The 144,179-nt window shown below is 37.5% G+C and overlaps 5 protein-coding genes, 1 long non-coding RNA gene and 1 other non-coding gene across 12 annotated transcripts; 2 read left to right on the top strand and 5 right to left on the bottom strand.

The window, feature by feature from the left end:
- Window positions 1–10,197: 10,197 nt before the first annotated feature.
- On the bottom strand, window positions 10,198–21,625 carry LOC141613948 (uncharacterized). 6 transcript variants are annotated; one of them, XR_012529295.1, is made up of 9 exons: window positions 21,353–21,625; window positions 19,539–19,941; window positions 18,009–19,485; window positions 16,335–17,234; window positions 13,433–14,868; window positions 12,664–13,101; window positions 11,351–12,561; window positions 10,336–10,660; window positions 10,198–10,292 (listed from the first exon to the last, which is right to left on the bottom strand). XR_012529295.1 is itself a non-coding variant. In XM_074432692.1 (8 exons), the coding sequence occupies exons 3-8, from the start codon at window positions 19,165–19,167 to the stop codon at window positions 10,654–10,656; spliced, it is 5,151 nt and encodes a 1,716-aa protein (XP_074288793.1). In that variant the 5' UTR covers window positions 19,168–19,485; window positions 19,539–19,941; window positions 21,353–21,625; the 3' UTR covers window positions 10,198–10,653. The 6 variants fall into 6 exon arrangements, 4 of the variants coding, with proteins under 4 accessions (XP_074288793.1, XP_074288808.1, XP_074288800.1 ...); XR_012529297.1 differs by having other exon boundaries at window positions 18,009–19,029; window positions 19,846–19,941; window positions 21,353–21,569; XM_074432692.1 differs by having other exon boundaries at window positions 10,198–10,660.
- Window positions 21,626–65,182: 43,557 nt separating this feature from the next.
- LOC141589768 (uncharacterized) lies at window positions 65,183–66,247 on the top strand. Its single transcript, XM_074410394.1, has one exon. The coding sequence runs from the start codon at window positions 65,183–65,185 to the stop codon at window positions 66,245–66,247; it is 1,065 nt and encodes a 354-aa protein (XP_074266495.1).
- Window positions 66,248–67,098: 851 nt separating this feature from the next.
- LOC141619985 (small nucleolar RNA R71) lies at window positions 67,099–67,205 on the bottom strand. The gene has a single exon (XR_012531856.1). It is a non-coding gene; the product is annotated as a small nucleolar RNA R71 (small nucleolar RNA).
- Window positions 67,206–82,656: 15,451 nt separating this feature from the next.
- On the bottom strand, window positions 82,657–83,322 carry LOC141589754 (uncharacterized). Its single transcript, XM_074410383.1, has one exon. The coding sequence runs from the start codon at window positions 83,320–83,322 to the stop codon at window positions 82,657–82,659; it is 666 nt and encodes a 221-aa protein (XP_074266484.1).
- Window positions 83,323–84,507: 1,185 nt separating this feature from the next.
- LOC141589748 (uncharacterized) lies at window positions 84,508–85,083 on the top strand. Its single transcript, XM_074410375.1, has one exon. The coding sequence runs from the start codon at window positions 84,508–84,510 to the stop codon at window positions 85,081–85,083; it is 576 nt and encodes a 191-aa protein (XP_074266476.1).
- A 12,613-nt stretch (window positions 85,084–97,696) lies between these two features.
- On the bottom strand, window positions 97,697–117,786 carry LOC141613915 (uncharacterized). Its single transcript, XM_074432658.1, has 6 exons — window positions 115,411–117,786; window positions 112,175–113,077; window positions 106,962–108,286; window positions 101,938–102,375; window positions 100,629–101,842; window positions 97,697–98,483 (listed from the first exon to the last, which is right to left on the bottom strand). Exons 1-6 carry the CDS (start codon window positions 116,588–116,590, stop codon window positions 98,222–98,224), a joined length of 5,322 nt encoding a protein of 1,773 aa, XP_074288759.1. The 5' UTR covers window positions 116,591–117,786; the 3' UTR covers window positions 97,697–98,221.
- Window positions 117,787–123,909: 6,123 nt separating this feature from the next.
- Window positions 123,910–125,096, bottom strand: LOC141617364 (uncharacterized). The gene is made up of 3 exons (XR_012531104.1): window positions 124,912–125,096; window positions 124,572–124,605; window positions 123,910–124,389 (listed from the first exon to the last, which is right to left on the bottom strand). It is a non-coding gene; the product is annotated as an uncharacterized LOC141617364 (long non-coding RNA).
- Between the last annotated feature and the right edge of the window lie 19,083 nt (window positions 125,097–144,179).

The following is a 144,179-nucleotide window of genomic DNA, read 5'->3' as shown; positions in this document are numbered from 1 at the left end:
ATGTTTCGATTGAGTAGTCAATTGCGAAACATGTGGAATTAAGTGGGAGTTTTGGAAATTATCATGTAAAGACATGGAATTTAGTGGGAGCAATTATCTTGTAAAAGTTAATAACTCATTTCTCATTGGGAATGACGAGCTAATACTATTATTTCACAAAGAAGTATTTGAGTTTTCAATTCTGGATGAAAATGGACTATGATGAATCCAATCACATCATGAGATGTTGGATAAGTATTGAGACATACACATCGAATCAACGAGAAATGTAGGTTATTCATGTAAATGAAAATGGAATTACCATTAGCAGTCATGGTCGTTCATTCAACCTAAGAATGGTTGATCTCATGATTATTAGTTACTAATGTTTCCGACATTAAAATAATCATGCACATGTCCAATAATGAATCATATGCATAAGAGCATGATGATTCATTGGCAAGCCATACAAGAAACGTCATGAATTCTCGAGGAGAATCCGATGAGCGATTTCAATGTTTGACAGAATACTCTGTTATGTGTCAAGAGGTTGCACATATTAAAATTCGAACAACACGTAAGGATTTATGAAAATCCTAAGCCTTTCAAGCTAAAAAGAGAAATAAAAGTTTTGGAAAGATACTTAGTTGAATAAGAAGTTACTCAAAACTAATTTTTCCTATTATGCTAGGACTTGTGAGAAGTGATAGGCTAATCATCTTGACAATTGTTGCAAGACTCTACAAAACATATACCTAGTGCATTGTGTGTGGGTGGAGTACTTGATCAGTACAAGTTATTTCATTCACCACAAATTCATTCGTTATGTGATAATCGACAAGGAAGTTCTTTCAAGATAAAGAACCGAAACCGAGGTTGGGAACCTAGATGTGTACTTGGTAAGGTTCATGCTATGATAGATAACATGAACGTAAAGGAAAATGCGATAATAAGAAGTTTGAACACATGGACACATGGTATGTTAAACTTCTATTGCAATCAACAAGTGTTTACACACTTACGATATGCATCACAAGGTTGTAATATGGTATTGACTACTCGAGTGTGATGTCGACATTTGTCGTTTGAGTTATTATTAACTCACCTCATACTTTGTTACATCCAAACGGGTTGTAGAGACAATTGAACCCCGTTTAAGTGAACACGGATTAGCATTGTATTCGCCCATAGTTACTTACATGAGGTGACGTCTCGAAGTGACTAGAATGTGATGCGATTGATGGCAAGTTCAAGTGCCATGGAGTCATATGAGAATGACTAGTCGATCACATAGGCAGACTGTTAGGAATATTTTGTCGGGCCTTATGACCGCTTATAGAGTTCTGGCAAATTTATATAGCCTGGTCGTGGCGAGAGCTACTATAGTATTCTAATGAGTCGATTCTTTTGACTAAAGACTATTCGCCTAAGATGGCACAGTTTCAGATTAACTTTGATTTGTGTTACTACGACCTTTGTAAATGGGGTCAAATGTGCATATTTTGGGTTATGATGGTTGTGGCTAGTCGAAGGGAATGAGTGCGATAGGAATTGTCCACCCCTAGTCAGGGTTATAACAATATCTCAGGGCCACTCGAGGAGTAATGAACTGGAAATGCGTGGCCACGCTCGGAAGATATCTATGATAGATAAATCCGGTCAATCAGTTGTTCTCCAGATCGAGGAAACCACTCTCGATATGATCACTTGCAAGTACGACCTGAAAGACACCTTGCATTGAGTGGGAGATAGTAATAGGACAAGAGAATTGGTGACGCACACTTGTCGAGGACAAGTGGGAGATTGTTGGAATACGTGTCCTCCGACAATAATGCGATCACAACTGTTGATCATGATGATCACATGTTTAAGTCTCATTTTAAAGAATACAATTAGGAAGTAATCTTTTACTGTCAACTGGTCCACACATATCGGTAATGATTGGCTGACTAGAGTTTGACATTACTGTCGTGAGACGGTGGTGACCAGTTGATCCCCTTAGGTCATACATAAAGGGTAACATTCTTAATTGATCATTTAATTCATCGTATGACGATACGGGTCAATTAAATTACTTAAAATTGACGGACGATTTTGGATGTAATATTTACGTGTCTCATTGTAATTTGATTAAATAAGATACGGTCTAAGTAATCGAATTGTTTTATTACTTAGATGAAATTATTGTTTAAGGAAACAATTGCATTTGAATGAATAAATTATTATAAATACAAGATGTTGTGATTTATATTTGGTAAAATATTTTGGTACAAGTAATTATGAATTACTAAGTCGATTTTGTATATGACGTATTTTTATTAATGCGTTGATTTTTGATATGTTAAAAATACATAACAATTTTATGTCACATGTGACATGTGACAAATTGACAAATTGACAAAAATAAAATGGAGTCCATTTTATCTATGTGTACCGAAATTAAGGGGAGTATTAGGAATATATTGTGTTGATTATGTTAGTGGTAAACATAATCATTTCCTTCTAAACCTAGCCATGCAACCCTACTTAATCTTGTGAAGACCACCTTGTGCATGCATTGCCATGCCACCCGGTTTTTCAAAGAGGAGAACACAATGGTTTTTCTCCTTATTTTTACCTATTATACACTACCAAAAGAGATTAGTGCATTATTCATTTCCATTCATCTAAAATAAGATTTTTAGAAAGATAAAATCTTCCTTCTCCTACCTCTCTCTTAACCGAATTATTGAGAGACCAAATAATATTTTGGGTCATTTTTATACAAAATTAATATTGTTCTAGTAATAATAGTATTAATTTTATTAAGTTGTTACTTTGGGTATAAAACCTTGGGAGGGATTCTCTACTTGAATCCTTGTTCATCCACTTAAGGAAGCTCAAGAACAAGTGAGTAGGTGAACTCACTTGTGCCCATATAAACCGAAATATCAATGTGAGATGATGATTTCTTCTTTAATTATTTTTGTTTGCATGCATAAGATCATCTTTTAATTTTATGACTAAATTAAAATCATAACATATATGAATATGTTGAGTAAAGAGATATAGATTTCTAACATCTTGGGGGCTATCTAAACATTGATAGCGAGGGCCCCTTTGTTCTTAACATCGCCTATTTGACTGCTCAGTATTTTAACAGTGTTGGGAAGAAGAAGTCGGGCACCATTGTCTGCGGTGGCATAGCTACCTTTCTTGCCCGTTTTATCTTCCCTACCTTCCCTCGTGAGCTGGCACATGTCGATACTGATAGGTACCTAGATATTCCTGCCATGTTGTCTATATTTTGGCTAGCTTCTGACCAGCGGACTTAGAAGATTTGTGGTTCCTTGTCCAAGACCTTACCTTGCACAACCCTACCCCGTCTTGTCCCTTTACCTACTATTAGGGGTAGAATACCTCCACCTTTGCCCTTCTACCACCTTTCACTCGCTCCACCTACCACTACTTCCGCTGCTAAGAAGCGGAAGAGACCTGAGACTGGACAGGGATCCACACAGATCGAGGCTGGGCAGTCTTCCACGCCCACGCCTCAACCGATCCCTACTCCCACTCCTTCTTCTACACAGCCGGTCTACCGGCTAATTTTATTCCTCCTCCACCTTTTGAGGCGTCTGAGGTCATTGACCAAGGACGTCGTGACGGTTTGCTTCTTGAGCTTCTTACCAGGCAGGCTCGTATGGAGCGGGATATTGCACTTACCTTGTTCCCTCTATACGAGTATCACATGAGACAAGGACGCCTCGTTCCTGAGGGCTGGCCACACCCTTCTTTCTACCGGTACCCGGCGGAGGGGTACCCACAGCCAGCCAGCGAGGCGGGCACAGCTGAGGAGGAGGAGAGAGCCCGAGCTGAGAAGGGGAGGAGGAGGGAGAAGGAGCGAGATCATGACTTCGTGGTGGTAGAGGAGGAGGAGGAGGAGGGCGACGAGTAGCTGCTGGTCTACTCACTTCCCCAGTTTTCTGGCTGGTTTGGGGAAGTTTGTCATTTTGTATGTATTTCTTGATCTTTTCTTTATTTTCGTCTCCTTTTTATTTATTGTTTTTCATTCATTTATTGGTTTTATATACCCCTTTCCCATTATATATCTGCTGGTGTATGCTGGAGGACAACGAGGGCGTTATCCGTTTATTGCATCCTTTGAGTCTGCATTTTGCATTGTTTTTGCATTCACGTTTACTTTTTGTTTGCATTGTAATTTATTTCAAAAAATTTATAAAAAATCCAAAAAAAACTTAGAAAATTTCAAAAATTCAAAAAATATTCACGTTTCATTTTGCATATAGGTTGAGTCGGAATGGTAAATTTCCATGATGAAATTTCAGTTTAACTTGTCTTATCACTTAAGCCTTGCATCTAATTGGCAGTTATTAGTTTAGTCATGCGCATATCTACGAGTTAATGTTGAAAATATAGCTGACTGTGTAGACTTGACCTGATAAATTGGCAACCTACTTCACAATTTCGGAGTTTTAGAGCCATATAACTGGTGTCATTCATGACCAGTTCATGTAGGAATTGAGAGTAGTACTCCTTGCATAACATGTTCATCACTTTTGCACATTTATGAGATTCGATTGCTTGTCACTTGCATACATTCGGGTTTGTGGTTGGTGTCACATGCAGGGAGGTGCTTACAATATCCCTTTCTTTCATTTTCACCCATTTAGCTCCACTTTAGCCAAATATAGCCCTTTTGACCAATTAGCTACACCCAAATTAAGCCTGCCTGTCAAGCTAGTTTAGTGTAATTTTTGTGGTATATTTTTATTGCTGCTAGTTGGTTTGTTTTCATTTATACGGAGTTGGTGAAAAAGAAAGAAATTGGAAAGAAAGAATGAAAAAGGAACGTGGAAAAGAAAAAAAATGAAAATGAAAAAAAATGAAAAAACGTGAACAGTGAGGATAAAGAAAGAAAAAAAAGAGAGATAATTTGAAATAGAAATTAGACCGTATTAAAAAAGGGAAGTTTGTGACGGTCTACTCCCATGTTCTTATTTATATCTTTTTGAGGAGATTGTGTACTGGGTAGTGAGTTTTGTGTCAAAGAAGAGCACTTGTGTTTGATTTTTAGACAGCTGAGAATTGGATAGTCGTACATGGTCCTTTTTAGGTGCCAGCTTGACGCTTTACCACCACATTTCCATAATCTGTTTTGCCTTTTCTTACCTGTAACCTCACTTTCCCATATCTTTTGTAAGCCCTCGGTTGTGACGGACATTGTTGGTTGGAATGTATGTATGGTACTTGAATCGTCTATTATTTTTGTTGCATGCATGTTATGTAGGTCGCAGTTTAGGTGAGTGACTGTCTTCTCTTTCTCTCTTTCACATATACTTTCACCCTTTGCTTCATGAGAGAAGAGTGACCCGTGAGAGTCCGATTTGTATGGTCTTGCAAGGTTGACAGGTCAGCTTATTTATGGACATCATACAACTCGTTTGCCTATTTGACTGTTGTTGTTGTAACTGTTAATTTCTGATTGCATTAAATTGATTTAAGTGGACAAGTTATAGCTAGCTCTGAGTTTTCATATCCGTTCCATTAGTTTGCATTTAGTTTACACAAGGACGAGTAAAGGTTCGGTTTGGGGAGATTTGATACGTGCAATTTATATAGACTTTTTAGCCTCTTATTGCACGCATTTCTATGCCTTTTTGTATCGCTTTGTATTGCAAAATGCCCCGAATTGGCTACTTTTGTTTGTTTTGTCTTAATTGTAGAAATGAACCCGAAAGTAGTATTGTAAGGAGACGGAGATTTAGGAGCAAGAGTCGTACCTCGGAATGCGTGAAGGGTGGTCAAAAGAAGCTGTCATGACGAGTTGAAGGCTGATTTCAGTGGAAACTACTCGATCGAGATGTTCTGGAGGTCGATCGAGTGTTTTGGCAGACTTTGGAGTTCGATCGAGTGGTTATTATGCTCGATCGAAATGAGCTTTTATGGAGTTACTCGATCGAGAGCCTAAAGTGCTCGATCGAGGAGATTTTCTGGAGAAGACCTCGACCGAGTAGTCTGAAAGTACTCGATCGAGTGGATTGCTATGTTACACGGGTTTTAGTAATCCGTGATAGGTTTATTTTAGTTAATTTTCGCTCCCCTATATAAGGGAGTCGTAATTAGGTTAATAAACACCTTATTTTATGCTTAATCTCTTAGCTATGTTTTGCACATCTCTACTTCTCTTAATCATATACCTTTGCTCTTAATTACTGTGGATTGTTCTTTACGCCGGATTCATTGAATTGTAATCTTTCTCCTCTTTTAATCTTAATCTTAATACTTCACTTGTTCTTAATTTCATGTTCTCTTATTATTATTATTGCTCTCTAGTATAGTTTATGCTTTATTATTCTTTCATCATGTCCCTTATTAGTATGCTCTTTATTGTTATTGTTGATTGCATTAAAAACATGAGTAGCTAATTTCTTTTATGTTAGGACTAGGGGATCCATGATAGAATTGTGATGATGTAGTGAATAGACTAGACGATTTACATGTGAGAATCTGTCACCATAGCAATATAACTATAACACATATTTAGTTGAGTGAACGCTTCTAAATAACATTAATTTGGTTAACTTTGTTTCTGGATGGGAAAATTGGAATAAACAGACCTGCTATGAACAGTAGACTACCCTAATGAGGACGGAAGTTAAGTTAGTGGAATTCTAGGGTGGATAGCGGACCGGAAGGACCTTTCCCTTGCCCTTCTCACAGTAGATTGTCTAGGCTATTTACAACTGAGTCGATAGACTGCCATGGTGAACCGAAATCCTGACATACTCTCTTTTATCTGATCACTTTTATCTCATTTTTCTCACTTTACTGCTCTTGCCTTATTTCTCTTGTCTTTTAATCTTGAGTAGTTTAGAAAACTAAACTAAAACCCCCATTTGTAACTTAGATAGACGGACTTACAGATAGATACCTTGCCTCCCTGTGGAGATCGACCCTACTTATCACTAGCTTCTGTTAGTATATTTAGGTATTTATTTTTGGTACAGAAACGACCGTATCACATAACATGTTCATCAATTTGCACTTTCATGAAATTCGATTGCTTTTTGCTTGCATACATTCGGGTTTGTGGTCGGTGTCACATGCAGGGAGGCGCTTGCATTTTTCCCTTTCTTCTATTTTCACTCATTCAGCTCCACATTAGCCAAACTTAGCCTTTTAACCCTTTAACTATGCCCAAATTAAGTCTGCCTGTCAAGCTAGTTTTGTGTGTTTTTGTGGTATATTTTCCATTGATGCAAGTTGGTTCGTTCTATTTCGTATGGAGTTGGTAGAAAAGAAAAAGAAAGGAGGATATGTTTCGATTGAAAGAAAATAAGTTGTGAAAAAAAAAAAAAGAGAGAAAAATGTTGGGCAAGAAAATGTAAAAAGCATTAGAAAAAGAAAAAGAAAAAGAATAGACCGTGTAAAAAAAGGGAAGTTTGTGACGGTCTTACTCCTATGTATTATTTATATCTTTTTGAGGAGTTGTTGTGTTGGTTAGTGAGTTTAGGTGCCAAAGAAGGGCACTTGTGTTTGATTTCATGATCGGCGGAGAATCGAATTTGTTTAGTATGGTATTGTTTAGGTGCTAGCTTGACGCAATACCTCCACTTGATCCATAATTGTTTTGTCTTTTCTTACCCGTTGCCTCACTAAACCATAACTTTTGTAAGCCCTCGGCTGTGACAGACACAGTTTGGTTGAAATGTATGTATGGTGGTTAGAATTGTCTATCATTTTTGTTGCAAGCATGTTTATGTGGGTCGTAGTTTAGATGAGTGACTATCTTCTCTTCTTCTCTTGCACTTATATACTTACCCTTTGCTTCATGAGAGAAGAGTGACCCGTGAGAGTCCAATTTTAAAGGTCTTGCAAGGTTGACAGTTCAGCTTATTTATAGACATCATACAACTCGTTTGCGCTTGACTGTTATAGCTGTAAATGTTAGTTTTTGTTTGTATTAAACGGTTTAAGTGGACAAGTTATAGCTAGCTCTGAGTTTTCATTTCCGTTCCATTAGTTTGCATTTAGTTTACTCGAGGACGAGTAAAGGTTCGGTTTGGGGAGATTTGATACATGCAATTTATAGTCTTTTTAGCCTCTTATTGCACGCATTTCCATGTCGATTTCGCAGTTTTGTATTGCAAAATGCCCCGAATAGGCTACTTTGGTTTGTTTCGTCTCATTTGCAGGAACGGACCTCAAAGTCGTGAAATCATGCCTTATTCATCCCTCTTAGCATGCATTTAAGGAGATGGGAGACTTAGAGCGGAATGTCGTACCTCGGGAAGCGTGAAGGAGATCCTTAGAAGCTAACCAAACGGAGTGAAGGAGATCCTTAGCCTCCCTGTGGAGATCGACCCTACTTCCGCTAACTTCTGCTAGTAGTTATAGGTAGTTATTTTTGATACTAAAACGACGGTATCAGAAGACTCGCAAGTTCTCGATGGAGGATGGACTTCTATTCACGAAGGGACATCGGTTTTTTGTTCCAAAGGCGGCAGGTTTGCGGAAGATTCTCCTACAAGAGTGCCATGATACATTGTGCGTGGGCGAGTCATCCGGGATGGCAAAAAACCTTATGCCTACTGAAGCGGAACTATTAATGGCCACATATGAAGGATGATGTTATGGAGTACACTAAGACCTGCCTTATTTGCCAAAAAGATAAGGGAGAGAAACAGAAGCCGGGAGGGCTGCAAAATCCGTTACCAGTGTCGACCCGGTCATGGGAAAGCATATCAATGGACTTCATATCTGGGTTGCGAAGGTGGGGGCGTTGAGTGTAATCCTTGTCATTGTGGACCGATTCTCGAAGTATGCAACCTTCATTCCTCTTCTGAAGGCTTGTAGCGCTGAAGAAACAGCCACGATGTTCTTCAGGCACGTCGTGAAATATTGGGGGCTACCTCAAAGTATAGTCAGTGACCGAGACTCTCGCTTCACGGGACTATTTTGGGGAGAGTTGTTCAAGCTCTTAGGTTCTAGTCTCCGGATGTCATCAAGTTACCATCCCCAAACGGATGGCCAGACCGAACGGTTTAACAGCATGCTAGAATAATATCTGCGACACTTTGTAGGAGCAACTCAAATGGAGTGGGTGCGACTCCTTGATGTTGCTCAATTCTGCTTTAATGTCCAGACGAGCTCCTCTTCCAATAAGAGCCCGTTTGAACTTGTTACAGGTCAACAACCTTTATTGCCTCCCACAGTTGCAGATGTCTATGGCGGTCGCACAAAGAAAGCTCACGAGTTCGCTAAAGAATGGAATGTGAATGCAGAGATTGCTCGAGCTTATCTGGAGAAGGCGTCACGCCGTATGAAGAAATGGGCAGATGAGAACCGAAGACCAAGGGAGTTCCAAGTAGGCGACATGGTCATGGTGAAGTTGAATAAAGAACGGATGAGATTTCTCAGGGGACGAGACAAGCGGCTGGTTCGAAAGTATGAAGGCTCAATCCAAGTGATCAAGCGGATTGGGGAAGTGGCATACAAGCTCGAGCGCCCTACCTAGATGAAGTGTCACCCGGTGTTCCATGTGAGTTGCTTGAAGCCGTACCATCCAGATCCAGCAGATCCTACCCGCAACAAAAGCAAGCGTACAAACATCCGTTCCAACCAACTTCCAGCAGCATCAGCCGACTGAACCAGCCTTGAAGACTTCCAGCGTTGTCGAGGACGGTAACAGATTAGGTGGGGGGGAGTGTTACGAGCCGCCAATCCCTAAAAATTGCGCGTGCGATCCGTCCACTTCGAACCCTTAGATTTTATGTTTCTACTTATGTATTTTCGTTTCTGTTTTTATAGTCATGTAGTACTCCAAGATTACTTCCTGCGTGTCGAATCTTGGAGCTAGCTTTTTAGTTTAAGATACGTTTTTAGGCGTTTAGAAAACGTATCGCTATTCTGCACTTTCAATGTTTCTTGGTACAAGACTTGTAATATCAAATTTCCCTCTTTGGGGAGTACTAGTCAATCAATCTGCTTCCCACCCAATTGCCTTCTTATTGCTTGTCGTCCGTTGATGATCGAGACTAGGATCCCGACACGCAAACCGAGACCGATTACGAATGCTCTAGTGCTTGACAAACACTAGTGCTTGACGCTCTCGCTAGCATTCTTGTCGTGAGTTTAGACAAGGGTGCGCTCCACGACCCGGCTTAAAGTTCGGACCGTGACACATCGCACGGGCATTAAATCTAGTAAAACTAATAATTTTTAAAACAAAACTTAAAAACTTTATCTTAATGCTCAAAAACTATATAATACCGTACATCAGATGTATAGTCCACTTAATGTAGATAGAGTTGCTGAACAGTGAACAAAGACTACAATTTCTCTAAGGCAAGGAACAAAGGCAATCAAACATTGTGGTAGTAGAATCAAGTTTACAATCATTTTTGCATGAGATGGTCTACAAGCATGACAGGTCAAACACGCATAAGTTACTCGTTTAACAATTTACACCGCAGTTGATAGGCTACTCTTGCACGTAAAGTCCTTCGCCGGAGTGTTTTGGTTGCAGACGCGACGAGAATGATCTATAAATGCAAACACCTCCCAGGAAGAATTGAAGATGTAAACGCAAGGGTCTCCATTACAGCTTTACAATTACAAATGTTTCCTATAAAAGTCACCTCTCCCATTTCTCACTCACGCCTTGTTTCAGCTCTAACCTCTGCCAAAAAAAAGATAAAAGAAAAAACGAACAAGTTTAGTGTACAAAGGCGAAGATATTGCTCCGTACTAAAGAAAATTGAAGATGATGGTACACGAGAAACAAACTGTCTTTGAAGATTTACAAGCGGGAGAGGGGATGGGGTTGTGCTGTTTACCAAACCCAAGCTTTGATAGTTTGATGGTAGTCACTAGTCAATTAGTCATCAGTCCAATAACCCTCTTGGTTGATGACATTAAAGCTCTCAATTTCCTGATAGTAGATTCTAGATCGGGTTCATTCGATGGTACTCTATCAGAATAAGTGCACAGGTCTTTTGATTTGTTGAATCTTAGCTCAACTTGAGACAAATGCGAGTAGAGAAGTTATACATATTGTGGTTAGAGATAATGTTGGAAAAATAGGAAGGTCGTCTGAATTGAGTCTATAGAGACACATTTCGGCCTTTGATAATAATGTGTAAAAATTATACTCCCTCCTATTTTATATATTCTTCCCCTTTCCTTTTGCCTCAAAAAATAAGAAATTAAATTTGGACCACACAATACACACTACCCCACATGCCATTGAATTTGGACCACACAAATCAACCTAAAAAAGGAAATAGGGAAGAAAACCCGAATATGGAAATAGGGAAGAATATATAGAATAGGAGGGAGTAATTGTTAGACGAGTGATAATAAGATGTACCTTATGTAGCACTTGGACAAGTTTGCCAACAAAACTTGCAGCTCCTCATTCGCACACTTAGAATAGTCCTTCTCATCAATCTTCAATTCACATAGATTATGAGCCTTTATTCCTCCGGTTGAGAACGATTTCATGTCATAACACTCTTCAATAGAAACACTTTCCAAAAAGGGCAATTCCATGATATCATCTTGATTTGGACCTCCCGATAAAAACCACTTCATTTCAGGGCAATATTTTAAATACACATCATGTAATTTGGGTACAACCAAAGGCTCCGAGGAAAATGACAACAGACTTGAACAGAATCTAATATTCACGCTTTCTAAGGATGGCAATTCTCGAACTTCATTCATTTTTTCAGACAGAAAGCACTCCAAATTATCACACATTCTAATATTCACTTCTTTTAGTTTTGGAGCTATAAGGGGTCCTGAACAAAATGATTGAATTTTATGACAAGAGTACAATTTAATACTGTCAAGTAACGGAAAATGTAATTCAATGTATGGTTTGGATGCAAACTTGGTAATATCCAAAAACTTTAACTCGAGGATCTTTAGGTGAGGGAAACCATAAACTCTTGCTTCTCCATCCCTATCTATCTCACCCCTGATTATTACTTCCATGTTTTCACACCCAAAAATCTCAAGACTTTCAAGTTGTTGCAGTTGTTCTTTACCCTTAATGAATAGATCAGCTGAGAATACATATTTCCAACTTAATCCACAAATAGAGAGGGTGCGAATATTTTTGAGTAGATGGAAGGGCAAAATCTTCAGTTTCGGCATAGTTTCTAAGGTGATTCCCGTAAGACGTTCACATAATATTAGAGCAGCAGCATTTTCTTTGTTCTCAAACAATTGTTCCAAAGATTCACAACTATCAACACAAAGGTTTTCCAAGTTCGGAAGCTGAGAATATGTCCAGAAGACCTCTCTATTGGACGATGGTGAAACTGAGAATAGAGTTTTTATGTCACAAAAACCCGTGACTATGAGTTGGGACAATTTATGACAGAGAATGTGCGGAATATATGTGAACCCATAGACCTGACCAAGTCTTAGCTTTTGCAAGTTCGGAATGGGGTTTAACGAGGTGGTACCACTTTCTCTTTCTCCTCGCACATCTGATGAATACCAATTCCATAACCTCACAACCATGTTTGACATACCCTGTACTTCCAGTTCCTCTAAGAATGGAAACTCAACCTGCACATTAGTAAGCAGCATAACGAGATATGAGTTAAATTTATTATCTGCACTAATTGTATATATATATATCCTCGTCATTATCAGTAATGAGAATACTACCTTGTCAGAGAAAAGAGTGGTCGAGCCTGGTAACCCATCAAAATTAGTGAAATTAGGAGCATCTGACAAACTCAGTGACTTCAAATTAGGGAACTCTAGTGTACAACTTCCTCCATAGAACGTTTCAAGCAAGGGCAAAGATTCCAAGGAAAGACGTTTCAACAGCGGAAAGTTGATAACATGATCACAAGTTGTGCGCTCTTCGTTCCTTTTCGCTATAACTGAATTTAACTTGTTACAATTACTTATCCACAATTCTTCAAGTTGCACAAGTGCAGCAAATATAGATGGATAGCCTAGGTTCTTCAGCTCTCGACAAAAAAGAATGTGTAGAACTTTCAAATTTTGAAAGCCGGAAACATCACATGCCGTATCCCACAGTGTCTCAATTATTTCATTACCTGACAACTTCAAACTCTCAAGAGATGGCAATATGCTCTGAGCAGATATAAAAACGATACATATATTAGTTACAGGCATCCAGGTAATAGCAAAACTCTACATCCATTTTACCCTAGGTAAATAGTAACAGGTGGCGGTGCAATTTTGTATCTCCAACATAATGGAATAAGTTTGTTTCTCCCTTATTTTCTCTCTATAATTATCTACTCTCTTTATTTCACAACAAAATTCACAACTTGTATGGAATTTTGGGCATTACACGGGAATCAAAACTTCTTGTTATTTGGTAATGAATTAAAAGGTTTCAAATAACCAACTCATTGAGAGAATTATGTTGTGGGTGAATGGTATGGAGATAGAGGCATACCTCTGCATTGAAGAAATCATCGAAAACATCATCATTATTGAAAAAATCATCGTTGAAGACATCATCATTTAACAATTCCTCAATATCTAGTGACGAACCCAAAAACTGTATCTGCTTCTTTTTCTTTTTCTGTGATGGCCCCAACACCTTTGATAGACTTTGCACTCCCTTTAGGTCAAGTGATTTCAAAAGAGGAAACGAAACGGTATTTGTTTCGTTTTCTGGTACTGACGCATCCTTATTAACAATGAATACTAAATCTCCACAGTATTCAACAGAAACCTCATACAAGTTAAGTTGAACGAGAGTTAATGGTAACCCACATTTCAAGTTGGGCAAACAAGATAAAAAGAGGCGTCGGAGATTAGAGAACATTCTTGCTGGAGCTTTCCCATCACATATCATCTCTAAGCTGCTCATATTTCTTAAGCATAGAAGCTCCAGATTCGCAAAGACCATCGACTCATCCTGTTCGTTTGAACTGACTATAAACTCAAAATCGCACTCTGCAACTTCCAAATACCTCAGGTCATTAAAACCGTCTCCCTCCAAAAGAGGGACAAAATTTGTGGCAAGACTAGGACACTGCATTACTAGCAAACAATCAGCTTTCTTCAATAATGCTCTTAACCAGTTGTTTTGACTTGGATCTATCTTATCCAACTCCAAAACATAACGAAACGCAGATACTTCTGCTTTATCTGCCATATGCCGTCCAAAAGAATTGCCAACATGTATTCTGAACTTGCTTAATTGCTCGACAAGTTGGCCGTTATTTACAGTTAACAATTGTGCTGCTTCGGATACCTCCATTTCAAGTACATTCAAGTGAGACAATGTATCAAGCTCACTTCCACTTGCCTGGTTATTAGATTCCCCTCCATCATTAACTTCTATATTTGTAGATGCCCAACCATCAAAACAATTAAGCATGTAAAGTCCTTCTAAATGAGATAAACGGGATAATATGTTAGCTGGGATATTTTTCACACCTTTGCACCCTCCCATATCCAACAACTGAAGGTTGGATAATTCGCCAATTTCAATTGGCAACTCTTCCAGACTTGATTCGCGCAAACTCAGAATAAGAAGGTTCACCAACTTACCAATCAATTTAATGTCTTTCAATTTACAATGGTGCAAATGCAATGTTTGTAGACGCTCCAACTGGCCAATCGATTCCGGTAACGCAGGATTAAAGTCCACATCCGACAAACTTAAAACTTTCAGATTCTTCATTCCAACAAAGAAATCTGAAGTAAGAGTTGTAAAGGATACATCGCCTTTCAATAACAAAATTTCGAGCATTAGAGCCTTCACTCCACTCAGCCGTGAAAAATCATGGCCAGACATTAATGATATGGCTGTGAGCTTCTCAAACATCTCCTTACGCATCCATCGGGGAATACTTTCAACTAAGGTCATGCGATCTTTGCCTGCCATCCAAATTGTAGCAAAATAGTATGCATAATCAATCAAATGTCATATAATAACCATAATATATACAATCATATTAGAAAATTTTGCGATGGTTCAGTTATAAAATTGGCCTCCCAACTGAACATGAACAAAGCTGATATTCCAAATTTCCAGTTTGTACCAACTACAAGGATCAAACTATTTAATACTATAAAATCATACGTACAAGGGAGTGTTCGAGGACTTGGGAAAGGAAAAAAAAATTGTTCCTAGTTTAACATAATGATAAGAACCTTATCTATCATATTTTTTCAATTAAGGATCCAAACTATAAAACTTTACCGCTAAGGATCTTATTATCGACACCCGTTAAATTAATGTGCATTACTGTCCATTTTGGGATTTGGCTGTCAACATTAGTGTTGTAATTATATTTTTTTTATAGGATTTTTCCTTGTCATCTCATTTAAACAATTAGCAATTCTAAAATTTTATAGGATTTTTTCTTGTCTACAAGAGTTTATTATCCTATATATTGCTAAAATAGAAAATGTCATCTTATTTAGGAGTTGCTAAATAAGTAAGATAAAAACTAGCTAGCCAAATACTCCGTATTTGTTAACGTGCCCATATTTGAACATTTCATTTTGCTGAAGGGAATTTGACATTTAACAAGAAAAAGCACTTTTAAATGGGGGCAAAACACATGCTTATTAAAATTGAGTTTTTATTTCTTAATTTTTATTTTCTTAAAAATATTTTCAACAGCTTGAAGTGTCAATTGGTGCTTCTACTTTTAACAGCAAAATTATGGTTATTGAGCTTTAAGAAATTACTTTTTAACTTTGGAATAATTGTGTATTTGACCAGCTTGTGTGTGTTGGCAAAAACAATATTGAAAAGCTAGACCAAACACTCTTTTGAAAATTTTTTGAACCACTATTTCCTTTAAATGTAGTTCATAGCATTAGTTTATATAAATATCAAGTAAAAATAATATGGAGTATTTTAGAAAAAAAAAAAACAAGTCCATAGTACTCCCTCCGTACCACACCAAAGGTAACGTAGGGAAAATTGGAGTATTTAAGAAAAAGTGGAAAAAGTAAGGGTAAAGAGGGAAAAAATAGGTGGGGTATGTAATTGTGGGTTTAATTGTGGGTTGATAGGTGGGGTATGTAATGGCATTTTGTGTAAATATCAAATGGTTATAAGGATAACTTGGTAATGTTGTGGACCAAATAAGGAATGTTACCTTTGGTGTGGTACGTTCGTTTATAGTAAGTGTTACCTTTGGTCTGGTACGGAGGGAGTAGTATATCTTTTTCCATTTTTTTAATCAATACCTTGGCAAACTCTTAGAAGCAAGAGATACATACTTCCACAAATGTAATGAACAACGTAAAAACAAGACCGAGAAATAAGAATTTTTATTCTGTTGATTCAAAAAAATTGTTATTTAAGTTAACGGCCAATGTAACATTACCTTTATCGATAAACGAGATAGCAGATGCGCGAACAAGATCATGAATCTTGATTTCCCCATCAGAATCACCTTTTAATAACAGTGACGATGAAATGAGTTCGTTTACCCACATACTTGCTTGCTCTATTGCTTCTAAAAGGTTGTTGACACGTTGAAATAAATCCAATCCAATGCCATATCTCATTAAGTCGTCCACCGTCACAGCTGAATCGAGAGGAGATAAACAAGCAAGAAATAAAAATATCCTTTTTTCTTCAATATCAATAAGTTTGTAACTTGTTTCGAGAATTGAATATGTCTCATGATACTCACTGCTGACTTGACACGAAATAGGCTTTTCTGATGTCTCCGCAAAATGACACCACACTGGCAGATTTTTACCCTTTAATACACTCCCGGTCGTGGCAATTGCAAGAGGTAACCCACCACATTTTTTCAATAATCTTTTGGCCACGCGTTGATATTCTCCGTTGCCCACTTTCTTCTCAATTTGGTTTTCAAAAAGATTTAAAGCTTCTCTTTTATTCAATAAACCCACCTCAAATACATTAGCATCTTGGATATCCATGTCCCTACACACGTGTCTTACTCTGGTTGTAATCAAGATTTTACAACCAAAATCTTTAGTACTTCCGTAAGGAATCCCCACTTTATCTAACTTAAGTTTCTTCCATATGTTGTCAAGGATTATGAGAATTTTCTCTGATTTCAGTTTATTATAAAGAATGCGTGCCCTATGAGCAACAGGGTGCATATCCTCCAATGTCAAGCCAATTCCTCCAGCAATATGATTTTGAATACCTTTAATATTTGGAATTTCTGAAACCTCTACCACCACTCTTTTATCGAATAAACCACAGGCTCTTTTGTGGGCAACTTCTTTTGCCAACATTGTTTTTCCTACATCCATATCACAGCAAAAACTTATAACCATTTGGATAAAAGCTCCACTTAAATCAATGTAGGTTGTTTTTGCATCCAGATAACAGCCAAAAAATTATTTTCCCCTTCGTTTCGGTCATTTGTTTACCGTTCTTTTTAGCACACAGATTAAGAATAGGGGAGGGGATCATTTGTGGGTATTGTGATTGAGTGACAATAGGTTATGTGGATGATCAAATTGCCCTTTAAAATTATACCCAATCTAGAAAGGTAAACAAGTGAATGAAACACCCATAAATATAATATAATAGGTAAACAAATGACCGGGGCGGAGTGAGTAACCATTTTGCATGAAGCTCCAAATTAAATCAATGTAACTTGAACACAGATAGATATAACTAGGCATCTAGACGTCAATCAATTCTAACACTTGGGGATTGGTGGCTACTTCTTCCGGCTGCTTCAGTCCAAATCATTAATTTAATTTTGGTTTTAGCACAAATATCAAAGAAAGGGAAGGGGACATACTATTTGTAGATATTAGTTGTTGGATGACAATTGGATCAAGATGAGATGGATGACAAAATAACTAAGAAAAATCATTCCTTAATAAGAAAGGTAAACAAATGAGTAAGACACCCAAAAATGAAAAAGGTAAATAAATGTCTATGACGGGAAGAAAAGGAATACTTTAGAGCCTCGTATTTTTTATTCTCATGGAAGGCAGCAGGGTGATCTATGATTTTCGTATGGGAGCTTAGAAAAAACACATGACTAAAAGAAGACACTTACCAGAACCGCCCATACCAAAAACGCCAACCACCATAATTGAATCATCTTGTAAAGCTACCAATATATTTTGCAGAAGTTCTTCCCTCGATTCCAAGCCCTCGACAAACTCACCAGGAATAAGTTCAAGTTCATCTGCCCTTTTAGGTCTAGTCAGAGAACCCAAAGGACGTTGAGCAATCAAAGACTTGATAGCCTTGACCATACTATCAGCTCTTTTACTCATATCATGTCTATAACGATAATCTTCAAAGCTAACGACACAACAGCCACAATACGATGACTCAGGCATGTCGTTTTCTTCAACCAACTGATCAGACCCTATATTAGCGATCAAAGCATCCATGACTTGCAACCCTAATATAGCACTTTTTGGCATACCCTTCTTGAAGCTCTCGTTATCCAGAAAGTGCATAAATCTCCCTACATGTTTGCGCCAAATACCAACCTTCTCTTTTACAATACTTGTATCAACTGGTTGGAGTTCTTCATCTTGTTCTTCATTGTGATCATTATGCACAACCTTGTTTCTAATGATACCCTCCGCTTTACTCAAAATCATGGCCATTTCGTCACCATCTTTTGTTAGCTTCTTGAGATCATTATCGTTCAAAAGCTTAACCACGGCAACAGCCGCGTCATCCCTTATTATAAACTTCGTAAACTCCTCAGCAATTTCCTTTATAACATTGTTGGCTATTTTGGCAACTTTCTTGTAATCAGCAGAAACAATAACTTCCCCGTCACTATTCTCTTGATGATTGCACTTCTTCTTCACCACATCGACCACAATGTCGAATGTCTCCCTGTCATCTTTCCATAACTTCTTCAAAACACTATATTCCATGATTTTCACCACATTTTCAGCCACCCGTTCTTCTTTCATAAGCATCTTCATTTCTTTTTTCTCGATTAAGTTAATAAAGCTTTCCAACCAATTTACAGTTTCCCTTGTCGTCACCCGCGACCTCCCCTTGCCATCCGACACTTCATCATCAATACGCTCCTTCTTCGCATGTAAATCCTTCAGCTCATTTAGAAGAGCGTTCATGTTACCATCATAACTATTGATAAACTTCAGATAGTCTTGTATTTTATCGACAACCAAAGCCTTAACAGCCCCTACCACAGCGTCCAGGGCACGTGATACCGGGTCGACCATTGTCACTCTCCCAAGACCCAACACAAGCACACACACTATTTGCTTATTTTTATATGAATTTCGCTGGAAAAAAACTTCAAAAAATAGAAACACAACGCTCTCAAGGAACTCAAAGCTAAAATTAGACAGAACTGAAAAGATGGGTAACAAACCGACAAATCAATCAGGCGAAAACAAAGGATTATGTTTTACAGTTTTAGCTTATAAAAGACAATGGAGATATGATTAATTTCTTAAACTCCCTTTCAACTCTTCCATTGAGGTAGTTGCTGCAAGATTTAAATAGAATACATAATGCCTATTTGCTAATATTAATGTCTCAAGTGGCTAGAAATTTATAAACTATGACCAGATTAAGTCAGGATAGCGACTTGTCTTGCTTAGTGATAGTTGGAGATATGCATTGTGAAATATCTAACAAGACGAACAGGTCAATAACCAAATAAGCTGCTACTTCAAGATTAAGATAGACGGCACATATATTGACTAGATCTGAGTCGTCCCTTGTTTATACATCAGAGAAGCAACAATCGTGCTCAGTTATCTACTACTTGTACTATAAAATTCAATTGGGATTGATCTACCATGCCAGTGCAATATAATTAGAATAATGCCAATTACAGATGAGGAAAGGACACAAATAGCACGCAAAAGTATAATTAAAAGAAGCTCAGTTACCTAAAAGTGAATAAGCTTAGATCCCCCTATAGTCGTCGGGGTTGATTGAGAGTAGTGAAGCCTTTCAATTGAATGAGCCAACAGAAATTACTCGACCTAAAGTGATTCATCCGAATATGAGTTGCTATTCTAAAACTAGACCGTTAATGAACACATTTATTACGTACTAGTAACATACAGTCAATTATTTGTATGTGAAAATATGGGATCGGTCGATAAATTGGTTCAACGTGATAAAAAGTAAAATAACAAATTAGAAGTAATTGCATTCATTTAAGTAAAAATAAGTGACAAATTGATATAATAATATGTTGGTAGTTTAAGGTAAAATTATTCAACTTAACACAACAATTATATAAGCTATTGGTATTTCAATTTTTGACTTTTAGCTATCACTAATAAAATCAATTGTGCATTGTATAACATTGTAAATAATTGTTAACATTTGTATTTGGGGAAATAAATTGTTACACCCTCATTTTAAGTTGGTTGTCCATCATTATAATTTTTGTTAAGAAAAATTCTTGTGTTTTCCGGGAGGATTAGTACTCCTTATATCTAAGTCTTTATAATATTCTATTTGGTGGATTGGATTGCCTTTAGGTGTAAGGAGGGGATAGTCCTCCCGGAGGACACAATAACTTTTCTTTTGTTAATTAAAAGTCTCAAGTGGCTGGACAGTTTATAAAATATGAACAGATCGAGTCTTCTTTATTTATGACTAATCACAAATTATCTTGCTTGGTAATAGCTGGAGACATCAGACACCTCACACTTGTGCATTATGGAGTATTCAACAAGAGGAACCGGTTAAAAAATCAATTGAACAATATAAGCTCCTCTCAACAAATATGGAGTTGCATTTGCGATAGTAACATCTAATGATTAAAATAGTACACATTTATATTGACTAGCGATAGTCGTGCTTAGTTGTCTACTATCTGTACAAGTCTTCTTCATAATCAACACTACTACAGTACTACATTCTCAATCTCAAATTTATTACCCCCCTTTCCCGCAAAATGTAACCCAAAACTATTGCTGTTAGACAATTAGCTATCACCATCTCCACCATAATAACATTGTGTGAAATCTATTTAATTTAAAGGGGTATAATAGGCGCTGGTAGACAGGCAAACGGATCAATTGGGTTGGGTCAATTCGGGTTTGAGTTTGCAAAAAAAAACTGCTGGGGCGGGTCGGGTCATTTTCTGGTGGGTTATTGTCAAGTTATTAGGGATAGCAATAAGTATGCAGTTATAAACATTCAGGCCGCGTTAAATAGCAGAATAGGGTATAGAGATGAGATTTGGGTGCGAGTCAGTTCATTGGTAGTACATTATTCTGAAGACATGAGGAGCATTAGGATTGTTTGACTTTACCAATTCAAGCTACGGAGGCTTAAAGTAATAAAAACTGCATATAATTGATACAGATAAGAACACAATTAACAAGAAAACGTATAATCGTTCAACAAAAAACCAATAATTAAAAGCAGTTGACTTACCTAAAAGCGACATGATCGGTAGTGCTGAAGCTTAATTCTGTCATTAACGGCGTTGATCGAGAGTAGTGACGCCTTTCAATTGACGTAGCCAAAGGAAATATGGAAACAGTTTGAAGATTGAAATAAAAAATTGGGGAGGGATTATTGAAGAAGCCATTGCAGAATTTCTTTCGATGGAAGCGGTGGAGGTGTGGAACTATGAAGGTGAAATGTAATTGATTTAGGCTACTTCAAACAACAAATTTATTTAAACGGAAAGGAGATAAAAGAGGCGGAAATTCCCCCTCTTCTGCATATTTAGAAGCTTTTTGACGTAACGAAAACCAACAACACACAAATCTATATCTATCTATCTATTTATCTATATTATTAAATGAAGCTTTTTTCGAGTGATTATAGAGACTCCAATGTTTTTGAAAGACTTTAATTAAAATAATACAATATAACATGTGATTAGATATATAATATGCGATTATATTATTGTTATTACGAATATGTATGCTAGGAGGAGATAAAACATGGCTTAGATAAAATAAAACTCTACCACTAACATTACAGGAATCCTATTTGCATAAGATAACTACTCTATCAAATTAACATACTTTCTTTTTGTATATATACCCCTACAATTATCACCAATGTTACGTTTTACTATGATTTTATTTACCCAAGTTACGTTTTACTATGATTTTAATATTTATATAGTATTCTTTTGGCTAATAAATGAATGTGTCTTTACATTATTGTATAGCAGTAATGCGTGCATTGTATTTCGATTCGGTGCATTGTATTTCGATTCGGTTGAGTGTTTTTTCATATACGGAGTAATTTCTATTATTATTATTTGGATCTAATTGTGGCAAATTATTTGCAGGTTTGATGATTGCTTCATATACGGTCATACAGATCGGAGTAGTTATTATCATTACTTGGATCCAATCGTGCAAAGTTAATGACTATTAATATGATGATCAAATATGATTTATGAGGTATTTTTGAAATTTACTTTTCAAACTTTTATTTAGTTATTTATTGTCATGTAATATAATTTCGGTACGTTTTAATAAAGTAATCTATTACTTAACCTGGGTCTAATAATATTGAAAGTAGTTGGTAAAAGTTGTTATTAAAGGGATCTGTTTTACAACAAACCCATGCAAGACCGCCTTGGCGCCTTATTATTGTTAATGTTATTAACTTGCGAGATTATTGTAGCTGTTTGGATCATTGAATGTTTCTCCATACTTACCTTTCTTTATTATAGCTGGACTTTTTGCTGAAATAAAGACGACAAGCATTTGATAACATCCCAAAATTATGTCAAGAACTTGACGTGGGGTTACCAGTTTAATCACATAGAAGGAAGGTTATGTAAGATTACTTGTGTAAATAGTCGAGATTTCTCATGCTTTTCTCATTAATCTTACCCTATTATTTGTTTATCTCAAGTTTTTCCACTCACCATGTCATTATGTCACCCATAACATACGATTCTGGAAAACAAATTGAGCTATTTATTAAGGGGTTGTTTGGTTCACCATGGGAAGATAGAATTCCCGGGAAGATTAAATTCATGTGAAGTTGAAAATCATGTGAATTGTAGAAATCTTGTTTGGTTGGATGTGAGAACTTGAATTCATGTGGGAACTCCCACTTACCTAGGGGGGGCTAGGTAAGTGACTTCCTACATTATGTAGGAATTGAACTTCCATAGGAAGTTCTACTTCCCATGAATTGGGCAACCAAACAAACCTCCATTTAGCTACTTCCCATGATTTTCCAATTCCTATGAATTTGGAAGGCAACCAAACAACCCCTAAAATTATTAATTTTTACAACAAAGTAACGCATAGTACGGTGTTCCACTTTCCATGCAAATCATGGTCATAGAAGAATTTCGGGATATGGTTTTATTTTGGTGGTATACGTTTTACATAAATGGACTGTCACCACTCACGTACTAATTGGAAAATTATGATCCATTATTAGAGTTTTTAGAGCAATTAGATTCGATTTTAATGGAAAAATAGTAAAATACATACAAGATCAATAATTTGTTTAGGTTTAGGGAAAAAGGGTATGATATGAAAAGTTAATGAAAAAGTGTATGTGAAATAGTAAAACCGTATATGGAAAAGTAATTCCGTTTATAAATTAAAACTTTTGAGATTTATAAATTTGTTAATGTGAGGTCGATTACATAGAGTCCATCTTATACGAAAGACTTTTCAGCAATGAATTGAGACAAATAATTGATATCAGGATACTAAAAAATAAGGTGGTCTCCCTATAACTAAAGAAGTTATATTGAGTAAAACGGGGAAGTGGTGATTGACCCCCATAACTTTGTGCAATTGTGAAATTAACTCCCATAACTTTCAATTGGAGTAATTTGGCCCCATAACTTACATAATAAGTGAAATTAAACCTCTCTATCAAAATCTCACGAGAAATTCAATTTATCATATTAAAAAAGTAAAAATGGTTATGTTTTTATGAAAATACAAAAAAAAAATAGCATAAATTAGATAGAAAAAAATTAAAAATACTTTACAAAAATCAAACAATTTATTATTTTTATATAAAGTATACATTTTTCAACATGTTTTTGCAATTTTTGTAAAAAAATTCAATTGCAAAATATTTTTTCAATTTTTTTTTTACATACGTATGTAATTCGGTATGATTTTTTGAAAAAAACAAACAATTAACAATTTTTTGTGAATTTTTTTGAAATGTTGAAAAATAGAGTATTTTGAATATTGGTTTACCCTTTTATTATATTGTTTATATTTTTTATCATGAAAATCTTTTATTCTGACTTTGAATTTTAACACAACTACCTAACAAAATATTTTGCAATTGAAATTTTTTTACAAAAATTGTAAAAAACGTTGAAAAATATGTACTTTATATAAAAATAATATTTGTTTGATTATCGTAAAGTATTTTTAATTTTTTTTATCTAATTTATGCTTTTTTTTAATTTATTTTTTTGTAAACTTTATTTTGTATTTTTCATAACATAACTATTTTTTACTTTTTTTGATATGATAAATTGAATTTATCGTGAGATTTTGATAAAAGGGTTTAATTTCACTTATTAGGTAAGTTATGGGGGCAAATTACTCTAATTAAAAGTTATGGGGGTTAATTTCACAATTGTACAAAGTTATGGGGGTCAATCACCACTTCCCCGTTGAATAAAAACACTATACCGTAATAATAGTAGCAAAAGAGTTTGATATGCCTTCAAACATGTGATGTATTTAACATCTACATAGATTATATTTAACATAATGAACTTAAAACCCTTTTATTTAAATAGAGACCATCTTTTTCAAGGCTCCAAGCATATGTGAGAATTTAAATACTATAAGCTTATCATCTAATTAAAGGCAGTTAACCTAAAATTCAAATCATTCATCTCTTAACAAAACTCACTTAAAAATAGAACATTATTTAGTCTTTGGTTTGTAGTCACACCATAACAGAAGGCCACTTTAGTTAATACATAACAATCTCAAACTAATATAGAAGACTGTATAGAACTCACATAAGGGACTAAGGGTCACCGTTATCTTATTAAAATTCTTATATTAAAATTAGAACTAGAACATTATAAAATAATAAATTTGCAATTAGTTGTTCAAAATATTAATCGCATAGATAGTAAAACATTATACAACAAAGTAGCATATAGCTCAGACCATGAAAACAATTTTTGGTTACTACATTATATACGACGACAGCCTATTACAAATCGGCCCGTGCATCGCACGGGCATTAAATCTAGTCTATATTAATAAAGGAAGCTTTTTTCGAGCGATTAGAGAAAGTCCAACTACTACGAACTACCTAAAATTAATTAACAATTAAAATAATTTGAAAAATAATCCTCTTAATTACCTACACGTACTGAATTTGGTTGTTAAGGTCTATTAGAGTTGTTCATAAATTAAAATTCTATGAGAAAAAGAACACTAAATAAACCCTATTATGTGTGTATATATATAATCTTTCTTGCCTCAATGGTTTCCTCAATTATGCATGTTTCTTTTTTCTACTTATTTTTTATTTCTCTAATTATGTACCACTTGATTTTATTTGTAGGTACTATACATCGACAAAGGATTCAATTCTCCTGATCAATTAGCCGGGTGATTATTGCTATGAAAAGTATTGCTTAATTGATTTTATTAACACGTTATATTTGTATTTTGCTCTGATCTTATTTCTCTCTTGGCCTTTTGATTTTCTTTTCATACATACGGAATAAACTTTTATTTTATTCATGCTATATTGTGTATATTGTTTGCTCATAGTGAGTTTACTTTGGATATTTCTATCGGAAAAGGTTAGCATTCATCAACCATATTACTTTTAAAATTTTCTAGCATTATGGAACAAACATTCGAGACAAATTCTTCAAAGTTTGATGATTTTAATATTGAAACAATTTTGCCAAAGGATAATATCTAATGTGTGTTGTATTTTATTCTCTTCTATAATTAAGAAGTAGACCAGGTCCATGCAACACACTATGGAGGGTAGTTCACTACTGGATTGAGATTTTATCATAGTTATAAAAAAACAATCCATAAATTCAAACAATAACATGTTCTTTTATACATTCATATCTATAAAAATAAAAATATGAGAACATGTGTTTCAATTCAAATAGTTGTACCGTACTCATAATAAGAACAAGATTTGCTAATCAATTGTATATCCAAGTCTAATTAATATGGCATAATTTTTTTCGATGATTTAAAACATATTTTTTTGATGCTTTTGTAGAGAAGTCGTTTTGAAGCTGCATACCAATACTGCGAATATCTAAGTTACGGAGTATTTGAAAAGCTTTTTTACCCAAAATTTCGAACAATAATTTACTTTTGTTAAATAAATTATCTGGTTGAGCTAATTTATGATTAAATTTTACCATCCTACTTTTAGAAGCTAATTCTCATTATAGGCGAGCACTATCCGTCTATACGTATAGACGGATACCATTTCCCCTCACAAATGACCCATTTTGCCATAAAGTGGGAAGCACATGAGGGTGCCCCACCTTGTCCCCCCTACCCATTTTATTAGAGGTCTTTACCCGTCTGTTCGCCCCACCCGTCTATACCAAGACCTATTGTTAGTTATTATACACTCTAGTCTATATATATATATATAAAAGAGAGTTTTTTCGAGCGATTCTAGAGCGTCCACCTCATCAAAAATTAATTTAGGAAAGTTTCATAAATAATATTTTCCACATAAAAAATAAAGTGGAGAATCTTTTAATTATTATAATATCTATATTTCCTATTTTATATTCATGAGAAGTTTCTAATTTTTATATAAAAACTTTGACATTTCATCTGGCAAAAAAATGTTGTTATAAAAATTATGAAAATAATATAATTAGATTCGTGGCAAAAAATGCTTTCATTAGAGTATAGATTTCATATGATTTGCACATACGAGTATTAAAGATGGTGTACTTCTTTTAATATGTTATAGGGTTATTTAATATGAATACTCCAACCTATCGCCTATCTTCTCAAAATACTCCGAACTTTAATTTAACTCACAATAAACTATAGTATTAACCCCTTCTTCTCGGATTATACTCAGGTAACCGGCAACCTGTTTAGCAGGTCACTCCCTTTATTATCATAATTCTTACAGACCCTTATTCTTACAAACCCACCCATGTCATGACATACACTAGAATTATCATCGACAAATCAACATCGCAACCTCCACCGTCGACCCATAACCACTTATGCGCAAATCAGAGACCGCCTAAGCTCAACTCTCAACCATTATAATGAAACTCCCCACGACCCCAAGCCCCAAATTAATATTTACCCCAAATCGATTTGGGAATCTAGGGTTTTAGAAATTTAAATCAGTTGTTGGTGGTCGACAGAAGGTAAACGAGGCACAGCGGCCAACGGCATGAAGGCAAGGCAGGGCTGGCCGTGGCTTTTATTTTATAGATGACGCAGTGTAAAAGAGGATGCGAAGGTGAAGAATGGTGGTCGACGGTTGATTATGGCAGGGAAATATGGTGGCAGTGGTGATTGGTGGTTGAGGATGTTGTGGGTGGTGGTTGAGAGGGTGTTTTATGGATGGTAATAGGATATAGGAGGGTGATGTATATGCTTTAATGGTAGAGAAAGGTGATTTAAATTGAAAAAAAATATGCAGGAGGAAAGTAGTATAATGAAGATTGAAGAAGATGAAATTGGAATTTACATTGTAATAGGTGGAACATGGGTTTACTTACGTTGTGGGTTGGAGGAAAGTTGGCTATAAAAAAATTGAACAGGGAGTGGAAGTTGGGTATAATGAGGAACAGTAATGGAGGTAAGTATGGGTGGAAGAAGATGAAGTTGTGGGTTTACCTGCTATTTTAGGTTAAAAAGGAGACAATTCTAGTAAAAGCGGAGTGGTGTAATAGTTGAGTATATTGCTAGTTAAATTAAAGTTCGTAGTATTTTGAGAAGGGAGGCAATAGTTTAGAGTATTCTTGTTAAATAACCCTATGTTATATGTCCCACATTGAAAAACAATGTTAGTGTGGTGATTATAATACGTATAAATTATATAATTGTCCCATATCGAAAGATTAACATAAGGTGGGTGATCCTATGATTATAAATAGAAGTCATTATTGGAACCTATATACCAACCAAAAACCTTTTGAGTCTCTTAAGTATTGTTTTGGAGAGCTCTTAAGAGTTTATATCATTATCTTCACAGTATGATATATACATATTTTTTCTATATTATGTATTATATTCAAGTGTTGTTTATAATCTTTATATAAAAACTTATACATCTCATTTGCCAAAAAAATGTTATAAAAAAAACGTGCGAATATTAATAAATAGTACTCCCTCCATTCAAGACCAAATACAACATTTTCATTTATACACTTGTCAAGACACAAATTACAACTTAAATATCTTTAAGTTTACATTATAAAAAATTTAAAATTTGATATTCTCATTGTACTTTATAGGTGAATCAAATAAGATCCAACATTATAGTATTTGCTCATTATTATTAACCTGAGTTAGATGTCGAATTATGTACGAAAAAGATGGTGTATTTCTAAGTATGTTATTTGTCCCACATTGAAAAATATGTTGGTGTGGTGAATATATTACGTATAAATAATAGAATTGTCGCACATCGAAAGTTTAGCATAAGGTGGGTGATCATATGATTATAAATAGAAGATATCCTTAGAACCTAAATATCAACCCAAAACCTTCCGAGTCTCTTAAACATTGTCTTGGAGAACTCTTAAGAGTTTATGTCATTAACTCCACGATATGATATATATATTTTTTATATGTCCAAGTAATGTTTATAATTTTTATATAAAAACTTATACATCTCATTTAGCAACAAAGTAACATAATTTTTTTTTTGAAAATTATATAATTAGATTCGTGGTAAATAAATGCTAGCATTAGAATATAGTATCATACTAGTTTGAATGCCCGTGCGTTGCAACGGGATAATTAACTTATTTATAATGCCAAAAAAAAAATGTTATAAAGGTTTAATGTTTACATTTTATGTCTAATGATTTGTTTACATATTATTAAAATATCTCTTTAAAAAAATATAAAATTAATATATACTGGCTTAACTCTTATTTATCTTATACTAATCTTTTGATGTGGGACAATTCTACTATTTATAAGTAATATATTCACCAAATTTGGATTTTTTTCTGATGTGGGACAATTCTACTATTTATACATAATATATATTCATCAAACCTGCATTGTATTTCAATGTGGGACAAATAACATACTCGGAATTACACCATCTTTTTTGCACTTAGTTCGACATCCAACCAAATCTCGAATACCGAATACAGACAATTGCTACTCATTATAAATTTAATATTATGATCAATTACTCTCCATTAATATTTGTACGTTGTTTTTCTTCAAAAAAAAAAATGAACATAATTGAGATACAGAAATTTCTCGTGGTACCCCTTAATTTTGTCAGATTTTCCATGTTATCCCTACTTTTAAAAATCTGCCTATGGTACCCTTGAGGTTCCATTTTTTTGCTCATGGTACCCCTAATGTAAAGGCTGTTAAATGGACGTTAAGTTTGATGGCGTGACAATAAAATAACAATTAAAAAATAATACCCCCTTTATTGTTTTATTGGTACGATATCTCTCTCTTTTAAATGGAAATTTAATTAACTATATTATTATAATATTGGAAATTTCTCATGGTAACCTTGAACTTTGATAGATTACACATGCTACCATGAATGTTTTTTTTTATCATAATTAAAATATGTGCAAATGATAGAAACCTATACTCTAATGATATAATATTTTTTAACACAATTCTAATTATATTATTTAAACGTAGTATATTTACCACACCTACATTATTTTTCAATATGAGACATATAAAATGTATAGGTAGAAAATATAATGATATAAACTTTTAAAAGCTCTCCAAGACAATACTTAAGAGACTCAAAAGATTTTGGGTTGATGTCTAAGTTCCAAGGATGCCTCCTATTTATAATCATAGAATCACCCACCTTATGCTATATATATTTCGATGTGGAAAAATTCTATTTTTTATATGCACTATATTTATCACACCTATATTATTTTTCAATGTGGGACATATAACATACTATGAAATAAACCATCTTTAATATGTGCAAATTATATGAAATTTATATATACTCTAATGATAGCATTTCTTACCATGAATCTAATACTATTATTTTCATAATTTTTTTACCGACATTATTTTGCCAAATGAAATGTAAAAGCTTTTATATAAAAATTAGAAACATCACTTGAATATAAAATAAGAAATACAGAGTATATATTATAATAACTAAAAGATTTTCCAAAGATTAACTTAGGTGAAAAAATCATTATTATAGAGACAGTAATACAAACTCTTTTAAGAGCTCTCTCTGACAATACTTAAGAGAATCAAAAGATGTTGGGTTATGACTTCTATTTATAATCATAAGATCACCCTGCCTTATGGTAATCTTCCGATGTGGGACAATTCTAATATTTATACATAGTATATTCACCACACTTACTTTACTTTTCAATGTAGGACACATAACATACTAAGTACACCATTTGTTTTGCACCTACTTTGACATCAACCCATTTAATAATGAGAAATTACAATATAATACAATCTACACTCTAATGATAACATTTTTTTTGTCACAATCTACTTATATAATTTTCATACGATACTTTTTTGTCAAATGAAATATAAAGTTTTTATATCAAAATTATAAACATCACTTTAATATAATATAGAAAATGTATATATATGGGACAATTCTATTATTTATACATAATATATTCACCACACCTACATTATTTTTCAATATGGGACATATAACATACTAAAAAGTACATATCTTCTATATCAAAAAATTTTGGGTTAATACCTAAGTTTCAAGGATGCCTCTTATTTATATTTATAGAATCACCTTACCGTATACTATTATTTCAATGTGAGATACATAATTTAATTATTTAAACGTAGTATGTTCATCATGCCTACATTATTTTTCAATTTGAAAGATATAACATACCAAGAAATACATGTCTCTTCTTAAAAACCACTATTGTATACATATTATTTTTCTTTGAAGGTAAAACTACCTAGGCCCTGTTTGGTAATCAGCAGATTGATATTAGCAGAAGCAGATTAGTCAAGCAGATTATAAATGACAGATTGGATTAACAGGAAATATGCTGAAAATTTCCCAATCCGCCGTTTACCAAACACCCCCTAGTCTCGATCATTAGATATGGATCTCTACATCATATATATGCCGATTCATTAACGCTCTATTACTGCATTTAGAAGACAACCATTAGTAAAATCTTTAGTTTTGTACTCTGTCAGGAGACTACCATTAGTAAAACCATTAGTTTTGTATTTTTTGATTTTCTTGTTCATGTTCTTAACTGATCTTTCCCAGGTAGTTCCCAACGATTTCCATTGTATTTTTTATATGTATTTTTTATATCATATCGTAGATAATGATAGAAAATCTTAAGAGCTCTTTAAAACAATGTTTATGAGACTCAACAAATTTTGGGTGGATACATAAGTTCCAAATATGCCTCCTATTTATAATCATAGAATCGCATCACCTTATACTAATCTTTCGATGTGGGACAATTCTACTATTTATATGTAGTATATTCACCACACCTACTTATTTTCTAATGTGGGACAAAACATACTAAAAAGTACACAATTTTACGTATTAAGAAGTACATCATCTTTGATATGTGCAAATAATATGAAATCTATACTCTAATGATAGCATTTTGACCACAAAGCTAATTATCTTATTTTCATAATTTTTTTAACGATATTTTTTTGGCAAATGAAATGTAAAAGTTTGATATAAAAATTGGAAATATCACTTGAATATAATATTGGAAATATACATATTATAATAATTAAAAGATTTTCCACTTTATTTTTTACATTAAAAATTATACTTTCCTAAATTGATTTTTGATGATGTGGACGCTCTCAGATCGCTCGAAAAAACTCTCTTTTATATATATATATAGATTATTTGCACATATTTTAATTACTATAAGAAGTTAAAAAAATGTATTATACGAATATTAATAAATAGTACTCCTATAGTATTTGCTTATTATTATTATTATTAAACTGGGTTAGATGTCGAATTAGATGTGAAAAAGATGGTGTATTTCTAAGTATATTGTTTGTCCCACATTGAAAAATAATGTAGGTGTGGTAAATATACTACATATAAATAGTTGAATTGTCCCACATTAGAAGATTATAAATAGTTGAATTGTCCCATATAAATAGCTGGACATCGGGCCGGGTTGGTGCGGGCCGGTCCGGGCTATAGGCGGGCCGGGTTGGTGGAGAGGGAACCCGAGCCCACACCACGGGCTGGGGTGTCTTGGGTCAGGGCGGGCCGGGCTGGAGAAATTATGGCCCCGAACCGCCCGATTGCACAAATGAGCTTAAAAAAAAAAAAAAAAAGTTGCGGGCTGGGAATAGAGGAAGCCCGGGACCGGCCCGGGTATTGGGGTGGGTTGTGCGGGCTGGGTTGGTGGGTTGGCGGGCTGGGAATAATTGAGCCCGTTGGTGCGGGCCGGGCTGGTGCGGGCCGGGCTGGCCCGTGCTGGAGTCCAGCTCTAGGTATCACATGATTATAAATATGAGTCATAACTTAGGGGTATCAACCCAAAATCTTTTGAATCGCTTAAAAATTACTCCCTTCATTCAACTCCACTTTACATGTATTCCATTTCCGTCCATTCAACTCCACTTTACAGGTTTTCTTATTTGGCTAAAAAAATGACAATTCTATACTTATTGAAAATCTTTATTTACAAAAAATTCCACCCATACCCCACACTAACCCACCATAAAACATTAAAACCCCACCTTTATGTTTTTTAAATATTTTTAACCTCTTCTTTCTCTTTCCCCATATACTTTTAATACTTTTTTAATCCGCTCCTTAATATCCGTGTAAAAACCAAAGTTGCAAAGTGGAGTTGAATGGAGGGAGTAGCTTAGAGAGTTATTATAAGAGTTTGTATTAACGGCAAACCTTAGTTACAACAATACCATACAAATATTAATCACGTAGATATTTATAAAAGCGATTATATATTACTATATTAGTGATATTATAATGTTTATTTTAAGACAATCGATAGTTTAATAACTTTATTTAAGACAAAGTCATAATTAAAAAATAAAATGGGTGCTAAATATACATAAATTTGTTTGTGTCATATAATGATAATATCTGCACTAAAATAGAAAATTTATGAATTATAATACAATCAAGTGTTGCATAAAAAGATCTTGAATCCACAAACAAATCAATAATGAGCTTTTTTACTTTGATAAATAGTAGAATTAAATCTTTTTAACTTTCAAATATAGGTAATTATTATGCCTCATTACATTTGAGTAACTAAAATACATCATAATTTTTAACCATTAATCAAAATCGCACTTAAAAAGAAATATTTTGCATTTGTTTATACATTCTATTGTCCCTCAATTACATCTTAAAAGTCGTGTTAGGAAAAAAAAATGTAATTTAAATCATATCATTTGTACATATTTTAATTATGACAAAAAATGGAAAAAACGTACAAATATAAATAGATAATATAATATTTTCTCATTATTAAATCGGGTTGGATATCGAAATAGGTGCAAAAAAGATGGTGTACATTTTTGTGTGTTATTTGTCCCACATTGAAAAATAATGTAGGTGTAGTAAATATACTACATATAAATAGTTGAATTGTCCCACATTAGAAAATTCACATAAGGTGGGGTGATCTTAAAAATTAATTTAGGAAAGTATTATAAATAATATTTTTTGATGTAAAAAATAAAGTGGAGAATCTTTTAATTATTATAAAATTTATTTCCTATATTATATTTAAGTGATGTTTCTAATTTTTATATAAAAAATTTTACATTTCATTTGGCAAAAAAATATCATTCAGAAAATTATGAAAATAACATAATTTGATTCGTGGTAAAAATAATATCATTAGCGTATAGATTTCATATAATTTGTACATATATAAAATTGTGTACTTCTTACCTTATAACCAATTTTTTTTAACTAAGTTAATCACCCCGTTGCAACGCACGGGCATCCAAACTAGTAAGGAGTATGCAAGAAAAGAAAAAAGCAAGAACCAATCTGAGGAGCAATCCGAGCGGATTAGCCAGAAGACGCTCGTCTTCCCTCATACTATCCGCTCGTCTCCCTTCCAAGACGCCCGTCTTGCAACAGCACAATCCGAACGTCTCCTCCACGATCCGCTCGGATCATGAGACAGCACCACCGTGCCAGCTTCCCAGACGCTCGGGACGAGCGTATTCCCTGAAGACCACTAAAACGGAGAGGAGCATCTCCTTGGAGAGGAGCACTTCCTCAACTTTTCTCAAGATCTTAATAGTCATTTAAGCCCAAAGTAACCCTAATTCTTGTACCTAATCTTGTGTATAAATAACTCATTGTACTACTTAGATGAGAGAGCCCTCTCATAGAGGAAAACTTTCCTTAGAGTAGATTAAGCCTTCATTATGAGTAGATTAGAATAGATTATTCTTTAATCTTTCCACAAATCACACATTAATCTTTCCTTAATTATTGTTCAAGATTATTATTGAGTAATTCAAGTTTATTATTGGGTAATTGAAGATTATTGGGTTATTATTGGAGAATTGACAACTCTTCATCAATCAACCAAGTTCTCTTCATTTATTCTTTGCTTTATTATTTGGAATCATCTTCATAAGTATAATCCCTTAATCCTTGTTTAATTATTGTTAATCACTTTCATTTACCCATCATGTTTTGCTTTGTTAATATTATTGACAACCTTATTAGCATGTTTAACTTGATAATGAGTGAGTAGTTTTCTTAGTTAGGGTTAATGGGTAATTAGGGGAAACCAACATGGGGATTAATTCATGCTTAATCTAATATGTTTCCATAATTAAATTGCTTGCTTGTTGTGATGTCAACCTATGCACATGTTATGTTTGATGAAATGCTAAGCCTATAAATCCTTGCATTTTTTACCCATCACTTATCCTTTCAATGAGGCTTGTAAGACATAAACCAACTCGAGTCTTGTTAGACCATGCATAGAAGTTGAATAGGAGGAAAGTAAGTCGACTTGTAGGTGTTGTACAATCTAATCGATTCGGCTCCGGGACCCAACTCTTCCTATGAACCGTAAGACATAAACCAACTCGGTTCCTCCACAACATTAATTGCTTGCAACTTTGTAAACATGTGTTGTATGATCAAGACCATGAATCCCCTATGAACCCATGATATCCTAGTGCTTTAAGTTAATTGTTTACATCCTTCCTTTTATTACTTGTTTTACTTTATTGCTTCTATTAGTTTAGACTCACCAACTACAAACCCAAAACCAATTGTGACACTAGCATAAATTGAGATAGATAGACTTAGAACCCAAAGCACACCGTACCGTGGATCGACCTCGAATTAACCACTAACTAGTTGTTTGTTGAGAAATATAAATGTGTTTGATTGGGAGACACGACGACAATCTACCCATCAAAATGGCGCCGTTGCCAGGGACGGTGTTTTGTGATTAAGTTCTTGTTTGTTTGTCTATTTTAATTTTGCTTTAACCTTGAGGAACTTGTTCCTCAAGGTTCGTTCTTACCGTTTTTGTGTAGTTTCCTTGGTTGTAGTTGTTTCCTTGTCTTAGCTATGATGGCTCAAGACTTGACACATGGAGTATGTGTTGGATCTTTCGAGTATGACTATGGATATGGGGAGTTTGAGGAGCAAGTCAACACAAACCTACCTTACTACCCATACAATGAAAATCCTAACTACTACCCCAACCTTTCCCACCAAAATCCCCACATCCAATATCCACAACAACCACCCACCCAATACCCACTTCACAATAAATTTCAATTGCCACAATACAACCACTTTCACACCCACCCACAACAAGAAGATGAGCCTATTCAAAATGTGATTCTCCAAATGATGGGAGATCAACAAAACTTCTTCAAACAAGTGCTAGAGGAGAGCCAAAATAGGGATAATATTCTTAAGAGTATTATCACCCAAGGTGAGGGGATGGCAATTCAAATTGCCCAAATGAAGGAATTCCAAGCAACTGCCACCCACCATTCCTTAGTCCATGAATGCGAGTTTGAAGGAGTTACCTTTGAAGTAGAAGATGAGGAGTGGGAAGAGCCAATCTCCTTGAGCTCTTGTGAGAATTAAAGTATGAAATTTGACGAAGAAGATATGAGGTTGAGTAAGCCAAATACTCTTAGCCTTTGTGAGTATGAGGGTGTATCTTTTGATATGAACATTGAAATAGTGGAGGAATAATTATTGAAGAAGAATGAAGCCCCTATCTATGATTCGTATGAAGATAGCAATGATGACAAGCCTAAGAAAGGAGCTTATGTGGAATATGCCTCTTGCATTGAAGAAGAGGAATGGAGTTGTGATATTGCCTCACTTGAGAAACCCATCCTTGAGAAGTTTGAGGTATGCTTCCATGAAGAGGATGAATTCCTCTTTCCTATGGACCATGAAGACCTTTTCGCACCCACCATGGAATCTATGATTGTTGGAGATGATGTGGAAGACCTTCTTCAAAAAGCCAAATCATCATATAAAGGGTACTTGGTGGAAAAGCTTAAGAACAAACATGCAAATGAACTTGCTTGTGGAAATTTGGCACCCACGACATCAATTCCTAAGGTATCCGATCATCAATATTATGATAATTCTCCTTCTACTCTTGAAGGATTGACAAATTCAAATGCTATCATCATCACCAAAAGTGAAATAGAAGGTGGAAAGTGGAAGTCTCCGGATGAAAATGAGCCATACTTCATATCTAGTATTGACAAGAGTCATGGGCTTATTGGTTTGAAGCACTGGGAAAGCTCTAGTGCCAAGGACAAGGTGAAAGAAAGGGTATACGACAAACTTCCTTGGCCAAATTTCACGTTCAAATGGAGCAACCCATACTTATGCTTATTTAGACTTTGTTCACAAGCCTTCGATCTTCTTCTAAGAGCTTTGAGCTCTATGGACAAAGAACGTCAACAATTTGAACTAGTTTGCTGGAGTCCTATCTCAAACCACCAATTGTAAGATATTTCTTCCCAAAACCTTTGCATTGTATAATATTGTATATATTTTCGCATTTCTTACATTTCCTTACATGAGAGTAGTGAGAGAGAGTTTTTTACCCATTTATTGAGCATAATTTCAGAAAAAGGGATTACAAAAGGGTGCAAGGGAACGATTTTTGGATAGAAAAGAAGGATGGACCGAGAAAGACGGATCAAGACGCTCGTCCCAAGGGCGGGACGCTCGTCCTAAGCCTCACCAGGAGTATAATTCAGCACTGACCTGAGATCCACTCGGATTCCCAGCAAGGCGCTCGTCCTATATGAAACGCTCGTCTCAGGCCAAAGACGCTCGTCTCAAGCCAGTCTCAAAATTGCATAATCCCTGACTCAAAATCCGAACGTCCTCTTGTCAATACGCTCGGATTACCCCTCGAAGACGCTCGTCCCGACTGCAGAACGCTCGGATCCTCCTGATTTTGGCTGGAAACCTCGTAAAATCCGCCCGGCCCGACCCATAGCCGCTCGTCTCCCACTCATTTATCTTTATAAACTCCCCCACCATCCCTCATTTCCCTTATCTTATCTACCCAAAATCTCACATCATCATCTCTCAAAAACCCCCATCACAAAAATCAACCCAAAAACCCTAACTTTTTCAATCAAAATGATGAACCTAAGAGGAAAAGGCAAGAATTCCGCTGAGACCGCACCCAAGAAGAGCAAGGGCACTTCTTCATCCGCCCAAGGAGAGGCAAGAGGCTATCGCAATGTGATGATAGGAGGGGTGAAACAACTTGAATACTTCTCGGAGGTGATCTTCACTTCCGACGAACACCGTAAAAAGTTCGTCACAATGCTAGGTAAGCATTATGAGCCGACTCAATTCATTGATACCAATGTTTTAGAAGTCCTAGGTATAAGGTATCAAACTGAAATATTCTTTGATGGTTTGGGGATTGGAAAGTTATTCTATGCCCACGAAGAAACCTACCTTAGCCTTACCCTAGAGTTCTTGAGTAGCTTCCGCATCGTCACAAATACTCGGAGAACGATCTGTATGGAATTCCGACTATGCAATCGAGACCATAGGCTAACCCTTGACAAATTTGCAAATATTTTTGGTTTTAATGTGCCAACACAAAATACCGACAAACCCGCCGACTTTGTTGTTGACCACATTTGGAGAGCTATCTCTGGGAGGGACTTCATAAACTTGAAACAATGCTATACCTTCGCGATTCAACATCTGGTGATTCGAATCACCGAACGCTTCATTGCCGGCACTATCAATGGGAGATATGAACAAGATAGGTGCACTCTCCTTGACTTGACCTTCTTGGAGTCATATTTGAATGTTCAAGGGACAAGGCCTTATAATTTCAACACTCCCCTTGAGATGCTCACAAGATTCTTTGATTTTGTTCAAGGGAATTCCCACATTAAGACCTTCGTGATGGGAGGCCTAATCATAATTTTGGCCACAAATCTTTGTCCCGGATTTAACCTTCATGGGACTTATGTAAAGCTCGAGGGGAGCACATTGATTGACGAGGAGGCCATCTTCAACCACCACCGGTGGTGTACCTACACTCAAAACGGGAGTGTGGAGTGGTTTACAAAAGGGTGCTCCTCTATTGTCCTCTCGGGGTGGAATGTACCAATTACCGAACCGAGAATGAGTCGGTACTCGCCTACACCGAGCTACCTCCTTGACATTAAAATCCACCCCAACCCGCCTCAAAGGGAAGAAGCACCATACCAACCTCATCCACCTCGTGGGATACCGGTAAGGGGTAATGCACCACCATCTTATGTACCCATTCCACCTTCCCCACTCCTCATATGCCATTCACACCACAAATCCCCGATGCCCCGGACATGAATGATTTGATGAAACTTATGCAACGGGTAGATCTTGGAGTATACGATGTGGGGGTCGACAACTACTTTACCCTTTATCCCCAATACTACCAAATGGCACAACACGGGTATATCGACCCTAATGGCCCTCGTCCATCTTGGGTTCAATCGCACCTTTTGTTCCCTAATCAAGGGAACCAAGACGGGAACTTTGGCGGTCAAGGTGGAGGATTCCATGGCCAAGGAGGAGGGTATGACCAAGAAGGTTCTAGCGGGTATGGATACCGCAATGATGGTAATGATGACGAGTGAGAGTGCCTAATACAACATCTCTAATTGTATGATACCCCTTCTCTCTCTCTATCTTTTATGTATAGTTGCATCACATTTTAATTACCTTGCATTTAGTTTACACCTCACTTGCATTTTTATTATATTTCATATCGCATTCATACTAGCTAGTTCATATAGTATAGTTGCATTGTATTATATCTCACATGATTCATATAGTTAGTTGCATATAGACTAGAATTCATGCATAATCACTAATGACCAAACCTATTCATTTCTACACTAGAGATAGTGTTTAAATCGGTTTGGGGAGGTTTGATCATAAGTGACCATAGTTTACTAGAAATCATGCATCATATAATATAGTTTCGATTGCATTCATTTGTTATATATGTCATATAGAATTGCATTTAGTCAGAGCATGCATTCATTCATATCATATCATTGCATTTGTATTTTATTTCCGTAAAGACCAAAAATCCAAAAACATGTATTTCTTTTTCATTCTTACTCCTGCATGTACATTGAGGACAATGTCCAAAATAAAGTGGGGGATGAGAATTTATATTCCAAAAATGCATAAAAATTGAAAAATTTTGAAAAATACAAAAACATGTCTTTTTATCAACATAAAAACCATAAAAATTTGAAAAATGCAAAAACCCAAAAACATGTTCATTTCCTTTGTGGTGTAGTCTTGTATATATTGTATATATTGTGTTTGTTGTCCTTTTATCACATTTGATCGACTACGCCACATCCGAGACATGAGGATATTGAAGACCGCATGGTATGATCTTTCCAATCTCCTTTTTCCTCTTTATGTTAATGACTATGTTGTTTTATTTTGATTGATGCGGTATAAACAATGTGATCATATGACTTGCATTTAGATTATTTGGCATAATAGTTGGTAGAAACATATGCATTGGGATGTATATATGTTAGTTGCATCATGGCATGTAGTTGCATGTTAGAAAAACTTTGTGAAAGCATCTATTTGGGAAACTTGACAAGTGTATATAAGACCCTTGTAGATACCTTTTCTTCTTAAGACTTTATTTGTTAGAATACTTGTAAAACACCCTAGGATGTGTCATGCTAGTATCCATTGACCCATGGATTAAGACCTAGTCAAGAGTACATTGTGGTGTGATAACTCCTTGGCTACCGTTTATTCCAAGGTGACCCTTGAAACCATGCAACCATCCATCATCCTTATTCGACCACATTTTATCATCAAAAAAGGAATGGGCACAAAAATTGTTCAAAATTTGAGTTCAAGAATTGAAATGAAAAGTCCAAAAGTTTGCAATTGCATCAGAAGAAAAGAGAAGCAAAAATAGACTCCTAAAACTTCAAATATAAGCACCCTCACTACAAATGGGGTAGCTTTGAAAATGTTCAAAAGAAATGCAAAAGTTGAAATTGTCAAATGTTAAAAATGCCAAACATCAAAAGAAATGACAAAGAAATTGTTCTCAAAATGTTAATGCCACAGGAAATTTGGGGGAAAACAACAACAAAAAGCAAACTCCCACATGAAACTCAAGTTCTATTGATCCATTTTCCATCGAATCCACTTTTGTGCATGGTAGAGAGGGGACGACCCTTCTTCTTGTCTAGGCAAGAAGGGGAATTCCGCGATCCTCCATTATTTCTAACACCATAGGGAGTCTACTCTTGACGAAAGCACTTAGCAATTGAGGACAAAGGTACCCTAGTTTGACACAACTTAGAGGTGATTTGTTGGTATCCTTTTAGACTTAGTAGCTTGAAGAAACAATATCTATGATGGAATGTGTACCCTTGAATTGTTTCCCTTGTAGATGATTCCCGCCACTTAGATGAGGAAAGTGGCTATTCTTTTGTAGATGCATCCACTACTTGTTTTGTGTGCTTAATGCTTGGATGAATCGCCATTTTGGCAAGCCCCACCTTGCCTTGCAAGAAGGCACCTTACCTCATAGATGTCTTGTTGTGAGTTGAAGGGGCGGAGTGAGACCCGCTAATTGTCTCACATCGGTTATATTATTAGGATAGTTTAAATAAAGGCCTAGTTTTAGTCATCTCTTTACTCGGGACGAGTAAAGGTTAGGTTTGGGGATATTTGATGTGACTATTATTGGCGCACATTTAGTCCCCTAATTGAGCATATTTTGCAAACTAATATAGCGTTTCATGTCCATTTTATCCGTCAATTCCTTCATATTTGGCTTTCCTAGTGCATTTCATATGTTTTATAGGAAAAGGAGATAAAAGAGGCGGAAATTCCTCCTCTTCCGTGCATATTTAGAAGTTTTTTGACGATATTGGATGGACTAGTATGAAGAGGAGGCAAGAACGAAAACCAACAACACAAGAATAAGGAGTATGCAAGAAAAGGAAAAGGAAGGACCATTCTGAGGAGCAATCCGAGCGGATTAGCCAGAAGACGCTCGTCTTCCCTCCTATTATCCGCTCGTCTCCCTTCCAAGACGCCCGTCTTGCAACAACACAATCCGAGCGCCTCCTCCACGTCCGCTCGGATCATGAGACAGGACCACCGTGCCAGCTTTCTAGACGCTCGGGACGAGCGTATTCCTTGAAGACCACTAAAATGGAGAGGATCATCTCCTTGGAGAGGAGCACTTTCTCAAATTTTCTTAAGGGTCTTAATAGTCATTTAAGCCCTAAGTAACCCTAATTCTTGTACCTAATCTTGAGTATAAATACCCCATTGTACTACTTAGATGAGAGAGCCCTCTCATAGAGGAAAACTTTCCTTAGAGTAGATTAAGCCTTCATTAGGAGTAGATTAGAATAAATTACTCTTTAATCTTTCCACAAATCACACATTAATCTTTCCTTAATTATTGTTCAAGATTATTATTGAGTAATTCAAGTTTATTATTGGGTAATTGAAGATTATTGGGTTATTATTGGAGAATTGACAACTCTTCATCAATCAATCAAGTTCTCTTCTTTTATTTTTTGCTTTATTATTTGGAATTATCTTCATAGGTATAATCCCTTAATCCTTGTTTAATTATTGTTAATCACTTTCATTTATCCATCATGTTTTGCTTTGTTAATATGATTGACAACCTTATTAGCATGTTGAACTTGATAATGAGTGAGTAGCTTCCTTAGTTAGGGTTAATGGGTAATTAGGGGAAACCAACATGGGGATTAATTCATGCTTAATCTAATATGTTTCCATAATTAAATTGCTTGCTTGTTGTGATGTCAACCTATGCACATGTTATGTTTGATGAAATGCTAAGCCTATGAATCCTTGCATTTTTTACCCATCACTTATCCTTTCAATGAGGCTTGTAAGACATAAACCAACTCGAGTCTTGTTAGACCATGCATAGAAGTTGAATAGGAGGAAAGTAAGTCAACTTGTAGGTGTTGTACAATCTAATCGATTCGGCTCCGGGACCCAACTCTTCCTATGAACCGTAAGACATAAACCAACTCGGTTCCTCCACAACATTAATTGCTTGCAACTTTATAAACATGTTTGTATGATCAAGACCATGAATCCCCTATGAACCCATGATATCCTAGTGCTTTTAGTCAATTGTTTACATCCTTCCTTTTATTACTTGTTTTACTTTATTGCTTCTATTAGTTTAGACTCACCAACTACAAACCCAAAACCAATTGTGACACTAGCATAAATTGAGATAGATAGACTTAGAACCCAAAGCACACCGTCCCGTGGATCGACCTCGACTTAACCACTAACTAGTTGTTTGTTGAGAAATATAAATGTGTTTGATTGGGCGATACGACAACAATCTACCCATCAGGTAATATGTGGGGGAGGTTCGATCTAACATGTGAGGTAGGCGACTGAAATGGGCGATGGATATGATGCGGTAACTCAAAAGTCATATTGATGTTCAACCTCATTGTGTTTTGTGCAACTATCCTATTGAAAACAAATATCATTTCTTTTACGAATGTCCTTTACACTAAACAAAATAGATTAGAACTACCATTTATTGCTAACAATAACAAGGAAATAAGAACAACTAAACTTAAATTCACAATTCAAGTTCTAGATACGTTGCCCTCCCCGACAACGGCGCGAAAATTTGATATGTAAAAACTAGGTTGTCGTAATATCTAGAATTAACTATCAAATTAACAAATTTATAAAGCCAAACTCAACTCTACACTATGCAATTTAGAATAGTAGTATAACATAAGTAAGGGTCGAACCCAAGAGAAGGTCTAACAACTAAAACTTGAATGGTAAACTACTTAAGGCACTAAGTAAGACTCTACTACTAATTAAGACCCTAATGATAATTTAAACTCAACAAAAGGAATTAATCACAAACAATGGGTATTAACAATGTTCAACTAGTATGAAACATAGATGGAAAAGGCATTTGATCTGAAACAACATAAAAATGAGTAAAAATGGAGACTTTTCTATTGTGGCAATACAACAAGCACTTAATAGGCACAAAGTAATAATGAGAAAGAACTTAGTGTAATCTCTTCTTAGTCACCAACAAATGGCAAAGCTTGACTCTTTTTACTCTCCTAAGGTTATCCACCCAATACTACAATATCAAGATATTAGCATACACAAATTAAATCATCCATGTATCCTCTTCAAGTTTAGTCAACCATTCATTAAACCATGAAAGACAACTACACATGAGCATCAAGAATCTTTACCAAGATATTCAAGCTAGGATCAATTCTCACAAAATTAAATCATATAAATGAGAAAAAGACACAAACTTTCCTACTTGTTATATGAATCCTTTAAATCAAATCAACACACAACAAGGTTGCTTCAAACAATCTTAGATAAATTAAATCATTTCTCTAGAATTTGCAATAGTCAAATAAATAAGATGCAAGGATGATCAAACCACACATTTACTCACTCAACATAAGAATTAAACCCAAATAAAGAGTATTAGATAACTTTAAAAAAGATTAAAGAGTCTTACAGTAGCAAAGTTGATGACTTTGAAAGAAATTACACCAAGATTAAAGCTTAGCCTTCCATATCCTTAGAGAAACCCAAGAAATGTGGAAAGATTAATATTTAATGTCAAAATATTACAACTTTCTTCCTAAATTTCCAAGTTCTCTTCTCATACAAGTCTTTTTGATTATTCAATAATAAGGTGTAATCTAGGTCTTCAAAACATGGGGTATATATAGGGCTGCACTCCTATCTAGGTTAAGTCCTCTCAAGTAAGCCCAAAACACGGACTGTTAAGTTAAGCCCGTGCTTAAAACAGAAATGTGCAGGATCCTGGAGGTGGCGCAAGCTGCGCTTTGCACTGGACTCCGTTACCAAAATCCGACTATTTGCTTGGTCCTTTGCTTTCCCATCTTCACATGTCATTGCTTGGTTAGTGCGAGCTTCTTATCTTGGTTGATGCAAAATGAAATCTTCACCTCGACTCATTGATATGGATGCTTGACTTGTCTTATGAGATGAACAACCCAAGGTAAGGCTCATTGTGACCAAAACTACAAGGAAATGGAACAAGCCGGCACATGTTCAAGATTAGTGCATAACTTGGCCTCAAAACTTGCATAAACAACCTAGTAGACACAACTAGACGCGACATATTTGACTCCATCATTAGGTCACCGGACTGGAGCAGGATTGGAATGGGTTCATTCCTTAGCCTTTTACTTTGTTTCCTCCAAGCTTGTTTCGACCCTCTTGACGCTTCGGGACTAGGAGTCTAGGATGTTATCGAGTGGATTTCGCTAAGCTCACTGATATGTGTGGACAATGGGCCCACGGGGGCGCTTGGGAGAGAACACGCGTTTGCATTTGTGGAGTCGCCACCAATTTATTGTGGAAAATTGGAAACCGTTCGAATACCTCGTGCCATGTCAAGACACAAAGTAGTGACATGAACACCAAGAACTCGTTACCCTTAGCATTCTATGTCTAGAATGACTCTCATGGATGCCAATGAACACGGATGTTCACAGAGATCTGGAGTAAGGGTGAGGGTACGTATTAGGAAGCTCTTTTGATCGAACACCTAATCCCGCCCGCCTCGATAGCGGCCTCTACTAATGATTAGGGAAAATCGTCTATACTCGATATATTGTCGATTATATGCATGCTATGCAATATCCAACGTTTTAATCTTAACATGTGAGAATTAATACTAAGTCGGTAAACATGTAGTTTTAGCATACAATTAGGCCGAATCGGGATTTAAGTTCAATTACATGTGAAAGCATACAAACAATAAAAAGTACAATGATAAATACAATAAAGGAAAATTACAATAATGAAAATTACAATAATTACATCGGGTTTAATGATTTATGTCGAAAATACATCTAAAACGGATAATTTGGAAAAGAAAGAATAAACAAATTAACGAACAGGAATTAAGGCGATAATACGAATAATAGTTAATTAAATACGTAATTAAATAAACTAGGTCGAGGCAAAACGGGAGTTAAGAGACAGAAACCAACTAGGAACAGGCGCAGCAAAGCTGCGCCCTCTGGAAGAGGCGCAGCAGTCGTTGCGTCTGTTCCTTGGCTCAGTTCTGGCTGTGAAGCCGGAATTGCGAATTGTTAATGTTCGTTGGTGATTTAATGATCGATTAATATTATTTGACTCGGATGAAAGTGATTAGCAGGTTATTTACATATGATTGATGGTCATGAAAACGATAAACATGGATGAAAACTAAATTAGGATGAATTATTTACATGATTTATAAGGATTAATTAGAAATTAATAAACTAAACTAATTAATCAAACTAAACAGATTATTAATGATGAATTAATGGCGGACTAATGATAAATATGATAATAAACAGGTGAGAATATATCAACGATCGAATTCCAGAAACTCAATATGAATGAATCGAATCTCTACAACCCGGATTTGATTTTAATGACGAAAACCCGCAAATATTAATTACTTGGGATTTGAGTCGGGATTTAATGAGATGAATTATATGTTAATGATGAACAATATATATGTCAAATTATTATGCTATTATATCAAGGAATCGAAGGGCAAACAAAAACAAATAAAAAACAAACGAATTGACAAAGGACGAAGGAAGAAGAAAGGAAGCAGGAACTGCGGCAGCCTCACGAAGAGGCGCAGCAGGTAATGCGCTCCTTCGAAGAGGCACAGCAGTTGCTGCGTCCTTTCTCGACGGTTGTCCTCTGATAATTCGTAAAAAAAGGTTTTAAACAAAGGGTTTTAGAAATCGGTTTTAATTGTATTTTCGGCATAAACCTTACAATATGATTACAATGAATAAATATCAATAAATAAAAAAAAAAAAGAGATTTACACCCTCAGACTTACATGTTTGACGAAACGAGATGAACTAAGTTTATGATTAGTGATGCTCGACTCGAATGTAACGAAAGTGCCCTCGTAAGAGGAAAACGACTAAGATTGATTAAAGTTGATTATGGTGGAGTTGGTCAAATTGGCCGGTCATGCAAAACGAGGCTGGTACCCAGAAAGATCCGAGCTTACGTGGTCGAAAGTTCTAGCACGTAGACGCCAAAAAGTAAGAACGTGGTCTAGAATGCAAAGGGAGAAGAGAAGGGCGGACACTCGCGTGAGAAATATGAGGAGCGAAGGCTCCTATTTATACTAATCACGTGGAGGAAGTAGGGTTTTTCGGAGAGACTTTGGAAGTGAATCTCGAAAAGATATGAAAAGATACGAAAAATACGCAGAAAAGGACTTGGGAAGAGGCGCAAAGAGCACTACGTCTCTTGGAAGAGGCGCAAAGACTGCTGCGTCTATGCCTGTTGTTTCCTCTCGGAAGAAAGATTTTCGTGTTTAGTTTATGGAATAACGGAATAATTTGGTTTTCCTTAATATTTTGTGTGAATATTACGGGAAATTGTTTACCAAAGACTAAAAGATTTATAAAATATGGAATAGAAATATCCGGAACATTCCAGAACATTCCGACTCGGCATTTTAATGGTTGTCAGAAAATGAAGGCGGTTTTAGGCCTAGACTCCAAATGTACTCTAATTACTGTCAAAACGACCGTATCGGCGCGTAGATGACAATTAAGAGGTAGACATAAATGTTTGAGCGATCACTTGACGATAAACTTACGAACTGTCACAAATTGTTCCGCGTACCAAACATGCGGCCCAATCATCACCGGGTGGTTTGCGGGAGGTGCAAAAATAAGGTATCTACAGAGCCCCCACTTTGATTGAGGCTTGGACAAGGCGAAAGTCAAAGTATAGCCATCAGGTCAATCGAAGATTACAACCTGACGACTATGGCGACGCGAGGCGGCTCAAGGGGTCTGAACCAAGGACCTGTCATCGGGAACATTTTAAAGTCTGTTGACTATCGGGGAGGGTCGTTTAAAGTCCATTAGACTACGTAAGGAAGCTCGCCAGCCATAAGAAGAGACCATACCCGAGATACCCCTGGATGAAGCGGTGCTGAAGACGCTTTGGCAAAACTCTTTGGTCTGAAGATTACTTGGTGTCTGAAGGCATTAGGGGCCACAGGGATTCTGAAGAAACTTCTTAATACTTCTGAAGGCTAACTCTGAAGGTTGTCTCACACTAAAGGAAAGGCTGAAGGAAGGATTATCCCAAAGGACTGAAAGGGGTTGTCTGAAGGATTAAGGTAAGTTTCTGAAAGATCTGAAGGGTTTATCCTGAAAAGGGTTACCTAAGAGATATGAAGGTTCGCCTGGGGAATAAAAACTTGATTTTGAGGAAAGACAAAGGGACACACTGAATCGCTCGGAGAAATCTGTTTGTGTTCAGCTTCAAACAAACTTCGGAAGAATTCGGGGTCGATGTTGATCTCCATGTCTCGAGAGGAAGTGACTGTCGGTCGTGAACTCTCATTGGGGAACATAATCGGGAACTGATCTCCATGTCTCGAGAGGGAAAGTCTATTCGTGTACTCTCGCTGGGGGAACTTAATAAAGGCGTGTCGAAACACCTGTCAAAGAGGGAATGCTCGCTGTGACAAGCTAGGTCTTGTGTAAGAAAAAAAGGCGATAATTTGTTGTTGGCTTGGAGGATGTGGATCCGGGTGAAGAATATACGTCAAACGGACCAAATATGTGATATAGCATCAAGGAAGAGGCGCACCAAGGATGGGCCCACAAAAATAACGAACTCATAACGAATTTTTGAAAACTCGTATGAAGGAGAGCTGAGGAAAAGGCGCAGCAAGAGCTGCGTCCCTTGGAAGAGGCGCAACACCTGCTGCGTCTATTCCTGGGCGTGTCTTTTCTGCGTAAAAACCCGATGAAACAGGGGTTTCATTTCATTTAGTCGAAACACAAAATCTCAATTACTCTCTCAAATTCCAATCATTTCCGTCGAAATTTGATCCAAAAGCTTGCATTCGCCATGACTAATCGAGGTATGTGTATCAATCTTGCATTTATCTTCCGTATTTTCTCAAATGGGATCGACAAATTTAGGGTTTTCGACCCTAATTAGTCGAAAATTTGGGGCTTTTCCCCCAAATGATTTTGCCTTGAAAAATTGACTTTGTAAATGGCCAATTAGTAATAATATAAGGATCATAACCATGTATTTGTTTCGAATTTTCATTGAGTTTTGAGCATTTGAGTGAAATTGAGACGGTTTCACTGCTAAACCGTAAATTGCTTCGAAAATGGCCTTAGGATTGCCCACTTGTGACGAAACTCGATATTTGGGATCCTTGTGTGATGGGTAAACTTCCTACCATCTCGGAATTTTGGTTTGTGACGGCTTTTTCAGGGCACTTTTTAGGGCATAATCGCCGTTATAACGAAATGCTGCTGAAATTCCGACTCGAACCCATGAATAGGCTTCAACTTAGGCTTGACTCGACCCAAATTATCACATGAGTGGACGGGTTTGTGGGAAAATTGCCAAAGATGGCAAGAAAAGAGCGATTTCGGAGCTCCGAAAACTCGAAAATCCCCTAATCAAGGCTTGTCGTCACTTGACGCGGCCTAAATTTGCCTTAATTTTGCAGGTGACAAGGCTTCTATGTCTGGGACGGCTCTCATGGACATAGACACTGCTGTTGACCCTTCTCAAGTGCTTGAGGAGGCATTGGAGGAGGCTTTCACCGCTGCGGTGATGGCCGCTGAGGACGAGGTCCAGGAGGAGGAGGCTGTTGAGGAGGAGGAGGCCCTGAGACGGGCCAACGTTGGACTAGGTGGTCGCTAGCTAAGGGGAGCACCTGCGTGGGCTGAGACCCGGGACAGTAGGCACTTGCTCTGGGCTGCGGAGGGTCACCTGTCTTACAGGATGGTGAAGAGCTTGGTAAATAGGATTCATCACTCTTCATTCATCTTCTTTCATTTCTATTTGTCATTCCTTTTCTCCTTCATTTGAGCTAAAGATAGCTTTTGTTTCAAATCAACATAGGAGGCCGGGAACATCAGGTCGTTCTCGGGCTATACGACAGTGATGGGGTGCTACGAGAGGCTGTCAGCTGAGGAGCGGGCCATGATCGAGCGGGGAGCGTTCGACGCCTTGGTGCAGGCCTGGAGGGACATTGCAAGGAGGAAGCTTCGGGCTAACCTCAGTCTTGTCCGAGCGTTCTTGGACCGGTTTTGGGACACGACCTCCACGTTTCACATGCCTTTTGGTGAGGTGGGGTCACGTTGGAGGACTACGACATGATTTCTGGTCTGCCGTGTGGGACTGAGGTGGTGGAGTGGCCAGAGACGGCCATGAGGGTTGACTCGGCGGAGGCCAGGAGGCTGATCGACTGGAATTTGGCGCCGAAGGCGGCTGCGGTACCTGGCTTGGTGCCTAGTTCTTACGTGCGGTACTACTTCGCGGGGAAGACCCCGGCGTTGGTGGTGATCGAGGGGAGGGAGACTCCTCCTCCTCCTTGTACTGGAGAACAGAGAGTCCGCTTGTGGCTCTGGTGGTTTCTGTCTTCGATTTACCTCGGAGACAAGGGCGGGAGGCTTTCGACGAAGCTTCTTCCCTTCCTTTTTTATCTGAGCTCCCTAGGCCGTTGGGACTGGGTCACTGCTGGTTTTGCGGTCCTCATCCGCTTCATGAGGGCCATGGTTCGTCCGGAGTTGATTGAGAAGGGGACTTCTCCTGCTGCTGTCGGCCCTGGACTGCTGCTGGAGGTATGAACCTTCATTTCTTCTCATGAAAGATCATCTCTTTTCTTGTCAAATCACGAAAGATCGTTGCTGATTATCTTGATTTACAGGCGTGGGTTTACTCCTACTTTACGAGCCTCGCGCCCAAGAGGACGGAGCCGGTGGAGAAGGCCTATCCCGTCGTGAGGGATTGGGTGATGTGCTGCACGAGGAGTCGGCGTTCCTTCCACGATGTCTGTCGGCGGGAGGTGAACGCTCTTCAGTTGGACGGCGTGAGTATTTTGCTTTACATTTGTCTGTCTTACTTTCACTTTCTTTTTGAACTGATCATAAGAATGACCCTTTGTTTGCTTTTCTAGTGGGTGCCTAGGCCTTGGGAGGAGTACGCTGGCGCTCCTCCTTTCGTGGCTGAGGTCCTTCGACCTAGGAGTTCGAGCCGGCTGCTGTTGAGGACGTCGATGGGTCCTGTGTGGTACTTGGGCGAGCGCTTAGCTCGGCAGTGCTCTCGGGATGTCTTGACGGTTCCCATCGATCCTCCTCGGACGATGTTTAGGGAGCCTTCTGAGGCTAAGAGGGAGGCTGACCTGACTGGCGTTGGTGGCGATGCCCTCCTTCTTCCTGGTGAGGACTACTCGGCGTTCCTCTACGGGAGGTTGGCGTACTGGCCGATTGTGGTAAGTGCTTTATCCTCTTTCATTCTTGATTGTTTGAGAATACGATGAAAGATCATCGGTTAACGGAAATAATTTGACTTTGCAGGAGGTTGAGGCGGCGGGCATCGAGCCCCTAGAGTACCCCGAGACCCTTGAGTACACTGACACGACGGGGATGACGACGATCTCCGAGCTACGTGACTTTGACGCGGCGGTGAGAGATGCTCGCTTGGACGATTGGCAGCATCTGATTCGGAGGGTGATTCTTCTAACTCGTGTAGTTTTCGTGTAAAAACACATTTGCTCGAGTGTGCTCAATTGCTAAACAATTTCCTTTTGAAATGCAGGTCGCGCCATCCCGGTTCGTGGCTTTGTGGAGGGTAGCCAACCGGCTGCGGGCTACCGTCATCGAGGCACTCGCTGGTGGCCGAGGACGTCAGGTATGAACCTTCCGTTTACTTTATTTTTGAGTTTTCTAATTTTCCTTTATGCTTGAGATGATTGACATGAGTCGGCTTTGTTGTTTGCAGAGGGAGCGCGAGCTGGAGCGAGAGCTTGCCCAGTCCCAAGAGGAGACGGCTCGCTTGCTGAGGGAGCTCGAGGTTCGTGACGCCGAGGTTGCTGCTCTCGAGGCGAGAGTTGCTGAGTTAGACGGCGATGAGCAGTAGCTTCTGCGTTGCTTCTTGTTTTTGGCTGTATTTTTGTACATTTATACATTTTTGGACATTCGGGTTTTGTCTTGGGGCTCGAGCCCCCAGTTTGGTGTACATATCCCTTTTTTTGGTTGTATATATGATGGCCTAAGTGCCTTTGCTGCTGGGTTGTTTTGTTTGTACCTGCAGGTTAGCTTTGGACAGGTTTGGTAGATGACGGTTTACGCCGTCATGCTGCCGAAATTTACACAGAAATCACACAGAACATATATTTGTACATATGGCCTAAATTAGCGCAAAACAATGACTCGAGTATGCCCAGAAATGAAAACGCAAAAATTTGGTCGGAACTGGCATAATGCAAAAATTTGGTCGGAAATGACCGGACGGTAGGGAGGGTTACCCCCTAAAAAAAGAAAAAATGAAAACATATAAGTTTGAAATGGAGAGTGAAATTATTCCCCCCAAAAGGAAAAGAGCAAAAGAGAAATGTAAAGTTCGAAAGAAAAAAAAATGATATAATTAAATATCAAAATGTAAAAAAGAATAAATGAAATTAATTTGATGAAATGATTCCCGAAAAGAGAAAATTAAAAAGGGATGTATAAATGTGCTAAAATGACGAAAATGTCGATATCGTCTCGAGATGCGTGCCCGGGAAATTAGGAAACACGAAATATGGTAACCTGACGCATTTACCAAAATAATAACCCTCGTCTTTTGAGCTTGATCGAGCAAATGGAGCTACGCAGGAGCCCAGCTTGCCTGTGTTTAGGAGAGATCCTATTGGGCTTGGATAACAGGAAAGCCAACCGCGACCTACCGTATTTGGGAAGTCCCATTATTTTGCAGGTAAAGGAGTATTTTTCTTTTTTTTTTTTTTCTCTTTTTTCGTTCTTTTTTTTTCGTTTTTTTTTTTAATACCCACTTTTGGTAGGTCTGGCTTATGGAGCGTCTTCGATTGATCGAGCCCCCAGTTAATGTTCCTTCTTACCATGCTCGTTCGATTGCAATGAGGACCAGGCTTTACATGGTGGACTTCATTCGAGTGTGCAACTACTGGGAAAACAAGTTGAAAAGTGAAGATGGCCCCTTAATTAGATGGATCGCACATGGTGGCACCTCAAATCTGTTACTGGAGTATCTTCCCTTGATCCTATCCGAGCTGTTCGCATTCCCGACTTAGAGTTTATGATATGCATCTTCCCGGAGAGGTTGATGAGGCAGGTTGGATTGAAGCAGATGATCCCGAAGCTTGACACTGTCCCGCAGACCGCCGTGACGCTTACTACTGAGAGTCGAAGAGAGTGGGCCATCAAATGGGCTCATAGGAACATTTGGTTCTTGAACTCTTCTGTCAGTGCTCTATGGGTGTCAGATTCCTATATGCGGTGGAGGAAGGCTGCTACTCCGGAGAAACGCGAGAGACTGAGGAAGCGTGAACCAGTTGACTACAAGGTTCGCGAGGTGGAAAAGGAGAAGGAGAAGCACCTGACCGAGGGAGAGGAAGAAGCCGGGTTTCGAGTTGTTCATCCTTCGAAGAAACCGAAGACTTATCCTGCCGTCGAGATGGTGGTTGGCAAGAATGGCAAAGCGAGACCACGAGAGGGACCATTGGTGATTAGGTCGGAAGTGGCGCAGGAGCGTCCGGCTCGAGGTCGCGACAAGAAGTATGATAAAAATGACAAAGGCAAAGGGAAAATGGAAGAGTAGCCTATGTCTCTTATTATTATTATTATTATTATTATTATTTATTATTATTATTATTATTATTATTATTATTATTATTATTATTATTATTATTATTGTAATAAGAAGGTGGGGTTTTTAGAATCCTAGCCTATTTATTTTTATTATGATCTTATTATGTAACATAATATTATTATGAAATGAAATAAAAGAGGTTAATTGGTTATGAAACCGTTGCGGTTTCCTTTTCATTATTCTTGTCGAATTTCAAATGCATTTGCAAATGTCCTTCTATTTATGTTTAAAGCGATTAAGTGGGTTGTATCCCATGAAGGATTTCCTACGTATTCATTAAAAAAATGAAATCAAACCCTTGCGCATAGTTCGAGTAAATGCAAAAGAATAATTGTTCTAAGCAAGAGCTTGTAATGAACTTTAGAAAATAAGCATGTGCTTTACTTACTCTGAAAATGCAATTTAGTTTATTTGATGATATGAGGATGACAAATTGTCAGAATGCAAGAGCAAGATGACATTAGCTTGATTCAGCTTGGCCAGGGGCCGTTTATTTCGTGCCACAAGAGCGACACGTGAGGTTACGCGAGGCGCGTTTTTTGCTCCTATTCTAGGCATAATAACGTTTTAATTGGTCAAGGTTTGTTGGGTTGGTAAATTCGTTCCCGTCTAGGTCTGTGATCCTAACCGCACCCCCTGGAAGTATGGACTTGACTAGGAATGGCCCGACCCAATTGGGTTTGAATTTTCCTCGTGGATCGACAGGTAAAAGAGCCCTAATGGATTTGAGGACCAAATCTCCTTCCTTGATGTTCCTTGGCTTAACCCTTTTGTTGAAGGCTCGTTTGATACGCGCCTGATATGTCTGCACATTATGTAATGCACGTAACCTTCGTTCATCCAGGAGGATGAGTTCTTCGTATCTGTCCCTCTTCCATTCGGCTTCGGGTATTTGACTTTCGAGTAAAATACGCAAGGATGGTATTTCTAGCTCGACTGGTTGTACGACTTCCATGCCGTAGGTTAAATAGAAAGGAGTAGCCCCAGTGGGCGTCCTAACGGATGTACGGTATCCCTATAAAGCATAGGGTATCTTGCTCGGCCAATCTCTATAGTTGTCAATCATTTTCTTGACAATTGAGACAACGTTTTTGTTCGCTGCCTCTACCGCGCCATTGGTTTGTGGTCTATATGGCGAGGAGTGGTGGTGCTTGATTTTGTACTTGGCTAGTAATTGTTCAGTCTCAGTTTGGAAATATGATCCATTGTCACTGATGATCTCATGTGGGCAACCATATCGACAGATGATATTGGTTTGTATGAACTTTGCCACATTCTTGGCTGTAAGACTGGTGTAGGAAGCCGCTTCTACCCACTTGGTGAAGTAATCGATTGCTACTAGAATGAAACAGTGACCTCATGTTCCAGTTGGAGTGATCTTGCCGATGATGTCAATTCCCAGTGAAAAATGGCCAGGAGCACATGGTGTAAAGCAATGAGGGAGGAACATGTTGCACATTCCCGAAGATTTGGCAATTATGGCAGTGTCTCACATATTTGATGCAATCAGATTCCATCGTGGTCCAATAGTATCCTAAACGTGTGATATTCTTTGCCATCATGGGTCCACTCATGTGAGGGCCACATTCTCCATCATGGACTTCTTCCATCACTTTTCGTGCCTGTGAATGATCAAGACAACGTAGGATTACACCAAGAGGTGTTCTTTTGTATAGCTCTCTTTGTATGAGGACGTATTGGGAAGCTAGTAAGCGGATAGCGCGTTGTCCCCTTTTGTCCATTTCCGGTGGATAGGTGCCGTTGAGTTTGAAGTTTAGGATTGCTTGGAACCAGGGTTCCTCCGCAATTTCCTCTTCATCGGTGATTTGGTGCACATAACTGGCTCTGATCGTCGTTCGATGCATAAAGGCATTTCTACCATACTATCCGGCATGTTAATCAAAGATGCGAGTTTTGCAAGAGCATCCGCAAATTGATTTTCCTCTCGAGGTAGATGTAAGTAGGTTACTTGATCGAAGAATTGGGTTACTTGGTCTATTCTGGCTTGATAAGGCGCCAAGCTTTCGCTTCGGATTTTCCAAGATCCCGTAACTTGATTGATGATCAAAGAGGAATCCCCATGTACTCGAAGATTCTTGATGCCTAAACTTACTGCCGCTTGCAATCCAATGAGACAAAGCCAGATTCTCAGCGTTATTTGTCACCTCGAAGTCGAGTTTAACAGAGATTGGTGTATGCTCGCCTTCAGGAGAAATGAGCAACACTCCTATTCCAAATCCTCTTAAGTTCGATGCTCCATCAAAATAGAGGTCCCAGGAGTCTACATCTGTTTGGAGTATGTCCTCATCCGGGAATGACCAAGTGTCTATTGTTTGTGCATTGTTGATGGGATTTTCTGCGAAGAATTCGGCAACGGCGCGCCCCTTTATGACTTTCAAAGGTTAATATTTAAGATCGAACTCAGAGAGCATCAAAGTTCATCTCGCTAGACGTCCATTGAGAACGGGTTTCTCGAAGAGGTATTTGACAGGATCCATTTTGGAGAATATTTTGACGGAGTAGCTAAGCATGTAGTGGCGTATCTTCTTCATTGCCCACACAAGAGCGAGGCATGTCTTCTCGAGTGGTGTGTATTTGCACTCGTACTCCAAGAACTTCTTACTAAGGTAGTAGATGACTCTTTCTTCTTTTCCTACGGTTTGAGCTAGCATGGCGCCCATGGCCGTTTCAGTTACCGTGAGATATAAACCAAGAGGTTGATCTCGTTGAGGTGGCATGAGCACTGGCGGTTTGGCTAGTATTTCCTTGATTCGGTCGAAATCCTTCTGACAGTCAGCATCCCACATGGTGTGATCTGTTTTCTTTAACTTCTTGAATATGGGTTCACAGATCATGGTGAGTTTCGATATGAATCGACTTATGTATTGAACCTTGCCTAGGAATCCCCTAACTTCTTTCTCTGTTTGAGGTTGTGGAATTTCGATTAAGGCTTTGTTCTTTGAAGGGTCTATTTCTATACCTCGTTGGCTAACCACGTATCCCAGGAGTTTGCCTGATGTTACTCCGAATGCGCATTTCTGAGGATTGAGCCTCATGTTGTACTTTCGTAGCCTCGAGAAGAATTTGCGAAGGTTCGCAATATGTCCCTCTCTTTCGTTGGACTTGACAATCATGTCATCTACGTATACCTCAACTTCTTTATGCATCATGTCATGTAAGAGCGTAGTTGCGGTGCGTTGGTATGTAGCTCCGGCGTTGATTAACCCAAATGGCATAACCGTGTAGCAGTAGGTTCCCCATTGAGTGACGAAGGCGGTCTTATGCATGTCCTCTAAGGCCATCTTGATCTGGTTATATCCCGTGTATCCATCCATGAAGGATAGCAACGCGTGATCCGCTGTATTATCCACTAATATGTCGATATGTGGTAGAGGAAAGTCATCCTTAGGGCTTGCCTTGTTTAAGTCTCTAAAGTCAACACAAACACGGATTCTCCCATCTTTTTTGGGTACGGGTACTATGTTAGCTACCCAGTCTGAGTACGCGGAAACTTTGATGAACCCGCTCTTGAATTGTTTATCGACTTCTTCCTTGATTTTGAGAGCCCATTCCGTCCTCATTCTTCGAAGCTTCTGTTTCACGGGTTTGAACCCGAGTTTGATTGGGATTCTATGCTCTGCAATCTCTCTGTCGATCCCTGGCATATCTTTGTAGGACCAAGCGAAAACGTCTTTGAATTCGTGTAGGAGGTCTATGAAATTGGCCCTTTCGGTGGGGCTCAGGGTTGTCCATATCCTAAGTTCTTGGGGTTCTAGTTCAGTTCCTACGTTGATGGGTTTAGTATCTTCTATCACGGGTCCCCCTTCCCCCTCTTGTAGTATTTCTTTGGCTATGTAGGGAGATATCTCGATTGAGTCAGGCTTTGGGTCATCCTCATCATCATCGTAAAAAGAATTGCATTCAAGATAACACGAAGAGTAAGTAGAACCTGATTTATTCATATTAAGATTTGAGAAAAGTTGAAACAAATAAGCCATCTGATCTGTGGTCAGTGGCGGTAAAGGGACAGCGGTTGGGACATTTCCCGAACTACTGTTGCTATTCGACACTAGGCTAGAAGAAACGAGGGGAGTGGGAATGACGACAGGAGGAGACTCTCTAGGAACTTCTCTAGACTCCGACTCTGACTCCGACTCTGACTCTGATTCGAATTCATCGTCTTCTGGTTCTCCTTTGAATATCTCTCCTTCTCCAGTAGTGAGCTTGAAGAGTCTTCCTTGGTTGTTTGTCCACTTGGTCGATTTTCTCCATCCTTTCTGCTGATTGGTGTTGATTTCCGTGATTAATGCGGTAGGGTTGAAGTGATCATCTTGAAGTATCATAGTAATGATCTCGTCCTGCGCGGCTCGAACAAATCGATCTTCTCCAAATAGTAGACTCACAGCTTGTTCGTCTAGGCAAGGTGCTTGACGAGTCTTGACGGTAGGAACCGTTTCTGGAGGAATGAAGTAGCAATCGTGAAAGATCTCGATTCCGGCTAGCTTCCTTTCGAGATAATGCCAAGGTTCGGGAAATCCATGAAAGAATTCTTGACTTCCTTCCCTAACGAAGTATCCCTTTAGGGTAGGGAGATAGGGTCGCATTTGAATTCCTCCATTCTTACGGTTTTGGATTTGAGTGAGCATCTCGAGAACTTCCTCTTTGGTGGGTTTGTATCCTAATCCAAGGGGTATTCTTTGTGAATTACCCTCCTTGTAGGGGGCAATGGTGCTCCTTCGGATAGGATTCAAAGGCATTTCCGGGAAGTATCCCTGGGTTTTGAGTATGTGGTTGACCACTAGGTTAGAGTAGGGATTGAAGTATAGTGGTGCTAATTCGCTCTCTATGACGTTTATGATGTGAAAGCCCCCAAGTTCATGTACTGGATCTGTAAGGACTTGATTGCTTGACTTCTTTTCGATGATTGCCTTGATGGGTGACGAAGTGATCATCACCACCTTATCATTTAGTGGGATTTTGATTTTCTGGTGGAGTGTGGATGTTATCGCTTTGGAAGCGTGAATCCAGGGTCTTCCCAGAAGTATGTTGAAGGATGCCTCGATGTCCACTATTTGAAAAATTGACCTTTCGTTCAATTGGGCATGTGGCTATGGTTAGGTCAACAAGTCCCACCACCTTTCGTCATGTACCATCATATGCGCGAACACCTTGATTGGTAGGAGTCTAATCTGATTCTTTCATGCCCAATTTATATGCCGTTTTCAAGGGTATGACGTTGACCGCGGATCCATCATCTACTAAGGTCATTGGCACATTCTTCTTTAAGCAAATGACGGTGATATAAAGAGCCAAGTTATGACTAGCACCGAAGGGTGGCAAGTCCTCATCCGAGAAAGTAATAGGATTACTTAGCTTTGGTGATTCTTGGAAGACCAAGTTGAGTGTTTCGAGAGAAAACTAGTGGTGCACGTTTTCTAGATGTGGCGTTGGGGCTACGTAAGGTTGCCACTGCACTCTCTAGTTCCAAGACTTGTCTATCCACACTTTTTGCCCATGCGATGAAATCAGTGATGGTTGGGGAAATGGTGGAGTAGTTTCCTTCATTTTCTATTGCATGAACTTCATCTTCGACTGGGGAGATGAGATGTGAACAATCTATGGTAGATTCTTCATTTGTAATCACTAGAACTCCAAGAGGATTCTTAGTGTTGTTAGGCTTACCTCAGGTGGTATTGGTAGGCGACCGTCTTCAATCATGTCTTGAAGTACATTTTTCAATTTGTAGCATTTCTCTGTATCATGTCCCTTACCTCTATGGTATTCGCAGTACGAATTCTCATCCCAGAACTTGGATTTCTTTTCTGGTTCAGGCGTAGGGCCTATGGGTTAAAGTTTCCCGAGCTTTATCAATCTTTTCAGAGCGTTGGAATATGTGTCCCCTAGATTTTTGAATTTCCTTGGAGGGGTACTCTTTTTAGATGGCTTAAGAAGGTTAACTTCATCAGTCTTGCTAGCAGAGCCGTAAGAACGACTTGTTGAGCTTTGATATCCACGTCCTATCGTTTTGGACAAGAGCCCTTTACGAATGTCATCTTCGATCCTTGTCCCTAGTACGGTCAAATCTTTGAAAGTCTTGATATTTTGATACCTCAAATGATTTGCATAGATGGGTTTTAGATTGTCTACGAATTTCTCCACAAGGGTAGCCTCATCTGGACGTTCAACAAGTTGAGTACTAGTCTTCCTCCACCGACTTAGGAAATCGGTGAAACCTTCTTTGTCATTTTGGGTAAGAACCTCTAAAGTGCGCATGTTGACTTGGATTTCAGCATTATCCGCATATTGTTTAGCAAACTCGATTGCGGCATCGTCCCAAGTAGCGATTTTCTTGTGATCTAGTGAATAGAACCATTGTTTTGGGATGGTGTCAAGAGATGAAGGAAAGATCCTTAAGAACATCTCGGGTTTAATGCCCTTGATAGACATGTAATCCTTGAAGGCACGGATATGGTTCAAAGGGTTTTCATGCCCCTTGAATTTAGGGATATCCGTCATGTTGAAGTTGGTTGGAACCTTGGAACTCACGGCCTCATACTTGCGATTATTCTCCCTATAAATGTCATCCCCTTTAAGATACATCAATTGCTCCTCTAAGTATTGGAGTCGTTTCTCAGCTGCAGTGATACCCATGGGAGGATTTTCATCCTTGAAGTCATTCACGAAGTCATCAACAACTTCACTGTCTCGAGGAGGCATCCTCGTTTCTATGGCATATATTCGGCCCTCAATGGTGTCAAGGCGATCATGCACTTGGTCTTGAGTAACTTGGAGACGAGCTAGCGCGGTTAGGATTTGATCATTACTATCTTGGAGTTGATTGAAGTTCACGTTGCTTGTTCCAGGCATCTTTGGAAACTGGATAAGAGATCGACGATGAATCAAAACACGATCGACCACTCTAGCACACTTACTTGAAAAGAAATGTTTTGACTCGTGAAGTGGGAGTGTGCCACTTGTGTCAGTGAGCTTTGAGGAAATGACAAAATTTGAAAAATGTTGGTCCTAGTCAACTTTAGTGTAGTTGTAGGAGTGGACTCGAAGTGAGGTTTTGAGGCCCGAATTTTGACTCGACAATTGGACGGAGTTTCGGCTTGTTTTGCGCTAATATTAGGCCCAAATTCGAAATTTTACATGTTAAAGAAGGATTTTGAATTTTACAAAAAAATCGTCATGGTTTCGTTTAGAAAAGGGTGATCACGTATGGTACAAACAATATACAAGCGAAGCATTATAACGGGATGCTGAGTGCATTTTAAATGGGTTTTGGTTTAAAGGGTGGGTTGCCATACCGAACAATCAAACCCGAAGTCTGTGGAGAGGCTCGTACCAAACAAGAGTAAGGCCGATTCCTAGTCCATTTCCTCAAGTAGTGAAAGTCCTTGATACAAACAAGATTAAGCACCATGGTGTGGATGACGTCAATCGCTATCCATCCTTAGGCCCAAATAGGAATTAGGACCGTTTAGATGGGACGATTGGTCGGGTGGGTTGGGTTGGGCCTAGGAAGGCCGAATAAACAATCTAGGAAGACCGAGTTATGAAAACCGACAATTGTCTTGTACAAACTATTCCCTAACCTTGTTCAAGTTTCACCGTTTTGGCTACACGTAAGTGTATTATCCCCAGCGGAGTCGCCAAACTGTGGACAATGGGCCCACGGGGGCGCTTGGGAGAGAACAAGCGTTTGCATTTGTGGAGTCGCCACCAATTTATTGTGGAAAATTGGAAACCGTTCGAATACCTCGTGCCTTGTCAAGACACAAAGTAGTTACATGAACACCAAGAACTCGTTACCCTTAGCATTCTATGTCTAGAATGACTCTCGTGGATGCCAATGAACACGGATGTTCACAGAGATCTGGAGTAAGGGGTGAGGGTACGTATTAGGAAGCTCTTTTGATCGAACACCTAATCCCGCCCGCCTCGATAGCGGCCTCTACTAATGATTAGGGAAAATCGTCTATACTCGATATATTGTCGATTATATGCATGCTATGGAACATCCAACGTTTTAATCCTAACATGTGAGAATTAATACTAAGTCGGTAAACATGTAGTTTTAGCATACAATTAGGTCGAATCGGGATTTAAGTTCAATTACATGTGAAAGCATACAAGCAATAAAATGTACAATGATAAATACAATAAAGGAAAATTACAATAATGAAAATTACAATAATTACATCGGGTTTAATGATTTATGTCGAAAATACATCTAAAACGGATAATTTGGAAAAGAAAGAATAAACAAATTAACGAACAGGAATTAAGGCGATAATACGAATAATAGTTAATTAAATACGTAATTAAATAAACTAGGTCGAGGCAAAACGGGAGTTCAGAGACAGAAGTCAACCAGGAACAGGCGCAGCAGAGCTGCGCCCTCTGGAAGAGGCGCAGCAGTCGCTGCGTCTGTTCCTTGGCTCAGTTCTGGCTGTGAAGCCGGAATTGCGAATTGTTAATGTTCGTTGGTGATTTAATGATCGATTAATATTATTTGACTCGGATGAAAGTGATTAGCAGGTTATTTACATATGATTGATGGTCATGAAAACGATAAACATGGATGAAAACTAAATTAGGATGAATTATTTACATGATTTATAAGGATTAATTAGAAATTAACAAACTAAACTAATTAATCAAACTAAACAGATTATTAATGATGAATTAATGGCGGACTAATGATAAATATGATAATAAACAGGTGAGAATATATCAACGATCGAATTCCAGAAACTCAATATGAATGAATCAAATCTCTACAACCCGAATTTGATTTTAATGACGAAAGCCCGCAAATATTAATTACTTGGGATTTGAGTCGGGATTTAATGAGATGAATTATATGTTAATGATGATAAACAATATATATGTCAAATTATTATGCTATTATATCAAGGAATCGAAGGGCAAACGAAAACAAATAAAAAACAAACGAATTGACAAAGGACGAAGGAAGAAGAAAGGAAGCAGGAACTGCGGCAGCCTCACAAAGAGGCGCAGCAGGTACTGCGCTCTTTCGAAGAGGCACAACAGTTGCTGCGTCCTTTCTCGACGGTTGTCCTCTGATAATCCGTAAAAAAGGGTTTTAAACAAAGGGTTTCAGAAATCGGTTTTAATTGTATTTTCGACATAAACCTTACAATATGATTACAATGAATAAATAACAATAAAAAAAAAAGAGATTTACACCCTCGGACGAAACGAGATGAACTAAGTTTATGATTAGTGATGCTCGACTCGAATGTAACGAAAGTGCCCTCGTAAGAGGAAAACGACTAAGATTGATTAAAGTTGATGATGGTGGAGTTGGTCAAATTGGTCGGTCATGCAAAACGAGGCTGGTACTCAGAAAGATCCGAGCTTACGTGGTCGAAAGTTCAAGCACGTAGACGCCAAAAAGTAAGAACGTGGTCTAGAATGCAAAGGGAGAAGAGAAGGGCGGACACTCGCGTGAGAAATATGAGAAGCGAAGGCTCCTATTTATACTAATCACGTGGAGGAAGTAGGGTTTTTCGGAGAGACTTTGGAAGTGAATCTCGAAAAGATATGAAAAGATACGAAAAATACGCAGAAAAGGACTTGGGAAGAGGCGCAGCAGTAATCGCGTCCTTGGAAGAGGCGCAGCAGGCATCGCGTCTCTTGGAAGAGGCGCAGACACTGCCGTTGCGTCTATTCCCAAGTGGTTTCCTCCTGCGGAAGAAAGATTTCCGTGTTTAGTTTATGGAATTAACGGAATAATTTGGTTTTCCTTAATATTTTGTGTGAATATTACGGGAAATTGTTTACCAAAGACTAAAAGATTTATAAAATATGGAATAGAAATATCCGGACCATTCCAGAACATTCCGACTCGGCATTTTAATGGTTGTCAGAAAATGAAAGCGGATTTAGGCCCAGACTCCAAATGTACTCTAATTACTGTCAAAACGACCGTATCGGCGCGTAGATGACAATTAAGAGGTAGACATAAATGTTTGAGCGATCACTTGACGATAAACTTACGAACTGTCATAAATCGTTCCGCGTACCAAACATGCGGCCCAATCATCACCGGGTGGTTTGCGGGAGGTGCAGAAATGAGGTATCTACAATATGTTCATTTTATATATACTTTTACCCCTCATTTTAGCTCGGTTTCTATTATTTATTATACTTTAATTAGTATATAATTGAGCTAATCTTGCGTTCTAGGTGTATTGTTGTGTTTGTTACGATTTTGTAGGAATCTAAGCATTTAGAGGCTTTTTCCTATGATTTTATACACCAAGTTCACTAAGCTAAACAAGACCAAGTATTGGACTAACTGTGTAAAGTTGCTTTGGTTTTGCATGAAGATTTAGTGGATTGAAGTAAGAAATTACAAATGAAGCCAAATGTAAAGTCAAGCCCAAAATGAAGGTCCATATTAAGGTGCAAGCATTGGATGCCAAGAAGCTTAGGATGCTAGGAATTTAGAGCATTACCGGGTGATTAAGGAGCATTAAAACACGAGCATAGAGATTCCTCAAGTAATTAACCAAGGAATTAAGGCAATTAATCAGAAAACACACGACCCCGATCGGGGCCGCATGCTCATTGATTTCTTACGTTTCCTCTTCCTCTCCTATAAATAGGAGAGGTATTCCAAGGCTTAGGGCATCTCATCTTCACGTCTCAATTTACTTACAATAGCCTTAAGCATTATATTTCTCTCATTAGTTTTCTCATTTTAGTTTACAAATTGTTAAGCATTCCTTTAGTTCAATCTTTCAACATTTTGTACTACAAGTTATTGTTCAAGCATTTGATATTCAAGCATTTGGTTATTATTATTTGTTCTTCCATATAAGTTCTCTTCCATCAAGGTATTTCTAATTCTAAGTTTGCAATTTTACATTTCTATTTTAGTTATTACATAGTTCATAATTAAGTACTTTATTTATCTTACATTAGCATTATTTCTTTTACATGTTATATCACCTAATCTATATAAATCATACAACCATGTTTAGCATTTCTTATAATTTAGTTTGCAATTTACATTTTAATATGAATGGCTAAATTTCCTAGTCTAAAGGCTAGGGGAGCCATGCAAAATCAAATATATAACATGTTTAAATAGGTTGATAATAATATTGTTCGATTGTTTCCATCACATGTTTGCATTGTTACGTTTAATCTTTGGTTATCGGCCGTAATCGTAGATTAAGTTTGTTCATTCGTTCTAAAGTCGAGAGGCACGAAATTGAATTAGACTAAGCATGTGTGGTAGGACGACCTAGTCATGGACGAGAGTTTCTCTCGGACCCGGTCTATGGTTGATACTAATACCGTAAGTGGGTATCTCTAAGCCTAAACAATTGACAAAATTATTAGTACCGAATTTATCATGATCATATGTTTACCTTTGCATGAGTGACCCGAACCCTTTAGACTCCCTTTTATTATATAACTTACATCATAATTTTTATTAATCATCAAACAAACAAACCAAACCAAAATCGAAGTCGACCTTGATAAAAATCTACCCATAGCAATTCACGACGTTATTCCCGTTTCCTTGTGTTCGACCCCTATTACTACATTAATTTGTGTCTAGGGAAATTATCTTTGCATAGATACGCGATAAGCCTATCAAATTTTGGCGCCGTTATTTACTTTAATGGTGTGCCCAAGGAGATAGTTGCTCAGATTTTGCAACTAACACAATGCTCTAAGGGCTCTTTACCATTCAGATATTTGAGGATACCTATCTGCTCTAAGAGACTAGGGAAGATGGAGTGTAATGTACTGGTGGAGAAAATTGTTAGTAGAATTAAGAGCTTTGGATCAAGGAAGTTATCTTATGCTGGCAGGCTAGTTATGGTGCAGGTTGTTCTCCTCTCCTTGCACCAGTACTGGGCTTCTATCTTTGTGCTTCCAAAATATATCTTGGTTAAAATTGATTGTATTTGTAGGAATTACCTCTGGAATGGGACAGATAACTATACTAGGACACCTTTGGTGGCTTGGGACACTATTTGTCAGCCAAGGGAGGTTGGTGGATTGGGGCTAAGGAAGTGTGAGCTCTGGAATAATGCATTGATTGGCAAATATGTTTGGTGGATGGCCACGAAATCTGATCATCTTTGGATCAAGTGGGTTGACTATGTGTATATGAAAGGCAGGGATTGGGTTTCTTATCAGCCTTCAATTAATTCTAGTTGGGCATGGAGAAGAATCTGTAAAATCAAGGATCTCTTTCTTAATGCTTACACTGATAACAAATGGTTGGGTAGTGATGGTGCCCACACCCCTGCTGCTGGATATACATGGCTAGCAGAAGCTAATCCTAAGGTTCCCTGGAGTAAGCTGTTATGGCACAGGCTCATTGTGCCTAAACATTCCTTCCATATGTGGCTAACTATACATGATAGATTACAGACCAGGAGCAGACTCAGCAGGTTAGGGATTTGCAATGATGTGAGCTGCTGTATATGTGGACTAGGCAGTGAAACCATGGATCATCTTTACTGGCAGTGCCCTTACAGTGCAAGTGCTCTTTCTTTACTGCAGACCTGGCTGAGGTTGGATATTCCATCCACTAAACCTTGGCAATGGTGTATGAGGATGAGAAGGAGATCAATATTGCAATTGAGGTTGGTTGTTGCCAGTGTTGCAGGATTGATGTATCTGATCTGGCAGGTACGAAATGAAGCCCGAGTTCAGGGAATTGTGAAGACACCAGAGTTCATTGTTCAACATTTGAAGCACAGCATGAAGTGTAGAATCAGGAGCAAAGCAAAGCAGCCTCTAATTCCCAGAGATATGAATTGGTTATGTAATAGAGCTTTGATGTAATGATTAAATTCTAGTCTGTTTATTGTTGTTTGAATTATGGGGATGCCCATTAATTCTGTTGGAAAAACTTTGTAATTGTTTGTTGGTTGGAATGAAAAGCTTACATTTTCACCAAAAAAAAAAAAAATTGGCGCCGTTGCCGGGGAGACGGTTTTATTACGTTTTGAATTGTCGATTTTTATCTTGTTTTATTTTGTCTTGAGGAACACTTGTTCCTTGAGACCGTTAATTATCATTTCTCTTGAAATTGTTGTCTTATGCCCAGGTCCTCTCATCGTGGAGAATTGCTTTCCCCGGATTCCGACCCCGAGAAAACCTTTAGGAGAAGAAGACGTTTTTGGAAGGAAATGAAAGAGGCTTCTTCTCCCATACAAGCCGAAAGTGCTAGAAAGTCTTATTTAGACGATCTAGAAACCCTTGAAGAGGAGGAGGTTTCAAGTTCATCATCTCCACCACCAACACCATCTACTACCAAAAAGATGGTGAAACTTTCCGATCACTCAAAGCCCACCGCGACCATGCTTCCGGCCGGTATCACCACTACTCAAATTACCGCGCCGGAATTCGAGATCAAGCCGGCTTTCATTAGCCTAGTGGAGAGAAAGCAATTTGGGGGAAGTCCTTTGGAGGATCCCAATTTGCATGTGCAAAATTTTTGTGACTATTGCTCCATGATCCGACAAACGGGCGTCACTCAAGCCCAAATAAGGGAGATACTTTTCCCTTTCTCTTTGAAAGACAAGGCCAAACTATGGATCAATAGCCTTGACCGCACCACCTTGGGAATCACCAATTGGGAGACATTGGCTCTTACTTTCTATCAAAAGTTTTTTCCACCGGAGAAAACTCAAACTTTGAGAAGCCAAATCACCGAATTCCTCCAACAAGCTCTTGAGAGCTTATATGAGGCTTGGGAGAGGTACAAAAAGCTTCAGAGACAATGCCCATATCATGGGCTAGATGATTGGTTTCTAGCAATAACATTCTACAATGGATGTTGTGCTGAGTCCCGAAGGATTCTTGATTCCGCCAACAATGGGCGGTTTGATCAAATCGACACCGACCTTGCTCATGCCACGATCGAATCTATGGCGGTCCATGATGCACAATATGTCAATTCCTGAGTTGTGCCATCCAAAGGTAAAGAAGAATCCTCCAACAACTCCGTTTTGCTAGCTCAAATTGCCTTGCTCCAACAACAATTGGCGGAAAGAGATGCTAGAGATTTCGTTCAACAACTCAATGCCATGTCTTCAATAAGCCAAATCATTGTGTGTGATGGTTGCGGAGGTGCGGGTCATTATGCCACTCATTGCCAAGCTCCCATTGAAGAGGTAAATGTGTTTCTTGCTCTAAAACAAAATGCTTATCCACCGGGTACATTCTCAAACACATACAACCCGAATTCGAGATTCCACCCGAACATGTCTTATCGAAGCAACAATGTCCTTAATCCTCAACCACAACCCACACCACAACAAAATGCCTATGTTCCTAGACAACAAAAGTATATCCCTCCACCGGGTTATCAAAATCAACAAAGGCCCCCACAAAACAATTACCAACAAAATCCACCACAAAATGGTCAACAAAACAATCAAGGAGGTGGTAAGCTTGAGGGCATGATAGTCCAAATTCAAAGGGAACTATTGGCTCAAATCCAAAAGAATGATCAAGCTCATAGTGCCGCGGTCAAGATGTTGGAACATCAAGTGGCTCAATTAGCCGCTTCTAGCTCTCAAAGGAAGAACGGCCAACTACCTCCCCAAGGTAACCCACCACATGAGACCGTTAATTCTATCTCCTTGAGGAGCGGTACAAGCTATGATGGACCATCCATGACTTTGGATGAAGAAGTGGTTGTTAAAAAGGCCAAGCTTGGGGGAAATGATAAAAAGAAGGCTAGTGAAGAGCCTCTTGTTAGGGACCGTGTACCATTTCTACACCGGTTGTTGATGCTAAAAAGGAAGAGCAAGCTTGATGCCAAAGTTGTTGAGCACCCTATGCCCACGAAAAATGACGAGGTAATTGTTGAAGAAGTCTCTCCCAATTCTAAGGAGAGTGATGCCATTTCAAAGAAGGTGAGTGTTCCCAATAAGAATGAGAATGAGAAAGATGTGGAGGATGCTCCTCCAAAAGAAGTTGTTCAAGTACCATTTCCCCATCGTCTAGCAAAGCACAAGGAGGAAGGTAAATTTGGTAAATTTTTGGAAGTTTGTAAGAATTTGCAAGTCACCATCCCATTTTTAGAATTGCTAACCCAAATCCCTTCTTACTCAAAGTTTATGAAGGAAATCCTCTCAAAGAAGCGATCCTTCAATGAGATTGAGACCATTGCTTTCACTGAAGAGTGTAGTGCGCTCTTACAAAACAAGTCTCCCCCGAAATTTAAGGACCACGGTAGCTATTCTATTCCTTGCACTATAGGCACATATACCATTGATAAGGCCCTTTGTGACCTAGGTGCTAGTGTGAGTGTCATGCCCTACCCCCTTTGTGAAAAACTTAACATGGGTGCTTTAAAATGCACAAGTATCACATTGCAAATGGCGGACCGCTCTTTAAAGCGACCTTTAGGTGTCTTAGAAGATGTACCCGTCAAAGTTGGCAAGTTTTTCATACCCGTTGACTTCCTCATACTTGATATGGCCGAGGACTCACAAACCCCAATTATATTGGATAGGCCATTTTTACGCACCGCGGGTGCACTAATTGATGTGAAAAACGGGAAGTTGACATTAGAAGTGGGTGATGACCGAGTCTCCTTTAGCAAAAACAACACCATTAGAAGCCCAATGTTACAAGAGTCTTGTTATTTATTTAGCACTGTGGACTCTTCTTATGCCTCTACTACGCTTGGATCCTCACTAACGGATCCGTTGGAGGACGATATGGGTGTTGTTTGCTTTGTAGGTGACGATGCTAAGGGCGCTATTGCTAAGAGTGAAAAAAAGAAGAAAGGGAAATTTTATTTGAAGAATTTCAAATGGTTGCGGAATACAAAACGAGCTATGAAATGGAGCTTGGTTGGTGGCAAGCTCAATGATGAAACTTGAATCAAATGGCTTCTTACGTCGTGCGGGACGTTAAACCAGCGCTTCTTGGGAGGCAACTCAAGCTCTTTATTTGCTTTTATTTATTTTTGTTTTTAATTTTCTGCAATTTATTGTTTTTCGTAGATTAGTAATAAAATACTCGACTTGATGATATTTCTTTTTTGTGATTTTTAGGTGAAAATGAAGAAAGGAGAATTTAGAAGTGAATATGGCATGCTTCCTCATGCAAGAACCCCGTTTGGGGACGTGGTTTTTGAAAAACGAGAAAAGAATTAGAGCCCATAAACAAGCAAGTCAAAAACGGGAATTAGCGGTCAACCCCGATCGGGGTTGGAGGCCCCGATCGGGGTCGTGGTTTTGTACTTTCTTGGCTTCAGTTTATACGGGTAAGTAAAAAAAAAAAGTTTCTATCATTCTTCCTCCAACCCGACGGTACCTTGTCTTCTCTATCTCCATTATTTTCTTCAATTCTCCACCTAAAATCACAAGGAAATATCAATTTCTTCATTGATTTGCAAGATTCATTCACCCATTAACATCAATTGGTAAGTTTTCTTCTCTTTTCTCTTTTCATTCATCCATTTCAATCAATTAATTCGATTTGCAAGAATGCTTATTTCATGTTTGTAGTGTGAATTAGTTCACTAATTTGTACTATTATGCCTATTAGGATGAATTTTGGTTTGCCTTAAGATGAATTCTTGTCTTAAATTTCAGAAAAATGGCACCAAGAAAAGCTCCTTCCCGAGGTGCTTCTAAGAGAAGGAGAGGTGAGGCGGAACCTTCAAATACTGCGGAGGATGTCCAAATGGAAGAAGTTCCGGAATGGCATGACCCGGAATTTCCGAATGTGATCTTCAATTCACAAACTCAATACCACAATTGGGTCATCTTGAAGAGCAAAGGTATGAAACCAACAAAATTTATCAACCAAGCTTCTTTAAACATTGTAATTAAGGCTTTGTTTAAAAATATTGGTATGAAGCATTGTTACACAATGAATTATAAGACCTTCCCCGAACTCACCCTTGAGTTCTTGAGCTCTTTCGAGTTTCATAGGTCTAGGAAACCCGGTGTTGTTGTTTTTGTTACCTTTCGCTTGTTTAATAAAGACCATAGGTTGGACTTAGAGGACTTTGCCGCTATCTTTCAATTGCCTCACAAGGACTTACCCACCGAATCACCCAATGATTATAACCCCGTTTTGGCTTGGAATGCTATTTCTCACTTGCCTTTTCCGGGTTGGGATCATACCCCTCATCAATTTATTCATTACCCCGACATAAGGATTTGGCAAAGGTTTATGGGATGGACCTTTTTTGGGAGAAATGAACCTCACTCGGTGAGAAAGATTGAGGTAGAAATTTTGGGTGCTTTCTTGAATGTTAATGGTGATGAGAAATGGGGAATCAATATTCCCTACCACTTTGCGGTCCATTTGACTAAACAATGCAACTCCAAAAATAGTTGTATTGTCTTACGAGATTTGGTCACTAAGATTGCACACCACTTATGTAGGTTCAACCAAGAGAATACCACTTTAAGACCATTGCTTGAGTCTAAGGAAAAGGGAGTTGGGCTTGATTATGAATATTTTCTTTCTTGTAATTGGTTTAAGGACGCTTATCCTAACATGATTTGGAAAATAGGTAGGCAAGAATCCATTCGTTTACCCAAGGAAAAGAAAGAAATTAAGGCTTTAGTTCACACTAAGCCTCATCGTGGAAGTGACCCCTTTACTAGACCTACCTACCATTTGGACCTAAGAGAGGAGACACCTACCACCGTTGAGAGGCGTGCGGGAGGTCAATCCTCTTAAGCACGTCACTCCACCTCTAGCATTGAGTCACCCTCTAGCATAGAAATGATGAATATGATGCAGGAAATGAACTTAAGTGTTAATCAAATTCGTGATGACCAACGACTTGCATTGCATCCTATTTATGATCATTTTTCTAGGCAAGGAGTTATCCAACCCGAGGGGCCACACCCTTCATTTTATACTTATCTTCCGAGTGGATTTCCTCCTCCTTCTCATATTCCCCCTCCCCCTCCTAACAATGATGCAGGTACATTTGCTACATATGAACCCGGTCCGGATTTTTGTGGTTCGGATTATGGTGTTGAGGCATTACAAAGAGGCTATGGTGGATATGGAGGCTATGGTGGCTATGGTGGGATTAGTAGCTATGGTGATGGTCTTGGTAGTGGCCAAGATATTGGTGAGTATATCACTCCTCTTCAAGGGGAGGATTCAAGTGGAAGTGGCCAACAAGGTGAATCAAGTGGTAGTGGTAAGAAGAAGAAGAAAGGGAGGAAGGGGTTCAATTTTTGGCCCTTTTCTTAGTTGATTGATGAAGAAATCCCCCGAATTCATGCTAGCTTGGGGGGAGGGGGGGAGGGCTAGCAAGTTGACTAAGTTTTTCATTGCTTTGCATATTTGTTTAGATCTTGCAACCCATTAAACATAACCTCTAGTCCTTCTTGTTTTGTGCTTTGAGCCATCTTTATGGTTTGATTGGGTAATTTGAATTGTTGGCACATTGAGGACAATGTGATGTTTAGCTTGGGGGGAGATTGCATTTACATATAGTGTAGCTTGCATGTAGTGTAGAAATTTGAAAATTTTTGAGAGAAATTTTTTCTTTGTGCTTGCTTGTAGCCTACTTTCCTCTTTGCTTATCCTAATAATGGCTTGTTGCTAATGATTTATTCTTTAATGATGGGATATTAGCTACATGGGGATGTCTTGACATAGTAGGTGGGAGATGGAGAATGAACCGAATAGGCTTGATCTTGACTTGTGGCAAGCTATAAAATGGTAAGGTAGAGCCTCCTTTTGACCGATGCATCCATATCCGGTCTCTCTTAGGTGAGTGTAGGTGTCTCCTTATAATGTGTGTTTCATCAAAACGCACAAGTATGGTTCTCATGTCATATCTTGGTAAGCATGGTTTATTGTTATAGCATTTTGGAGCCATTCACATGATATTTTAGCCTTTTTGACCCCTTCACAAAATGTATCCCTAGCTACATTATTGAAATTGCCTACCCTTGTTAAGCTAGTAGCTTAGTTGGATAGTGTTTGGGTGCTCATTGGGATATGGTTTATTGTTTGAAGTCATGTGAGCTTGGTCTTAATGCTCCAAAAAAAAAATGAAAAAAGTTGAAAAAATGAGAATGAAAAAAAAAATGAAAAAATGAAGAAAGAAAAAGAAAAGAAAAAGCATTAAAAAAAAAGAAGTATGCATTGAAAAGAAAAAAAAGAGAAGGAGAAAAGATGTGAGGAATTCCCAAGCATTATTCATATTATTTTGGAGAATTCTCTTATGGTTTGAATTGCAAAATTGGGTTAGAATTGGGATTGAGCATCCTTACATTTTGGTAGTTGCTAGCTTGACTTAGCTCCACATTACCATAACTCTTTTGTTCCCATTTCTTACCCATGTTTATTTGCCTTCTTACTACCCATTTGGCTTCTTTATCATGCTTACATTTGATTGTCTTTGCTTGCTAGTTTTGATATGTTTACCATATTAGATTGCGGGCACATTGTTATAAGTTGAGGATAGTTGAGTGTTCATTCACAAAATTGTCCTTTCACATATAAAAGAGTTTGAGTGCCCCGTGAGAGTCCATAAGTCAAAAGATCATGCAAGAGCTTAAAGGTTCATTTAAAGTTTTCTATGCTACGCCGTCGTGTAAATCTCATCCATGCTTTGCTTTATTCCTTGCCCATGTTGTTTCGGGTTTTTAAATCATTATGCTTGGCTTGTTTGGGATATTGCAATTGATGAGATTTGGTTTCTTGCTTGGGGACAAGCAAGGGTTTAGCTTGGGGGAGTTTGATATGTTCATTTTATATATACTTTTACCCCTCATTTTAGCTCGGTTTCTATTATTTATCATACTTTAATTAGTATATATTTGAGCTAATCTTGTGTTCTAGGTGTATTGTTGTGTTTGTTACGGTTTTGTAGGAATCTAAGTATTTAGAGGCTTTTTCCTATGATTTTATACACCAAGTTCACTAAGCTAAACAAGACCAAGTATTGGACTAAGTGTGTAAAGTTGCTTGGGTTTTGCATGAAGATTTAGTGGATTGAAGTAAGAAATTACAAATGAAACCAAATGTAAAGTCAAGCCCAAAATAAAGGTCCATATTAAGGTGCAAGCATTGGATGCCAAGAAGCTTAGGATGCTAGGAATTTAGAGCATTACCGGGTGATTAAGGAGCATTAAAACACGAGCATAGAGATTCCTCAAGTAATTAACCAAGGAATTAAGGCAATTAATCAGAAAACACACGACCCCGATCGGGGCCGCATGCTCATTGATTTCTTACGTTTCCTCTTCCTCTCCTATAAATAGGAGAGGTATTCCAAGGCTTAGGGCATCACATCTTCACGTCTCAATTTACTTACAATAGCCTTAAGCATTATATTTCTCTCATTAGTTTTCTCATTTTAGTTTACAAATTGTTAAGCATTCCTTTAGTTCAATCTTTCAACATTTTGTACTACAAGTTATTGTTCAAGCATTTGATATTCAAGCATTTGGTTATTATTATTTGTTCTTCCATATAAGTTCTCTTCCATTAAGGTATTTATAATTCTAAGTTTGCAATTTTACATTACTATTTTAGTTATTACATAGTTCATAATTAAGTACTTTATTTATCTTACATTAGCATTATTTCTTTTACATGTTATATCACCTAATCTATATAAATCATACAACCATGTTTAGCATTTCTTATAATTTAGTTTGCAATTTACATTTTAATATGAGTGGCTAAATTTCCTAGTCTAAGGCTCTGTTTGGCAAAACTACTTTAGGTAGCTGAAACCTGAAAAGGTAGCTGAAAACTGAAAAGCTAACTGAAACCTGAAAAGGTAAATGATAAGGTAGCTGAAAATTAGGAGCTGATAAGGTAACTGATTATATAAAAATGTGTTTGGCAAACTAGCTGAAAAGATAGCTGATTTTGGTAAAATGACGTAAAAGGATATGAAAATTATTTAATATTATAGAATAAAAGGGTACAAAATGGAAAATAAGTCATTTCAGGTACCTGATTTCTCAAATGCTACCTCAGGTAGCATTTCAATTCAGGTAACTTATTTGACCAAATAAGTTATTTGCCAAACACTTGCAAAAAAATCAGGTAGCTGGAATTTTGGTCAAATAAGCTACTTTGGTCAAATAAGCTACCTGAAGTGTCGTGCCAAACGGAGCCTAAAGGCTAGGGGAGCCATGCAAAATCAAATATATAACATGTTTAAATAGGTTGATAATAATATTGTTCAATTGTTTCCATCACATGTTTGCATTGTTACGTTTAATCTTTGGTTATCGGCCGTAATCGTAGATTAAGGCTCTGTTTGGCAAAACTACCTGAAAAGGTAGCTGAAACCTGAAAAGGTAGCTGAAAACTGAAAAGCTAACTGAAACCTGGAAAGGTAACTGATAAGGTAGCTGAAAATTAGGAACTGATAAGGTAACTGATTATATAAAAATGTGTTTGGCAAACTAGCTGAAAAGGTAGCTGATTTTGGTAAAATGACGCAAAAGGATATGGAAATTATTTAATATTATAAGCTAAATGGGTAAAAAATGGAAAATAAGTCATTTCAGGTACCTGATTTCTCAAATGCTACTTGAGGTAGCGTTTCATTTCAGGTACCTTATTTGACCAAATAAGCTACTTGCCAAACACTTGCAAAAAAATCAGGTAGCTGAAATTTTGGTCAAATAAGCTACTTTGGTCAAATAAGCTACCTGAAGTGTCGTGCCAAAGGTAGATTAAGTTTTTTCATTCGTTCTAAAGTCGAGAGGCACGGAATTGAATTAGACTAAGCATGTGTGGTAGGACGACCTAGTCATGGACGAGAGTTTCTCTAGGACCCGGTCTATGGTTGATACTAATACCGTAAGGTGGGTATCTCTAAGCCTAAACAATTGACAAAATTATTAGTACCGAATTCATCATGATCATATATTTACCTTTGCATGAGTGACCCGAACCCTTTAGACTCCCTTTTATTATATAACTTACATCATAATTTTTATTAGTCATCAAACAAACAAACCAAACCAAACCAAAATCGAAGTCGGCCTTGATAAAAATCTAACCATAGCAATTCACGACGTAATTCTCGTTTCCTTGTGTTTGACCCCTATTACTACATTAATTTGTGTCTAGGGAAATTATCTTTGCATAGGTACGCGATAAGCCTATCACTCACCATCCTTTTCCCGAACTTCTAAAAAGGTATCAGAAGTGCATCGGAATCCGTGATTATGATGAATATCATTCGGAGAAAGCAAAATAGACAAACTAGAGAAAAATGTTGGTAATAATGCCCAAATGGGCACAATTAAGGTCGGACATGGGCTAAGAAATGGGTTCAAAATAGCACAAATTAAGCATACATCACTTATCCAAATCAATCTAATTCTTCTCGTGTACACACCATCAAAGGCTTTATTTTATCATGATTCAGTAACCAAACGAACTCACCTGGTTGTACGTTAATGAGCCTTAATACCACTTTCACCTCTGATTGATCGTAGTAGTATTACAAGTTTACAACAATGAGATTCGCTCAAGGACTCAAGGCACTCACATGATCTGAATGTATTCTTTCTCACATGATAAGTAGAGTTCATGCTTCTTATAAGAAGAACGAGTACCTTTCTGCCAAATATTTGATATAGTTGAACTATCGTTGACTGATACTGTAAACACCGTCATTTTGCCATTTGAGTCTTGATAACAACACAATTTAGATAGCATTATTGTCCTGATATTTTAGAAAAATTGAAACACACAGGTAAGCTATTTATTTCCTATATATTTCTAGGCTTTGTTTATTCTTGGACAATGAATCTAATTTGGTCCCTCCGGGCTATGTTTTTCTTGGGACGTGGGACCTGTCATTGCCTTTGTTGGGTAGCTCCTCCAGTCCCTCGCTCATTCATCTCATTCCATGCCTTGTTTTTCTTAGGACCTGTCATTACCTTCATTGCACAGCTCCTTCAGTTCTTCATCTCCGTCATTGCTTTGTTAAACGTGGGAATCTTAATTCTATAACTCCTCCACTTTTTCATCGCCTTTGAGGTCTTTATCTTCACTTTCTTCTTTGTTGGAAGTGAAAGTAACTGAATCCCTGAGAAGGGTTTCTCATTAATCATGTATATATAATTACAAAAGGATCAGGATCCTCTATTCTAGGCTATTGACTAGGTAAATAACAAACTAACTATAATTAGGATATACACATGCTATAACAATAATATTCTAGGATAATTTACATATGAATAAAGATATTCACTAATATACCCCCGCAGTCGAAACGGTAGCATTGCGAACATTGAGACTGGAACGAAACCGTGTAAACAAGTATTTTGGAAGGCCCTTCGTAAAGATATCGATATTGGTATTCAAATGGGAATATGAAGAACCTTAACCGTTCCAAGGCGGACTTTTTCACGAACAAAGTGAATGTCTATCTCGATGTGCTTTGTTCGTTGGTGTTGGACCGGGTTGCCGGATAAATAAACTGCAGAAACATTATCAAAATATACAAGTGTAGCCCGAGAAATGGGAACGTGAAGTTCTAGCAAGAGATTTCGTAGCCAACTTGTCTCGGCAACGGCATTAGTGACACCCCTATATTCGGCTTCGGCACTTGATTTAGATACCGTGCTTTGGCGTTTTGATGACCATGACACTAAATTATCTCCAAGAAAGACACAATAGCCAGAAGTCGATCGACGTGAGTCGGGACACCCGCCCCAATCAGCATCGGAGTAAGCCGTGAGGGAGTCCGAGGCAGATTTCGAAATGGTTAGACCATATTCAAGTGTACCCTTAAGGTATCGTAGGATTCGTTTGAGGAACTGAAAATGGGACTCACGAGGGGCATGCATAAAGAGACAAACCTGTTGAACAGCATAAGAGATATCGGGCCTAGTAATTGTAAGATATTGTAACGCACCGGCAAGGCTTCGATATAAGGACGGGCCCGCAGCAAGGGAACCAGCCGTGGCAGATAATTTTGCACCAGTTTCAACAGGTGTCGTGACGGGATTGCAGGAGCCCATTGAAGCACGGGTAAGAATGTCGCGTGCATATTGCGTTTGGGACAAAAACAGACCCGTGGAGCTACGCGTAACCTGTATCCCGAGGAAGTGGTTGAGTTGACCCAAATCGGACATGGCAAATTCTTGTGATAAAGCTTGAATGATTTGTCGAAGAAAAGATGAACTTGAAGCTGTTAAGACAATATCATCCACATATAATAACAAATAGGCCATGTTGGCACCATCATTGAAGATAAACAACGATTGATCACAGATGCTACTCTTGAAACCCCGAGATAAGATGAAAGTCGCGAACCTATGATACCAAGCCCGTGGGGCTTGTTTGAGTCCATAGAGTGACTTTCTCAACCGACACACATGATGAGGGGCTTTAGGGTCCACGAAACCGGGTGGTTGATGCATATAGACCGTCTCAATAATATCGCCATGTAAGAAAGCGTTTTTAACATCCAATTGATGGATAGGCCATGACCTTGAGGTAGCAAGACTTAGGACGGTTCGAATTGTAGTAGGTTTAACCACCGGACTAAACGTCTCGTCACAATCAACACCAACTTGTTGGCATTTACCATTAACAACGAGTCTAGCTTTATAGCGCTGTAAAGAGCCATCAGACTTAAATTTGTGACGATATAACCATAGACATCGAATGACAGGAGCGTCTCGCGGACGCGGTACCAAATCCCATGTTTTATTATCAATCAAAGCACGAAACTCATCCGTCATGGCTGCGTGCCAGTTACGGTCCTGGAGTGCAAGTTTTGGGGATTTGGGTAGTGGGGAGATGTCGATGGTTGATGTGGCTGTGAGGGAGGTGGGGATTTTGGGTTTAAAGATGTCGTGCATGGCACGGGTATGCATGTTGTGGGGTCGGGGAGGTGGTGGTGGTGGTGATGGTGTGGGGTTTGAGGTAGGGGGAGGCTGTGAGCGCGGGGAGGGAGTATTTTTTGGTGGGTGTAGGGCAGGGGAGGTATGTGGCGTAGGGTTAGGGGTAGGGTCGTGTGGTTGGGGAGTGCGAGGGGATGGTGGGTTCGGTTCAGGGGGTGGGGTAGCTGGGGTTGGTTCGACGTGGTCAAAGATGGCAGGGGAAACAGGGGAGGGTTCGAGGAAGGTGTATGAGTTGGGTGGTGTGGAGGAGGACTTAGCAAATGGGAAGACCGATTCATCGAAGGTCACATGACGCGATATAATGAGTTTGCCAGTAGTGAGATCATAACATTTGTAACCTCGAAATTCTTGAGGATAACCGATAAAGACACATTTAGTAGATCGAGGTGCAAGCTTATGGGGACGCTTAGAGGAAAGATTGGGGTAGCATACACAACCAAAGACACGGAGGTGAGAGTAGGAGGGATTTTTGAGAAAGAGAGCGGAAGTGGGTGAGCGGAATTGAAGAATTTTAGTGGGTAAAATGTTATGGAGGTGAACGGCCGTGTGTAATGCATCGACCCAGAATTCGGGAGGGGTGGACGAGTGGTGAAGGAGTGCGAGAACGATTTCATTAATTCGACGTATCATTCATTCTGCTTTACCGTTTTGTGACGATGTTTGTGGACAAGAAAAGCGAAACGTGAGACCATGAGTATTTGCAAAATTTCGAAAATCATGATTATCAAACTCGCGGCCTAAGTCACATTGGAATGATTTAATAGGGCATTGAAATTGAGTTGTGACATAATTCCTAAAATTAATGAATTTGGAAAAAGTTTCTGATTTAAATTTCATAGGGTAAACCCATAAAAACTGGGTATAATTATCGAGCATTAGAAGATAATATTTATAGCCGGCTTTGCTCGGAATAGGAGAAGTCCATAAATCACTGTGAACGATATCAAAAGGGGCAATTGTAACAGAAGACGAATCATGAAATGGTAAGCGTTTGTGCTTACTTATTTGACACGAATGACATAATAAAGAGTTCGACTTGCTATTACATTCAATAGTAGATTTGGACTTAAGAAAATTCAAAATATTGGCACCCGGATGACCAAGACGGGAATGCCAGACATCGGAAGAAAAGGCTAGGAGGTTGAGACTGGACTCGGGCGACTTTGATGATGGTTGGGCCGACACAGGATATAGGTCACCGTCACTATTGCTCCTCAGAATCAGATTCCCATTCGCTAAATCCTTCACAGAAAAACCAAAAGGATCAAATTCGACTGAAACGTTATTGTCTTTAGTAAATTGGCGAACCGATATAAGGTTTTTAATTATTTTGGGTGTATACAGTACGTTTCGAAGGTGAAGGGTGCGGTTTGGGGCTTTAACAATGGAGTGTCCAGAACCGTAAACAGGAATGCGTGCGCCATTTCCTACATAGATAGAGTTAATTATACTCGAATTGAGGGGGGAACGAAGCATACCTTGGTCCGCGCTTATGTGTGACGTTGCTCCAGTGTCCATAAAATATTGGCCTTGATGATTAGGCTGCATACTCAGTGCATAAAACGCCTGGGCTAACTCCGTTGGTATATGCGGTCCATCAGTTGTCGTCCCATCCGAGGCTATGTGGGCCTGACCATAATTAGAGTTAGGTCGAGAACCACCACGAGCCGAGCTGCTGCGATTATAACTAGAGGAACCATTGGCAGTCCACGGCTGCCAAGGGTTAGTCCAGCCGGGAAAAGTTGGATAGGGACATGGTGGCGGCATCCAATGAGCCGGCCACGCGGGCATCGGACCCCACGAAGAGGTCTGATTAGCAGGAGGGTTTTTATATTGATTTCGAGAGCCTCCATTACCACCAGAATGCGAACTACCTTTGTTGTGACCTCTCTTGCCACCCTTGCTGCGATGTTCATTACGCGGAGGTCTGGGTTGTTCATCCCACTGGTGAGACTCAGATGGAGGAGCCGCTGGTGCGACCAGTGCCGTGGGCTCATCACGACATGCTTGTCGATGGTTCTCTAAATCGATCATGCTGCAGGACGTCTCGAAGGACGGAAGAGTTTGATTGATGTATGCAGCAACCGTGTCATACTCCTTTGGCAAGCCACGAACGAGTTGGAGGACCAGTCGTTGGTCATTAATTGCGGCGCCGACGTCTTTTAATTGGCCTGACAACTCTCGGAGACGTTGACAGTAGGCTTCAAACGACAGCAGATTGGCGAGCTTGAGGTTATTAAACTCTTGCTCGAGACTAGCAGCGCGGGCACCCTTATTATTGAGAAAAATATTCTCGACTCGTTTCCAGGCCTCATAGGCGGAGGATTCCGAGACAAGAACACGAGGTAATAAGTCGTCGGACAAAGTACCGTAGATCCATTGGAGAACGTGGGCATCGATTTCAGACCACGATTCGTAATCAGGACTCGTGTCTGTGGGTGCGGGCGTGCCGTCGATATGATTCAACACCTTGTACCCGCGAGCATGGAGAGTAAATAAGTTCACCCATGACGCATAGGAGACCTTAGATCCGTCTAGGACACGCACCTTATGCTGGATGTTGGTGACGGTGTAGACCGGATGAAGGGAGGGTTTGGGTGGTGTTGATGTGTCTCCGTCGACCATGGTAGCGTGAGGCTAGGACGAGGAGAAGGAGAAAACAATGGATTGCCGTGGGCAATTTTGTGAGACACAGGCAGGAAGAATTTACCTAGGTCTCTGAAACCATGAAAGTAACTGAATCCCTGAGAAGGGTTTCTCATTAATCATGTATATATAATTACAAAAGGATCAGGATCCTCTATTCTAGGCTATTGACTAGGTAAATAACAAACTAACTATAATTAGGATATACACATGCTATAACAATAATATTCTAGGATAATTTACATATGAATAAAGATATTCACTAATAGGAAGAATAAGACCTCAATTATAAATGAACTTGTGGTATGTTTGGGAACCTTGAATTGGAATTGAATTCCGGAATTGAGATATTTCAAGTGTTTGGGAACTCCTAGAATTTGGAATTGGAATTGACTCAATTTCTTATCAATTCCAAGCTAGTTAAAATTTGAGCTTCTCAAATACCTACAATATACTAGTCATTTCAATTCCATGACTTCTTACGTTTTATTTTGTGACGCAAATTTCATCACAATATTTTTATTTATGATATTTTTTCCGATGGCAAATATTTTTCGAGACAATATTTTATTTTAGAAATATAAAACATCCAATGGCCTCAAGTCCTCAACCCATATCCGTCTCGCCCAAATTCAATTCCAATTCCAATTCCACGGGTTTCCCAAACACAATTTTGGAATTGGATTTGGAATTGAATTCAAACATTTCAATTTCTACAATTGAAATCATGAAAATGAAATCAACTCCGTGTTTCCAAACACTACCTTAGGTTTATTAATGATGAGACATTATCAAATGGGAGTTCTCCAAAAAAAATTGTGGGTCCCTCACCTCATCATGAGAGAGGTCTCTCAGTAACGTTATTGAGAGACCGTCTATCAGAAGTTTTTGTGAACTTAAAAATAAACAAAGATATTGAACTCTACGAGGTGTAAAAACAAGGAAATTAATCTCTAACATAATACGACTAATATTCAGCTTGGTTAATTTTGATTTTGATTACGATACTCACGTTGTATTTACAATTATAGAACATGGTATATTCTTCGTGCCAGATTGCTATTGTCTTTATAGTGTGAGTTGTACTCAATTGCTAATTACATGATTTGGCTTAGTTTAAACTGTGTAATCTCAAGTAACTAGTAGTATAAAATGAGAATTCGCTACCCCAACCTTACCATAATTACCAACTCAAGGTTCAACTTTACCGACTAATAGCCAAGTTTAGTGACCAAAAGCTACTGCATGTGCAATTAAATTACCGACCAAAATGAAATATTACCAAACCGATAAACTTTAACGACCAAGGCTGCTGCCTGTGTATTACCGAGTGTGGAAGACCATTACCAACGGATGTCGGTCGGTAATTACCGACTGTTTTGTTTTTGAATATTCACATTTCAAGACTTTCTATGTCCACTGTTTATGTGTGTTTCCGAGCACCATTACCGCTCAGTAATTTTCTGACTGACTATAATCCATTGGTAAATGTAATTACGTACCATATTTACCGACCAATTTTACTAGTCCGTGTATATACAAAATCCGTCGGTAAATGTATTCGTTACCATTCACTTCAAATTGTAGTTGATTTATTGTGAGACGGTCTCTCAAAAGACCTCTATTTGTGAGCTGTGACGTTGACATATATTATACCAAAACTAAAGACATAAGTATGGGGTACTTTGAAATAAAATGACATAATAATTTCTAAAATTTGGTTTGTGTAAAGGTAATGATAACAAGAAGATATATATACCTTCTGTGTAGCTTGTACAGGTTCTCCAACAAAAATTCCAGCTCCTCGTTTGCGCGCTTAGAATAGTCTTTCACATCAACATACAGGTTACATAGATTCGGAGTTCTTATTCCGCCGGATGAGAAAGAATGCAAGCTGGAACAACCATCAATATAAACAATCTCCAAAGACGGCAAATCCAAAATATCATCAAGATTTGGATCTCCGCGTAAAAACCGAGTCATTTTGGGGCAATTAATTAGAATCACATCATGTAATTTGGGTGATAATAAAGGCTCGGATGAAAATGACAAAACTTGAGGACGTTCCCAAATTTGCACAATCTCCAGAGATGGCAGTTCGCGAACATTATCATTCATTTCATTAGATAATAAATACTGCAAATTTTGACAACTCAATAGTGTCACTTGTTTTAGTTTCGGAGTTGTGAAAGGTCCTGAATAGAATGATTGAATCTTATTACAACAGCTCATGTCCAACTTTTCAAGTGCTAGGAAGCGTAACTCAGTCTCGGATTTGGAGGCAAAATGGGTGATATTCAAAAACTTTAACATCAGGCTCTTAAGGCGAGGGAAACTATAAACTTTGTCTTCTCCGTCTCCCACTAGCTTATCCATCCATGATTATTACTTCCACATTACGACATCCAGTAATATCCAGATTTTTGAGTTGCTGGAGTTGTTCGTTACCCTTAATAAATAGATCAACTGGGAATATATATTTCCAACTTATACGAGTAAGCGAGAGGATACAAATATTTTTGAGCAGATGTAGTGGCCATCTCTTCAGGTTCAAGGTCGAGTTCAACATTATTCCCGTCAAGCGTCCACATAACACGATTGCATCATCTTCATCCTCATTTTTAAACAATTGTTCTAAAGAATCGCATCCATCAACAGAAAGGTCTTCCGATTTCGGGATCTGGGAATATGTCCAAAATACCTCTTTATTTACCGCTAAATTTGAGAATAGAGTTTTGACATCACAGAAATCCGTGACTAGGAGATGAGACAACTTATGAGAGACAACGTTTGGAAAGTACATCGACCCATGGATGAGGCCAAGCCTTAACTTTCTTAAGTTCAGAACATGGTTGAATGAGATACTACTGCTTTCGATTTCTGCCTCCACACCTGATTGAGGCCAATTCCACAATCTCACAACTTCTTTTGACACCTTATGAGTTGGCAAGCTTCTCTTCTAAGGATACTGACACAACTGACACATCTGAGCCTCAAAACAGAGCCGCCAAAACCAGACGATTACAAGGCATGACTGTATCTGCAGGATGATATTTTCATTGTAAATAGAAAAAGTCTAGAATAGCCTCTTGTTCCAAGTAGGATTCAGGTTGTTAGAAGTCTGTTACACCTTGTAACTAATTCCGTAAATCCAGGGAGTTAGTTAGAGGTTGTTAGAGATATTTTATATAGAATGTTCTAGAATATAATTGTATATAAATAGGTTGTACAATTCATTTTTGGTAATTAATTCAATCACAACTTTTATTTATCTTCTGCTTGTTCTTACATAATTCTTTGATTTCTTAATCAAACACAATACTCATCTTCTATACAAGCTTTTAGCTTCCATCAATGGCATCCTCAAGTCGCTTCATTCACAGTTTAACATGGTATCAGAGCAGGTTTTAAATCTGTCTCTGTATACTCGTCATTATTCCGCATTTGTCAAAGTACTCTGAAGTTTTAGCTTAATTTTTCGTTTTTCTTTACAAAAACACAAAATTCTTTTTCTTTTCATCAAATTCATCATTCATATACAAATTTACATAAAATCATAAAATGCCTGATTCTGCTGTTGCTAGCAATGCAATTGATAATTCTGCTTTACTTAATCCTTTTGAAGATCCTCTTTTCCTGGCGAATTCTGATCATGTTGGACTCAATTTCGCTAATACTCTGTTCAATGGACGTAATTACCGCCATTGGAGCAAGAGTATGATGCTCGCTATGTCTACAAAGAACAAAGAAGGTTTTCTGACCGGCATGACTGCTATTCCTGCGATTACTTCATCTCGCTACAGTCTATGGTGGCGGTGTGATTCTACAGTAAGGTGTTGTCTTGTTAATGGCATGGAACTTGAGTTCAGAGAAGGTTTCATGACCTGCAAAACAGCTAAACAGCTTTGGACTGAAGTCTTCGAGAGATATGGCCAGATGAATGGTCCGTTATTATTTCGGCTCAAGAAAGATCTAAGGAACGTTGTGCAGGACAGCAGCTCAGTTCCTGAATACTTCAATAAGCTGAAGAGATACTGGGATGAAATTGAAGAAATTGAAGATTTTCCTTATTGCACGTGTGAAGTTCTTGCAAAATGTACTTGCAATCTTTTAAAGAAGATGCTTGAAAGAGTTTAAATTGAGAAAGTACTCACTTTCTTGATGGGATTGAGTGACACTTATGATAACTTGAAGTCACAAATCTTGTCCATGGAGCCTATGCCACCTATCAACAAGGTTTATTCTATTGTGCAGCAGATTGAATCTCAAAAGAAGATCTCTAATGTCATGAATACAACTCATGAAATGAGTGCTTTGTTCTCCAATAAATAAGGTGCTCAGTTTCCTAATCAAGGCACTTATTCAGGACAGCAAGGTACTCAGCCTAGCAATCGGCAAGGGAATTGGAAAAAGATTCTAAGAAGCCTAAAGCTGATAAACGATGATGTACACACTGTGTTAAGTCTGGACATACCAGAGATGCATGTTTTATTCTTCATCCTGAACTGAAGGCTAAATATCTGGCCAGGTTTTCTGGTAATGCACAAGTTCATGATGAAGATGAGCATCCCCTTGCCATTCCTAATATGCAGATGGATATTAATCCAAGTCCACCTGGTTCGTCTCACACAGAACATCAAGGTCATTTTTCTTCTAATTCTGACATTAATCAAACACAATACTCATCTTCTATACAAGTTTCAAGCTTCCATTAGTGGCGTCCTCAAGTCGCTTAATTCACAGTTTAACACACCTTTCGTACTTCCAACTCTTGTAGAGACGGAAATTTAATCTGCACATTCATAAGCGGTACATTTTTAGTTAACCACATGCAACCTATATGATCTGGGCGGCCAATTGTATAATTTTTCGTCAATTATTACTCTACCGAGAATGAAGAATAATACCTTGTCGGAGAAAATTGTGGTCGAGTCTTGTGATCCATCAAAATTAGTCACATATTCAGCATGCGACAAGCACAGTGATTTCAAGTTAGGGAACTCAAGCTTATAAGTACCTCCATAGAACATCTCAAGACTAGGCAAATGGTCCATGGAAAGATTTTTCAACCGGGGAAAAGCGATAACTTGTTCACGAATTTCTTTCCCTTCTATCTCTTTGGTTATGATTTCTTGCAGTTTTTCACAGTAACTTATTGACAATTTTTCAAGCAAACCAAGTGCTGCAAAATATAGATGGAGAGCCCAGATTCTTCAATTTATCACAAGAGAAAATATCAAGAGACTTCAAATTCTTGAAGCTGGAAATGTCACAGGCCTTGCTCCACAGTGTCACAATTGTTTTGTTAACTGACAGCTCCAAACTCTGAACGGATGGAAATATGCTCTGACACATATTACAAGGTTTCAAGTTAGATCATACGACCTGGACTAAAATGCTAAGTGAAGGAACCGCGACACATCACATGTAGCAGCGGAAGACAGAAATGCGGTCCTTGTGAGATCTATTGCATTTAAAAATTTGTAAAAACTGAGTAAAGGGACACATACGTTATGTGTATATAGTAAATTGGCTCAACCCCGAAAGTACGGAGTTTGTAGTGTATCCACACCGGTAAATAAATTAACGTTCTCAACCCTTGAGACAACCTCAGAATATAGAGAAACACTTTTCTCACTTGTATGTATGAGAGAAGAAGGGAATGGAACTTCTTGTATTTTTTATTAATTTTCCAAGGCAACAGGCCTTGCTATTTATAGCACAACTAAACGTGCGCAACAAGGCTAAGATTAGGTTGATTACAATCCATATCATCATGAGTCATTAACTTAGCCATGAAGAGTTTGATCACGCAACATCATTTCATGTTTATCAAATGACAAGCCACGTTGCTTAATTATCTCCCGTCGGTCTCTCATACAAATGTCTTTCCGATATTAACTATATTTCTATGTTAGCGGACAATATAAAAATATGTCATCTAGGTTATTTAATTTATTATCTCATAACAAATTAAATTACCTTAAACGTTAAATATTAAACTGTAATTGTGTGACCACATAGGTTCATCGCTAAACCGGTAATAATTAATCTCATTAATTATTAATCGAGGTTGGCGTCTAACAACACTCCATGACAGCCAGATAGCGTGAATACCAATATTCACTGTACTCGAACCTGGTAAAGGATACTGTATTTATTTCCCTCCTTCGTTCCAACTCCGGATCGTCCTAGTGTATGGTTTGACTGTCAAACCCCACGAGACGACCACTATGTTAAATGTCGATCATTATCGGTCAAGAATGACTTTAAGAAACTCCTTTCTTAAAACATTCGTATGCCCTGGCCAAGGTCTTTATATGACCAATAAGATTAATGACAGCATAAAGTTCACACTCATTATCCTGAGTTGACGGATTCCATCTTTTCTCACCACTAATTACATAGGTACTTAATTATACCCAATGACCATTCAACTAACATTTTTACACACTAGGTGTCCGGTATCTAAGTACAATAAGTAGTCTATTAACTACAATGATGATCTCAGGTCAAAGGATAAAATATACAACTATTCCTTAAAAGAATTTCCACATTGACAATGCATAGGTAATAATAACCATTTGGGAAATCTCACTGTTGGTCACGTTCAATAATCATATCTCCATATGCATTATTTATATTATAACTTAATGAATGAGATCCATTAATACTCATCTTATGAGTACTGTTATCAATATATTGGTCTATGCGGATTATCATAGTCCCATTCTGATAATCACACGACCAAGAACACTTTTAGACTAAACTTTATAATACTCGACTCTCATTATCATAATCTCCATTATGATGTCAAATATACCAGTTTAGTCAAGGACTTATCATCGTATTAACACCTTAATGAGATAATAATAAAATGCCATCTAATTATTAATCTCCATTAATAATTACATTGTATGAAATATGTTCAAAATGTTACATAACTAATGATTGCTCTGGGGCACAATTCTAACAATCTCCCACTTGACTTAGAGCCAATCAGTCATGAACCTTAATCCTATATTCCACTTGTGCTTGTCAAACTCCTTTGATCCAAGCGCTTTAGTGAGAGGATCTGCAACATTTTCTTTCCCTTCCACCTTCTGAATTTGAACGTCTCCACGTTCAATTAATTCTCTAATCAGGTGAAATTTCCGAAGAACGTGTTTGGATCGTTGGTGTGATATTGACTCCTTTGCTTGTGCAATAGCTCCTATATTGTCACACATTAGAGGAACACCTTCTTCCACAGATGGAACAACACCAAGTTCAGTTAAGAACTTTCTTATCCAAACGCCTTCTTTAGCAGCATCACATGCGGCTATGTACTCTACTTCGGTTACTGAGTCGGCTACTGTACCTTGTTTGGAACTCTTCCAACTCACAACTCCACCATTCAAGGTGAAAACATAACCCGAGGTAGACTTTCTATCATCCTTATCTGATGCAAAGCTAGCATCAGTATAGCCAAACACTTTTAGCTCACAATCTCCAAAAATGAGGAATTGGTCTTTAGTCCTTCTCAAGTACTTAATGATGGTTTTCACCACTTTCCAATGTTCCTCACCAGGATTTCGCTGATACCTACTCGCTACTCCTAGCGCTAGGCCACATCAGGCCTTGTTCATGTCATGGTATACATGATAGCTCCCACTGCATTCGCATATGGGATTCCACTCATGCATTCTATTTCCTCTGGGTTTTAGGACTATCCTCCCTAGAAACAGATATACCAGTACCTATCGGCAGATAGCCTCTTTTGGAGTTATCCATGCGATATCTTCTTAAGATAGCATCAATGTACAAAGATTGGGAGAGCCCTAACAGCTTACTAGATCTATCTCTATAGATTCTTATTCCAAGAATATAAGCCGCTTCTCCCATATCCTTCATGGAGAACTGTTCAGATAGCCAAATCTTTGTCTTTTGCATGGCTGGCACATCATTTCCTATCAGCAATATGTCATCCACATATACAACTAAGAAAATTACTATACTCCCACTAGCCTTCTTGTATACACATGGCTCCTCTTCACATCGCATAAAATCAAACTTTTTTATTGTCGTGTGAAAGCGGATATTCCAACTGCGAGAAGCTTGATTTAACCCATAAATGATCGCTGCAACTTACATACTTTATCATGAGCATATGACAATGTAAAACCTCAAGGTTGAGTCATATAGACTTCTTCCTTAAGCTCTCCGTTAAGAAAAGCTGTTTTCACATCCATTGCCATATCTCATAATCATAGTATGCAACTATGGCCAATAGAATCCGAATAGATTTGAGCATTGCTACGGGAGAAAAAGTTTCCTCATAATCAATACCTTCCTTTTGATTATATCCCTTAGCAACAAGACGGGCTTTATAGGTTTCAACCTTCCCATCCGCTCCAATCTTTTTCTTGAAAACCCATTTGCATCCAATAGGTTTAACGTTCTTAGAGCAATCAACCAAATCCCATACTTAGTTGATTATCATAGACTCTATTTCGGATTCCATAGCCTTAAGCCATTTCTCATGGTCTGGACATGCCATTGTTGGGATTCATTAATCTCATTTGTTTACATATTGAATATGTGATTAATTAATTTAGTCATAAAATTAATTCAAGATCTTATGCATGCAAAACAAATACAAGAGTGAAGGAAAAACCGGTTCCTTACATATATAATTTCGGCTATATGGGCACTAGTAAGGTCTCATACCTTACTTAGTTCTTGAGCTTTCCTAATGGATGAAAAAGATTCAAGAGTAGAATCTCTTCTCAAGGATTTGTACCAAGGAATCCTTCTTAATACAAATATTAATTTAGTTACTAGAAATTAATATTTGTTCCCTTAAAATTACTAATATTATATGTATACTACTTCTGGTATTAAGAGAATAATATTAGAGATTATGTGAGGTTTTTCTAGTGTTGTTCAAAACTCAAAACCAGAGAGATGAAATTTTTCACCAAAAGTGATTAACTTGTATATAAAATGAATTGTGTAAATTAGAAGAGAAAAACTCTCCCAATTCACTAGGGTGGCCGAAATTTCCACATGGGAAGAGTGCCCAATGCCTTTGCTAGTTGCTCTTCACAAGAGAGTAGGCATGAAAGTCTATCATTAGTAGGTAATGATAATGCTCCCCACTAATTAAATAATTAAGGCACAAACCAACCCTATACTCCATTTACACGGTTCACATATGTAAAATGGATCCATTTTAACTTTGTCAATTTGTTAATTTGTATTGTGTGATAAATTGGACATGTTACTAGACATGTCATTTAAATAATGCATTTTTAACAAATTAAAAATCATTATATAAACAAAATAAATCACATACAAAAATTAACTAGTAATTCACAATTACCATTACTTAAAATGGGTCATATAATTATAAATCACAACTACTTGTATTTATAATAAACAATTCATTCTTATTTCAATTGTTTCATAAACAATAAATAAACCTTAAGTAATAAAACAATTTAATTACTTATCACGAATCTTATTTAATCAAATTACAATAAGATACGTATTATTACTCACAAAATCATTTGTTCAATTTTAAGGAATTAATTAACTTGTATCGTCATACAATTAATTAATTAATCAATTAGGAATGTTTCCCTAAAGGTATGACCTTAAGGGATCAACTGATCACCACCGTCACACGACAGTAATGTCAAACTCTAGTCAGCCAATCATTACCGATTAATGTGGATCAGTTGACAATAAAATGTTACAATCCCTTATGTATTCTTAATATGAGATTTAAACATGTGATCGCATTATTGTCGAGGACACATACTCCAACAGCCATATCCTCTTTGAAACACTTAGGATCGTCATTAACAACTGAGATATCATGCATATGATCATCCTCGTCATTCTGCACCATAAGATTTAATCGATCTGGTGCCCGATGTTCCCTAGTGGACCTTCTAAGAGGTTCATGTACAACTTGATCCTCTTGTTGCCTGGGTTCCTGAACTGGTTCATTAACCACGTTATTTACCTCAATACTTGAGATTGGAACCCTTGGAGGCAACTTTAAGATATCAAGTAAAGGCTGCTCAACTTGCATCTCATGCTCTTGAGCTAATGCTGATTCGTTGGTATCTCAAATCTCATCAAGATCTATTTCTACACCATGACTTCCTTTTTCAAGGAATTCCCTTTCCAAAAAGGTTGCAGTTATAGCCACAAAAACTTTGTGTTCAGAAGGGTAATAAAAATAGTACCCCATAGTCTCCTTAGGATAACCAACAAACCTGCACTTGTCAGACGTTGCATCAAGCTTGTCTGACTGCAGTCGTTTAACATAAGTCGGATAACCCCAAACCTTTAAATGTTTCAGGTTGGGCGTACGTCCTCCCCATATCTCATATGGAGTTTTAGCAACTGCCTTAGTGGGAACTTTATTCAGTAAATATGCAGCAGTTTCTAAAGCATATCCCCACAAGAAGATCAGAAGATCGGTGAACCCCGTCATGCATCGTACCATATCTAATAAGGTTCGATTTCTCCTTTCAGAGACACCATTGTGATGTGCCGTTCCCGGATAAGTCCACTGTGATAAGATCCCATCTTGTCTCAAATAATCAACAAACTCATCACTGAGATACTCACCGCCACGGTCAGATCTTAATGCTTTGATGTTCTTACCAGTCTGTTTCTCAACTTCACTACGAAAACTTTTGAACATCTCAAAAGATTCTGACTTATGTCTCTGATAGGCTTATCGCGTACCTATGCAAAGATAAATTCCCTAAACACAAATACATGTAGTAATAGGGGTCGAACCACAAGGAAACGGGAATTACGTTGTGAAATGCTATGGAAAGATTCTTATCAAGGTCGATTTCGTTTTTAGTTTGGTTTGGTTGTTTAATGATTAACAAAGGTTGTAACGTAAATTATATAATAAAAGGGAGTCTAAGGGGTTCGGGTCACACATGCAAAGGTAAACATATGATTATGATAAATTCGGTACTAATAACATTGTCAATTACTTAGGCTTAGAGACACCCACCTTACGGCATTAGTGTCAACCATAGACCGGGTCCTAGAGAAACTCTCGTCCATGACTAGGTCGTCCTACTACACATGCTTAGTCTAATTCAATTCCATGCCTCTAGACTTTTAGAATGAATGAACACACTTAATCTATGAATAAGACCTTAAACAAAGATTAAACATTATGGTGCAAACATGTGATAGAAGCAACATGAACAATATTATTATTAACCTATTTTATCATGTTATATATTTGATTTATGCATGGCTCCCCTAGCCCTTAGACTAAGAGATTTAGTTACTCATATTAAGATGTAAATTGTAAATTATGCTAAGAGAAATGATAAACATGATTGTATGATTTATATAAACTAAATGATTTAACATGTAATAATGTGATATTAAACTAAGTGGTATAAACGAAAGGCTAGCGATATAGATATGAAAATGTAAATGGGAACATAAACTAAATAAGCAAGGGTAAGAATTACCGAAATAGAAGTAGAACTTGAATTGCAAAGATAAACAAATGCTTGAATTAACTTGGAACCAAATGTTTAACAACTACAAGCTTAATAAAATTGTAAACTAATATGAAAACTATTGAGAGAATTATATTTGCCTAAGGCTATGAAGAGTAAAATGAGACGTGAAAATGAGATGCCCTAAGCCTTGGAATGCCTCTCCTATTTATAGGAGAGGGAGAGGAAACGTAAACATTCAAAAGGGGTGCAACCCCGATCGGGGTTGGGCGGCCCCGATCGGGATCGTGTGTTTCCGGGTATTTTCCACTTAATTCCTCACTTAATTGTTGAGGAATCCAAAGAACGTGATTAATGACCCTTAATGCACCCGGGTAAATGCTTCATCTATCATCTTTAGAGCTCCCAAAAAGTATCCTAAGCATGTTGGAATCTTATGCTTTCCACCTTGACTTGGACTTGAACATTGGGCTTTGACTTTGATTGTTGGCAACATTTACATTACACATATTGATCCATCAATTTCTCCATGCAAAACCCATTCCAATGCTCCATGCTTAGTCCAACACTTGGTCTTAATTAGCTTAGTGAACTTGGTGTATAAAATGATAAGAAAAAGTCTCTAAATGCTTAGATTCCTATGAAAACGTAACAAACACAACAATACACCTAGAACACGCGATTAGCTCAAAAATATACTATTTAAAGTATGACGAACAATAGAAACCGAGCTAAAATGAGGGGTAAACGTATATATAAAATGAACATATGAGTCTCATTAGATATATAAATCCAAATCTTGACATATCGTCCATGAAGGTGATAAAGTAAGATATCCACCTTTAGCTTGAACTTTCATAGGTCCACATACATCACTGTGTATAAGTCCTAAAAGTTCACTGGCTCTCTCTCCAGTTCCAGAAAATGGAGATTTGGTCATCTTTCCTTTGAGACAAGATTCACAAATTTCATATGATTGATAATCATATTGTCCAAGGCAGCCAGCCTTGTGTAATTTGTTTACTCTTTTCTCACCAATATGACCAAGCCTATAATGCCAAAGATAACTTTGATTTTATTGATTATTTCTCTTCCTCTTTTGGCCATAAAAGTCATGATAGGACAAGTTGTCAATTCAAGTAAGATATACAGACCATGTTGTAAATAACAATGTACATATAATTCATTACCATGAAATACAGAACATTGATTATTATCAAAAGTTGTTCGAAAACCACACTTGTCTAAAGACGAAATGGAAATTACGTTCGAAACAAACTTAGGAACATAATAATAACTTTCTAACAACATTGTCTTGCCCGTAGGCATTACAAGAAAAAATTCCTCCTACAGCTATGGCAGCAACGACACTTGCTCCATTTCCAACTTGTAGGGTGACTTCTCCTTTCTTCAACCATCTAATGATCTTTAAACTCTACAACATATTACAGATGTTAAAACTACTACCGGTATCCAATACCCATTTAGTAGTATCAGTAATTGCTAAAGCAATCATGAAAATATTTTTCACGAATAGCTCACCTTGTTTCTTGCCCTTCAGAGTAGCTTTGTACTCCGGACAATCTCTCTTCCAGTGACCTTTCTTTTTACAGAAGAAACATTCAGTATCCGCCTGGTCAAGTTGCACCTTCTTTCCCTTGGATTTGTTCACAACATCCTTGGGTGCAAGTGGATTTTTCTTAGACTGTTTCTTGCCTTTCCACTTGCTCTTAGAAGAGCTCCAAACCAAGTTCACAGAACCAGATACATTCACCTTCCCAGATGTGATTTGTTTTTCAAAATCGATCAACAGATTGAGCAATTCATGAACATCACAATCCATCTTGTTCATGTTAAAATTAACAATGAACGGTGAATAAGTATTAAGAGATTGCAAGATTAAATCTTGCGATAACTCTTTACCAAGCGTGCATCCATGCTTCTCAAACTGTTCTATCAGATCAATCATCTTTAGAACATGGAGACCCACTGGCTCCTTAGATTTCCGTTTAGACTCAAACAAGGACTTAGATAACCGGTACCTTGCAGTCCTACTCTGAGACCCATACATCTTCTTAAGATGTTCAATAATTTGTGGTGGATTCATGTCATTATGTTGTCTCTGCAAATCAGCAGTCATGGAGGCCAAAATAATGCACTTTGCAGTAGTACTTTGCTCCAAGTACTTAGCATATCTATCTAATACATTTGCATCATCTTCTCCCTCACGGGGTGCTACCTTAGCAGGCTTATCGATCACATCGATTAGCTTTTCATGCATGAGAACAGTTCTCAGGTTGCGGTACCAATCATCAAAATTTTTACTGCCCAGCTTAGCATCAAGTATGCCACGCAGTGTTATAGCAGCCATTTTGAGAAATCTTATTCTGAAAGAAACCAATCCAAATAAGAACACAATCATACATCATTATGATATGGACTTCATCAAAATGATACATAAAAATTTTAAAACATGCATGAGCCCCCTGGTTGTCAGGTCGTTTCTCATCATAATTAAAATTTATCTGATTTTATCTTATAAAATCATTTGAGGCTCTACACTACATAGTCCCCTGGTTGTCAGGTCATTCCTATAAGTGTAGTTGAGTTTATCCACTCTAGTGACAGAAAATTAATAAAAGTCATACCCTCTAGGTTGTCCAGACTAAAAGTATAAGATTAGTTAACTTTTCTTCACCCCTGTATCACATACAATAGACAATATTATTATATCTCCGAACGACAAGCCCCCTGGTTGTCAGGTCGTACCTTGTAAACGAAAATAAAAGAATTTTATTGTCTACCTGAGTAGCAACCTTTGACAAAATATCTCATATTGTATCAATTAAAACTCAATAATATTTAATTGGTCAAGTTTATTGTCATTCAAACAATTTGAATAACACATGTGCTTATATCGTATATTAGCAGTAACAATTATATCTTATATAACTGTCGTACACAGTTATCACATAACCGTAGTACTCCATGTTTTATGGGTCATTTAAATAATTTAATAACACACTTGTTGGTTATATCTAAGATGGCCCTTGTTAATCATTATATTAACATGATCCAACAGCATTAGAAAACTAAATTTTACAATGCAAACTGAATCAAGCATAAATTACCCTATCATGATAATCATACTTTGTTAAAAAGAAAAGTCTTGCATGCGACATGTTTCAGGAACTAAAACCATATACATGTTGATAACTTATAATAAATGACTATCATGATTACCACGAACAGATAATATCTTACTTACAACTAAAAGAGTACGAGAACAATTCTCACACACAGTATGTAAAAATACGACCCAAATTTACAAAATATAAATGTAAAATTGGCTCTGATACCAATTGGAGGAACCGCGGCACATCACATGTAGCAGCGGAAGACAGAAATGCGGTCCTTGTGAGATCTATTGCATTTAAAAATTTGTAAAAACTGAGTAAAGGGACACATATTTTATGTGTATATAATAAATTGGTTCAACCCCGAAAGTACGGAGTCTCTAGTGTATCCACACCGGTAAATAAACTAACGTTCTCAACCCTTGAGACAACCTCGGAATATAGAGAAACACTTTTCTCACTTGTATGTATGAGAGTAGAAGGGAATGGAACTTCTTGTATTTTTTTATTAATTTTCCAAGGCAACATGCCTTGCTATTTATAGCACAACTAAACGTGAGCAACAAGGCTAAGATTAGGTTGATTACAATCCTTATCATCATGAGTCATTAACTTAGCCATGAAGAGTTTGATCACGCAATATCATTTCATTTTTATCAAATGACAAGCCACGTTGCTTAATTATCTCTCGTCGGTCTCTCATACAAATTAACTATGTTTCCGTGTTAGCGGACAATATAAAAATATGTCATCTAAGTTATTTAATTTATTATCTAATAACAAATTAAATTATCAAACGTTAAATATTAAACCGTAAGTGTGTGACCACATAGGTTCATCGCTAAACCGGTAATAATTAATTTCATTAATTAGTAATCGAGGTTGGCGTCTAACAACACTCCCCGACGGCCAGATAGCGTGAATACCAATATTCACTGTACTCGAACCTGGTAAAAGATACTGTATTTATTTCCCTCCATCGTTCCAACTCCGGATCGTCCTAGGGTATGGTTTCATTGTCAAACCTCACGAGACGACCACTATGTTACATGTCGATCATTATCGGTCAAGAATGACTTTAAGAAACTCCTTTCTTAAAACATTCGTATGCCCTGGCCAAGGTCTTTATATGATCAATAAGATTAATGACAACATAGAGTTCAAACTCATTACCCTGAGTTGACGGATTCCATCTTGATTCACCACTAATTACATAGGTACTTAATTATACCCAATGACCATTCAACTAGCATTTTTACACACTAGGTGTCCGGTATCTAAGTACAATAAGTAGTCTATTAACTACAATGATGATCTCAGGTCAAAGGATAAAATATACAACTATTCCTTAAGAGAATTTCCACATTGACAGTGCATAGGTAATAATAACCATTTGGGAAATCTCACTGTTGGTCACGTTCAATAATCATATCTCCATATGCATTATTTATATTATAACTTAATGAATGAGATATATTAATACTCATCTTATGAGTACCGTTATCAATATATTGGTCTATCCGGATTATCACAATCCCATTCTGATAACACCTTAATGAGATAATAAGAAAATGCCATCTAATTAGTAATCCCCATTAATAATTATACTGTACTCCAAATATGTTCAAAATGTTACATAACTAACGATTGCTCTGGGGCACAATTCTAACACTAAGGCCCTGTTTGGTAATCAGCCGATCAATTTCAGGATAAACAGATTGTAAAAATAAATTTAAAGACATATTGTATTAGAAGGTTTGATCAACATATTCTGATTAGCATAATTATTAGTTAAAGTATCTGATAATTAGCAGATTCAATAAGACCCTGCTGTTTCAATATTATTATTGTTTAACCTGATGTTTGAGAGTATATTAGATTTATACATGAATTAATTTCTTGCCGAATATGTGAAAATATTGTATATGAGAATTTCAAACCCTGTGGATATGGACCGGATTTGAATCCACTATAGAACATAAGGATATGGATTTGGATCATATCCATTGTCATCCCTAATGTTGCCTAATCCAACATATTAATTGAAATATTTTAAAATAGGAAAATTTACTTTATTTTACAACGAAAAATAATAATTTATAAATCTTAATTGGCTTCCCGAATTCGTAATTCCTGCTTCAAGATCAAATCTAGATGCCTCTAATATATCTCAACCACCTTAGGCACCAGCGTAACTGACGTCTTGCAGGTACACTGTGGGCTTGATCATGATGGAACTGACCAAACTAGCTCACCAAGTCGTAGCAGGATACGACAGTGAGATACTGAAATTCGTTCAAGGGGCTCATGATCTGAAATCTGAATGCATAACCCAAACTAAAGTACACTTCTTTCAAACAACAAACAAAGTTCATGCTTCATTTAGCAAAAGGAAATTATGGGTACCACCAATATGCCAAATGTTAACACAGCTGAAGCATAGTTGGTCGAATACCATCGTTGGAACTGACTCGACACTGTCAGCTACATTCGGTTTTTATAACAGAAATATTTTTGAAAGCAATAGTCGTCTCTTGATATATTGTAAAAGTTATCTTCCCAACTTTATTCAGTCTTCACAATCTTCCTTACTATTTTTTCCATTCTTAACCCAGGGGACAACTAGTCTCCCTCCCATCTTTGTTATTCTTGAGATCCATCACTGCCTTCCGTGCTTTCTTCATCTCCTTCTGTGCTTCCTTCATCCCCTTCTGTGCTTTCTTCATCTTGGGATCCCTCACTACCGTCAGTCTGTCGCTCCTCCATTTCTCCATCACCATTACCATTCATATCCTCGTCTTCTCCTTCTTGGTCGTCTTCTTCTTCTTCTCCTTCTTCTTCTTCTTCATCATCATCATCATCATCATCATAATCATCATCATCATCATCATCATCATCATCTCCTCTGTTTGAAGCATGAGACATCAGTTATAAATCAACATAAGTCTAAAAACGATAAGAAACGATTAATTGAGAGTTCTTCAAACTTGGAAAAGTTGAAACGACGGAGTAATCGAATCCTATAATATAAGTGAAAAACGAAAAATTTGAACCCTCTAGAACAAAAGTGTAAAAACAAAGAGACCGAACCCCCAAAATCCATTATGAGGGTATGCACCACAAATCCACAATTCGTTCATTATGAGGGTTTGAAACAATCAATTCACCATTGATTATTAGACGAGGCTTGTAGTTGAACTCATTATGAGGGTGTAAGAGCCTCATGGCCCAAATACATGACTGAACTAAAGGCGATTATGAGACGAGACAAAGCCCAGCTGATACGATCCATTGCAAATGTCTCACATTGGTCGAGACTTGTGTGGGGTTTATATAGAACCCTTTGAACTAGCTTTTGGGGTGGGTTCTCCCAATATATGTAACACCAGCTCGCTCAAAGTTTGACTCCATAAGTAAGAGCTAATAAACTCGATTCGAACTTATTTGATTAGATAATATTTTGCTTTTATTTTATAAACAAATACTTTATCACTAGTTTAGACCCCGGTAATAAATGCACGTTACATAGAAGTTTTGATTTTAATAAATTACTTATATATTAGTCAGGGGCGGCTCTAAGAATTCAATAGAAGTTTTAATTTTAATAAAAAATTAATTATATATAGGCTCGAGTTTGAGTTTAATGATATGAGCTCTTACGAGCTTGCTAATGAGCTCTTACGAGCTTGCTAATGAGCTTAATTTTTTCAAGTTCATGTTGCTCTCGGCTCGAACTCGAGTTTTCTTTCATGAACACAAGTCGGGCACGAGTAGAGGCTCAATCATAAACTTAGACGTTTGTTTGAGGCGAGTCTATCCCGCTAAGAACATGTAACAAGCCAAAGACCATATTTCAGTGATAATTGGCTAAACTCAAAGAATAAAGAAAATTAACTACACTACTCACTGCATCTTCTACAATTGCGTTCTTTCTTCTTTTACAAAATACTCACATTTTCCAACTCCCAAATCCTATCAAATTCATCAGATTCATAGTTTATATCATATATGTAATTGAGCTTTTATTAACATATCTGTAATTGGGCTTTCATTATATTAGATCTACAACTGGATTATACTGAATTTTTCCTTGTCCACCGAAAATTTTACAATTAAATTTCAAAATGAGTTAAATATCAGTTATATAATTGCTATTTTCTTTAATATTTCTATCTAAAAAACCGCGCATTCGCGCGGGATCTATACTAATTACACGCTAAATCCAAAGTGAAAATAATAGTGTCATATTTTGAATATCACAAATATAACAATATTCGTCACATTACACCATCATATTCCTTAAACTCAAAATGAATATAGTAGTGTCATGTAGTGAATAATACACTACATAACACATATTCCTCAAACTAAATTATCATGTTCACTAAATATAAATCACCTAGTTACTAAATGAATAGGCAAAACTCCAACTTTTCCCGCCTAAAACATATTTCCTAGAATAGTGCTTGGTATTTTTAGTATATACTATAGGGGTAGACATGATAAGTTATAAATGGATATAATCTTTATATTTAAATATTTATAACATTTAATATTTCACATTCTGCACAAATTTATCTCCAATTTTTTAGGATAAGGAAATTCTTTTTTTTAAAGAACTTATTGATAAAAATTTATTAACTTTTTATGATAAGAAGTTGCGGCTAAAAAATATGGTATTAGTAAATATTTGTTAAAATTCATTGACTCTTTATGATAAAAATTTGCAGGTAGAAAATATGTTATTAGTAAATATTTGTAAATTAACATCATTAATTTCTCAGTAAAAAAACAAAAAAATTCAAAAAAATACTCATTTTATTACTTCTTACGTTTTAAATTTTTATTTATTTTTTTAATCAAAATATATTAAGGAGAAACATCAAAATAAGTGAATTGCACGAGGTATATATTAGTAACTCTATAAATACCGCGCATTTATTGGAGGGGAATCTAAACTAGTTGAATATGAAGTAGCATATGGTGGATACCATAGTACATGACATATATACAACAAAATAATCTGTCATATTCAGTAAACATAATATACCTTCTGTGGAGCTTATGCAGCTCCATTGACAATTTTTGCATCTCCTCATTTGCACGCGTAGAAAAGTCCTCCTTGTCAACAACCAACTTACGTAAATTTGGAGCATTTATTCCTCCGGATGAAAATGATTGCATGCCCCGGCACTTTTCAATTGAAATGCACTCCAAAGACGGCAGATCTAATATATCATTATTGTTTGGATCTCCGGGTGAAAAGCACGTCATTTCGCAGCAATTAAGCAGTCTCACGTACTCTAATTTGGGTGCTACTAAAGCCTCAGATGAAAATGACAATATCTTCCTACAATCCCCAATTACCACACCCTCCAGAGATGGTAGTTCTTGAACGTCTTTCATTTTTTCAGACACAAAGTATTGCAGATTATCGCATTCCCATAGCACCACTTCTTTTAGATTTGGAGCTGTGAAGGATCCTGAGTAAAATGATTGAATTTTGTGACAGCTAGTAATCTCAAACCTTTCAAGTGATCCAAACTGTAACACACTGCCAGGTTTGGAGGCTAAATTGGTGATATTCGAATCCTGTAACATCATGCTCTTAAGCCGAGGGAAACTATAAACTCTGTCGTCTCCGTCCACAACTAATTCATCCATGATTATTACTTCCATCTCTTCACATTTATCAATCACGAGATTTTCGAGTTGCTGCAGTTGTTCTCTACCCTTAATGAATAGATCGGCTGAGAACGCATATTTCCATTTTAAATCAGTAAGAGAGAGAGTGCAAAGGTTTTTGAGCAGATGTAGTGGCAACATCTTCAGTTTCGAGGTCCTCTTCAACTTTATTTCCGTCAAACGTCCACATAACACTATAGCACCGTTTCCATCCTCATTTTCAAACAATTTTTCCAAAGAATCACATTCACTAACAGAAAGGTTTTCCAACTTGGGAAGCTGAGAATATGTCCAGAATACCTCTCTATTTACCGCAAAATTTGAGAATAAAGTTTTGATGTTACTGAAATCCATCACTGTGAGTTTAGACAATTTACGAGAGACAAAGTCTGGAACGTATGTCGACCCGTTAATCAGACCAAGCTTTAACTCTCGCAAGTTTGGAACAGGGTTTAAAGTGATATTACCGCTTTCGCTTTGGCTTTCTTCCTGCAGACCTGATGAAGGCCAATTCCACAGTCTCACAACTTGTTCTGACACCCTCCGTACTTTCAGCTCCTCTAGAGACGGAAAATTAATCTACACATTCATTAATAAGCAGTACTTTTTTAGTTAATATCTGGTCAATTGTATATTTTGTCGTCCATAATTATCACTAATGAGAAGAATGCTACCTTGTCAGAGAAAAATGTGGTGGATTTTTGTGACCCATCAAAATTAGTCAAAGATACCGCATTCGACAACTTCACTGATTTCAAATTAGGGAACTCAAGTTTATAAGTTCCTCCATAAAACCTCTCAAGACTATCCAAATTCTTCAGCCCAAGATGTTCTAACCGGGGAAAAGCAATAACATGTTCACGAACTTCATTCCCTTCCGTCTCTTTGGTTATGACTTCGTGCAAATTTCCACAGCTTCTTATTGACAATTTTTCAAGCAGAACAAGTGCTGAAAATATAGATGGAGAGCCCAGGCTCTTCAATTTTTTACACATGAAAATATCCAGAATCTTCAAATTCTGAAAACTTGAAATATCGCAAGCCTTGCTCCACAGCGTTACAACTATTTCATTAACCCACAATCTCAACTGCTCAAGAGACTGAAATGTGCTCTGCCAGATATTAAAAGCTCACAACTTATTAGATGATATGACCTCAACTACAAGACTGATTTTAATATGCTACAGATGGAATGATGATACGCTCTGAACTAAAGTACTCATTAACAAATCACACTACCCAATTCTATAAGGGTTAAAATGAATTGATTTTAATATCCAGAGTTACTATCTATTTTCACCTTTTCGACCTTCTCTTCTCACAATCAATTAGAACATCATTTATTTTACTTGGTCCACTCGCCTTCTAAACTTCCAACACAACCAACATACATTAGTTTAATCAGTTGTGACTTGTAAGTAGACCTTGCAAACGAGTCACATAGGCGTCGGGTTTGCAAGAACTCGGATCGGGTCGGCTCATTTTCCGATAGGATGTTTCCAAGTTATATGAGCACAGCAGTCAATTTACAATAATAAACATTCAAGTAGGGTTGAATAGGATCGCGTCAATTCGGGTTTTAGGTTTCACGTACTCAATTCGGTTGCGGGTCGGGAGGTCGGGTTATTCGGATCGGGTAAGTTTTACCAGTCTTGTTGTGAGTAGACCTGGGAAACGAGTGAACCGAGTCGGGTTCGGGGGTTGGTCAATTTCGTTTTTGCATACTTTGGGTCGGGTTTGCGTAGGGGAAGGACATTTTGGGTTCAAGTCATTTTCAGGTCAACTATTATTAAGTTATTTATGGATAATAATCAGTGTGTAATACATTCGGGTCAAGTTATATCGGATCGAGTCAATTTCGGTTCGGGTCAAGCTCGAGTCTTGAGTTTAGGTGTCGGGTCATGTATGGGTTGGGTTATTTAGGTCAGGTCATTGACGAAGGGGGGGCAATTTTGTCAGGTTTGGTTGTGATATTGTAAAGGATAAATGGCAAATTACTACCTAATATCTTCAAAGTTTTGTGTTTTACTACCTAATATACCTATTTATACATTTTACTACCTAAAACGGCACAAAATCATGCAAATCGCAACTAAATGGCCGGAAAAGTTACTTAAGGGTGGTTTAAGTGACCTGCGATTATAAGAGTAATGTTGTTTGACGATTTTGCCCTTCTTCCCATTTAATCACTCCCCTTCCTCCATTAACTCATTTCTATTACTCACCTCACTCCCCAACTCCCTCATTCAATCCAACGCCATTATCATCCATCCATTATCATCATCACCTCAAACCCTAAATCATAAAATCGCCATTGCCCTCGCCATTGCTGAACCCAAATCAAATAATCGTAATCATCATTGCTTAAATTGAAGGACGTCGCCATTATCATCCATTTCTGATTGAATTAATTTTTTTTTATTGTTTTCTTACATTATTCCCCTTCTCCTTTTGCTTCTTACTGTAATTAATTGATTTCTACAGTAGTTAATTTTAATTTTCTTCTTGGTAAAATTTGGGGGTTTTTCTGGGTAATAATTGGCCTGTACCACTTGAAAATGGAGGAATAAGAATCGAAATAGAGACAATGGAAGAAGATTGAAATAGAGAAAATGGAGGAGGTGAAACGCAAATAAAGAAAAGAGATGAAAAAAAATAACCTAATTGACTGCAAATCTGGAATGAAATGAAGGAGAAGGAGAAGAAAGTGGAGGAGATGATAATGGAGGAAATGATTTAATTAGGTTGAAGGAGAGGGAAATTAGGGTGTTTAATGTATGGGAAAAAGAGGGGTAAGATTGGAATTATTTGGGTTTTGAATTTAGAAATGGAGGGAAGGGGAGAACATCAGACAACTTAAGAGGGGTTTAAGGCAGTTTTCGGCGAGTTGGTAGTAACCATGGAGTATTATGCACTTTCTGGGTTGTATTTTGCATAAATGAACATATTAGGTAGTAAAATGCAAAATTTTGAACATAATAGGTAGTAATATGCTAATTGGCCTGTTGTAAAAGATGACGTGGGAGAAAAAGTTGCAAGAATAAGGTGGATAACAATCGGCTTTAATAATTATTCTCTCCGATTTCTTGAAAATGCCTCATTAATTTTATGCACAAGAATAAAGGTTGTCAGTAGGGTGGTGGGTCTCACCAATAAAGTAGGAGAATTTTATTAACAAAAACATGTTTAAAATGGAAATGGGGCAATTTTTTGAAGGGAAATGATAAATACAACTCACTGGGTTGTATTTGAACATTTAATACTCTTCTATATTTGGTATTAATTTAGAAATTAGAGAATAAATTACACATAAATCAATGCAATTAATGCATGTATTTATCATAACCCTTTTTTAATGTATAGGCTGAAAATGAAATATGGGGCATTTTTCAATAAGCGAAGGGAGTACATTTTTAAGGTTTTATTGTCAAGTTATATCTAATTTAGAAATTAGAGAATAAATCACACACACACACACACACACACACATATATATATATATATATATATATGTCAGGGGCAGTAAGTGGACTATACATCTGATGCATTACATCAGATGGTATAATTTTTGAGGACTAAGATAAATTTTTTGTTTATTGTTTTAAAAATTATGAGTTTTATTAGAAAGTTTTTGAGTTCATTCTTTTAAACATAAAACTAAAAAATTACAATATAACTCAAAAACATTACATATAAACTCAAAAAAATTTGAGTTTTGACGTCAAAAAACTAACATGTAACTTTTAAACCTTATAAAACTCGAAAAAAATACACAAAAACCTCAAATACATATGGAGTCTGATGTAATACATCCGATGTATAATCCTTATTATACATCAGATGTAGTACAACTGATTTGGGTAGTTTCTGAATTTTATAGTAATAAAGTTTTCTGGTTTTGTTTTGAAGATTATTTTATAAGTATTATTATAAAGTTTATGAGTTCGTTCACTTAAATATTAAGCTAAAAAGTTATAGAGTTTTGACGTCAAAAAATTAAAATGTAATTTAGAAACTTCAAATGCTAAAAAAAAATACACGAAAACTAATTGGTAAAAGATCCAATGTAGATGCGCGTTCCTTTTTTCCGGGGTCTTTACAGAACAACCGTTAATATTTAAATTTTCTTACACTAATTTATGATACATGTACATCATATATTTAATAAAAATAACAATTTGTAAAAAATTAAAACAAATCTTTCTCTCTCTCTCAAAACTCTCTCTAAAAAAAACTCTAACCTCCATCATATTATATAGGGGGCTCCCATTGATTATCAATTGATCGATAGTAAACTCCAAAATTGTTTCAAATTTCAATCAATAGTATGAATATCTATCTTCTATTCAATAAAAGTCTCCCTTTTGGTGAGAATCGTTTTTCCGTCCCTTATTTCGAGGTTTTTCCATTTATTCGTGGGGTTAGTTTCATCAGTAATATAGTCAAGAGTAACTCGTTGATGGTTTGCAACTTGTTCTTTCAAAGGCTAAAAGTAATTTGTCAACGATTTTTGAGGTAAATTTTATCTCATAAATCAAACGAATGATCCCTCAAAAGCTACATGAAGATAGCGATAATAGGACGAGCCGAATTGTCAGATGCAGTTTTGAGATCCCTAGTTTATAAGAAAATTATTTTTCTTTGGTTTCTATTAGATTTGTTTTGGATTATAATTATTCTTTGTAAGTGCCGTATGGCGTTCTATTAATAAATTGTTCTTTTCTCTCAAAAAAAAACAAATATTTGTAGTTCTAAACCTACATGGAGTACATTAAAAATTGTTGAGTACAAAATATTCATGAACAAAATTAATATGTATCAAAATATATGAATAAAATTCAAATTAAAACTCCTATCTATAGTACTATAGTTATTAAAAATACACAAATATTATCCTACAACCAGTTGTATAATAGCATTGTACAACCGTCTCAAAGTTGTTGAGCTCTTACACAAAGTTGTTGAGTTATTTTACAAGTTGTTGAGTTATTTTGCGAAGTTATTGAGCTTAATAATTATTATGGTAAGCTCAATAACTTTGTACCATAACTCAATAATTTTGTTAATAGAGCTCGACAACTTTATAACAACGCTCAGACTAAGTTGCATATACAACCAGTTCTATAATACATTAACTGTTAAAAATAATGTAAAAGGAAGTAAAAATTTATAAAAGTATGGCTTATAGGTTATTTGCGGTAAAAAAAAATCAGCTTATATATTAGTTAAAGATGGAAGACAGCAAAGAGCATATAGACGGAACATAATAGAACGGATCTGCGATTTTTGCGGGCAATAAAACTAGTTTATCCCTCCTTAATTCAAATGAATTCTATACGTTGAGATTTTGTTTAAATTGTCTTACCGAGTATACTATGAATATCAAATTTTCAAAATTTTTAGTAATAAGTAATTCAAGATATGACAAAAGAAAACGAGCATTGATATACGTGAATAAAGCAAACATATAAAATTCATTGGGTATAAAATGGGCACATCTTGTGTGACAGTTAGTGACGGATACACCCTCCCATTTTACACACAAAATCTCATTGAAGACGGGCGATATCCATCACAGACTTGTGACGGATAGGATATCGCCCGTCTTCAATGAGATTTTGTGTGTGAAATTAGCGCGTACAATTGTGGACCTGTGGTACCGTAGAATTACTGTATGGAAAGATGGTCCAAGGCATACCTTAGCATTAAAGAAAGGACGATCTTCTGACTCACTGTCGGATTGCCACAGCACACTTGATAGACTTTTCACATCGTAGAGGTCAAGTAATTTCAAAACAGGAAATTCAACGATATCTCTTTCACTTGTTGCTGTTGATGCATCGTCATTAACAATGAATTTCAAAGATTGACACTCTTTAACAGAAACTTCACTCAAGTTAAGTGTATTGAGGGCAGGCAACCCATACTTCAACTCGGGCAATTTCCAAAGTGTAAGATATCGGAGATTAAGAAATACTCCTGCTGGAGCATTCCCATCATATATCATCTCTAAGCTGTGCAAATGTCCTAGACGTAAAGTTTCCAGATGCGTAAAGGCTGGTGACTCATTCAGTTCGTTTGAGCTCACTATAAATTTGCTCGTGGAATATACAACTTCCAGATACTTTAGGTTCTTAGAGCCATCTCCATCCAGCTGAGGGACAAAATTCTCGGTGCGCCTATTGGTGCCATTTACTAGCAAACAATCGGTTTTGTCTACAAGCACTCTCAACCAGTTGCATTGACTCACATCTATACACCCCAACTGCAAAATATAACGGAATGCAGATACATCTTCATCTGATTTGTTATAATGGCCAACACGTATTTTGAACTTGCCCAGTTTCTCAACTAGCTGGCCCTTATTTATGGTTAACAATTGTTCAGCGTTGGATACCTCCATTTCGAGCACATTCAAGTGAGACAATGTACCGAGCTCACTTCCACTTGCCTGTTTATATCCCCCTCCATCAACGAGTTCTCCATTTGGAGATGCCCAACCATCAAAACCGTTGTACATGTAAAGTCCTTCCAAATGAGATAAACGGGGTAAAATGTTAGATGGGATGCTTTTCATACCTCTGCACCCTCCCATATCCAGTAACCGAAGCTTGCACAATTCCCCAATTTCAATAGCCAACTCTTCCAAAGTTGATCCGCGCAAGCTCAAAACAAGAAGGTTTACCAACTTACCAATCAATTTAATGTCTTTCAACTTACAGTCATGCAAATGCAATGTCTTAAGACACTTCAATTCTCCCATTGATTCTGGTAACCCCATATTAAAATTCATATTTGACAGACTTAAAACCTTCAGATTCTTCATTCCTTCAAAGAAATTAGAACTAAGAGAGGTTGAGGATATATTGCCTTTTAATAACAAAATTTCAAGCATAGGAGCATTCACTCCACACAGTTGAGAAAAATCATCGCCGGACATCAAGGATATGGATGTGAATTTCTCAAATGTTTCCGGACACATCCAACGAGGAATACTTTCAACTAAAGTCAAGCCATCTTTGCCTGCCAAATGGTAAATTGGTCGCAAACGTTATATATATGAACAGAAAATGATACTCCCTCCACATTTTAATGTTCTTTCTTCCGTCTCGGGCAATTGTTATTCTTTAGTTTTAACACAAAAACTAACGAAAGAAAAGGTAGTCAATTATACTAGTTGAGTATAAATGATCACATTGCAGAGCAAATGCAATCCTAAAATAGAATATTGACTGGGACACCCGAAAATAAAATAGGATAACAAATGTCCGGGACGGAGGGAATATCAATTATCGGGATCAAACTAAAAAGTCATTCTATGAAACTATAAAACTGGCCTCTCATTATAAAAGAACAAATATATGATAATCAAGATTGTATCAACATTACGTTTTCTTTGGCCTGACGTAGCAATCCTCTTGTAATTGTACTAGTTCTAGTTATATGGTTTGTTTTTAGTGTAAATTGATAATCAGTATCAATATAGGAGCCATTTTTTTATGAATCGTACCGACATAAAAATTAATTTATAAATAGTACCAAAATATTTACTCCGTTCTACTAATAGTACCAATTAACACTTTCCGGCCAAAAATGACATAAAATGACCAGAATACCCTTATTATTAGATCTGAAAAATCACTCACTTCCCTCTCCGCCACCCCCTCTTTTGTCCCTAACACATCACCACCAGTCCACCACCACCGTCAACAAACCGCCGCCACCAGCCTTCGACAACCGCCACCGTCAAGCACATCCACTTCTTCTCCATCCGACAATCACCACCAGCACTCCCTCTTCTCCAGCCAACAACCACCACTTCGTCTCTTCTCCACCTGACATCATTTTCAAGTTTCGAATTTTGAAGAGGAAGAGGAAGAAAAGGTAGAACGAGAGAGAAGGAAGGGCGGTGTGTGATCGTCGGCCTTGGGATCAGGGGGTGAGTAATGGGGGAGAAAGGAAAGGACGGAGGAGTAAGAGAGGGAGAGAAAATGTGGCAGGTGGAGGTGGTGTGTGGTCGAGTGTGGCGTCGTCGGGGTGGTGGCAGCGAAGGCGGGGCAAGTTCGGCAATTGGGGGAGTACGTGGCGGCAGATAGAAGGGGCAAGGTGGTTTGGTTAGGCTAGGTTAGTGTTTAGGAAATAGGGGAGGGGTAGAATAGGTATAAAAAAGTAAACATTAGGCGGGAATATTCAAATCCACCTAAAAAGTGCGACTTTACGGCAACTTGGTACCAGTAGATCGGAGTACATATTCTGGTACTGTTTACAAATTAATTTTTATGTTGGTATCATTCATAAAAAAAGGTCTTTATATTGATACTGATTATCAATTTACACTTGTTTTTATTTATATATAATGGAAGTAACAATAACTCTGAGAGTCAAAATGTTATATACTTGCCTCTTTTTACTGCCGGCGAAAGAAGATAAAAAAATTGAAGTACTAAATTGAGAAATAGGACACTTAATCCGATGAAAATGTTACTAGTCTTGAAGGCGCGACGTTGACCATGTTTTTCTCCATGTAAATGCTACTTAACACTTGTGACTTTAAAAATTTGTACGGGTTAAAACTAATTTAATAAAACAGATTTCGATAGCAAATTTAAATACATAAGCGTCATATTTTAGTTTTTGATATTTTTCCAACAATATTTAGTACTTCCTCTAAATTTAGAGTGTTTACCCCTAATTTCCCTATTATATGAGTCTTGTATTTTAATAAAATTGGGCAAACACTTTAATTCGGAGAGAGCACAAGTTTTGAAACTTCCCACTATCAAAATCATCGTTACAAATCCAATTAAGCTAAAAAAACACTTTAATATGGACTTTTTCCATTTTATACCCTTTTTAAAAAACAGGAAAAAAATTCTGTCTTCATAATCTACCAAATTCATCAATTATAAACTTAATTCACACATTAAACAAAGTAATTATTGTAATTTCATCAACAATATATCAAAATTTTGTACTAATATTAACTACTCCCTCCGTCCCGGTCATTTGTTGTCCTTTTCCATTTTTTGGTGTCTCAGTCAGTCATTTGTTGTCCTTTCTATTTTAAGATTGAATTTAATGAGTAATTTGATCATTCACACTCAATTTATTCCACTTGTCATTTAGTCATTGGCCCCCTCCCCTTTCCTTGGTCTTTGTGCCAAAACCAAAGGACAACAAATGACCGGGACAGAGGGAGTAGTTACAAATCCAAATACGCTAAATTTACAATTAGTGTTTCACTCAAGAAGTGGTGGTTGAGTGGCAGGGGTCGAGACAGCTGGTTGCCGGAAAAGGAAGGAGCAGGGTGGGAGTAAGGTGGTCACGGGGGTGAAGTAGGCAATGGATGGTGGCCGTAGGTCTGGGATAGGGGCGGATTGTGGTGGTAGGTGTGGTGGATGACGGGGGTGTGCCGTGCGCGACAATTGGTGGCGCTGGGGTGGGGTGGCGCGGAAGGGGGCGTATGTGCGGCACAGGAGGCGATAGGGGAAGGGGTTAGGTGATCCTAACCGGCTCCAGTGAGGGAGCGGTGGGTGATGACTGCGGTGGTAATGGGTGTCTGGTGAGGCAGGATAAGGTGGCAGTGGGCGGCAGCAGCCCTGGCAGGTGGTGGTAGTGATGGAGGCTTGGGGTTCTGATTTATTTATTTTTTTAAAGGGAAGGGGAAATAAAGAGATATAGAGAGCAATTAGGATCATCTCCATTTTAAAGAGAGAGGGGGGCTCTGGGGCGTGGGTATATTGTATATAAAATGTAAAGGGTAATTATAGAAAACATGTAATGATTTAGAAAATTGGAGCCGCCCTCTCTCTCTCCTCTCTCTCTAAAAAACTCTTAACCTTCATCCATCAAATCTGGGGCTCCCATCGGTAGTCAATCGATAGTAAGTCTCAAAAATATTTCATCTTAGAATCAATAATATGCATATCGATCATCTAGTCAATAAAAATCTCTCTTTTGGGAAGAACCGTTTTTCTGCCCTTTATTTCGGGGGTTTTCCGGTTAATCCGGGGTTTAGTTTCAATACTAGTACCGATAAGAGTAGTTCGTTGATTGGTCATCGCATAATAACTAAATGGATACAATTTATATGTCAACGATCTTCGGAACCAATAAAAGGTATTTTTCCTTTTACACTAAATTGAGGGATTCCCTCAAAATAAGCTGAATGAAGATAACATACAAGGACGAACCGCATTGTTAAATCATGGTTAGAGATCTTAGGTTATAAGAAAATTAATTTAGTTTTCTTTGGTTTCCTTTTACACTTACAAATATATATTCATATGAAAGTTTTCTTTAAAGATTTTGATGGCAAAGGTTTATACTCCCTTCGTCTCATTTGTTTATTTACCCTTTTTTTCTGCAGAAATACTCTTCTACAACTAGTTGTATAATAGTTATATACAACCGCGTCAAAGTTATCGAACTCTCACACAAAGTTGTTGAGTTATTTTACAAGTTATTTAGCTATTTTACGAAGTTATTGAGCTTAATAATTATTCTGTTAAGCTCACCAACTTTGTATCATAACTCGATAATTTTGTTAATAGACCTCGTGAACTTTGTAACAAAGCTCCACAACACTGAATAAATTGTATATACAACCGGTTGTATAATACATTAACTGTTTTTTCTGCTTTGTAAGGGGGGTTTTAATCAAAGGTTAACAAATGAATGGACTAAGAAAGTAATTTTTAGGAAAATAGTTTATTGTAAAAACTGAAATCAAAGTCGCTGCTTGAAATATGAAAAATGTTATATATAAAAATGGCCATTCCTAATTGTTTATTTAATACCTCTATAGAATCTTATAAGTAAATTGAAGTCCTCTCTCAATTTTATGAACATGTGAATAGAACACAAGATGATTTTACAAGAACACGAAGCTAGTAGGTAGTGCGACAATACCTTTATCAGCAAATGAAATAGCAGATGCACGAACTACATCGTGTATCTTGACTTGCCCATCAAAATCACCTTTTAGTAGGAGTGACGATGAAATGAGTTCGTTAGCCCACGCACTGGCTTGTTCCATAGCTTCCGAAAGGCCGTTGACACGTTGAAATAAATCCAACCCAGTGCCGTATTTCATCAAGTCATCAACTGTTATAGCCGAATCAAGGGGGGATAGACAAACAAGGAAGAAAAATTCCCTTTTTACTTCAATATCAATAAGCTTGTAACTTGTTTCAAGAATTGAGTATGCTTCACGATATTGAGTGCTAACTTGACTCGAGATAGGTTTTTCCGAAGTTTCTGCAAAATGACACCACATTGCAAGATTTTTACCCCTTAACGCAGAACCTAATGTGACAATTGCAAGAGGTAAACCTCCACACTTCCTTAAGAGTCTATCTGCCACGGTTTTAAATTCTCCACTATCCACTTTTGTTTTGGTTTGATTTTCAAAAAGATTTAAAGCTTCTCTTTCGTTCAACAAGCCCACCTCAAATATATTCGCATCTTGGATATCCATGACTGTACACACTTGTCTTTCTCTGGTAGTAATCAAGATTTTACAGCATGAATCCTTAGCGCTTTTACGAGGAATTCCTACTTCGTCCAACTTAAGTTTCTTCCAAACATTGTCAAGGATAATGAGTATTTTCTTTTTCTCCGATTTCAATGCATTATAAAGATTTTGGGCCCTTTGAGCTAGAGTGTGGACATCATCCAACGGGAAATTGATTCCTTCAGCAATTTGATCTTGAATACCTTTAATATTTGGAGCTTCTGAAACCTCTACCACTACTGCTTTATCGAATAAACTAGCTTTTTTGTAGGCAATTTCTTTTGCCAATGTTGTTTTTCCTGTATCGATAACAACGGGAATCAATTGACAAACTTTTTGTAACAATTTGGATATCTATGGCGAGTTGGCGACTTAGAACACACAATTCATATTTAAACTATGCGCCAAGACTCCAATATTATTCAATTTGATCTATTATATTTATCTGGAAAAGCTGCAAAAGTAAGGTTATTTTATATTTTCCTAAGAATATATTTTATATGATCTTTAATACTCATTTGTTGATTAGTTAGTTTTGTAAAACATCTCCTATATACAACAAAGTTATTTATAGTAACAACAATAGTGAATTAGTGCCTTTAAAAAAAATAGTGAGTTAGTGACAATACAATTTTTTTTTGTTTTTAACTTCATTTATTCTTCTTCGTTCTTAATTTCTTATGTATTCAGTTTTTTTATTTCGAATACATATAATACTACTCTATATGAAATATCTTGAAATTATTAACTTATAGTTAATCCATATTTTTTTATTGTAGACTTTTTTTTTTGAATTAATTAAGTTTAAAGCTAATAGAATATGGATGAATTTTTAAAGGAAATAAGTGAATTAAATTAATGCAATATAATAATAAATTGGTAATCCATGTTATATTAGTTTGCCAAGTCACATTGTTATTGTGTACGTGACCTTTTCTCATTCCATTTGGCATTGTCTACGTGACTTTTTTAGACTTAGGTCCTGTTCTTTTGGACTAAAATTGTCTGAACTGAACTGAACTTAATAGAACAGAACTGAACTGAACTTAATAGAGCTGAGCTGAACTGATCTGAACTGAACTGAATTGAACTGAAATAATAATAATAATAATAACAATAACAATAACAATAATAATAATAATAATAACAATAATAATATAATAATAACAATAATACCAATAATAATAATAAATGTTATAATAACATTATTCATTATTATTACTAAAAATAAAATATCAATATAATATAATAATAATCTAATAAGTAAAATAAAAAATAAAATAGTAATATAATAATAAATATAATAATAATATATTAGTAATATAAATAATATTATTAATAATATTATAATATATTAAATAATATAATATACTAATAATAATAACTAAAAAAATTTGATAAGTATAATATAAATATTATAAATAATAATAATTAATATAAATAATAATAATAATAATAATAGATGTAATATAATAACTAATTAATATAATAATAATAAATATGTTATTAATAATATTATTAAAAATGAATATATTAATAAAATAATAAATATAATATAACAATAAAATAATAATAGTAATAATAATAATAATAATAATAATAATAATAATAATAATAATAATAATAATAATAATAACAATATTAATACCCTAATATTGCCATTAATCATAATAATATAATAATAAATAAATATAAATAGTAATATAATAAATATTAAAAATACATTTTAATAAAATAATAACAATAGTATATAAATTATTATAATAATAATGATAATAATAAGAATATAAAATAAGAATAATAATATTAATGTTTAAATAAACTATTCTGAACTGAACTGAATGGAGCTTAACCGAACTGAATTAGTCACAAGACTCTTCATTATTTTTTATTTACTAAAGGTCATGTTCTTTTGGACTTAAAGTTACTTAATTTAAGTTCACTTCAGATCCTATAAGTTCAGTTCAGTTCAGATCAGATCCTATAAGTTCAGTTCAGATCAGATCCTATAAGTTCAGTTCAGTTCAGATCTTATAAGTTAAGTTCAGTTCAGATCCTATAAGTTAAGTTCAGTTCCAGTTCAGATCTTATAAACTCAATTTAGAAAAGTTATATACATAGTCTTATTTTTAAAAAACCGACGCAAAAATAATTGACATTATTAATTATTCGATACATATATACATTATTAGTTTTAAAGCAAAGTTATCAACAACAACAACAACGTATGGGAGCCCAGATTGTCTCTCGGCTCCCCACCAATTTCATGTAAACTTTTATTTTTCTTTTAATGAAAGTTGCGCGCATCCTTTTATAATAATAATAATAATAATAATAATAACATTTAAGTTAATTTAAATTCGGATCGTGTAAGTTTAGTTCAGATCATATAAGTTCAGGTTAGATCCGTTTCTGTCTAAAAGAACAGGGCCTAAGTTGTTCAGCAATAACACTATTCACTTTTTAGTTGACTACTTTGCAGTGGAATGGATTCATTTCATTCTTTCATTGAGGTTATTCAGAATGAAGTTAGATTTGGGGAATGGAATGAAAGAGGGAAAAAAATAAAAGCAATACAGGAAAAAAAAAAAATATTCTTATAAGCACGGAAACACAATAAAGAAAAACTTACCGCCACCGCCCATGCCAAATACACCTACAATGTCAACTTGATCATCTTGTAAAGCTATTAATATTTTCTGGAGAAGTTCTTCCCTAGATTCCAAGCCTTCCATGAACTCACTAGGAATAATTTCGAGTTCATTTGCTGTTTTATGTCTAGTCACTGAACCAATAGGACATTCAGCAATCATAGACTTGATAATATTGACCATAGTTTCAGATAATTCACTCATATCATGACGATGCCGGTAACCTTCGAATCGAACGACACTCCAGCCACAGTACCTATGTGGCTTGTTGTTTTCTTCAACCTGCTCAGGCCCCGAACTCTTGCTCAAAGCATTCATGACTTCCAAACCTATTTTTACACCATCTGGCAAACCCTTCTTGAAGTTCTCGTCATCTAGAAAGGCCGTTAACCTCCCCATATGTTTTCGCCACATCCCAATATTCTCTTTGATAATACTTTTATCAACTGACTGAACATCCTCATTATGTTTTGGGATCAACAATTCTTCTTCATCATGATCATTGTGCTCAATCTTCTTCCGAATTATACCTTCAGCTTTGCTCAAAATCATCGCCATCTCATCGCCATCTTTCGCAAGCTTTTTAAGATCTTCATCATTCAACAATTTAACCACAGCAACAGCAGCGTCATCCGTTTTTATAAACTTCTTAAACTCCTCGGTGATATCCTTTATAATATCACTGGCTATCTTGGCAACTTTCTGATAATCAGCATCCTTTTCAGCATCAACAATTTCCCCCTCACCGACCTCTTGATGACTACACTTCTTCTTCACCACATCGACCACAATATTGAAAATCTCCCTATCTTCTTTCCATAATTTCTTCAAAACACGACGTTCTATCACTCTCACCACAATTTTAGTCACCCTTTCTTCTTTCATAAGTTTCTTCATTTCTTCCCCCTCGATCAACTTGATAAAATTTTCTAGCCAATTTGCAGTTTCCCTTCTCATCACCCGCAACCTATCTTTGCCTTCCATCACTTTTGCATCAAGGTCCAACTTCTTTACACATAACTTTTCTAGCTGATCCACTAGAACATTCATGTTATCATCATAACTATTGATAAACTTCACATAGCCTATAATTCTATCGACAACCAAAGTCTTCAACGGCCCTGCCACAACTTTTACAGCTTCTGATATTGGATCCGACATTGTTACTCTCCCGATCGACACACACGCATGCTATTTGTTTGATTTTTATTTGAATTTGGTTGAAATAACTTCCAGAAAAAGTAAACAAAAGACAAAACACACTCGAAGAATTGAAGCTAAAATTAGAAAGAACCGACAAAGACGAGTAACTAAACAACAAATCACTCAATCAAAAAACAAAGAAGGGATTATGTTTTGTAGCTTTAGCTTATTGGAGGACTAGAACAAAAGCAATTATTTTCTTTTACTCGTTTTCAACTCTTCCAATTGAGGAGTGTTGTTGCAAGGTTTAATACTTTAATGGAGAGCACAGAATGCCCATTTGTTAATATTTAAGTCCCAAGTTGCTGGAAAATTTATAAAATACGCCCCAATTGAGTCTTCTTTATTTACAATTCACAACAGCTGCTTATCTTAACATGTCATGCAATGTGCATTGTCAAGTACTCCTCCGTCCTGGTCAATTGTTGTCCGTTAGCTTTAGCACAAAGACCAAGAAAAGAGGAAAAAACCACTAACTAAATGACAAGTGGAATAAATTAAGTTTGAATGATCAAATTCATCATCAAATTCATTTTTAAAATAGAAAGGACAACAATTGACTAAGACACCCAAAATGGAAAAGATCAACAAATGACCAAGACAGAGGGAGTATTCAACAAGACGAACAATTAAACAATTAAATAAATAAGTTGCTGTCATTGAAAAGCAGCTGCATTTGCGCTAATAATACCTAAGGATTGAAAAAGACAGCATTTATATTGACGTGATCCAAGTCGTCGCTTATTTATATATCAGAGCAGCAACAATCGTGCTCATTTCTCTGCTACTTGAACTATTCTTTATCCTAATCAACATTTAAAAATTGAAATTCAATCAGGATTAATCTATCATGACAGACTGACAGTACATTATTATGAAGATGTGAAGAGCATTATTAGGATTGTTTGACTTTACCAATTCAATCAGATAATGACACAAATAGCAAGATAGGAAATATATAATTAATAGAAATTGAGTTACCTAAAAGCGAATATGCTTAAATCCGCCATAGTTGTCGGTGTTGATTGAGAGTAGTGACGCCTTTTAATTGGAGGAGACGACGTAAATATTGCAATAAATTGAAAAATGAAACTGAAAAAGGAGAGATTTTTGAAGAAGCCATTACTAAATTTGTTCGGTGGAAAATTCATTAGATTCTCATTCCCTGTTCAGACAAATCGGTTAGGCTAGTCAAATACTCAAATGGACTAATGTTTGGTTCACGCGTGGGTATGAGTTTGGAATCGGAAATCATACATGGGTGGTATCGGGTTGGAACTTGATACCTTGGTTCAATTTTGGGGATATGGGGTTAGAAATTAATCAAAGCTAAAAACTCTTCAAAATACAATATTTTTAATAATAATTTTTATACTATTAAATTATGTAGAGAAAATTTAATCAAATAAATATATAAAATAATTTTTTCATAATTGTTTTTATCACTTTTTAATATTTGTAATTTGGTACCATGGGTATCAATCTCATACCCACCCCCTCCCTGGGTATGAGAAACTCATACCTCATGGGTTTGAAATATGGATATCAAACCTTCAATTTTGTCAACCAAATACATGGTATGGGTTTGGTTCATTCTAAACCAATACCTCATACCTATATTGGGTGAACCAAAGACACCATAAAGGGTTTCCTAAGCTTATTGATTGACACCGATAGTCAAAGTTCAAGGCTGAGCCTAATCCAATATAACTAGTGCAACCCCCAACTTCCTTTATTATCCCCACAAATTCTCGTTATAGACGAATAGTGTCAGTCTCACAAATGAAAGTGGATAGTGCAGGTGGGTGCAAATTAGATACCTCACTTGCCATTCCAATTTAATTTTGTGAGAGGACCATTATTGTCTATAGCTATAAACGGATGGTGGCCGTTTATAATAAGACGGACTGTATTATCCCTAACTAATCATCCAAACTCATTAAATATTTCCTTATATTAACTCATTTCTTCACTCTTTTCTTATCCATGGTAGTCGGATTTTCTCCTCTCTGAGAGTACGTTTTTTGAAAAGTTTTTGTGTAGTTCAAATCTTATCTTAATAAATTCAAGAACATTTAATGCAATTCTATGCACCCACGTCATCAACTCAATGTGTATTTCATTTCACTTTTATTTTGAAGAAGTGGTGAGGCCGTTTCTCTTTCATTTTTAAAGAGTGGTAGGGCCTACCAAAATGACAAAAGTGATTATGCATGATCAAAGTAATAATTTGCATTTTTTTCCAGTAGTTCAATTTTTTACGAACATTTATTATATGTTATAGAAGTATACTTATATAATTTTGTTAAATATTGATTTATATGAATCCAGATTGCAAAGATACATAAAACAAATTGATAAAAAAATAATGTAATTTTTTAGGAAAAACGTAAAAAAGACAGTAAAAATGCTGCAATCTCTGAAAATTAAGAGAATAAAAAATTGCGAATTGCGAATTTCACATTTCGATCACATATTGGTTCAAAAAATTAGTAAAACGCCCTTTTACTTATTAAAATCAAATATGAGTAGAAAAAGAGATTTACAATAAACCGTTAATTTCTTTAGTTTGACGCTATTTTTCTAATGACATTTTTATTTTACCATTTTTTAAATTAATTTTTTTTTAAAACATATTTAAAATTAAAATTTAATCACATTTAATTTTTTCATTAATTATATTGACATAACTATAAAAAAAATATTATTTTAATATTATTTTTTATTTTATAAAAAATATCAAAAAAATGATTTTTTTACTCGTGTTTGTAATTTTAAGTACTAAAAAAATAAATTTTTAACTATTATTTCAAATATAACATATAAATAATATTTTAATAAATATCTTAATTTATCTTTAACCCAACGGGTTGATCCGTTCAAAACAGGTCTCGACCCTAAATTAACGGGTCATTTCGGGTTTGAGTTGCGAGTCAAATTTTCTGGATCTTGACCTTAGAAAAAACAGGTGGAGTCGGGTCGGTTCAGAAATTGATGGGTCTAATACCTACTATGTACAAAGAAAAAATGGAAAAATGATAATTGTGGCAAGGGCCATTGAGAAAGTAGCACAAAATTTGTCATTATATACAAATAAAAATTTCAAAATTTGTAATATCATTTTACTTATTATTTTACTTATGTAACATTTTGGATTACCATTTTTTTATTTTTTATTTTCAGGTGACAACTTCTATAGATATATTTTTTGAAATATATTTTTTACGTCTAAATTAGATTCGTTTTCAAGAAATTCCTAATTGCAAATGTAATTTATCAACTAAAATTTTAAATATGACATATTTGTAAAACATAAACGTCTTAGAAAATATTAAAGATAATAATATTTATAATAATATACCCGTGCAATTTATTGCACGGGGTTAAAACTAGTTCAATTGAATGTGGGATAGAGTATTTTGTGTGTTTCAAAATTATTCCTTATTTCTGGTGCAAATTAAAATTTAAAGGAAAGAAAGGAGTAAATAGAAAGAATATATGAGAATACGAGATGCATTTCCGCAAACAAGGCTTCCATCCATCAATTGGTTGTCCATCATTATGCTGTTCGCTGTTGCATATGAGATTATGAGGTCTTTACAATTTGATTGGAATAGGAAACAGAAGTCAAAACGCAGTCGAGAAAATTGAAGTTAAAATTAGAAAGAACTGACAGTCAAGTGATTAAACGAGAAATCACTCAATCAAAAGACCGTGACAAAAAGGCAAATCATGGGACTAGAACAACACAAAAGCAATTTCGAACTCCGGTTTCGGAAAGCGTATATAATGGCGATTTGTTAATTTAAATGAAGCTTACGGAATACCCATTTGTTGTTTTCGAAGTCCCAAGTGGGTGGAAAATTTATTAAATATGACTAGATTGAGTCTTCTTTATTTTATGATTGACAACAACTTCTCATCTTGCTTGGTAGTGGCTATAGACATCAAACACATGGGCGAACCCAATTGGTAGCAAGGGGTAGGAGTCGCTACCCCAAAGAAAAAAATATCAGTTACGTTGTTAGTGTTCTGCTACCCCAAATCTCAGCACCTGTATAAGTATAACAAGCACATGAAATAAACATTGAAATTGACACGGTTCAGCAGTAAAGTAGTTGGGCTTTCTAGCTTGTAATTAGGGGTTAGACCCTTGCTAGGCTCAATACTATATTTTACAGTATTCAATCAGACGGAACGGTTAAATAATCAAATGAGTTGTTGTCATCAAATATGAAGCTGGATTTGTGCCATTAATATCTATTGATTAAATAGTACGCATTTATATGGACTAGAACCAAGTCCTCTCTTGTTTATATACTAGTTGTTGCGCCGCGTCCTCCCGGGCGCGGAGCCCCAATTTGGACAACTGTTTATGAAATCCCATTATAGGAGTGCGATATACTACTCATATTCGCAATTACTCAATCATTATACCATAAAACAAAAAAAAACGCAAGAGCAGTTCCAAAGACATTTACTGCGTTGTGATAAGAACTGGTTTCATAGAGAGGGAGAACAATGGATAATTTCTTTCTCGAAGGACCTGATCCCATAACAATAAAAAAGGAAAGAGGAAAAAAAACTACGGTTTATCCACACTCCATTCCGAGTGAGACTGAAAACATTATTGGTCTTAAAAACTCAACCAAAACTTTCCCGTTTTGTAGGAGAATAAGAAAATGACCCAGTGAGAGTGAGAGGTCCTTGATTTGAAAAAAACTTGGTTAGCTTGATTTGATACGGGATTGGGGTAGGCTTTCTTCTCTGTCAAGCAAGCGCCTTTTATTTGAACCATAACCATGGTATTGGTAGATAAGGCTATAAAGCGATTGTCTCATGCGCAAAACATCATACGCCTCCATGAACTTCTTGTCAGTTTCCCTCGCTTTGGTGCCTGCAAAGCGCTGGTATTCCTCAAACACTGAAGACAGGCGCCAATTCTGCAATTTCCTCAGGCAACCAATAACACAACCTGCAATTTCCTCAGGCAACCAACAACAACAACAACAATAATAATAACGGAACGCACAATCGCTCATAAGCAGTAAATACCTTTGAGCTCCTAAACCCTAAACGAACTACGAAAACAGATCGCATACAGAACCAATAATAACATCTGAATACTCTAACAATAATAACAAAGAAATCAAAATGAATTAAAGAACAAAAATGGGATTAAGAGTAAATACCTTTGAGAGAGGATGAGAGATGCTAGGTTGTGCTGAGGGGAGTTGTACAGAGGAGTGAAAATGGAAAGACGGATGAGAATGAGCGGATATGAGCGATGGAATGATGTTTCCCCAAACTACCCAAAATAGTGACCGGGAAAGGGGTGCGTAGGTACACTCTTTTTCATGCTATATCTGGCACGCCCTTTCCCAGAAATAAAATTAACCTAAACATATCAAATTGAACCGCAATCAGCAGACAATATGTAAACATTGCAAAATGCAAGCAGGTTTTATTGCTTACCGTGATTTAGATGCTTACCTCGGTATTCATCAATTTTGAACTCATTTTCTTCATAATACGTGTTTCCAGTAGAACAATTTGTACAAGAGAGGTTAAGAGATTTCTATGATTGGTTATTCACTTAAATGTTTTGTCGAAAAGGAGTCGTGTCTTTGCCCACCTGCCAATTGCAATTTCCTCATCAGTTTAAGAAATAACATTTATAAACCAGAAAGTAAAACAAAAATAGTGATAACGTCAGCCAAAATTCTCAAGCCAAATTCACAAGTATTTTTACCAATCTATGTTAGCTGAGAACACGCGCTTCTGCTCCACATATAGTTTCGCATAAGTGAAAAAGACAAAAGTTAGTATTTATGTTAAAAGAAGAAAAGAATCCCACATACCAAAAACAAAATTGAAAATCAATGAGAGAAAGTGTCCTTCGGATATTTGCACTTGATAATGGAAATAAGGAAAAACCCAGGTATCAAAGAGTAAACTAACCAACAATGGAAGAAGAAAATCGATAATGGTTTACTCCCAAAGTACGCAATAATAGACTAAACCTAGCCAATTTAGGTAACCGCAACAATGATAAAAGGGAGGCAATAGCTTGCATTAGCAGACAAATTCCTCGTGCTTTGAGCTCAATATCTCACTCGTCAGGCTAGATCACTAACACATCCTACAACAACGCATATAACAATCTCAACTTTAATTAAACACAAAAACCCCTGGTGTTCAGTATTATTTAGTATGCTATAGTTCCGATTAGCAGTCAAGTACCTCGTGTTCTGAGCTAAAGATCTCACCCCACAGCCTGAGAAAATTGGAACCACAACAAAGATTAAATCAGCGTACATAGCCGAAAAAATTAAACCATAAAACAAAAAAACGTAAAAAGGATTACCCAAAACAAAAGTAATTAAAGTAAGACCAATACTTCTCATTTTAAACTCGAGCCCTCACCCAGCAGCTCGAGTCAACTACAACCACAACAAGGACAACCTACATAAGGGGCCATTTGATAATGCAACTAATTACAGTACTACTTACCACCGCAACAATGATAAAAGGGGGGCAATTGCTCGGATTAGTAGCCAAGCCGCCCCTGCTTTGATCTCAGGAGCTCACTCGTCATTCCAGATCACAACCATATCCTACAACAACGCATATAATTACAAACTCAACTTTAAACCCAAAAAACTCCGTAACACAGTACGACATAGTATGTTATAGTTACGATTAGCATTCAAGTACCTCGTGTTCTGAGCTAAAGACCTCACTTCACAACCTGATAAAACTGGATCCATAACAAAGACAAGATCAGCAAACAAAGGCCAAGGAAAACATAAAACACAAAATCGCAAAAACGATAACCAAACACAACAGAAATTAGAGAACAAAACAACACCTCTCATTCCGAACTCAACCTATAGATTAAATTAAGAATGGCTGACCGACAATTTAGATGGACAAGGGAGAAATCTATAGCAATAATCGATTACTACTTTGTTAATGCCCGACAACCGGTACGACACGTAATCCTCATCTTATAATTAATTATCAATGTCTGAGCATGAGTAAGCAAGAGAAGTCTACATTGCCTGCCATAGCACTTTGGTTATTTATGGCAGGAAAGCCCGCCATAGCACTTTGCTCCGTTCTAAAAACATTGACAATAGAACTTTGCTTATTTATTGCAGGAAAGCGTGGAGGAAACTGCTGAAGTCTCGACGACTTTCAACGAGAAGATCAGGAAGCACTGTGATATGACCCTGATTTCTTGTGCTTATGCTGGGACTGGAAATGTTCTTAAGGTTTGTTCCTACTCTTTGGTAAGAGTTGTCTCCCAAAAAAGACAGATAAACAGCTAACCCCTGGCTGTGGCCAGCACAGAGATTTCCGAGAACTGGAAAAATTTTTAAAACTTGTAAATCCAAAGAACCACATCTAGCACAGGTTAGGAAATGCTCTAAAGTTTTGTTTGCTTAAAACGAAAAAACAAAAAAAGTAATCCAGCCACATCCAAATGTGGCATCATGTATAGACGCCACCAAACAGTCTCATCCCTCAATAGGCAACCATAATAACCCAAGCGTTTTGCACGCTCAAAGTACCCAAATTAGTAATACACATGATAACGGCAAGATCAGTAATAGCAATAATAGCGTAAAAAATGGTTAAAACAATTGTACGCGTTCAATACCCAAAGGGCAAACTGATCATTTACCAAAATGGTTTACACCAAAAAGAAAAATAAGAGGCACACCTTGAAAGATGTTCCGAGCTCCTAAGCCCTATACGCAAAACAACGAGGAAATCAGTGAAATTAATCACAACAGAAATAACAATAACAATAGAAACACCACCACCAACAACAACAACACTGACCACAACAACACTGTCAGTCATTAGGAGTAAAGAACCAATACTTCGGTTAATAAAATGTTTTAGACCAAAACTTAATTAGAAGCCACACCTTTGAAGACACAGGTGCATCGAGCTCCTAAAGCCTATACGAAAAACAATGAACAATTCAGTGATTATAACAACAGAAATAACAACAATAGTTGCAAGAACAACACTAACACTGTCGGGATGAAGGAGTAAAGAATTGTTAATTCATAAACCCAGATCTAACACAGAAACAACATTAACATTTGAATAATCTAACAATAATCACACGGAAATCAAATAACTACACGATTTAAGACAACACCAACAACAATCAATACCCAATAAAGGAACCATTATAACACACCGGCCGGAACAGAATAAATACTAAACTAAACGAAATCAAATAAATCTCGGGTAAATACCTGGAATAGGATGGACGATTTTTGGATTTGGGGCAAGATCTTCTAGGGTTTGATGAGAGAGCGGTACAGCGAGAGGTGGATGAGTGCCTGTGTTTTAGAGTGTGGATGTGAGTTAAAGAAAATTGGAGGGAGGAGATTCAAAAGGAGGATCCAACGGATGAGGATGGTATTAGTTGGATACTATTCATAGCTACAGTAGAGGGAAGTTTAAGCTTTTTAAGGGTTATAGATTAGAGAAGCAACAAATAAACAATCATGCTCAAAGTGGATGCTAGTTGGTTGACTAGTCTTAGAGCTTGCGTTGGATGGGTGGCTAATTAGACCTGGCAAAATGGGACAGACTCACAGACCCGAATGACCCGACCCGAAATGGTTGACTCGAGACCCGAAAATGACCCGAACTTGCTTGACCCGAATACGACCCGAAACCCGAATTGACCCGACCAGACCCGAACATTGTCTGACCCAATGTTGACCCGACCCGAGGTGACCCAATCCGAAAAGACCCTACTCATAACTGACCTGATCCCAAATGACTTGAAGTGACCCAAAACGACTAGTACTAAACTACTACTAACTCATATTAATACTATATATATCAAAATAAAGTTTCATTGGTTACAATAATCCCTAATAAATAGTTACTTTTGCAAAATAGTATTTCTTAATCAAAATAGTATTAACCTAAGTGCTTAACCATTAACTCAAAAGCAACCCGACCCAAAATGACCTATACCCGAAAATGACCCGACCCGAAATGACCCGACAACAAGCCACCCGAAACCCGAAAGTGACCCGACCCAACCCGACCCGAAATATGTGACAGACCCGAAATGACCCGACCCAAACTGACCCGACCCATACCTGACCCAAGTGACCCGTTTTGCCAGGTCTAGGTGGCTTATGATTCGAATGGATTGTTGTTTTATGAAGGGGGTAAGAGCTTTTGGTCTGAGTCTACTCTTCAGTCGGAGGTTAGGGCATTAGGGAGGTTCTCTTGTCAAGTAGAGAAAGTGGATTTTTGCATCTTGATATTTTATCCAAGTGCCTTCAGATCGATTTTGTTACAAATCAATGGCTTAGAGTATAGTCACCATTTGACACAAGGAATTCTTGATAATATTGATAACATTAGTTTACAGTATCACTCTATTTGCTATAGTTTTTTTTACCTCGCTCCTTGAATAAAGTGGCTCATAGCACAGCAAAAAGAGGTATGAGCGGGTAACGTTTGACTTATTTTATAGTTGCAAAAAAAATCGTGCTCAGGATTTACTACTGATACTATTCTTTTTCATAATCAACATTCATGAAGTAAAAATTAGACCTGGTCTAGCCTAAAACACAAATTATTGTAAAAAAATACCCGTTTTTCCTTAATCATTTAAAAGGGGTGTTAAGTTGGACCTTTTGGAATGGATTCAATCTATTCAATGTTTGATTGGAGCATTTTGGTATGGAATTAGATAATGATGGATTCTAACTCCATTCCAACCGCTTGTAATGTCATACTCATCTCTCCTCCCAAGTTTCTAACTCCATTCCGCCCAATACATTATTATTCCCCATTCTCGGATTGAACCAAATAACTATAAACATGTACGAGGTTCTAACTCGACACCTCCTTAGAGTTAGAATCCATTCAATTCCTAATGTTTGAACTAAACGACCCCAATAATTTGCCATAAATTAAAATATCGCTCATTACAAAAAAAAAAAGTAATAAACAAATGATTAAAATAGAGAATACAATGTAGCGGAAACGTGAATACCTCGTGTTGGGTGTCTGGTGCGTCGGCGTCCACGGTCCATAATAGTACGATATTGTTCGCGTTGGGTCAAGCTCTCACAGATTTACTCTTGGACTCCTTCCCAAAAATTCTCGTACTACTATCATATTTTCTGGACCCTTATAAAGATAATATTTCACCTTTACACTGCCGATGGTAGTGGGACATGAGTTTGTACCCTAACAAAATATTTAATTTGGAGTAGGGCGGATCTAGGTCCGGTTTACTAAGGCTATAGCCCTAGATGTTTCTGAAAAAAATAATAATTAAGTATTCATGTAGTAGAGTGATGCGTGCATTTTATAGTCTTTTTGAGCCTCATATGCATGCATTTCTATGCAATTCCCGTAGTGTTATGCTACAAATGTCCTCCGAATCGTATACTTTGGTTTGTTTTGCCTTAATTGCAAGAATGTACCAAAGAAGATGGAATTGAGCCTTTTTACTGTCCCTTTAGCCTGTATTTAGGAGATGGAAGAATTGGAGCGAGAATACTACTGTCTTGGGATGCGTGAAGTCGTCTTGGAAAGCTAAATCAACGAGAGCTGTGGCTGAAGTAGATGGCAGTTATCCTTCGATCGAGAGATTTTGCTAACTTGTCTGTTCGATCGAGAGCTTTGTGATGGTGAGAAGACCTCGATCGAACCCCTGCTGTCTTCGATCGAGAGGTGCCTATTTGGTGTTCGTCGATCGAGTACTCTTTGTACTCGATCGAGAGGTTTTTGCTGGGAAGTGTTCGATCGAGTAGTTTGAAGCTGCTCGATCGACCACTTTGTGATCTGACGCGAGATTTTCTTGCGAGAACTTTTTATTTTGATATTTTAAGTTACGTGTTTAGGGAATAAATATCTTTCCTATATAAAGGAAAGACTTAATTAGGTTTAGAGGATCTAATCTTTTAGTCATTAATTTCAGAACTCAATTGCTCTTGTTCGACGTTACTTGGCTTTCTATTTTCCGGATCTCAACTTTTGTAATTTCTTTACTCTCTTTTATTCAATTCAATTCCTTTTGCACACATAATTTATTGTTCTTTAATTGTTGTTAGTATTAGTATTGTTATTTGGTTTATACAATTTCTTTTCATTCATCTTTTTACCATGATTGTTATTGTTTCATTCATCGTTATTGTTTTATTTATCCTCGTGCGTAGCTAAATTCTCTATTGCTAGGATTAGGGGAGCCATGATAGTAAAACAATGATGCTTTAATTAGTTTAGGATGTTTTTGTTGTGAGAATTGTTTTATAGCAGTATAATAGTAATTATTAGGTTGAGTGCACGCAACTGAAATAATTAAACTGGTTAAATTCAGACCTAGATCAGAAAATTGGAATGAACAGACCTGTTATGAACAATAAACTACCCTAATCAGAGTGAAAGCTATTTAGGAAGAATCTAGGGCGGATAGCGGACCGGAAGGACCTTTTCACTACCCTTCTCACATCAGACCGACTGACCTTATCTTTAGCTGATTTGTGTAATATCATGGTGAACCGACATCCTGGCATTTCTCTTCCTTATTTGATCACATCTCTCTTTCATCCTTGCTATTTTAATTGTTGTTTCTTTTATGCTTTTAAATATAGTTCAATAGTTTAGTTTAAACAACCAAATCAAAACCTCCCACTTTGTGACCGTAAACAGACTGAATAACAAGTAGATAGTGACCGCCTCCCTGTGGAGTACGATACCCGACTTACCTCTGCTATATTAGTTAGAACCGGTTGGTTTATTTTTGATAGGGTTGCGACAGCCGTGTCATAGAGCAGGGTTGCCGAATTCATAATACACATAATTCGAATTCGCAATTCGCTCAAAATAGGGAATTGAATACGCAAAATATTACAAAAAAAAAAAGCAATTCGAGAATTCATAATTACTAAGAACAATAGCAATGGGCAGTTTTTATTGTTGGGTTTGTCACAAGAACTTTATTTTGATGAGTTTATCCCATTGTGACAAAAAGTTTTTGTTCTTGAGTTCTTCATTTGACAAACTTGGTTTGAAATAAGAACCAAGTTTGTCCCAAAAACCAAACAAATTGACCAATGAATACATATCTTTATTTTAATTTTGTCCATTACCGTTACTCTTAAGAACTTTATTTAAAGTTCTTCCATTGTAGCTAAAAGTTTTAAGATTGTGGAGTTTGTCAAAATATGACATGGAAATGAAGAACTTTATTTTAAGAACTACCATTGCACTTGCTCTAATACGCTTTATTTACTTGATGATAATAACAAAAAAAAATGGTTCATTGCATAAAGATCAGTAATTCAGCATTACAAAGTGACGGAACCACCAAAATAAGTCTGTTGATCATATCTTTATGCTTTCTTAAGTAAACACAAAGTGACGAACCAGACAAAATACCAAAATAAAATTAAGTTGCTAGTCTACTAATACATCTTCTCCTTTATCTTTGATGATCTTTGAAATTGATCATATATTCATATTATATTGAGTTTTTAGTTTTTAGTACACGAATTGAACTTTTCAAATTCGCGAATTAGTGCGAAGTAATACATGAATTAAACTTTTGGAATTCGCTAGTTTTTATATATAATTCGCGAATTAGTGCGAATTAATTTGAAAACGTATTGCGAATTGATACGCGCGTACTAATTCGCAATACACACCCTATGTTAGCGAATTAGGTAACCATGTAGTAAAGTATCATTGAAATTCGTTTGGTCTGGTGGTTTAACAAGTACTTTCCACACAATTCACCTGTGTTCAATTCTCCCATCAGGTAGTTTTTGGGCTACCTTTTTGATGGGGCATATTCTGCACCCGCTGACCGAGTCAACATATTGAGTAAGGTCAAAGACATCCACAGCAAGTCAACATGTTAGACAGCCTAACCGACGCAGCCTGTCGGCCGGTCACTTGGGTCTCGGCTAGGCAACCAGCCAGCCGGGAGACATATCCGCGTACTCATATCCAAGACCCCTCGGCATGGACTCAACCAGGCCTGCCGGCCTGCCATGGGTCACTCGGCCGAGGGTAGAACAGTCTTTTCCACCTGCTCTGCCACTTGGCCACTTGGCCACTACGTGACAAAAGGTGAAAGTCTATAGATACTCCACTTCTCTCATTGAGAAAAGGACCCCCAAAATAATCGAATAATCCATAAACTCACTATTAATCTGGTATAAACTCCCTTATCTCTCTACAATATACTTTGCCAAGTAACACACAACTTAATCCCTTTAAGTTTACTGACTTGAGCGTCGGAGTGAGTACGCTCGGTACCAAGCCGAGCCCTCAGTTTGTTCATTGTTTCAGGAGAGGCCGAAAGGAAGAGTCAAGCAAAGTCATCATTCAACAAAGCTTACGTGATAACAAATCCTGCTCCGGAACACTTTTATCCTCCATTTGGTTTCTCTTTTTTTTTTTTTTGGCCCATGCGTGACTCGTGAGGCGTATGAATTGCATTTTGAAAAATTTAATCGTCATGCATTTTGACGTTCATCCTTAATTCATGTAATCGATGGATTCGAGTCTTACTTCTTTTTATAAAGTCGTATGTCTACTTCATGGTCTTTTATAGGTAGGAAGTTTAATAAAGTTGTTCATAGACTCGCCCATAATGTCGTGATGCTGGCTAGGAAGTAAAAAGTGGTTATCGAGTTTTAGAACTTGTTATTTATTTGATTTGGCACAATTCTTCATTTGTTTAAAATATCCCAATTTTCGATCATTGTTGATTGTATAATAAAGATCGATCTAGCTTTGATGAAATATATATTCTATTTATATTTACTATGTAACATAAAATTTTACACATGCATTCCTTATATATGGACTGTATGAAATGATAAGGAATAGAAAAAAATTTGCTACTCATAAAATACCTGTTTAAAATTTTTTAAATTTAGCCCTAATTTAAGTAATTGTAGTTCCTGGTTCCGTCCCTAATTCGCAGTATGAATCGAACAAATATGTACAGTAGTAGTACATTACTAGTGGAGATCCCGTGCTAAAGCACGGTATTTTCGAGTTTATGGTATATTGAGTTTTACCGAATTAGAAATGTAAGTATAAAGCAGTTGTGGAGTATTAACATGAAATTTAAAAGTGTACATTATATTTAAAAGAACGATATAAAAACAATTTGAGATTATATTTAAATTGATATGGAGCTTGTTTGAACGTGGGAAAGGATTTTTTTTGGAAGTAAATTTGAGTATAAAATTAATTTTATTGTATTATTTTATTTGAGTCAATCTGTAGTGTTTAATTTATAGTTGTAATTTTAGGTGGGACTATTTTCTTCAAAATGAAACTGTATGAAACGTATGATGATTTTGTATTCTGATTTTATTTTCGAATTATGATGATTTTATATTCAGATTTTATTGTAATTTTAGGTGGGATCACTTTCTTCGAAAATGAATCTGTATGAAACGTATGAGATTTTGTATTCTGAATTTATTTTCGGATTATGATGATTTTATATTCAGATTTTATTTTCTGATTTTATTTGATTGAGTAGGGTAGATTTGAAATATGGGCCAACTGTATGAAACGTATGATGGCTGGTAGTATCTTAGAATATGGGCCATTAGTGAAATAAGCTTATGGGCTGGTAGTATCTTAGAAAAATTCGGCCCTTTTAAGTAGGTGGTAGAAGTTGAGCGGGAAAAACACAAGGCTTCTTATTCTCTTAGTTATATGGGGATTACGAAGATGTGAGGAGCATTATGATTGTTTGACTTTACCAACTCAAGCTACGGCCTACGGAGGATAAAAATAATAAGAAGTGCATATAATTGATACTGACAACTTGACAAGGACACAATTAGCAAGGAAATTATTAGAGAGAATATTATGATTATATTGTTAGAGTAATATTAGGAAAGGATAGATTATGAAATATTATGAGTATCATAATATCTCGGAATATTCTAGGCATATTACCCAAGTCATTGTACTATAAATAGGTGACATATTCATTAATAAGATCACCTCATTCAGTTCATTATATCGTCTTACATGGTATCAGTTCATTATATCGTCTTACATGGTATCCAAACACCTAGTCACCGCCTGCCCTTAACCAAATCCACTACTAAGCAAACCTTTTCCCCATCCCTATGCCTAGCGTATCCGATTAGGAATAAATGCTCTCTGCCTCCGCCCATTCTTTATGTATGATTGCCGCCATCTTGTCGCCTGAGTTGATTCCGTCCAAGCCAACACCGCTATCAAACTTGTTGTTGTCCATGGTTGGTAAAACAACCCTCTTTGCCACGTTGCTTCGGTAACTGCCACCGTTCTAAACCTTTGCCACGTCACGCTCTTGCCTTATCCTTGTCCGTCTTAGGTTCGCCGTAGCAACCACCCCTGCCTAACGGGCCGGGTGGTATGACTCCGCCGATTTTGACCCGCACGGCCAACCACTACCGGCACAGGATTGAAGTGCCTCATGGATGTGTGCTTTTGTATTTGGTTTAGTAGTGTTGTTTTTATTTTAATTATACTGTTGAGTCTGCTTCGGCCTACGGTGTTTCACTAGTTTGCTTAGGCCCCTCGTGCACCCTTTGTTTTGATTTTATTTTATTTTATAGTCGGTGTTCCACGAGTTGCTACGGCCCTCGTGCACCTTGACGTCCTTTAATTTTTTTGTGTCTCACGAGTTGTTTCGACTCTCGTGCACATTTAGTCTTATTAACATGTGTGGCTTTTCCAATGGCACTATATCTCCGATAACGGCAAGACACTACATCCGGTTCAAGCGTCGACAATGATCAACTCGGCTCATCCACCACGGCATCATCAACTATCTGTGTCCAGTCAAAGCGTTCGTTACCTACCGTTTTGACTGAGGGGGTGTATTAGAGAGAATATTATAATTATATTGTTAGAGTAATATTAGGAAAGGATAGATTACGAAATATTATGAGTATCATAATATCTCGTAATATTCTAGGCATATTACCCAAGTCATTGTACTATAAATACGGTTAATAAGATCACCTCATTCAGTTCATTATATGGTCTTACAAAAGTGTATAATTGTTAAAAAAAAACCAAGAATTAAAAGCAGTTGCATGGTTGGTCGTGTTGAAGCTTAATAGTTAATTCCACCATTAACGGCGTTGATTGAGAGTTGTGATGCCTATCAATTAAAGAAGCGTAACGAAAAATTGGGGGTGAGTATGACTGTATGCAGTGGCGATTATAGAGGGGGTGCAGGGTGTGACGATCCGTACACTTCGAACCCTTAGTTTTATTTATGCTATGTAGTTTCATTTCCTCTTGTATATTTTTAGTAAATACTTTCCTAGTTTAGCATAGTTAGCATAGATTTTATTTCCATAAATAGATATATCTCTATTCTACACTTTTAATGTTTTCTGCTACCAGGATGTAACTATCAAATTTCCCTCTTTGGGGAGTACTAGTGAATGAAAATCTGCTTCCCACCTTGTGCCTTCGTATTGCTTGTTGTTACTTTGTTGTGAACGACTCTTTGCCTTCACTTTTCTAACAAGCCGTGTTTGTGGGATCGACACTAGGATCCCGACTCACACACCCGAGACTGATTACAAATGCCTAGTGCTTGACAAACACTAGTGCTTGACGCTCTCGCTTGCATTCTTGTCGAGTGTTTAGACAAGGGTGCGCGTCACGCCCCGACTCAAAGTTTCGGACCGTGACATTTGGTATCAGAGCCCGGTCTTCTTGACGGGCTGCTGTATACGATGGCAACAAAGGCAGTAGAACCGAGTGGGAACAAAAGTGACACTAAGGTTAAAGTGGCGGCTTTAGAGAGATTGATGGACGAGAAAATTCCATCCTTGGAGACTCTCATTGTGAATTTGGAGAGTACTCACCAAGTAGTTGATGAGACGGTAAAGGGGCATGATGCCCGCTTCAAGGCCGTAGACGAGTCCATAAAGGGGCACGAGAGCCGCCTTGTGGCCCTCGAAGAGGCGATTCTGAAAGATTATAACTCGGATGTGGGTTATCTCTATGAAAAAGTCGAGCAACTCGAGAACATGTGCAATACCCTGATGAAAATGGCCGCGGACGGGAGTTTTGGTGGAACTCCTAAGGTGAAGCCGCCTACACCCCTCAAGTTTAGTGGGGCGAGAAATTCGAAAGAAGTCGATAACTTCATCTTCGACATGGAACAATACTTCCGAGTGAGCGCGCTCGACGAAGGTCTAAAGGTCAGCACCGCAAGTATGTACCTAACGGATGACGCTAAACAATGGTGGCACTCGAAACATGCCGAGATCGAGGCAGGGAATATTAGGCTAGAGTCGTGGGACGATTTCAAGCGACTCTTCAAGGAGCAATTATATCCGGAGAACACCGATTTCCTAGCTCGAAGGAATTTAAAGAACTTGAAACATACAGGCTCGATTCGCGATTATGTGAAAGCGTATTCGGCTTGTATGTTGGAGATAGCGGACATGACCGAGAAGGATCGGGTGTTTCAGTTTATTGATGGCTTGAAGGAGTGGGCTCAGCGAGAAATCATGCGACAGCGACCAGAGTCCCTCTCGGCTACGATGACAGCGGCTGAAAGGCTAGTTGACTATTACACGGAGCGCGAAACCTCCCAGAAGAAGGGATTCGCTGCAACGGGCGGAAGTAACCAAAGGTTTGGAAGGACGACTTCACAAGCAAGACCTCCCTCTTCGAGTAATAGTCGGTTCCGTCCCGGAGGTGATAATAGGAGATGGGGTCCGGCGAATTCTACTCCAACCTCTTCTAAGGGTAGTAATTCTGAAGCGTCGACTGCTAGGAAGCCGTTCACGTGCTTCCTTTGTAAAGGAACACACCGAATGTCCGAGTGCTCTCACCAGGGGGAGTTCAACACCCTTAAGAAGAATTTGTCCAAGATGTCGGTAGGATAGAATCCCGAGAGGATAGACCAGGATGCAGAGGGGTGCGATGATGATGAGGCCAGTGAGCAAGGAGAAATGGCTCGAATGGGAGCAGTCCACATGATGTGCTCAATGGGCAAGGGCGCTGAGCGCTCCTAAACCAAGTCCACGGAACTGATGTACGTGGAGATAAGCGTCAATGAGAAGGCTACTCGAGCTATGATAGATACAGGGGCCTCCCATAATTTTGTCACCCCCGACGAAGCGAAGAGACTCGGAATGAAGTTGAACCGAGAAGGAGGAAGCATGAAAGCTGTCAATTCCAAGGCCTTGCCGATTCAGGGTGTGGCTAGAGAAGTGGTGATCAAGATGGGCGAATGGACGGGGAAGCTCGACTTCACCAGCGTTCCGATGGATGACTTCAAGATTGTCCTCGGCATGGATTTTCTGAAGCAAACCCCGACCTTCCTGGCTCCCCACAATGGGTCTTTAATAATGGTGGGATCAAAACCATGTCTTGTGAAAGCCGTTGAAGCTGACCGAAAGCAAAAGGGGCCACTCCTCTCGGCAATGCAGTTGAAGAGGGGACTTTAAAAGGGAGAGCCTACATACTTGTGTGCCGTGTCCATGAAAGAAGACATCTTTGCTGAATGCGTGGAACCACAAGTAGAGAAGGTGCTAGAAGACAACAAGGACTTGATGCCTGATCAGTTACCTATGAGTCTGCCACCCCGACGTTCGGTAGACCATCAAATTGAATTACTCTCGGGCACAAGACCTCCTGCTCGAGGGCCATATCGGATGGCGCCTGCCGAACTAGCGGAACTACGAAGACAGCTAGACGATCTAATTCGCTCGGGGTTAATACGACCTTCCAAAGCTCCCTATGGAGCCCCTGTGCTCTTCCAGAAGAAACAGGGCGGTAGTCTGAGATTGTGTATCGACTACCGGGATCTGAACAAGCTGACGGTGAGGAACCGCTACCCCATCCTATTGGTAGCGGATTTGTTCGATCAATTACAAGGCGCTGTATACTTCACCAAGCTCGACCTGAGATCTGGTTATCATCAAGTTCGAATTGCCGAAGGAGATGAGCCGAAGACTGCTTGTGTGACGAGGTATGAGTCTTTCGAATGGTTGGTCACGCCCTTTGGCTTGACGAACGCACCTGCAACGTTTTGTACGTTGATGAACCATGTTTTCCACGAGTACCTGGACAAATTCGTGGTGGTATATCTGGACGATATCGTTGTATATAGTCGCTCATTGGCTGAACACGTAAAACACTTGGAGTTGGTGTTCGCGAAGCTACGAGAGAATCACCTATTCGTGAAAAGGGAGAAATGTGAATTTTCCCAACCCGAAGTGAATTTCCTTGGTCACATAGTGGGCAAAGGCAAACTGGAGATGGATCCGAAGAAGATCGCCGCTATCAAGGACTGGGGAACCCCAAGGAGTGTGTCTGAGCTCCGCTCTTTCTTGGGGCTCGCAAACTACTATCGAAGATTCATCCGAGCGTACTCGAAAATTGTCGCCCCGCTCACCGACTTGCTGAAAAAGGATAATAAGTGGGAGTGGTCTATCGACAAGAAGAGGGCCTTTGAGAAGCTCAAGGAAGCGGTGGTACAGGAGCCGGTCTTGGCGTTGCCGGATATCACAAAGCCTTTTGAAGTTGAGACGGATGCATCTGAGTACGCCTTCGGGGGGGTGCTACTCCAAGAGGGTCACCCTGTGGCTTTCGAGAGCAGAAAGTTTAATGGAGCCGAGACTCGTTATGCGATAAAAGATAAGGAACTCCTAGCTATTGTTCATTGCTTGCGGGGATGTAGGCACTATCTCTTGGGATCGAAGTTCGTTGTCAAGACTGACAATACCGCAGGATCTCACTTCTTGACTCAGCCCAAGCTGAACGGCCGACAAGCTAGATGGCAAGAGTTGTTGGCAGAGTTCAATGTGGAATTCGCTTACAGACCAGGAGCCGCAAACAGAGTCGCTGACGCCCTTAGCCGAAGATGTGATTTGGCCACATTGCACACGATTGCTCATTTGTCTACCACTACAGTGGCTACCGACATTCAGGCTAAGGTGAAAGAGCACCTCGACCAGGACCCGGTGGCAAGGAATCTGAAACAATTAGCCATCGAAGGGAAGACTCGCAAATTTTGGATGGAGGATGGCCTCTTGTTCACGAAGGGACATCGGATCTTTGTTCCAAAAGCGGCAGGGCTGCGAAAGATTCTCTTGCAAGAGTGCCACGATACATTGTGGGCGGGTCATCCGGGGTGACAGAGAACCTTATGTCTACTGAAGAGAAGCTACTACTGGCCGCAGATGAAGGATGATGTGATGGAGTACACAAAGACCTGTCTGATATGCTAGCAAGACAAGGGAGAAAAACAGAAGCCGGGGGGGGGGGGGGCTACTAAATCCTTTACCGGTACCAACTCGTCCATGGGAAAATATCTCGATGGACTTCATATCTGGGTTACCGAAGGTAGGGGCTCTCAGTGTGATCCTTGTCGTTGTGGATCGCTTCTCGAAGTATGCCACATTCATTCCCCTTCCGAAGACGTGCAGTGCTGAAGAGACGGCCACGATGTTCTTCAAGAATGTTGTGAAATATTGGGGACTACCTCAAAGTATAGTCAGTGATCGCAACTCTCGCTTCACGGGACTATTTTGGGGAGAGTTGTTCCAGCTCCTGGGCTCTAAACTTCGGATGTCCTCGAGTTACCATCCTCAAACAGATGGCCAGACGGAAAGATTCAATAGCATGTTGGAAGAGTACTTGAGACATTTTGTGGGCGCAACCCAGATGGAGTGGGTGCGCCTCCTAGATGTTGCCCAGTTCTGTTTTAATGTTCAAACGAGCTCCTCTTCTAACAAGAACCCGTTTGAGCTTGTCACAGGTCAACAACCGTTATTGCCTCCCACAGTTGCAGATTCTTATGGTGGCCGGACGAAGAAAGCTCACGAGTTTGCTAAAGAATGAAATGTCAATGCTGAGATTGCTCGCGCTTACTTGGAGAAGGCATCCCGCCGTATGAAGAAGTGGGCAGATGAGAACCGGAGGCCAAGAGAGTTCAAGGTAAGCGACATGGTCATGGTGAAGTTGAATAAGGAGCAGATGAGATTTCTTAGAGGAAGAGACAAGCGGCTGGTGCGAAAGTATGAAGGCCCCATCCAAGTGATCAAGCGGATTGGGGAAGTTGCCTACAAGCTTGACCGCCCTGCCTGGATGAAGTGTCACCCGGTCTTTCATGTGAGCTGCTTGAAGCCGTACCATCCAGATCCTGACGATCAATCCCGCAACAAGAGTAAGCGCGCCAGCATCCGTTCCAATCAACTTCCAGCGACATCAGCCGACTAATCCAGCCTTGAAGACTTGAAGACTTAAAGAGTTCCAGCGTTGCCGAGGACGGCAACAGATTAGGTGGGGGGAGAGTGTGATGATCCGTACACTTCGAACCCTTAGTTTTATTTATGCTATGTAGTTTCATTTCCTCTTGTATATTTTTAGTAAATACTTTCCTAGTTTAGCATAGTTAGCATAGATTTTATTTCCATAAATAGGTATATCGCTATTCTGCACTTTTAATGTTTCCTACTACCAGGATGTAAGTATCAAATTTCCCTCTTTGGGGAGTACTAGTGAATGAAAATCTGCTTCCCACCTTGTGCCTTCGTATTGCTTGTTGTTGCTTTGTTGTGAACGACTCTTTGCCTTCACTTTTCTAACAAGCCGTGTTTGTGGGATCGACACTAGGATCCCGACTCACACACCCGAGACCGATTACGAGTGCTTGACAAACACTGGTGCTTGACGCTCTCGCTTGCATTCTTGTCGAGTGTTTAGACAAGGGTACGCGTCACGCCCCGACTCAAAGTTTCGGACCGTGACACAGAGGATGCACCCGCACCCCCTTTGTTAAAAAAAATAAGTATAATTTTGTGTAATAAGGAGACATACTAATTATGTTGGTCTAGTGATTGTGTGTTGTTTTTCCTTGTTCAAGGTCACGGGTTCAATACTTCTAGGGATGGCAATTATGGCTCAAACCGAACCGAACCCGAATCGAACCGAAGGAAAAAATTCGATCCATACCCACTCTTTAAAAACCCATTCCCGATCCACTATTTTAAAACCCATATCCATATCCACTATTGGAAAACCCGAACCAATCCAAACCCGATCCATTCATACCCGAACCCGATCCAAGTGGATATTATTGAAAATTTAGGTTTTATTAATCTTGAAATTTAAAATTTCTTATATAAGATTAAATTTTTATGTAGTCAAAACAAGTTTCGTATTGGGTTTTGGATTATGTAATGGATCGGGTATGGATTTGGAGTGGGTATGAGTTTGAAAAAAGTATAATGGATCGGGTATGAATTTTAAAATTTTGGATATGGATCGGGCATGGATATGAATCTGTGATCCAATAAGTAAGTGGATCGGGTTTGGATCTTGCAAAACCCGATCCAACCCGACCCATTGCCATCCCTAAATACTTCTAGTGAACATTTTATATTCAATGTTTTTTTTACCATTTGTGTTGTGTATATTTTTCCCAATCACACAAGAAATTATTATGTTAGAACCAGATTTCTCATTATATAAACATACTTCCGTAATTTCGTTAATTTTTCGCACCCCCGTCCACTGAATCCTAGAATCGCCTCTGAGTCTGTATGAGTACTATGAGATGCGTGATTCTTGAAGAAGCCATTGCTGAATGCCTTAATCTCTCCTACGGAACCCTATTGCGCATTGTACTTGTGTTGGGTTCCTTATGTTGATGATAACATGCCCACTTGATTTGTGTATTCTTAGTTTACCTTTTCAGGATTAATGATGTAATCAAGCTTGGATTAAGAAGTGTTGAAGTTGTTAATCATCCATTGTAATAAGTCATGTGTCATCTAATGTACAAGCAAGAAAGTAGAGTATATTAGAGTAATAGAAACAGTCCAGACGACTGTTGCTTTCACACGCAAACAGCTGTTTGGATTATGCCACAACTCGAGAAACTTGAAGTCCCTTTTATCTTTCAAAAGCTTTCACGTGATTATCATTTTTCAAAGATAAAAATCAGATTTTTATTAAGGAGGTAGTATTCTTTAAAGAGTGGTTTGAATTATTTCAAAATGTTTCCTCTTTATGCAAATTCAATCCTTTGGTCTTTAAGAAAAGAAGAAATGCTTTTTGCCATATTTGTGTTTACTTGTCATCATGTGACTTGTCTCACATCCTTTGTTTTCTGATTTTGCATGAGCATTTAAGGTTATCCTTCAAACCTTCTTTCTCTTTTCTTACCTTTGCAAAAGACCCCTTTTTGGTGCAAGTTTTGGGTGGTTGCAAATGGTCTTCACATGTGAGGTCTTTGACCCTTCAAAACCCTAGCAACCCCCTCACTCACCTCCTCTATATAAACCGTGTGCCTCCTTCATAAATCCCCAAGACTTTTCTGAATTAATTCTTCCAACTTTGCAAATCATTTTCAAAGCTTTAAAATCGTGTTTGTTTGCAAAATCCTTTAAAAGTCTTCAAGTGTCTTTCAGTTTCTACAGTCGTGGCTACTGTTGCTTTTCTATACTAAACTCTCTTGCTTAAAAGTGTTGATCTTGTAAAAGTTGTCCACCTCTATTCTTTGTTAAGAATGTGTTAGTGGAAACTTGATCCTTTACATTTTAAGTGTGTTAGTAGAGTTTAGGACGGAGTAGTCTTTAACTCTTGACAACCGGAGTAGGTTGTGAGTTGGCAACCGGAGTAGGTTGTGAGTATTGAGTTCTAGGACGGAGTAGTCCTTTAAACTCTTGGCAATCGGAGTAGATTGCGAGTTAGCTTGTCATAAGAACGGAGTAGTTCTTGTACTAGCTTTGCAACCGGAGTAGGTTGGCGTCTTTTATTACAAGGGTCTTTTAGTTGTCGGAGTAGATCACTAAAGGAAAGTAATAAAAAGGTAGATTGGACGTAGGCACTTGAGTATTTGCCGAACCAATTCAAAAATCTCGTGTTCATTGCTTTCTCTTTATTTCCGCTGCTTTTACTTTGTTTGTTTTGTTTCGCTTAAACTTAGAAGTAATGTGATTCATCATCTTTATCGCATTTGGTCTGCAGTCATACTTCACAAATCGAGACAAATAGATACGATCGAACGATTGTTGCTTTCATACTTGAAAACATTCATCGTGATACTTGTTCAATCTTTCAATATTATTCTAAGTATCCTCTAAATCTCTTTTGTTCACTTAACTTACTTTAATTCAATAAAGTTGAAGTTAAAATTTTTAAAAGAGTACCTAATTCACCCCCCCCCCTCTTAGGTACTTGAATCCATAAACTCAACAATTGGTATCAGAGCCTCGTGCTCTTGATCGAGGCTAACCGCCTTAGAGTTTGATTCGTGGGTAATGGATTCCGAGAAACACTCCAAGATCCCGGTCTTTACCGGTTCGAATTTTGGATGGTGGAAACTCAAAATGGAACATTACATCAAAAGTATCGATTATCAATGTTGGAACATCATCCAAAATGGACCTCTTGTTATTGAGGAAACCGATATGCTAACCGGTTTCACCAAAACTAAAGAGGAAAGAAATTACAATGAAAATGACTTCAAACTTGCCGAGAAGAACTCAAAGCAATGTCGATTCTTCAACGTTGTGTTGGTGAGGGGGAAGTTAGTCGAATCTCCGGATGTCCTACGGCAAAATCTATTTGGGATTCCCTTGTACTTGCCCATGAAGGAACGTCCCAAGTAAGAAAACACCGTATTGACCTTCTCATGCAACAATATGAGATGTTTAGAATGTCAAAGGACGAGTCCATAAATAGTTTCTCTTCACGTTTTTCTTGTATTATTAATGAGCTTAAAAGTCTAGGAAGGAATTTCGAGTCCGAGGACATCATTCGAAAAATCCTTCGTAGTCTAACCTCTAAGTGGCAACCCAAAGTTACCGCTATAGAGGAAGCCAAAGATTTGTCAACCCTATCTCCTCATGAACTAATGGGATCACTAATGGCTCACGAGTTCAATCTCGATAAGCATTCTAGTGAGTCTTCAAAGGGAAGGAGTCTCGCTCTCACGTCCTCTCCAAGCGATGGAGAAGACGAGGAGGAAGACGAGTTTGCTATGTTCTCAAGGAATCTAGTTGGGTTGGTCAATGATCTAGAAAATAGAAAGTTCAATAATAATTACTCGAAAAAACGTTTTCCTAGGAAACGACCTAGTTCCACCGTGGGATGCTTTAAGTGTGGTGATAAAACTCACCAAGTTAAAGAATGTCCCAAGTGGGATGAAATTGAATCAAAGGAAAAACGAGATAAAGTTAAAAGGGACTACAAACATAGAGTCATGACCGTAATTTGGGGAATGTCCGACTCCGAGGAAGATGAGGAACTCATCGAGGAGCAACTAGAGTCTAAAATGTGTCTTACAAGTCATCTCAAGGACAAAGTCTCAAAAACTTCTAAAATTGAACATCTTAGATGTCTCATGGCTCACCCCGATGATTCCGACTCGGACTCACAAATGAGGTAAAACATCTAAAAGCCAAGGTTAGATCTTACTCCAAAGAAAAGGTATGTAAGCTTCTTGACAAACTCTTTGATAAGTGTCGTTCACAAAATGATAAGCTTGATGTCATGCAAGACGAAATTGAAGAAATTGCTCAAGAAAACTTTAACCTTAAAAATGAACTGAAAGCAACAGACAGTGTCACTGTCACTTCTGAGGCATATAATGAAGTCAAAAGAGTCAACAAGTTAAACAAGCATTTGACTAAAGAACTAGAGCGTCTTAGGTCGACACCCACGGACGTCTCTGACCTTGAAAATGTCAACACTACCTTGGTGATGCAAGTTTCCTCTCTAACCAAGGAACGTGATGATCTTTTGAAGGACAAAGACGATCTTGAAAATGAGATCTATGACCTTGTTGTTGAAGTTGTAGACTTAAGAGAAACAGTCTCTAAGACTGTTGCTTCTGACCACGATTTAGACAAGTTTAAAAGAAAAGGTGAATGGTTGGAAAATGAAAATGAGTGTCTTAAGAGTGAGGTTGTTTGTCTCAAGAATGAAATAGAAGACCTCCATGAAAGGCTTACCTTCTTTCAAAAGGGTATGCCCGAATGTAGCTCTTCTAGCTCTTCTCCTCATCTTAGATCCGATGAAATCGTTGATCTAAACCAAAGACTCGACAAGATGACATCTAAGTATGAAGAGTCCAAAGAAAGAATCATTTATCTCGTGTCTAAACTCAACAATCACACCCATGACTTCATTGTTGAGAAAAGATTGTCCATTGAAAGTGTCAACAATGATGAACTCAAAAGAGAAAAAGAAAAGAATTTGCATCTTCTTTCACGTGTCCATGACTTGACCAATGAACTTGTTAATGCTAAAAACATCACTGAAAAATGGGAAGGAAGTCAAACCGTGTTAAACTTCCTCACGAATCAAACCGAGAAATGCGATAAAACTGCTGGTTTGGGGTTCAAATGGAACAGTCGATCGATCATTTGTTGCATCCGAAAAGCCTAAAAACGATTTTAGAGGAAGGAAGTATGTAGGTCTTCCCGAATACATCATTTGCAATTATTGTGGTGACAATGGTCATGTTTTTAATGGATGTTCAAAACGATTTGATGACATTGACAAGAACACCAAAGCATTAAATGAAATGAACATTAAGAAAGACACCACAAGTTATGTTGATCACAAAAAGGGACCCAAATTCATTTGGGTTCCTAAACTCAAAAACTAATCTTGTGTAGGGCTTGGTGAGAGGCGGCCGCAATTGGTACTTGGATAGTGGATGCTCTCGTCACATGACGGGTGATAGAAGCCAATTCCTCTCACTTAAAGCGTATGATGGTGGCACGGTAAGGTTTGGTGACAACAAGAAAGGTGAAGTAATTGGTATTGGAAAAGTTGGTAAGTCATCCTTACTTTGTGTCGACAATGTGCGGCTTGTCAAAGGTTTGAAACATAATCTCCTTAGTATATCTCAACTTTGTGATAAGGGTAATGTTGTTGAATTTCATGCTAATATGTGTCGAATTTTTGATGCCACTACTAATGAACTAATACTCGAAGGAAGACGTGTCAAAGATGTTTACTTAACTAATTTGAACTCTCTATCCGGTCACACCATGTCTTGCATGAGTGTAATGAACAATGATCCTTGGTTATGGCATAAAAGGTTTGGTCATGTTAGTACAAAAACTCTTAATACCCTTAAAAGACTTGATTTGGTTGAAGGCATTCCTAATATAAAATTTGAAATTGATAAAGTATGTGATGAATGTGCTAGAGGTAAACATGTTAAAAGTTCCTTCAAATCCAAAAGAATTATGAGTACATCTCAACCTTTGCAACTTTTACATATCGACTTGTGTGGACCAATGAGAACTAGAAGTAGAGGTGGTAGTCGTTATGTGTGTGTCATTGTTGATGATTACTCTAGGTTTGTTTGGACACTCTTCCTAAGCTCTAAGGATGAGACATTTGATGAGTTTCTAATTTGGCTAAGAAAAATTCAAAATAAACTTGGTTTAAAACTTGTTTCAATGAGAACCGATCATGGAACCGAATTCGAAAACTCATCATTTGGTGCTTATTGTGA

Source organism: Silene latifolia, chromosome 1, assembly GCF_048544455.1.
Source record: "Silene latifolia isolate original U9 population chromosome 1, ASM4854445v1, whole genome shotgun sequence".
NCBI classification, from domain to species: Eukaryota; Viridiplantae; Streptophyta; class Magnoliopsida; order Caryophyllales; family Caryophyllaceae; genus Silene; species Silene latifolia.
The sequence above is the reverse complement of the archived record's forward strand: the minus strand, read 5'-3'. Positions and strand labels throughout refer to the sequence as shown.

Bases quoted from the DNA above. Each gene is read 5' to 3' on its own strand.
- LOC141613948 (XM_074432692.1), bottom strand. From the start codon at position 19,167: ATGGTCGACCCGGTATCACGTGCCCTGGACGCTGTGGTAGGGGCTGTT. The intron at 17,235-18,008 runs GTAAGTGTCTTC...ATATGGATGTAG, and splicing joins TTTTGGTATGGGCGGTTCTG to GAAAAACAATGTTGGCAAAA. The intron at 13,102-13,432 runs GTATGCCTCTAT...ATATCTGCTCAG, and splicing joins ATGATTTCTTCAATGCAGAG to AGCATATTGCCATCTCTTGA.
- LOC141589768 (XM_074410394.1), top strand. From the start codon at position 65,183: ATGGAGTGTAATGTACTGGTGGAGAAAATTGTTAGTAGAATTAAGAGC.
- LOC141589754 (XM_074410383.1), bottom strand. From the start codon at position 83,322: ATGGATAAGCTAGTGGGAGACGGAGAAGACAAAGTTTATAGTTTCCCT.
- LOC141589748 (XM_074410375.1), top strand. From the start codon at position 84,508: ATGCCTGATTCTGCTGTTGCTAGCAATGCAATTGATAATTCTGCTTTA.
- LOC141613915 (XM_074432658.1), bottom strand. From the start codon at position 116,590: ATGTCGGATCCAATATCAGAAGCTGTAAAAGTTGTGGCAGGGCCGTTG. The intron at 102,376-106,961 runs GTATGCCTTGGA...AATATCTGGCAG, and splicing joins GTCCTTTCTTTAATGCTAAG to AGCACATTTCAGTCTCTTGA. The intron at 98,484-100,628 runs GTATATTATGTT...TGCTTCAAACAG, and splicing joins CTGCATAAGCTCCACAGAAG to AGGAGATGATGATGATGATG.